At 37.0% G+C, this 144,179-nt stretch overlaps 8 protein-coding genes, 1 long non-coding RNA gene and 1 other non-coding gene across 12 annotated transcripts in view; 5 read left to right on the top strand and 5 right to left on the bottom strand.

Annotated features, from left to right (window-relative positions):
* The window catches only part of LOC128871758 (chitin synthase chs-2), a 70,829-nt gene extending 7,672 nt beyond the window's left edge, over positions 1–63,157 (top strand). Inside the window, exons 2-12 of one of the 2 annotated variants that reach the window (XM_054113810.1) lie at positions 42,083–42,336; positions 50,709–50,952; positions 51,030–52,259; positions 52,316–52,586; positions 52,708–54,632; positions 55,596–55,772; positions 60,860–61,060; positions 61,139–61,349; positions 61,412–61,563; positions 62,439–62,540; positions 62,604–63,157. In XM_054113810.1, coding sequence (XP_053969785.1) covers positions 42,224–42,336; positions 50,709–50,952; positions 51,030–52,259; positions 52,316–52,586; positions 52,708–54,632; positions 55,596–55,772; positions 60,860–61,060; positions 61,139–61,349; positions 61,412–61,563; positions 62,439–62,540; positions 62,604–62,756 — 4,779 coding nt within the window. In that variant the 5' untranslated portion in view covers positions 42,083–42,223 and the 3' untranslated portion in view covers positions 62,757–63,157. Of the gene's footprint in view, positions 1–42,082; positions 42,337–50,708; positions 50,953–51,029; positions 52,260–52,315; positions 52,587–52,707; positions 54,633–54,889; positions 55,067–55,595; positions 55,773–60,859; positions 61,061–61,138; positions 61,350–61,411; positions 61,564–62,438; positions 62,541–62,603 lie in introns of both variants that reach the window. The other variant, XM_054113809.1, reaches the window with a different exon arrangement.
* Positions 22,468–22,541, bottom strand: Trnar-ucg (transfer RNA arginine (anticodon UCG)). Its single transcript has one exon. It is a non-coding gene; the product is annotated as a tRNA-Arg (tRNA).
* Positions 63,158–76,242: 13,085 nt separating the features above from the next.
* On the bottom strand, positions 76,243–77,697 carry LOC128857981 (uncharacterized). The gene is made up of 2 exons (XM_054093859.1): positions 77,418–77,697; positions 76,243–77,327 (listed from the first exon to the last, which is right to left on the bottom strand). Exons 1-2 carry the CDS (start codon positions 77,434–77,436, stop codon positions 76,567–76,569), a joined length of 780 nt encoding a protein of 259 aa, XP_053949834.1. The 5' UTR covers positions 77,437–77,697; the 3' UTR covers positions 76,243–76,566.
* A 77-nt stretch (positions 77,698–77,774) lies between these two features.
* LOC128857990 (uncharacterized) lies at positions 77,775–78,765 on the bottom strand. Its single transcript, XR_008453968.1, has 3 exons — positions 78,594–78,765; positions 78,439–78,533; positions 77,775–78,056 (listed from the first exon to the last, which is right to left on the bottom strand). It is a non-coding gene; the product is annotated as an uncharacterized LOC128857990 (long non-coding RNA).
* A 7,734-nt stretch (positions 78,766–86,499) lies between these two features.
* Positions 86,500–88,757, top strand: LOC128871756 (protein downstream neighbor of son homolog). The gene is made up of 4 exons (XM_054113807.1): positions 86,500–86,696; positions 86,763–86,917; positions 86,988–87,814; positions 87,875–88,757. The coding sequence occupies exons 1-4, from the start codon at positions 86,646–86,648 to the stop codon at positions 88,600–88,602; spliced, it is 1,761 nt and encodes a 586-aa protein (XP_053969782.1). The 5' UTR covers positions 86,500–86,645; the 3' UTR covers positions 88,603–88,757.
* Positions 88,713–89,407, bottom strand: LOC128871757 (DNA-directed RNA polymerases I, II, and III subunit RPABC2). Its single transcript, XM_054113808.1, has 2 exons — positions 89,248–89,407; positions 88,713–89,155 (listed from the first exon to the last, which is right to left on the bottom strand). Exons 1-2 carry the CDS (start codon positions 89,274–89,276, stop codon positions 88,789–88,791), a joined length of 396 nt encoding a protein of 131 aa, XP_053969783.1. The 5' UTR covers positions 89,277–89,407; the 3' UTR covers positions 88,713–88,788.
* Positions 89,408–91,251: 1,844 nt separating this feature from the next.
* Positions 91,252–132,527, top strand: LOC128871755 (ceramide kinase). Of its 2 annotated transcripts, none has more exons than XM_054113804.1 (5): positions 91,252–91,885; positions 124,750–125,055; positions 125,167–126,839; positions 126,899–127,098; positions 132,095–132,527. In XM_054113804.1, exons 2-5 carry the CDS (start codon positions 124,806–124,808, stop codon positions 132,213–132,215), a joined length of 2,244 nt encoding a protein of 747 aa, XP_053969779.1. In that variant the 5' UTR covers positions 91,252–91,885; positions 124,750–124,805; the 3' UTR covers positions 132,216–132,527. The 2 variants fall into 2 exon arrangements, with proteins under 2 accessions (XP_053969779.1, XP_053969780.1); XM_054113805.1 differs by lacking the exon at positions 91,252–91,885 and adding an exon at positions 113,765–113,834.
* A 2,193-nt stretch (positions 132,528–134,720) lies between these two features.
* Positions 134,721–135,795, top strand: LOC128857974 (proteasome subunit beta type-4). The gene is made up of 3 exons (XM_054093846.1): positions 134,721–134,965; positions 135,025–135,523; positions 135,593–135,795. Exons 1-3 carry the CDS (start codon positions 134,817–134,819, stop codon positions 135,743–135,745), a joined length of 801 nt encoding a protein of 266 aa, XP_053949821.1. The 5' UTR covers positions 134,721–134,816; the 3' UTR covers positions 135,746–135,795.
* A 1,052-nt stretch (positions 135,796–136,847) lies between these two features.
* LOC128857967 (uncharacterized protein CG1161) lies at positions 136,848–138,510 on the bottom strand. Its single transcript, XM_054093834.1, has 5 exons — positions 138,323–138,510; positions 138,109–138,263; positions 137,935–138,043; positions 137,689–137,814; positions 136,848–137,345 (listed from the first exon to the last, which is right to left on the bottom strand). Exons 1-5 carry the CDS (start codon positions 138,392–138,394, stop codon positions 137,178–137,180), a joined length of 630 nt encoding a protein of 209 aa, XP_053949809.1. The 5' UTR covers positions 138,395–138,510; the 3' UTR covers positions 136,848–137,177.
* A 4,108-nt stretch (positions 138,511–142,618) lies between these two features.
* Positions 142,619–143,698, top strand: LOC128857956 (stromal cell-derived factor 2). The gene is made up of 2 exons (XM_054093821.1): positions 142,619–142,852; positions 142,960–143,698. The coding sequence occupies exons 1-2, from the start codon at positions 142,777–142,779 to the stop codon at positions 143,544–143,546; spliced, it is 663 nt and encodes a 220-aa protein (XP_053949796.1). The 5' UTR covers positions 142,619–142,776; the 3' UTR covers positions 143,547–143,698.
* Positions 143,699–144,179: the final 481 nt, after the last annotated feature.

The raw sequence follows: 144,179 nt of genomic DNA, 5'->3' as shown, positions 1-144,179 counted from the left end.
CTATTACATCGACAAGATGTTAGATGTTATAGCTGAGCGACATTTTCACCATCTTGTTAAAACTAAACATTGGCAATATCCATACTATCAACAATAGGCTCAAAATGCATTGTTAACAAATCTTGATATCGCATTATGGTGACGGACACTAAACAGACTCTGCTGGTTTCGAAATTTGGTAATAATTTTCATAGATTTAAAGATTTACATAGTGGATTTTAATTATTTGTATACGGTTCTCGAACGAAATCAGACTTATTTTGGCAAATTGTAGCATCTGTAAAAGCAACCGCCCTTGAGCTGTGACAACTCTCAAAGGCAAACACTCTAATAAAACACTCGAACTTGTAAGGCCCTGTGTATACAAATAAAGTAAAAAAGCAAGGAATATTATTTTTAATATCGTTCTCTTACACCAAACTTTTTCCTCTGCTTATCTCTTGCCACATTTGCCTACATTGTCATGCTCCGTTCGACGTCTTACTTCTCTTTTTGTTCTCCCTTGCTGTTTTTGCAGTGTTTCTTCTTTACTACGTTTACATACATATATTTGTATTTAGCCGAAATTTTTCGTGGTGCATTGAAATTCCGTTCTCATCAAACCTGCCAAGCATAAATAAGCACGCGAGTACACAATCGTAATTCACTGCCGGCTGTCTCGTTACCCCTTCCTTCCCAGTGCTCCACCAACTTCTTCATTTATTCATTTGTTTATTTTCTACGAAAAGCGTACGCGCAATCGCAACTTGCATACTACACTTGTAAGTCCCTCCCCTTCTTGCTTCGCGCTCTCTGCTACCATACGATATAACTGTCTGCGTAGCTGTCTGGTTCATTGGCTGCCAGAGTAACTTCTACGGCTGCCAATTTTCGTCACTCACTTAATGAGCCATTCAATTAGTCAGTTCGTGAGCAGTCTTCTTACTCGCGAACACTAAAAATACTCGCCGCAGTGAAATTAGGTTGTCTAACTGTTCAAGCCGCAATATTCTCGATATTAGCATGCCGAGCAAGAATACGCTATTAGTTTGTTTTTGTTATATATTAGATTACAATTGATTTTATTGTTCGCTGAGGTTAATACGAACCAACTAAAGTTTTGAAAATGCCCAGCAGAAAAATGTATTAGTACCCCGGTATCCTTGTCTTCTTCATCGAAGTTTAACTGTGTTTTATACAGGACGATCCGCCAAGGACTGTCAATTGTCACCTGCCATATCCGTTTTTCGATAGTTTGGCATTAATAAACATTAAGCAGATGAGTGCAATAAATAACCTACTTCCTTTTTTCGATAGTTTCGAACCGGTGTTAAATTTAACGAACTACAAATACCTATCTCCATTGGACAATAAACTGTGTCTTAGCTTACGGTGGTGCTGCTGTTTCAATAGTCAATAAAGAAAAGCATTGGCTTACCATTCAACAAGTCTCAGGGTTGATTCTTGGGAGTGGCAAACCAATTGTCGGTTTTTATTTTTTCGATTATTATATATAACTGTACTCATTAACAAAACCACATTTTCTTCCGACGCCACTCGAACCAATCATGTATGGTAAGATCGGCGCTCGTTTACATTTACTCTTCTGCCAAGAATGATAGAGAACAAAACTAAACAGATTGAGGGGAAAAAGGAGAATAATTTTGCTATGACATCATTGTAGATGAGGTGTCTGAGAGAGCTAAGAAGGGAGTGTCAAAATAGTCAGCTTCCGTTACAGAAATGAAAAATTTTGTTTTGGTTTATGTAAACAAGGAAGATAATACAAAAAAAATTATTTGTGAACGAAATTATCTGTTCAACAGCTGATTCTGTCAAAATATTAACAGCCGAGTAACGGAATGCGCTATATTCTCCCAGCCATGCTTTTCTGTTTTGGCACTGTCATACTTCTGAAGATAGAAGCCATTTCTTGCAAGTTGAGTAGCGTAGTGGTTCATAATTGAGAATATCGTAATATGTTAGTTATAGAATTGTTTTTTACTAGTTCAGGTTTTCCCTGCAGGGTATATTATTGCGTTAACATATCGATGGTTTTCGAGAAAAGCGACACAACTCAAAATTCGGAGTTTTGCCGTTAAAAGCAAAAATCAACTACAGAGTTTATATATTTTTATCTGCAAAAGCGTCATAAGCGAATCTTGAAGCAATTCTGAGAGATGGCGTTAGTGTCGTTTTGTCAGGTGATCGAATTGGCGCGTCACTTATCTAGAAAACTGACCCAACTCAGTATTTTGTATTTTTGAATTATGTCACTATTCTCGAAAACCATCGATATGCACGAGTAGCGAAAAATGCTAAGGTGCATATTTTACGACTCAAAGGAATAAAACTAAAAGGCACCCCTAATAAATTTACGCCAAATTTCGCATAATTTATAATTCACACTTAAGGAATTCTTTTATCAATCACTTCAATAATTCTTCCTGAAGTTTCACGTACAACCTTCTTTGACACTTCATGTCTAAGAAAACCAGTTTTTCAGCAAAACCATCCTGATTTTTATGAACGAATTCAATGAATTGAGGGCGCTGCCAATGGTGGTATGGATTTTAATTATTCTTGTACGATTCTCAAGCGAATTTAAACCCATTTTAGTTAATTTCAAATTTTCCTCTAAAATCTGTGAAGGGAGGCATCATAGACTTATCACAGCGTGCAGAAAAAGTAAGTAATACATATCCATATATTCACAGGGAGAAAAACAAAAGATTATCTTCCACATTACAAAGCTTTTTCTTTTCACCTGCAATTGATACGGACGCAGCCAACCAGCAGCAAAGCAAGCCATTGCAATGCATACATAAATACAACTCGCCGCCAACTAATGCATCCGGTGTCGAATTTCGTTCACAGCAACGCATCAACTCTGCATCTCTCTTGGGGGGAAAAACGCTCATTGCTCACAATGGTGAGCTGCCATCCATCCACAGCGTCTTTGCATATGCTTCAATTCTCATTACCTTGGCATACCAACATGAGCAGCAATCAAGTTTTCCATTGTTGTTGCTGGCACTAATGTCTCACAGTCCAGATTTTTAAATGATTCCACAATATATGGCCGGTATGCTGCGCTTTGCTGTAGGTTTTACCAATAAACCTTTGAACCATACGTGGAGTCACCTTCATTTAACGGTGTTTGCAATTAATTCTTTTACCATTCAAGTGACTCAACACTTGAAGTGATGACTCACAATGGTGTTAAAAATTCTGCATGTATATGTCAACATGTGTGTATGTATGCAAGTTTGATAGCGATGATGATGAACAATAGCTTTGAGCCGACTGGAGCCTGTACCAACGACCTTCTTCGGCACTTAAATACGTATTTCGAATTGATTTTCAGTAATACTGTGAAATCGAATTTCAGTTAAAATGACGAATATGAACTGTTCATTTGGCAATACAACGTTTTTTTATATTTTTCAAGTTCTTTTTTTAAATTTTGCAGTGTCTCGACTTGAATAAATATGCGCTTGAATCGGGTTTTGAAGCTCAAATAAACCAAAACTGAGGAAACAAATAGGCGCCTGCGAGACCAAATATTTTCTTTTTTATTTTTACTATTTAAATAGAAACGGAGGGAGTTCTTTAAATCATGTGTATGACTAAGCAAATTAATACCCTGTACGAAAACAAGCACTTACTTAATAAAACTTTAAAGGAAATATCAAAAGAAATTTACTACTTATCGAAACGTTCCCGGAATATGTATATTCAGAAAGTTCAAAATACAAGTTTATTCCTCAAAATTGATGTAATCGCCTTCAAAATACTCCCCATCAACTACAAGGTACTAATGCCAGCGTTCGATCGAGCTCTCGAAACATATCTTCGCCTTCGGTTTTTCCATTACTTTTTTCGGTTTTTCCCCGTAGTGGGTTTTTGATTAAACAGAAAAAAATGGTAAGCAGCCATATCAGACGAATGGTGAATCCAATGACTGTTGGGCGGTATTCGTTTCGTTCCTGGTCAGACATTCACGAATAATGATTGTGCTGACGAACCGATTCACGTAGTCTTCATTAACTGTCAGACCTTCTGCCAAAAACTCGCGGTGAAAAATATCGTAGTAATCCGATAGTAACCGTGAGCATCGCTTTCTTTTTTGACTGAAAACGACGTGGTTTTAGTCTTGCTTCATTCGCAGCTCTCCACTCACTTGTCTGATGTCTGAATTGCGTGTCGTGCTCATAAACCCACGTCTCATCTCCAGTAGTGATGCATTTGTCGAATGTTGGGACCGTTTTTTGCATGAGATTCAGGTCCTTTGAGACCAGCTTTGTAGCAACACGGCACAAACCCAAATCATTAACAAAAATGTCCTGAACGGATTCATAAACAATGTTCATATCATCTGTCAGCTCCCTGATGGTTAGTTTGCGGTTATTATTTTCTCTCACTTTATTGATGTTTTCTTCAGTTGTCGATGTCGGCGACCTACCAGTACGTTCGTTATCCTCGATGGACTCACGATCTCTTGTGAAACGTTCGTGCTACTCGTAAACGGTTGTTTTCTTAACGAAAGCAACGAAACAATTTCCCAACATTTCTATGGTTATCCAGCACTTTTCAAGAAAACACAACATTAATTGCATAGATCCGTATATGAATCTTTGGTGTGGCTCCATTTGAAACAGACGCTTAAAAGTATTTTCGTAGAAATGGAAAAACTGCATTTTCGTGGGCTCATTACCACCACGCAAGCCAAACAAACGCTTAGCTTAAAGATAATTTATAAACGACTGGAAGTAACCATCATCACATTTACTCAGTTCCAGTGCGATTGTACCAGCACATATACAACCATCTTGATCATTCAATTAAATAGACATGGTAAATATAGTAAAGTGAATGAAATTAGACTATCGGCATGGGAAAAAGTACCAGCTTGAGGAGGTTTCAAGCTTATCGCAAGGATCAGTGATTTCAGTTCTCTATAAATATTGGATGTGAAAATGTAATTTGCATGAAGAGTGTCGTTTTTCCTCATAATTGACAAGTATCACAATCGTTTTACGACTTCAAAAGAGTGTATGATGATGTTCAATAGCAGTCCAAATAAGTTTTTTGGTCGTTTTATAACCGTGGATGAAATATGGATTCATTACCACGCCACAAAGAACAAGGGGCAAGACAGTTAACTTTAGGTGTTGAATCGAAGCCGAAGAGGAGGGAGGTGGATCTTTTTTCACATAGATTAAAAACAGTACTAGGATTACAAAGCATATTATGTAGAATGGTTTCCAAATATTTTGTAAGATTTGGTGCGAATGAAGAAGTCGTCAATGAAATAGGTGCCTTGTTTCGATCACTCGAGCAATCATATTATTACTTAGCGGGTATAAAAAAATGGCAGAAACGTGTGATAAAGTAGAAAAATAAATTTTTTCTTTGCCAGATAGGATGTTATTGGTTTTAATTTGGCTTATTGTTGCACTCTCGTACTAAGGAATAATTGTAAGCTGCGTCGTAACTGAATGCTTACGAAGTCTTGACTACAAAAAATAAAAGCCTTTGACTCATTAAAATACCACTTATCGTAAAAATGTATGTATGTATGCATTTCCTGGGGTTTTAATGAATTTGTTTGCAAAACCGAAAATGAAAATATGGTATTTCAGAGTATGGAGATTTTTCAAGTGAACGGTAAACAATTATTTTCATATAATTTTTCTTTTTGCTTACTTAAGAATACAAAATTGTAAATGCATGCACACATACTTTGAAAGATGTAACTTGCGAGTATGCATGCGTTCGTAGGAAAAACGTCACGCAGAGGATATGCAGCTTATTCTGCTTGCATTTATCCCTATGCACAGTAGTGGGCAGATAATTGGCACACCCCTACAGTATCAATGGGATACATATGTATATTAATAATAGCGGAGAGATTTTTTAAATTTACGCCTAAGCATTTACGCAAAATCACTTCATTTAATTAAGAAGCTAGGCCACTGTAGCGGCGGAGCAAATAAGCACTTATACATTTTGGGGACAATTAAGCATATTTTGAGAGTTTTTTCAGGGTACAATGAAATGCATAAATTTAAATTCTGAATAAATATCCTTCATTGTACATGTTATAAATGTTATAAAAGACAATGGCGGCTGCATAGCTTTTCTTCGAAGACAGATTTACTATACTTGAAAGTTCTAATTTGAACTAAGCAAACAAAGGATCATGATTTATGTGCTTATAAAAAACAGCTCGTGCAAGAATTGAATTGTGGTGTGCGTCTTGATGTTGTTCCACAAATGGAGGGACCTACAGTTTCAAGCCGACTCCGAACGGCAGATATTTTTATGAGGAGTTTTTTCATGGCAGAAATACACTCGGAGGTTTGCCATTGTCTGCCGAGGGGCGACCGCTATTAGAAAAATGTTTTTATTAGTTTTGCTTTCACCGAGATTCGAACCAGTGTTCTCTCTGTGAATTCCGAATGGTAATCATGCACCAACCCATTCGGCTATGGCGACCGCCGAATTACCATTCAGATTTATTGGAAAAAGTAGTTTAAAATTGGACTGATAGAATTAACCATGCCATAGCCGCGATGGACATATGCCACATATCATATTCCAAAAATAATCGCCATGAAATTACCTACCAGATTATAATAAAAAAAAATTATTCCAACAATATTTCAGTTTTGTGTTATCATTTTAAATTCTCAAACTCTTAAAAAACACCCTTTATATATGAATAGCTTGAAAAAAAGGAGTTTTGATATCTCGATGTTTGCTAAAATGGTGAGCATAAAAAAATACTTCAGAATTTTCTAAAAACAAACCACAAAAATTATTAAATTGTTTAAAAATTGTTTATTAAAGAAATCTTACATACAAAGAGAGAAATCTTCCGCACGGAATATAAATGTTTTGCTTGTACGTCAAGATTTATTCGAATTATAACTCCGACTAACTTGAAAAATATAATTTTGGAAACAACGAACTTATATTTTTCGTCTCGATACGTGTCGGGCCGAGAGGAGCTACGCCAAACTTGAAACTAATTATTATTATTTTTTGTTTTGTGAGTTTTTTAGTTTGAATTATTCTTAAGCGTATTCTCTAATTAAAAAAATCATTTTTTGAAATTCCGATAAAAGCACGATTAAAAGTTTTGCATCACCTCATAATAGAGGATTTTAGAAATGTTACTCCATTTCAATGTTTTTACAATATGTTTTTTTGTATGTCACGTTCGCGGGCGTGGATGCTATAGCATCCATTTTTATAGTGATGCAAAATGGCGGGAATGCTACAGCATTCAAATTTTAAAGCCAAGTTTTGTTCATTTAATTTTATGTAATTTTAAGTTCTTGTAATTAATATACATTTCAAAGTAATGACCACTTGATTCATTAAGTACTTTCATATAACAGTTAAAATACGATGTTCTGACTACTCTTATAATATATGTATAATCAGCTCCCTGAAATTTTTAGTGTCCGCGAACGTGTTAAGGTATTAGTGTTTTTTTTTTAAGAAAAATACTAGATATTTGAATTTTTATACTAAGCTTCGTTCTTGCTAATTTGTAGTAATTAGCTGACCGTTACTGTACTTGCTACACGTAAGTAAGCCATGCTTAAATGCATGTAGGCATATGATATGTGTATGTGTGTGTTGTGCCGTTGCAAATAGCAAGTCATTTGTCGTTTCTTGTAATTCTCTTCCTCTTCGGGCATTTGCTTAGCTGTTCAAGCAGCTTATCGCATTTTTTATAAAATTTATTTTTTACATTTTTTGAATTGTACTGGGTAGTTACATTTCAACCGAATTATTGGCTCTCCTTATTCGGCATTCGTCGAACGATAAATCCAATCACTTTAACCATTTCATGCGATAATTGCGTTCGCTTGACTCAACCATTGCGTGATTATTTATGGATTTATATACGAGCAACGAGCACCAACAATCATATACATACACGCAGAGTTGTATACGTCCATGTACTCGCTTTTTGTCGGCATTTTAACCGTCTACTGGTTGCACTCCATTGGTGGGTTTAATGGATACGTAGTCGTCGCTACTGCCGCTTCGTTTTATAGCCGAACTACGGCTTCTCAAATGTTCAAGCAACAGCTTTTAAGCTTTGACTTTATGCTTGTGCTTGGTTTCACGTTTCAGTTCCGCTCTGCAGCGCTGCCTCAATATTTACTTTCACTTTTTATTTTCCGCTATGTAGCCCGACGAACTAACTGAGTCGACTTGTGGGCATTGTGCTGCGCTGCACACACATTTTTCATACATACTTGGATATACACATGAATAAGTATGTTTGTACGCAATACAATGAAAATTCGACTAGTGGATATCTTTATTAGGGCAAGGCCTGCCTCGGAGGTACGAATTTCCTTAAACAACCTTTTTAGTAGGGCCAACAAATTAGGGCCTTTCTTTTGTGAACAGCTTACGGACCGATCCCGAGGAAGCATTTTTGTTAAGTTTACAAAACAAAGCTCTTCTATTTAGACGGGAACTCCTTACCGACAAATTCAATAATTTCTCTTGGCCTCCATATAAAAAAATGCTCAAAAATACGAGTATAAAGAAAAAATATGTCTGCATTTAAAGCTGTGAACTCCTCGCAAATAATTTTCGCATTCAAAATAAATTCTAAAAATAACAAGCCGCTCACAAGCGGCTATAATTTCTAGAATATAAATTTTTTTTTTAAGTGAGCCAGTTCAAAGCACGGAAACGAATACCTAATGGAACAGAAAACTTTTGGCCGTCAAGGTTTTCCAATTGCTGAATCAGCTACTGGCAAAGTATTTTAGTGAAACGAAAATTCTAAATAAAGGCAATCAGTGAATACCAAATGGACTGCGGTGTGGTGCAATTCCCTTAAAAGCCTTCTTTGTTCCACCTACTCCTCTCATTTAGCTAATATAGTCCCGCAAGCGTGCAATGTACATTAGCATATATAGTATAATATATACATATGTATATAATTGACGTGTACACCCTTTTTGGGTGTTAGGCCAAGCTCCTCCTCCCATTTGTGGCGTGCGTCTTGAAGTTGTCCCACCTACAGGTTTAAGCGCACTCCAAACGGCATATATTTCAACCTAGAGGACCTCCTATTCGCTCCACCAAAGCGACTCTCCCCCTAGTTGAGCTTCAGAGACTTTGCGAATCTGGGCGAATGTGAAGTGCTCACTTGACAAGAGAGAGTCACCTCGCCGGGTGCACTAGACAAGCATCCAAGTGCGTGGAGCTGTGAATCACGCGCAACATCTAAATAAAAAAATAAATAAAAAATAAAAAAATCTAATTAATACATACACGCATATATTATGTATTCATATATTTGTATTTTTCTATAATATTGTATATGGTTTACTATTTAACGCGTTTATCCCAAAAATCAAAAAACAATAAAAGACAATCATTAACCCAAAAATGCCAATTTCTTCATTTGATGAATAATTAACTTATTTGTAATGATCGATTTTTGTTTTTTTTTCTTCTTTGAAGCGATAGGCTAGCCAAATACGTTTAAGGAATTACAAGTACCAGTTGCTGCTTAAATTAAAAAAATTCACTTCAAACGCAGCATGAAGGAAAATTATACCATAACAACAACAAAGCACTTGCCAACAATATCATTAAAAACAGTTTACTTGGCGACTGATACAGTTGCCCATTGACAAGCTTATTAACACTTTGCCATGAAGGCCTTTGGCGACTTTAAATTCGATTGCATTGCTAAAATTGTCAAATAAATTGTGTGCTTGTAGATAGGTATACCCCCCGGTGTGTGGGTGTTGCTTGTGTGGGTGAAGTAGCACAAATTTCTTATAAGTGCAACTCTGCTAAATTTTGATTACATAAACTGTGACCGGTCCAAAATCGCTGCAGCTTCAACTGAAGTAGCAGCAAAAGGCCCCTAAGTGCACGTGTAGAAGTGATTGGGTACAAGTAAATATTTCTGAATAGTAAATGATTAGTTTCGCATTCTCACTGATATTGTTGTTTTATTGTTTTATTTTCTTGCGCAAAATCGAGCACATACCTTTCGTTTAACTGCTACAAATAAAAGCCTGCAGCTGGATTATTTTGACTTTTATTATATTTCTTAATGTATATACTTTGTGCATATACACATAAAAACATAGTGTATGTATATGTATATACACATTTTTATAACAATTTTTTTTGCATTGAACTCGATTAGTTGCCGATCGAGTTTGGCTCGCGCTGTCTAAAAAGACGGAACGACTGGACTCTATTATTTGGGCATAAGTATGTACATATATATCTAATGGGGTAATTTTATATGTGCAAGTGAATACCCTGCAAAAGAAATCAGAAGATTAACCAGTTGAAAATAAATTCCAATATAGCACTGAACAATTTGATGCCTAACAGATCTAAACTAATAAAATTGTATAATAGTCAAATTAGTTCCTGATCCTTAAGATTATTTTACTTAAGATAAAATCAAGATTTATTTTTCATTCTACCGAGTTCAGCAAAACGCACAAGCATTAGAATAAGAAACACCAAGTATGTATCCATTCAGATTCCGCCCACTGGTGTTCGAGCTGGCTTGCTTTAGTTGCCTGAGTCGGAGAGACGAATCTAGGATCTAGAAAATTAAACAGGATTTTTACTATAAGCTAGAGAGCCATTGGGCTCTCTTAATCTCGCAATATTTCGTATAAATTCACTTATTTAAATAAGTATGGATGGAATGGAATATATGTAGAATTGCGGATGGCCGGAGTACTCGTTGTACTCAAGGTCAAGAGGTTAGGAAGAGATAGGTGAGGTGGCGACTGCTGAGGGCAAGAGAGTGTAAATCGTCTACTCTCAATATATCCGACCTAAACATGTTCCATCTAAGTCTGGCAAAAGCCGGACAGTGGCAGAGAAAATACTCTGTACTATTCTCGATGATGCTTGTGGTGGCCACATGTTGTTCCCATGGATGGTGCTTCATAATTAGAGCTCATAGCTTACTCCCCCTCTGTTTGAGAAAAATTTTGCGACTTTTTCAGGAAACACTTCGTTCTGATGCAGGTGTTAATACTACTGATGTAAAGGGTGTTTTTTTTAGAGGTTAGGTTTTCAAGTTGGCACTACTTTTTTCGTAGATGGTCTTTTTGACAGCTGTCACTTGATTTATGCTCAGTTTGGTTTGCCATTTCATAATGAATAGACTTACACCTGAACAACGTTTGCAAATCGTGCAAATTTATTACGAAAATAATGGTTCGGTTCGCGCGACGCATCGAAGAAAATTTTGTTCAGCGATGAAGCTCACTTTTGGTTGAATGGGTATGTCAATAAGCAAAATTGTCGCATTTGGAGTGAACATAAATCCACAAGCCATTGCTGAGACGCCGTTACATCCTCAAAAAGTCACTGTTTGGTGTGCTCTATGGGCAGAGGGAATCATTGGTCCATATTTCTTTAAAAATGAAGCCGGCCATAATGTTACAGTCAATGGAGAGCGCTATAGAGCCATGATTAATGACTTTTTCGTGCCTGAATTAGACGATGTTGATGTGGACGACCTTTGGTTCCAACAAGACGGCGCTACATGCCATACAGCCAACGCAACAATCGATTTATTGAAGGAAACTTTTGGTGAGTGCATTATCTCGCGCCGTGGACCTGTGGCGTGGCCTCCAAGATCGTGCGATATAACACCGCTGGATTATTTCTTGTGGGGCTATGTGAAGTCGCTTGTCTACGCAGATAAGCCCGAGACGATTGACGTCTTGGAAGAGAATATTCGGCGCGTTATTGCTGACATACGGCCCCAATTGCTGCAAAAAGTGGTCGAAAATTGGGCCTCTCGGCTGGAATTTATTCGAGCCAGCCGCGGCGGCCACTTGCCCGAAATCATTTTTAAAACATAATGGCAAACCCTTATCTTTATAATAAAGCTAAATTCTTGGCCATAACATTAAATTATATAACCTCTAAAAAAACACCCTATATCTGAATATCTGGTCTAATTAAACGCTCCAATGAGCTGCATTTCGCCAATTCGGCAGACGGTGATGGTGGAGGGGGTGTTGTCTGAGTGATACAGCCCAGACCCAATAAGCTCAAAAGAAGCCATTTTTGAACACCACTTGTAGAACCGCTCTTTATTTGACTCTGAACCTGCCTATATCGCCTATTTTCTTTTCTACAATTACTTTCAAGTTAACCATCGAGAATTCTCCCATCATTCTATGTGGTGGCGCACCCAGACTTGAGCACTCAAACAGATAGTAAAATACTGTTTCCTTAGACTATTTTTGATTGCAACTATCGATGTACGGCCACCCCATCTTCCTGGCATGGTCTCCCAAAGGTTAGTAGCCGATTATTGTTGTCGTAATTCTGCATATGTCTGCACGGGGTTTTCTTAATAATTCGTCAGTTCTGGATTTGTTGAAATTGTGCCCCTTTTGTTTGGTTATTTTGCAGACGGTACGCTGCCTTTAATGCACATACAAGTTCAAGCTCATTCCACATTCGAATAGAGTTTAGCCTCAACTTAGACTCCTGGATTATTTTTTAAGAGCTGTGAGTGGTTTCTTAGGCCTTTAGAGCAGCTTGACTATAACTGCCGAGCACGAGTATGCTTTGTTTTAGTTTCGCCACAATTAACTTAAGAAGTGCACTCATGAAGTAAGTGCAGCGATGTATTTCAAGCCGAGTTGAAGAATTGACTTGATTAGTTCATATAGCATTAAAAATATAAGTGAGAGTAAGAAAAAGAAGACTTTGTTTGAACGGTTATTATTAAAAATTATGGATGGATCGCTGCGTGCTGATAACAAAGTTCTGAAGGGGGCAAATATCCAAGCTCGATAGTTTCCCTGGCATATGAAAAATTACAGCAAAGGTACCTTGATTTTGGACTCGCCAAAGAAGGCTTGTTAAAATAATCCATCCCGAATCAACCTCTATGCAGCTACTGCAGAAGGGACTCCAAGTTATGTACAGACTCACCACTAGTATTGACCGATGGAAATCCTAGATGAAAAGTTTGTTTAAAATACCCATCACTAATGATAGCCATCCCTTAAAACTCTGGCGTATAATTTATGCTGCTGCTTTAAGAACAACAAAAACACGACAGGATTAGCTTCCTTTATGAAATGCTAACTTTCCGTTTGTTTGTTTTACTTGATCATAAGATATGTAAATATTATTTTTTGGGGTATGCTATTGTATGGTTCAAATATTAGCCACATTTCCGCACGGCTAAGTTGTTGTAAAGTAATGGTCTGAGTTATATTGACTTTGAAGGCATGAATTGATTGTGTCTTGTTGACATAGACCTGCAATTTCAGTAACCTCCACAAATCACACTTGGTAGCCAATTCACATCAGCTCCACGAGTTATAATAAGTCCTGAAATCGCTCATAATAAAGTTGTATCATTTGGTTGTGCTTCTCGATTGTGTAGCTTGTCATGGTGATTTGGCCATTTGGCACCAGTCACTGAATAAGACAAACCCGTTTTGACAAGCGGAGCCACAGCTCGTCCACTTCGAAAGGTTCCTATAAGAAAACTCTATACAAGTAAGAAAGATGTGTTATTTATGCCAATATTTTTATGAGCACTTTTCATGCTCTAAACACGCTTGGATATAAAATATTTTGAATATGCTTGAAGGGCATACAAATTTTAAGCGTTAATTTTGTTTGCAAAAACTCTTTTTTCCTTTGCCAAAAACTTGCTGTTTCTGTGTTTTAATCTTTTTAGTTCGTTCTTTGCTTTTTGCTAATTTTACTTCTTTGTCGAACCGGTTCAACGACTGGCCAGAGCAACGCCTGCGCCTGAGGCTGTTGCCGCACAATGGTCGCCGACGCTTATCTGGCACGTTCAGATCAAAAGCGCAGATACGAAAACTGTCGCAATGCCCTAACTGTTATATGCTGTGTAAATACAATATATATATATATGTGTGTGTGTGCTACCAGCAGCTGCAAAAGGTAAAACGAATTCTAAGTTGAAATTTTTTATATTTGCACGACGTTACGTGGCTTAAAGCTCAGAAAATGTATAAAAAAGTAGCCTTCAGCTACAAAGGTGTGCTTGAATCTGTATATTTGTGTATCGTATAATGAGTGCATGCATACATATAAACAAACCAAAGCAAATATTTTGAAATGAAACAAGAATAGAAGTATTATTAGGGAATTTCCCCAATCGGAGCTAAACTTTTTTCTGCTTTATGTTATTGTTGGTGAGCGTGTGGGCGTTGTACTGTTGCATGAATTCGTAATTAAGAAGTTTTATGTAAATAAATGTGTACTTTTAGTTTTTGTTCTCTATGCACTAACTGAGTAATAAAGCCTCACAAGAAGCAGCTATTCACGAGAACGACATCAGTCCAAATCGATTTCGGCGACTTTGCCGCAGAGGTCAAAATTAGTATGCCGAACATTATTGTCGTGTTACTCACGCGTTTACTGTTAACTCAGCACAGACACATTCACAAATATAAACGATCATATATGTACATGCCTATATAACCACTTGTGAAGGGATTTTACCCTGCAGTCAAACCTACCAGTTATGCGGTGGCTCACTTTAAGTTTGCTTTGCAGCTAAAATTGTTCGTCTTTTATTACTTTTTAATGCTAGCAACTGGTATTTTTACCACGTGGCAGCCCTGTGTGCCATGCATCAGCATCATGTCGGTTATCGAAGTAGTATGCAACTGCAACACATTGGACTAGTTCATATTGGACGAAGAAAGCAGATGATTCTATCCATGACTCCAACAATATTTATACTGTCTCGTATCTTGACATTTGAATCTCTCCTATTTATATTATAGTAATAGAAGCGCACTACCCTGATCAAGAAATACCCAAAATATCTTCAGAAAATTCAAAATACAAGTTTTTTCCTCAAAATTGATGTAATCGCCTTCAAAGAACTCCCCATCAACTGCAACGCACTTATTCCAACATTTGATCCAGCTGTCGAAGGATTTCTGGAACTCTATTTTCGTCTTCTATTTTTTTATAACTTCTTGTCGGCTGGTAAAACGCGTTCCCCGTAGTGGTTTCTTCACCCGAATAAACAGTAAAAAATTCCAGGGAGCCATATCAGGTGAATTATATGGCTGTTGGATGGTATTTCTTTCGTTCTTGGTCAACTTTTCTCGGATAATGAAGGCACTGTGAGACGGAGCGTTATCAGTGTGCAAGATCCATGAGTGATTTTCTCACAATGCTTCACGTAAACATCTCACAACGCCCAAGTAATAGTCCTTAGTAACTGTCTGACCTTCTGCAAAAACTTCTGGTATACAATACAGTTGAACCCATAAAACCGTTTTTTGTCTGAAAACAACGTTGTTTTTTGGCTTGGTACTTTCGGAGCCCTCCACTCATTACCCTGATATCTAGATTGCATGCCGTACTGATATTCAACCTTAGAAATCATGTCTTTGTAACGCCGCAAACTCAAACTACAATATCCTGAACGAATCCATAAGCAATGTGCAAGTCCCCTGCCAGCTCCTTCAATGATTCTGAGTTAGTCTTCTCACTGCAAAAAATGAGCATACATGCATATTAGGAAGGCCCAAAAACAGAGTCACGCTTTTTTAATTTTTTTAATTTTTATTTAATATTTCCCCTTGCCGCCATGCTTTGTAAATTACCATTGTATTTCAATGCACTTTTCCTTAAATTCGGTATAAAATGTTTACGAGTTAGGTACACAATTTAAATAAAATAAAAGAAGGCATATCATTTGCTTGGTCACAGAACAAATTTAAAGGGTACATCTGGAAAACCAATTTTTTTCAGGCCATGCTAATGCATTAAATGCATAAGAAAGTATACATTTAAGCAATTAATTTCCTATGCGCTTTTGCATGCGCACTCAAACTTAAATAAAATAGACTTCAACAATTACCGAAATTGATTTATTGAGTCAGTAAGTTTTTTAAACACTCTACCTCACTTTCAGACCAACAAAATAATTAATTAATTTTCATGAAAATCAAATTACCCTCTCCTAAGTAACACTTCATTAATTATTGCATAATTCATAATTTTCAAGATACCCGAACGATACTTCAGTGGCGCAAAAAATGGCCAAACGCACCGTGTTGCGCACCAAAATCTCATAACGGCCTTCAATTAAGACTTTTTATAAAATTGCTTTTGAATAGATTTTAAATTAGCTGCTACACATATACATACATATGTATAACAAATAATATATATAACCAATACATTTGTACGAATTTTAGGTGCGGCCCCAAAAGCGCACATTCAAAGTTATTGAAGTGTTACTAATTAGAAATTGCAAAAATTGTATTTCAACATATAAAATTTAGTAATAAATAAACCAAAATAAATTAACGGAATTTATAGTTGAGTTATATGGCGCAATTAGTGCTGTATTCCAGTAGTGGGTATTCCAGTGCAACAATACATCCGTGCGGTAATAAAATTGATAAAGCAGAGTCTAAGCTCGGGCGGAGCTAAACATTTGCACAGAGGGATATTTTCGGTGCAGGGTCATAGTCAAAATCAAATAAGGATCACCATTAGTAACTTAAGTTGCCTTCAGATGTCAACTCAACTAACTTCATATGCATCCGAACTGGTCCCTAGTGTTGTCAAGCGATTGTATGTAGGAATAGCCCTTATATCGTACTTACAATGTACTATACCACAGGTTCTACTAAATGATTAAGCCTCTGGTTTTCAAGGGGTATTTGCAATTTGACGATTGTATAAAATGTGTAGAAAATTGTAGTACCTATTTTTTTATTACACTCATTCCAGTACATTATATTAAATCGTGTAAATATTGTAAGCAATTACCGTTACATGGATGTTGGTACACATATCATCTCCTTGTCGATATCAAGGTCATTTTCGACACTCCAGAAAGGAAGTGTCTATATGCCGTGATATCTACATTTAGTTCGCCCAAACTAACTAATACTGCTATCTAAAACGACTTTGGCAATACCAGCAGCTTCATCAGATTCGGTATGTGTATGAAGATTTCTAACAGGGTGATTCGCTATCCTGTGATTTCTTTTGAAAAATAATAGAAAATAATGCGCGAGCTCCACAAACTCAATCGTTAAAGAGCCATATTTTGTGAGAGTAATTTTAGAGCAATTTTAGTTAGCGTACACCGAAAATATTGATATCAAAGACTTCAATAACCACAACTGGTACAATTTCAGACTTTTCTAAATTATCTAATGAAGCAAAGCGAATGGATCTGGTCGGGAATGAAGACAAATGTAACCAAATAAACAGTCAGGGCACATGCGATTCCGTTATGTGTATGTCTATGGCTAGGTAGCTTGGCATATATAATAGACGAAATAGCTTGGCATATCGATGGTTTTAGAGAAAAGCGACACAACTCAAAATTAACTCAAATTCGGAGTTTTGCCGTTAAAAGCAAAAATCAACTACAGAGTTTATATATTTTTATCTGGAAAAGCGTCATAAGCAATTCTGAGAGATGGCTTTAGTGTCGTTTTGTCAGGTGATCGAATTGGCGCGTCACTTATCTAGAAAACTGACCCAACTCAGTATTTTGTATTTTTGAATTGTGTCACTTTTTTCGAAAACCATCGATATATAATGACCTTTTTCTAATTCCTCTTTATAAGCGCAGTAACTCCTAAGTGATTTTGGCTCAGCACAATGGCGTGCGCTAACCGACGCTATTCGCATACATCAAGTAAAGTCAAATGCGGCTCGCTAGTTACATATTTCCTTGCCGATGAAGGGTTTTACATAAAGCAGTTTTTTCCACTGATAATGATGAAAATTAAATGTTTACTACACAGGCTTTAGGCGTAGTTCAATTGATTAACTTTCAAAATCGCACTTAATGAAATCTAACGAAATGAGTGTACTAAATTTAGTACAGTTTATTAAAAGACCTCTTACTAGACATGGCACCACAGATGCAGAATTTTTGAAAATTCGTATATATGGTATATCTTGATGGCACAGGAACTCTCTGAGCAGGTCATAAGTCCCTTATTATGAAAATTCACCAGTTAGCAGTGGTATTGAAATATGTCTAAAACAATTATTAGCTAGGGGTAAAAACTAATTCTCCAGAAACCATGTATTGGGCCCACGGATCGAAGATTTTCAAAAAGTACGATTTTCCGTCCTAGTTTACCTTCATCTATATAAGAAGAAATGTACCTGTTTAAGGGTGCAAATTAGAAGGCATCCGGTTAAAAATATTTCATAAAATTTAATTTATGGTTCGTTGATTGTCCAGCAAAAATAGGTTATAATACAGAAAAACTTGCAGATGGAGCCAGTTTCATCTCGGGGAATAAGGGCAAATGCGAGAGTGTTAAAATTTCACGTTTATGACCTTCAAAAAAAGGGTCTGCGGTGTAATAGTGGTTAAGCGCCCAATCTTGACACAATTGCACTCAGTGGTACACAAGGAGAAATACAATACATGCGAGTAGGTAAAGAAAATAGCCAATTATTCCATTTGTTCAGAAATAGTGAATATTTATCAATTTACCTGTGATGTGTCTATTTTTATTACAAACAGTGACAAGAACCATTTAGTCTTGTTCAACAACAAAAAATTCGAACCGTTGCAACGCACAAAATCAATTTTTGGACCATTGAATTTCAAAAATCTATCTAATGATGCAGTTTTAGAGAGAAGTGTTTGACTAATTAAAATTTACAAACGTCTATGTAGCTGAAATACAAAAAAATTTATTGAGTGTAAAAAGATATTGATGCTTTCCATTTCAATTCAACCGGGCTATTCGGGTCATGTTCTTCGATTTCGATGTAACTCAAATATGTTGCTCTCTGGTCAAAATAATGAGACACGTATTTTTTTGTTCGCCCGAAAAAATTTTTTTTCAAGAGTTATCGGCAATTTTGTTCTTCGACTCAAAATCGATTTTTTTTTCATTATATTATATAAGCAAAGTTTTTTTTTAAATGCCCATAACTTAGTCAAAAATGAACCGACTTTAATAATTCTGGGTTCAAAATGATCGTAATTACTTACACGAGCGACTTCATGTAGAAACAATCGCAAAAAAGTAGTTGGCAATTTTTTATTTCCCAAAAAACAAAAAGTGCGAAACAGGTTTTTTACTCAAAAATTCATTACTCAAAAACAACTCATTTTAGCTACTGGACATTCAGGTCAATTGAAGTTTGAGGTGTTCTCTTGATTTGGAAAATGTTATAAAAAAATACACTTTTTGAAATATTGAATTTCGAAAAAATTTCAATTTTTTTTCTTTTTTGCTAAATAAAAAATTGTCAACTACTTTTTTGCAATTGTTTCGCAAGTTTCGCTCGTGTAAGTAATTACGATCATTTTGAACCAAGAATTATTAAAGTCGGTTCATTTTTGACTAAGTTATGGGCATTTAAAAAAATTTTTCTCTTATATTATGAAAAAAATCGAGTTTGAGCCGAAAAACAAAATTGCCGATAACTCTTGAAAAAAATTTTTTTCGGGCGAACAAAAAAATACGTGTCTCATTATTTTGACCAGAGAGCAACATATTTGAGTTACATCGAAATCGAAGAACATGACCCGAATAGCCCGGTTGAATTGAAATGGAAAGCATCTATTGGAAAAGTAGCTAACATAGTAAGCACTACAAAGGCAATCCGAATAATTGATTTTTTGAATTTACATATTGTTTTAGTTAGTCGCTTATAATAAAGCTATGAAGTAACTCGTTGCGTTTAATTCTCGGCACTGTTAAATGGGTTCACTGTAGATCGCTTAGGTCGCCTCATATTAATAATAATAAAATTCACAATCTTGTCGCAGGACATTTTTAGTTCAGCTAGTAAAAGATTGTACGACAAAAACAGATGACATTTTTGATGCCCTATATTTGTGACGCCCTATGGCAGGGTTACAGGAAAACATACTATATATGTATATATTTTTTTTAACAACATTTTAGTGATGTTTTGTATATAATATAGCTTCTTCTAAAAACTTTTAAGAAAAGAATTAATTTCTTTAGGTAAGTTGTTCACAATATATGCGCGAACCAAAATGACAATTTTCGTTGGAAAAAAAATTAGTTCACTAGGCTTTGCTCAGTCCTTTTACTACAAATAAATGAAATAGTCCGGTTAATGTGTGCATGTTATGACACTTGCAACTCTTTACTTCGTTATATCTTAGAAACGGTGGTATTTAGGAAAAAAATCATTGAAACCTTTTTGTACAAAATTTTATGATCTACAATTTTTGTCTGAGTTAATTTTGCGATAAAACTAACCGTTTTCGAGAAATTCACGAAAAACCCATTTTTTTAACCTTTGACCTCGAGTCAATTTTTTCCCACGGCCGGATCGATTGGGAGCTTTAAAATATTATTTTTACTTATGTTTAGAACAAATTCATCCATTTTCAACTTGATATGAAATTTAGTAGCTTCACCCTTACGTTTTGGCCTAATTTGACCGGAATAAAAGGGGAAAATCTGTTATTTTGATTTACATGAAAAATTGCATCGTCGCTCAGCGGTCGCTGAACAAACTTACACATTTTCTGATAACGGTCAAGAAAATTTGTATTAAAATACGTTACATACTTTGCGGCTTATAATTTTTTATTGAACATTTTTTGTTTAACAACAATGTATTAACGATAGATTTGGAGCAAGACGAAAAAAATGTGTAACGAAAACAAACCATATGATTTAATAAGCGCCGTCAACTGAATTTATAGTTCAGTGTAGAAAAAAGTAGAGCAGCAACCTTAAGAGTAATTATTAAAATGAGATGTTTCCTATGATTTGAGGGAGGAAATTGTTAGATGCGGTATAAGTCATGAAATACATTTAGTGATATGCCATGCCATCGTATTCTGCTCGTCTCATGCTTTTAAGTCTCACGTCCTTAGAAATTCGCAGGTCTATACTGTATCTGTCTCTTACTCATAATACTATTACTAGAGTAATTAATTGTCCCTACTTGTTGGAAAGGACTCCATTTAATGTTTCCCAGCGATCTCTTAGGAACTTCTACCCTTTTTATGGGGGAAACCTTAGAACTAAGTATGCCAGTAATGCTCCCATTACTCGTGCCTTACGGGCATAATGATGTTGTTTTCGATTTTTCGCTTACAAGAGTAGCACTTTTAAATCTCCTGAATTCTATATTATAGTTGTTTTTAAATACATGTATATCTCTAGTTTAGTCTAAGCGACTTTTGTATCATAGTCTGTAAGGATTGTAATTCATAGACTTAAATAAATAAATAAATAAAGGCATATTCAAAATAAATTCCTTCAGCCACGCTGGTAAACGCTGTATTGGAAGAACAGCCACTATGTTTCGTCAGGTATCTTACTGCACATACCATACATACTGACAATTTCAATTGAAAATTGAAGCAGAGGAGTTTTTCATTCAGAAATCTCAAAAAAGCGACATATCGTATATGTATCAGTGTGAGCTATGGCATGAATTACAAATTAAATTCAAAATAAGCACTTAGCACAACTCAGAGAAAAATATCATATATATGTATGTCCATACATACATTCGTACGTGTGGCTTTCGCAATACATGCCCAAACTTGAATTGCGATGATTGGTTGTTAATTTCAAATGAAATTTGCAGCTGTCATTACCCTAACGGTTTAAAACAATACAAAAACCACTGTCTAATATAAAATTTGTATTCAACCTCATTTATTTGCGAAGTTGAAATGGTAATATTCTTTTGTGTTTAATTTGCAACAACACTCAAGGCATCGCAACTGCAGTCAAGGTATTGCTTAGCAAAACTCCCGTGGAAGGCGGTAGAAGGGAGGACGACAATATTTGACATTTGACTTAAAGTCAGAAAGCGAATTTATTGGCAATGCTTTTTGGCAAAGCTATTAGCGCAAAGATTTTATGATTTGCCTTTTAAATGAATCGAATATGAAATTAAGTGATTTGTTTTAATTTTTGAGAAAACTGGTTTTTCTGCAGCAACAAAGTTCATAGATAGATGCTTTAATGCGATAACAAGTAAATAATATGAAATATGGTATGATGCAAGATACACAAATAGACCAAAAAAGATTATATAAAATAAAAATGCCGCTGAATAACAAAAAGTCTGAAACAAGAAGCACAATCACCTAATAGTGATTCATTAGCCAACTACGAAGTACAAAATAAAACTAATATAAAAATTGCTGCTGCTCCTACTTCATTGGCAAATAAAAATTACGTAAAATCACAGCTTACAGTTGCTAGTTAACGCTTGCTTACAAGTATGCCAATAATTGAAAGTTTGAGTAACAGTACTTAATTAGCATAATTATATTTCCATATTTATAAAAAAATATTTATTCAAAAGTTGTGTGCAGTTTAAAAATGCAAAAAATGTTAATAGCAAAATAATGAATGCATAACAATAAACTTATTTGTTTTTAATAATTTCTGTTAAAAAAATACTTTGAAAAAAAATTTCCTTCGGCCGTGACAGGACTCGAACCTGCAATCTTCGGATTCGAAGTCCGACGCCTTATCCATTAGGCCACACGGTCCTTGTTGATAGTAACTTTCATTCAGCTTATAACAAGGACGAAATTTTTCCTTTTCCCTGCGTGTGCATATGTATATGTGCATGCGCGCAATACACGACGAATCCTAACATCATCATAACGGGGTGGATGCTCTCTATATGTATGTACATGGTCAGCCAACCCACGCAGCGGTGAGAAAACAACCCTTACTATCATTTTTTCTGGGGTGGCAAACCCCAACGAAGCTAGTGAAGCTGAGCATGCAGGCCTACTGATGTGAGTATGGTAACCCAGCAGAGAACAGTGTTGCCAATTTAGCGACTTTGTCGCTAGAATTGACGACTTTTGCTTGAGACAAAAAAAAAAGTTTTGACGACAAAAATGATTTAGCGACTTATCTGGCGACTTTTTCTGTCAACTTGATTACCCGTGAATGCCCTTTACCTTCCATACTCTAGAGTAGCAATTTACTGACTATAGATAAAATAACGCACTGCCTATTGGTGTGTTTTCGTCGATAACTTATCGATCTATAATTGAAATTTTAAATTTATAAATTAATATTTTTCCATAAAAATTTAGGATGACAGTCTTTAATGGACCCTTAATAAAATAAAAAAAATCCGATCCACAAATTCCTTCATTTTCCCCCTAAAAAAAATCACTTATTTCTTTGGCTGTCACAGTGGTGTTCACCTTAAAGCGTAGCTTTTTTATGCCACTTTTTCTTTACTATGCTTAAATATATTTTATACATCCATTTCAAGACTTTTATTAATAATAATATAGTAAATTGTTGAATGATTTGCCTGGTTTTATTATAAAAGCGTAATAGTTAATATTATTAATTTTATAAATTTTCAAATTTCCATTTGAATCTAGTACTGGATCAACTTCGTAAATAACTTTTTCAACATTTCTTGAATCACTCATGCTTTCCAATGATATTTTAAAGACACAAATGTTTTTCAGACACAAATTAACAAAGCGTTAGAAAATTTAGTAGATTTATCGAATCATCCGTCCGTTGATCTCAAATTTCAGTAGAGTTGGTATTACTTGTTTAATTATTAAAAATGAACTAAAAATTTTAAGTCCGCAGCTGGCCTCTTGTGCACCTCTCAGAATGAAATGTAGGATCCGCCCCTGATGGAGTTAGCGACTTTTGATATTGGACCTAGCGACTCAGATTTATTGGCGTTGGCAACACTGGCAGAGAAATCTACTAGTACTGAACTGCATACCTTACTTAGCTTTGCAGCTAAAGCAGTTCGTCTTCTACCTGACGAAATGTCTATTGTGAGCCTCTGCATTCAAATTAGGTATATCAAATAATTAACTAGTTTATTGTAGGTCCAAAAAAATTTAGGTTCATTTGCGGTCAAATTATACAATTTTGTACTAGTTGGAAAAGTAAATTAAAATTAATATAATTAATGAAATTTGAAAAATATTTTATTATAAGTTAAGAGATTACGCGAAATTGTTTCTTATCTTTACCTTTTTTTCTTCGACTCAACTACAATACATTTTATTTTTTAAAAATCACATTTCTAAAAAAATTATTTATTTTGAGCCTAAATGAAGTAACTTCAAATAAAAATTATTAAATAGTGCTATTTAAAAGCATAACTGCAGTTAAATATAGAAGGATATTTGTTTTGCACGCACCTCTAATTTGTCATTTAGCAACCGGTACAATTCCTCCATCGAATACCAGCTCATTAACTATCACACATCGAATGCTAGCTAAGTGGTTTGGCTTTTCGCTACATGAACATACCTTTACAGAGAACACTGTGGCTGCGAACAATAATAAAACCGAATGCGTCACTCGGGTGCAATATTTTGTTCGTGTGTGTATGTGTATAAAGCACCTTTCGCCATTACGTATTTTCATAAATCGGCTCGAGATGCGGTATATGAATATTCACCACTGTGAGTGTTTCATCTCGTTTAACAAGGATGCAGAATATTATTGAGGTGAATTTATTTCCCATCTAAAACTTTGATAGCATCTTAGAAACGACTATGAATTATTGCAATGTATTAGCAGCATTAATAGAGGAAGGTTTGTAGCTCAAAAAATCTTCTGACATAGTACAATATTTTACAATTTACTCTCACAATCAAACCATCATTAAATTTCTAGAATTGATTAGTTAGCACATTTTCGTCTATTCAAAGTTGTCAGTTTAATGTGCGAGCGGAGATAAAAAAAATTCACGAAATATACCGTAAGGTTTAGAATGGGAATGGTTTTATTTTATTTTTTAGAAAAGAGTAAATAATTATTCCACTTAAAAGTAAGAAAAAAAGGAACAAGCACAGGCTGCTACGGTCTTCGGCTATTGATTTAAAATGTTAATAATATAAAGGATTTTCCAATAACAGGTGCTAACTATCGCTATCGAGAGCTGATTAACGATTTTTTATGGCCGGAATTGGATGGCATTGATCTGGACGTTCACTTTCAACAAGACGGCGCTACTGCTACGAAACCATTGATATTTTACGGGAAAAGTTTCCGCACCGTGTTATCTCTCGAAGAGGTGATCACAATTTGTCACCGAGATCTTGTGATTTAACACCTTGTGACTTTTTTATTTGAGACCACGTGAAAGATAAGGTCTACGCCAACAGCCCAGGGTCGATTCAAGACCTCAAAGATAGAATTCGTGAGGCTATCGAGGACATAGGGCAGCCACTTTGCAATTCGGTTATGGAAAATTTCATGAAAAGGATATTGTTCTGTAAGCGTGGCGTCGTGCAAGTATGATGTTATTTTCTACTATTGACGGCATACCTTCTCTTTATAAAGAAATAAACATCCGATCATTTATATTAAAAAATAGCTTTTTTTTTTTGAATATCAAAATAATACCTCTTATTTGAAAACCCTTTAGATAAAGAAGGGAAAAAAGAAATAATTATATTATACTAAGTTTACTAGATGATATTATTTCTATACCGGAGAAGATGGAGATAGTACAATCGAAGGTATGTGGATGTAACCAATACTATATATACCAGATAATATAGAAGCCTATGAAGTTAAATTTTTTATTTACAGCGAGATACAAATTGATTTATGATACTAATATTATAGTCCGTTGTCTGCTTCAGAAGTTCAGATAGTTTCATATTTTTAAACACCGGTGATCCAACTCCACACTGCTTGTATCTGTAAAACAGCTCATGACATCAACGTCAAATTGTTCTAATGACAGTTCAATATATTGTTTATAAGCCATCAAAAGCATTTGCGTCTCAGTTTTGTTGAATTTTTTTTTCTGCGATGGAATTCAAACGTAATAGTGTGATTGCGTTATATTTGGCTGGAAAATCACAACCAGCCATTGTTCGTGAGTTCAATCACCTCAAAGTGCACAAAATGTTTCTGTATCGCACTATAAAATGTTACAATGATACTGGTAGCATTGCAAAACGCTATGGAGGTGGACCAAAAAAAAAACGCAACAACGCCAGAAATGGTTCGGAAAGTGAAGGCTCGACTTGAATGAAATCCACGTCGAAGTGGAAGAAAAATGGCCAAAGAACTGAAAATATCGCATACGCATATTGAAAAAAAAGTTCGGTGCGAAAGAGCAAAGGAGTTGTTGCGCTTGCACGAAAGTGGTGCATTTCCTAACATTGTGTTTTCTGATGAAAAAAATTTCCCAATAGAGCAGTTCATAAACACTCAAAACGATCGTGTTTACTTGATTGAACGCTCATACGAGAATTTGAGCCTAGGTATGGCCACTCGAAGCAATTTCCCATCGCAAGTAATGGTTTGGGCCGCAATGACCGCTGATGGACGCTCTCCAATCGTTTTTATCGAGCCTGGTGTCAAAGTGAATGCGACTTATTATCGGGAAACTGTTTTAGAAGCTGCTTTAGAGCCGTGGACACGCAAGCATTTCGGTCGTAGACCATGGACGTTCCAACGTTCATAAAGCTCGTGTGAACCAAGATTGGTTAAAAAATCATGTTGCATAACTTCAAAAAGTTATGGTGTTTTGAATAGGTAACACTTCATATCGTCCATGAAGTGAGATACGGTGAACTCGCTGAATCCACAAAACGTGCACGGGGGTTTCGGCAAAACATATAGCAAATACGAATGGGTTGAAATTGTATGGCCAATTCTCAGACAAACAACGGTCTTAATATTCCAGGATGATGCATTTTACGGGTATTGGTTCTTGGACCTCGAGAGATTGAAGGATTTGTAATGATGTTGGTATTGGTTCTATTTGTTCAGGCAACTCTCATAATTGGTATGCCTTACCAGTTTTTTATATCTTCTGGAAGAATGTATTCGAACATGTATAATGGCTTTTTGGTTGCCTCCTTAGCTCTACTATCGGCATGTTCGTTACCTTTGATGCCACTCTAGCCCGGAACAAACATAAGTTTGACTGAAACTCTTTGTTGTGTGAACCTGTGGCGCATTTTTGTGATTACTGGGGAGTTACTAGCAGGGTTCAGAATAGCCTCGATTGTCGATTTACTGTCACTGCATATTACGTATTTATGGTTTTTTGGGAAGCGAAGTAACGGAGCAGCTTCTTCTGTGAAAATTGAGCCGTAACTTGGTAAAACTCCAACTGTTTTAGTGGTACCTATTTTCTTTGTTACCGAACGAAGTACAGGTACCGATTTTAGACCCGTCAGTAAATAATTCAATTCATCAACCTTATTTCTGCAATATAAAACTCTAGGCATACACATCAGCGTGTTATTTGATACCCTTTCCACAAGGCCAGGTAAATCAGCTTCCGCTAAGATGGAATATGTATATAGGAGAAGTAGGAAAAGCTCTATGCTCCATCTACCTGTTGCATTATAAGGCGCTTCTAGGCGTTTCAGATGGTAATCTGAAGTTTATCTTAAATAATATCAAAGCTTTAGGTTTATTTACCAGCGTTTGTGTAGGAATTAGACAGTGTTTTGAAGACAAGTATGATACTTAATTAAATTTAGTCTTGATAATAAGCTTAGTCTAATGATGCTTAAAAGTTAATTTTTGATCAAATATAATTCCGAGTACTTTAAGTACGTTAGAAAAGGATATTGAGGGAAAGTACACTTATGTTTACGGCAAATGTGAAAAATGAAGCTTTTGTTAATAAACTTACTTGCTCCTGATGATTTCGACCGAAGTTCGAATTTAGAGAGGATGCCACTGAATGAGTTTTTGACAGTTGTTAAATCGGTAGTTTTAGAGAAAATCAGCACGTCGTCTGCATAAGCAAAGTGTTCAATATTGGCGTTTAAGGATATGATAGAGCTGACTTCTTTGCAAGCTCTTATGAACAAGATTACAGAAAGAGGTGACCCTTGGGGTATTCCGTTGAAAAGTGGGAGAATGTTAGACTCATTGTTAGGCTCCTCATAAAAAACCATTTGCCGTTCGGTATGAAACTGTAGGGTCATCAATTTGTGGAACAACTCTAAGACGCATACCACAAATAGGAGGAGGAGCTCGGCCAAGCACCTATCAGGAGTGTACGCGCCAATTATTTATTTGTTTTTATTTTTAATTGAGGACTCATCTCAACACTATAATTACTAACTCAGGTAATGGCACAAAGAAGGTGAAGTATCGCCTAAGAAGTTTAAAATGCCGCAATCGTCTAAAAAGATGATGGTTACTATTATTTGGAATGCAGAAGGCAAACAAATCCGTGGATTATAAAGAAAGCAGTGCCAATAATATAAAAAAAGATGTATTTCAAGAAAAAGAAAGAGGAAAATTTACTCCAGGTGCAATTCGTTTCAGCAGCCATCCGCCCATTAACAAGAGTAGCGATGGCTGTTCCACACAAATATTCTATGGTTCCAAATAACAATAACCAACCTCCCAGTAAATCCCAGATGTACATCTTAAGATTTTACTTTATTTACAAAAATTTAAACAAAAAATAACCTCGATGAAAATGTAATTTCTGTTTACTTTTAAGAGCTAGACAAAAAAATTTAGACTAAAAATTGGCACTTGAAAAAACTACATGAGTTAACCACTGGCAATATCACGTGGATTCCGGGTCACCAGTACATTCCTGAAATCTGCGATACGCACGGGCTGACACGGTGAAGTCTACGCAAAATGTGTTCACCAAACTTTTCTTGCCATTGCTTTATGTGGAATACTACAGCCATTTGTGACCACCGGCAATGAGTCAATGTCGAAAATTTACGCTTTTGTAACCGGCGAGCAGCATTTTGCAAATGATTTTGCAAATGATAGCATTTCGTACTCCAGCGACTCAAAACTAAGATTCGAGTAATTGAAGCAAGCGCCATCTAGGTGTTATTTCTGACTTCAAAGGTAAACATATACTTTTACAAATATATAAATTTTTTTTCAATCGACTCGAATATTTATTTGGGAAATAATAAAGTGGTTTTCCACATTCCTCAAACACCTTCCATCTTTGTCACTTTCGCTTCCATGAACTCTAAAGCACCGGCGCGTAAACAGACCGCAACAGAGGAGGAAGGAAACTTTAGAAAGTCTAAATTTTCTGCGGTAATACTTATTTACATTTTTTTATTATTTTTAAGATTTCGTTTTTTCGTGAATTCAGTAAACTTTGCCAACTAACTACATACATACGTACACATCTCATACTATCGTTGCTTGCATTCTGAGCGTTCAATGGCCCTCAGTTATTCGACGCGCGACCACAAAAATCAGTTTCTTCATGGTTCGCTAGTAAAACAAGAAAACAAAACAACAGGAAAAAACAGAAAAACACGAAGCATGAAGGCATTAAACTCGATTTCGAATTAAAACGCAGCTTAGGAGGCTTCTGCCTTAGTGCGACTAGTAGTATGTATGTACATATATACATATTTACAACTTATATACATACATATATTCATATATGTAAAGGGTGTTTTTTTTAGAGGTTAGGTTTTCAAGATGAAATAAAACGTATATAATTTAATGTTATGGCCAAGAATTTAGCTTTATTATAAAGATAAGGGTTTGCCATTATGTTTTAAAAATGATTTCGGGCAAGTCTCCGCCGCGGCTGGCTAGAATAAATTCCAGCCGAGAGGCCCAATTTTCGACCACTTTTTGCAGCAATTGGGGCCGTATGTCAGCAATAACGCGCCGAATATTCTCTTCCAAGACGTCAATCGCCTCGGGCTTATCTGCGTAGACAAGCGACTTGACATAGCCCCACAAGAAATAGTCCAGCGGTGTTATATCGCACGATCTTGGAGGCCACGCCACAGGTCCACGGCGCGAGATAATGCGCTCACCAAAAGTTTCCTTCAATAAATCGATTGTTGCGTTGGCTGTATGGCATGTAGCGCCGTCTTGTTGGAACCAAAGGTCGTCCACATCAACATCGTCCAATTCAGGCACGAAAAAGTCATTAATCATGGCTTTATAGCGCTCTCCATTGACTGTAACATTATGGCCGGCTTCATTTTTAAAGAAATATGGACCAATGATTCCCTCTGCCCATAGAGCACACCAAACAGTGACTTTTTGAGGATGTAACGGCGTCTCAGCAATGGCTTGTGGATTATGTTCACTCCAAATGCGACAATTTTGCTTATTGACATACCCATTCAACCAAAAGTGAGCTTCATCGCTGAACAAAATTTTCTTGTGAAAATCGGGATCGGTGGCCATCTCGTTTTGGGCCCAAATTTGCACGATTTGCAAACGTTGTTCAGGTGTAAGTCTATTCATTATGAAATGGCAAACCAAACTGAGCATAAATCAAGTGACAGCTGTCAAAAAGACCATCTACGAAAAAAGTAGTGCCAACTTGAAAACCTAACCTCTAAAAAAAACACCCTTTACTTACGTATAAAAAATCAGACTTTTAATGAAAAGCCGAAATTTAGTTCGTAGTGATTTTTAAGTTTACCAAAAAATAGGCATCAGAAGCTACACAAAATGTTAAAAAGAATATGACAGTAATCGTAGTTGTTATCTGTAATAATAACAAAAACATTAGTCAAATCCTTTAGTCTTAATATTGTCTCATTCATCTTTACATCCTATAAAATAAAGCCCCGAAGTAACTATTCAGTGTAATAACTTCGCTCAGCGTGCTCCGATTGGCAAGGGGTTTTTGTATTTGAAAGCTTAGCTATCCGGCAATTTGGTAAAAAATCACCAACTGTTGCGTTACATCAAACACTAATCAATCTATTGAAACATATCCTTTAGTTTGTTAAACCTTGAAATGTTTACTTTCGTTCTACATAAAAAAACAGTTAATTATTTTCTATATAACTAAACTTTTTGAAACAAAAGTGAGACTTTTTCACAAAAAAAGTTCTTTGTGTGCCAAATATGCCGAACTGTATTCAGTAGGAATCAGCAGGCAAAGCAAAGATGAGAAAATGTGCGCCCGCATAGCTACTCATTTGTTTTGTTGCTTACTGCATTTTCGATTTTTTGCATTTGCTTTTGCATCTCTATTATTTTGATTGTGTCCTGCTTTTTTATCATTACACTAACAAACACATCCCACCATTTTAAAAAGCAGTAAGGTCAAATTAAGGGGTAACACCACTGTACACGCGTAAAATAAACACGATTTTTAAAGAATTTTTTTGTATAGAAGAAAAGGGAAAACAATCACTCTGTTTGGGGAAGTTATTACTTATATACTAAGATACAAAACTACAGAGTTTGATCGAAAAATTTTACAAAATGGCGGCATTGGAGACATTTTTGTAATACGGTTTCTCTTGAAGGAGCTCTGCGGCACGCAGCACAGAGGGTGCAAATTTTAATCTGGAACAAAGAAACATTTTTTTTCTTAATCTAGATAAGAATAGCTAGAGAAACACGTAGGGGATTTAAAAAATTTTTATTTTTGTGGAATTAGCAAGCATTTGAAGGAAAAAACTCTATTTTGGACTAAAAAAACGGCACTTAAATAATTATAACAATCGTTTAAATTAATCTATCGAAAATCCCCTACGCTATTCTCTTAAGAAGTTTATTATACAGACGTAGTGAAAACCCTGATTAAAAATATTCAAAATTGTGTGAGTAAGCTGCGTGCCAATTTCAGAAAACGTGTTTTGAGAAAAACGCGCTTAAAGTTTGGAAATTTGGAGAAGTTGTTAGGTAGCAGTCACTAACGCTTGGTTGAAAGCTTAAAATATTTATGAAATAAACTTCAGTAACGCATAAAACTTTTTGTTCTGTATTTTAAAAGGTTCAAAGAATTTTTTAAGCTTATAAAAAAAAAAATCAATTTTGTGAAATTTCTACAGTGGTGTTACCCCTTAAATCAAATTGATGAAAAAGTCTTTGAAAATTCCTACTTCCGGAGAAGATAATGCTCACTTTGCGAATAATTTGCTGAAAACAGGTAGTGAACAGCGTCCAACGACAAGTGGGCACAAGTGCGGTCTAACGAATATTTGCATTTTGATTCAAAATATTGAAGATCTGATTGAGAAAGTAAACCTTGAAATTTGAAATCTTGCAACGAAATATTTGGATTGGTTTAAAGAGCGCGCAATATTATCAGCAACCAATAAGCAGGTGGATGCAGTTAATGCTTTAATGCGGAAGCGCAAACTTTCTATCCGACAGACACAGCAGTAGATACTAATGAGGCAGTACATTGCCCAATTGAATTTTTAAATTCTCTCGTAAACTAATTATTAAAGTAGGGGCTTCTGCACTACTACTACATAACCTTAATCCGCCAATACGAGGGGTGCCTTTTATATTACGGGATTTGGCAACCCTGGTGTTGTAATCTGGCAACTGCAGCTGTATCGCAAAGTTTGACATTTTTTGGCTTTTACGTACTCAGAACGTTTTGAAATACCAGCGCTATTTGTGTTGTTTACAGTAACTTAAAAGATTCATCTCGGTCCAAAAATGGAATTAAATCCTGAACATTTTCGTGCGATTATTTTTTACAACTTTCGACGTGGATTAACTCAGCAACATTGCATGGATGAACTTAATTCATTTTTTGGCGATGAAGCTCCATCAAGGACCAGTGTTTATCGATGGTATGGTGAATTCAATCGTGGTCGTAGTTCACTCCAAGACGAATTTCGTGAAGGTCGTCCAAAATCAGTTGTTGTTCTGAAAACCATTGGTATTGCAAGATCGTCATGTGACCTATCGGGAGATTGAGGCAATCTTAGGCATTAGTGGGACCAGCATACATTCAATATTGCATAAATATTTGACTCTCAAAAAAATTTGTTCGCGTTGGATCCCACACAATTTGTCAATCGCTCAAAAAAAGGCTCGTGTCGATTGGTCGAAGGAAATGCTCAAAAAATACGATCGGGGAGCTTCGAAACACGTCTATGACATCGTGACAGGTGATGAATCATGGATTTACGCGTATGAGCCCGAAAGTAAACAGCAGTCGACTGTATGGGTGTTTCAAGATGAGCCAAATCCAACAAAAGTTGTTCGCGCACGAAGCACTTCCAAGCAAATGGTCGCCTGTTTTTTCGGAAAAATGGACATGTCGCAACCGTACCACTAGAACAACGCAGAACAGTAAATTCTGAGTGGTACACAACCATTTGTTTGCCAGTTGTCTTCCAAGAAATTAGGAAAACCAATCGCCAAAGGCGGATCTCTCTTCACCAGGACAATGCGAGCTCTCACACATCGACTCAAACAACTGCATTTTTGAGCACCCAAAATATCGAATTAATAGGTCATCCGCCGTATAGTCCTGACTTGGCACCGAATGACTTCTTTTTATTCCCGTACGTAAAAAACAAACTGAGAAGTCAACGTTTTTCGACACCTGAAGAAGCGGTTGCGGCATTCAGAATGCATGTTTTGGAGGTACCTCATTCAGAGTGGCAAAAGTGCTTCGGCAATTGGTTCAAACTCATGCAAAAGTGTATAGATCTTCATGAAGAATATTTTGAAAAACAATAAAGTGATTTTCGATTATTAAAGTTTGTTGTTGTTCTCTAATCCCGACATATAAAAAACTGTGCTATACAAATTTCTCCCTGCCAAAATAAAATATTTGTTAAGCTGTTTAACCATTCTGGACATTTTGGTAATGAATCCAAACAAGCTCGGATTACCATTTTCTAAGTTTATACTCCGAATATGATCCAAACTAAACTATAATATATTTTTTTAACAGGTCGATAGCGTTACCAAAACTCTTGTAGCGGTCCATAGAATATTCTCTAAAATTTTGAAATTTCTATTTAATTCATTTGTTTTGCACGCACGATATGAGATTCAAGTTTGTAGGGGAGGTTCCACGCCCCCTCTTTTAATACCTAGTAAGTTTCGGTTGGTCCCTATCTTAATTGGTTTTAGAGATATATTGATTTTCAGATTTTGTTCTAACCTACATGACATATGGTTAACATTTCTGCACTAAAGAAAGTTATTTCATTCAAATCAGTGCACATTTCAGTAAAAACGTTACACTCAAAAAAGGATTAAATATTTAAGTGTGTTTTCAGTACCATTCAAATTGTTCATTTTATTTCAAGATTTATCCTAGCCTGAAAAAACGCTGAATTTTCATATGCGAGAAAAAACGTTAATTTAAAAGTTGTGCGTTTAATATTATTATGATAAAAAGAGGTATATACGTATATAAATGAAATAAAAATAAAATCTCTCTAACCTCGAACCTCCATTGCAAGTTAGGTCAATCCTTGATTGCCAACATTTTGTCGCAAACAAAGAATTTTATATAAATATTTAAAATGATTTCTGTTCTCTTACACCCTCGGCTGCCTATAATCTTAAGTCTGGCAAAAATCACTCATTACCATTTGAAAATTATATATAATTTTATCTTTATTTTTGAAATGAATACTCATACTGCGGCCTTTCTTACTATGAGCGCTGTTTAATGCGCAAAATGGACAGTTATATTTGCTTGCCCATTTAGTGCACACAAACTGGCTTCATTTCAAGTCGAGTCCACTTTAATACTCGTTCGCCGTCATTCTGCAGCTTGTCCATAGCGAAGCCAGTTGACCTTGGGCTAAGAATTTATTCTCTCCTTCACTTTTGCAATACCGATTGAATTTATATACGAGCACAATAATTGCCAGCATGGTTTGCTTTAATTAATAAATGAAGTAGCAGTGGTGATAAATGTATTATACTCGTAATAAATGCATATATGCGTATGTATATACTAGATATGTGCTCGCATGCGTATGCAAGGGCGATAATTTTAAAAACTTACTATTATACTACATCAATATCAATTAACATGCAGGAATTCAACCACTGACTCTTTTACACATGCGCTTGGCATTTGATTCATACCTTTCCCTGCACTCAGTTATGTGCCAATGTATGTATATGTGCAACTAATAACAGCCAGATTCATTTAAAGTAAAACTATTAGCATACTTTGTAACCACCATGCGCTGTATAAGCGCATTATAAATGTGATCGTGATCCAGGGAGTGCAAAGTGTTAGTCACGTAAAAGTTTAAACATTTCCTGTACACAATGCCAAGAGTTTCCTTTAATATTATAATATCCCTTCTATAAGGTTAGATACTGCTTAGATATTATAAAATTGCCTACAATCTCCATATACCTCCCATTTGGCTTAAACTCCAAACTCAAAAGTTGTGAGCCAACCAAATCCAAATAAAAACTGGTTGGGAGATATAGCAACAAATTTTCGCAAATCCTCTAAGTGTCCTAAGTTGTTCAATATGTAAGTTCTGCAGTTCAATAAGAGAGGGCGTTGCTAGTAGGCTATGTGAAGTTTCATTTCAATCTGCCAATGCATTCTTTGTTTACAAGCCTTTATTATCGGCGTGTCACAGTATTGTGGATGGAAAAAATCAAATATCATGCAGTGATTGAATTTTTATTTTTGGATGGTTTAAAAGCAAAGGAAATTTATGAATGAGTGTTGAAAGTGTATAAGGATTTTTCGCTATCAATTAGTACAGTAGAAAGATGGGTTGCTGAATTTCAGCATAGTCATACAAGCCTTGAAAACTATCCATATCAAGGGTGTCCAAAAACAGAAACAACATGATAAGAGATTTAATAGACGCCCTAGGCATTTCATTCGGCAGTGTTAGCAATATTTTGACTGAAGTAATAGGTTTTTGAAAGCTGTGCGCACAAATACATTCGAATGCGTCTTTGCCAGCAACATTTAGAGCATTTTCGAAATGATAAAGTGGATTTCGCGCGTCGATTCATCACTATGGATCCGACTTGGATCTACCACCATCTATGAATTGTTGGAGAATCCATCGCATTCACCATATTTGGCCGCTAACGACATCCATCTATTTCCAGACCTAAAAAAATGCATGCCTGGAAAGCGTTATTCATCAAAAATGAAAGCTGTGGAGGCGTATTTTGCAGCCCATCCAGGTTTTCACTCCAGGGATGGAATTCATAAATTGAAATAAGGAATATGGAATGGAATGTTTTTCTAATCGAACCCCAAAACTTATTGAACAACCTAGTACTCATATATGTTAAAGCACATACACATTAGACATCACATGAGGGATCATCGAAATCTTTTCATGAAAAACATAAGTGATCAATTCTGAAATTTTGGAATTACATTGAAAATGTCAAGTAACTCGAATACTGTTCTACTTTCCTAATATCTGACTTATTATTTGGAAGCAATGCCAAATTTTACATGAGATGACTGTCATCAAATACTACATGCCACGTAACTTTTTAAGTTTGTAAAACTCTTTTATTCCAACATGTTAATATTACTTAAGGAATTAGTTTCAGGTTAATCGGTTTTTGGATCTTCATATCATACGAAAATGGCACCGCTTCATTGACTATTTCTTAGTTTATGTCTGAATTTTATTTTAGTAGAAGTCAAAGTGTTCACCCTTTTGCACATTCTTATGGTAAATCAATAGATGAGCTTTTTATCTCTTTTGCTGTAAAGGACGAAAAATATTCATAACAAGGGGATATAACGGGTTAAAATGTAGCAGACAAATATTTCTCATAAAATTATACTATAAGTCTCTTAATACAACAAAGCAGAAAATTCAACCTAAACGCCAGAAATAAGTCAAAATGGAAAATGTTATCTGTTTAATGTATTGAAAAAAATGTTTTAACACAATTTCAATAATTATTCATTATTACTCAATTATTTCAGTTTTAATATATTTCACTCAATTTCAGGCTCAAATCTACGAACGAACTTTAAAAATTGTAAAAGACCTCAAAAAGAAAAATTTATAAAATAAAATTGCAAAATTTCGCTGCTTATGAAATTTTAAAATGTTAAACCTTTTTCGCAAGCATTTTGAAGCAATTAAAACCACGCATGCGCAACTAACAATTCGAAAATGTACAATATAACAAATAGTCGTGAAGTCATTACCTAATCAATTGGAAAATTACGAACATTTGCGAATCACTGGAAAATTGCTTAACGTGGTTTGCGGACCATTAGATTTTAATTGCGGCGCTATTACAAAAATTTGCAGTGGTTATGCAAACAAAAAATAAGCTATGAAAAATTTAATTTGAAAAGAAAAAACACTTTTGTTCGAAGACTTATTGAACAATTAAAAAATTATATGATGGAATTTCGAAAATCGCTGTGGGAGCCTATCGTCGCTGCTTTAACTCTAAATGCCTTAAATCGCAGAAAATTGCACGCTCATTTTGAAAAGAACCAAAAACTAAGAAAAAAGTCAATAAATTAACGCTATTAATAACTGATTTGTGAATGTTTAATAGTTAGTAAGTTTACCTAAGCTGAAGTTTATATACTTGGGTACTCGTATACTAGAGACACACAATAATAAAGACCTGCCAATTGGCGCAAGCTCGCATTTGACTTGATAGATGGAATGCTGATTCCTAAGCGCGAACTGGATTTCGAAAAGATGTCTGCTGGTAATAACTGTGATAATTCACTTTTTTGTTGGTTGGTTATTATAATAATTGGAGATTTCGGCTAAAAATGACTTAGATAGAGCAATTATATTATATTAAAGACTTGTTTTTGAAAAAAATTAAGAAAAATTACCTTAAAGTCAGACTTTGGCTGAATACGAGTTTAGTATGTGGCGATATATGTAGCTCACAAATAACCCTGTGCTGAACGAATTATTTTTTTTTTTTCAAAGTCATAAAATTCACCAAATTTCTTTCAGTTGGAGAAATATTCACTTTATAGCCAGAGAAAACATGCTTTAAAAGGATATATCTGTTGAATTAACATATTTTTTCTGTTGGCAAGAGGTTTAAAAGTTTTACAGTTGATTTACAAGTCGGCTAAAATTTCTGTTATTTCGTAACAGTCTCGTTTGTTCTTTTACCAAATATTATATTTCTGTAAAGTTTCAACAAACGCGACTGTTTTTTTACAACAAATGTATGTCAAAATAATCGTACAATCTGTTTAAACAACTACACCATTTTTTTTTTTTTCGAAAATGAGCGAGGAACCGCGGTTACAGTAAATGGCGAGCGTTACCGTGACATGCTCAACGAGTTGCTTCCAAAAATTCAAGAGGATGACATGGACGACATTTGGTTTCAACAGGACGGTGCAACTTGTCACACTGCCAAAGGCTACCGTTTTTGAAAACCGAATAATCAGTCGAAATTCCGATATCAATTGGCCGCCTCGGAGCTGTGATTTAAGCCCGTTGGACTATTTTTTGTGGGGAGCCGTTAAGGACAAATGCTATGCGAACCATCCAGAGACGATTGATGCTTTAAAACACGAAATCAAAGTTGCCATTCATGAAATTGGAGCCCAAACAAACGCAAATGTGCTTAAAAATTGGGTTGATCGAATGGCCTACTGTAAAGCCAGTCGTGGCAGTCATTTGAACGATATTACTTTTTATTCATAAATGACAATGTTCAATCTTCAAAATAAAAAAAAAGTTTGAAAAAATATTGATTAGTTTTTTTTTTATAGCCGATTCAAAAAGCAATTTCTACATGTTACCATTCGGAATTCGAAGGAACGTAGGTTCGAATATCCGTGAAACACCAAAATAAAGAAACAGTTTTTTTTAATAGCATTCGCCCCTCCACAGGCAATGGCAAACCTCCGAATGTATTTCTGCCATGAAAAAGCTTCTCATTAAAACCCATTTGCCGTTCGGAGTCGGTTTAAAACTGTAGGTCCCTCCATTTGTGAAACAACATCAAGACGTACGGCAGAAATAGGAGGAGGAGCTCATCCAAATTAAATGATATTACTGTTTTTATTTCTCTGAGTGTACTTGGCGAGGCACCAATATATACACATATATATATAAAATAGGAATATTTTTTTTATTTACAGGTTCAGGAAGCTCATCTTTCCCTTCCAACTGTGTCTAGACTATCCAGAGTCTCTTAATTTTAAAACCCGTATTTCGAAGTCCCGAGCATTACAAAGTTGACAAAAAAAAGTGAATTTTGTGAACCTTATGAACCTTGTTATTTTATTATCTTGATTTTAGATGCCTGGTAATTCATAAATTTTGAAAAATATCTGGTTTTCTGTTGAATATTTTTAACAGATATACTTATGGCATAAAAGTATTAAAGTCTAAGCTTTCAAACTGTAAAAGTTAGAGAACTTTTGATCACCGTCATTTAAAAGAGCGACCAATCATCGGAGTATTATATTTCATGAGTATGTATAAGATATACTAAAAAAGAAGCTTAAGCATTGGCTGAGGTTTAATGCCTTCTCTAGGCATATTAAGTGCTTTATTTATTGCAACTACTCAATTTACATTCTTCCACTTTAATTCCATCCTACGTAGGATGTTACATTACACTCGCTAAGTTACATTGACTCTACATAATTATTTTTAGCGGCCAAGGTCAGTACTAACACGGTCTCTGGCTCCACTGATATGCTGGCTGAAACAGCAATTTGTCAAAATGAATCAGCGACTATCTTTTTGAAAGCATACAAAGTGGATGCTGCTCAACGCATATATACCAATGCACGTACATTATACCATGCAATATACAATACAAACTCGTAAGAATTTTATCATACTTTACAAAAGAGTTATCAAATCGCACACAGCCATGCTTTAAAAATAGCGCTCTTGAAATATCCAGTTGCAACAACTTTTTATTTCCAACGATGGGTACTAAAATTTAAATGGCAGAAAAGAGTATTATTACAAAAAGAAAACATAAAAATCCTATGAAGTTGTAGATAAGCGTGCATGCGTATATTGATGGGTAAATTTGCAGCCAACTTGATGTGTAGTACCGCTCAATGAAGAGCAAGAAGCGAGTTGAAATATTTTAAGTGATCAAGGCAGTAGCTTTGATATCGGACAACATACGCACCTATGTCTGCATATAAATACTTTTCGATATATCGGGTGATGTTTCAGCTGCAAGAGAAGTATCGATATCGATAACTATTGATTGACAGTTGATAATGGCAAGCTCTGTTGACATTTCTGCACAGTTGTTTGGCAAGTCATCATGAAGCGTTTAACACCAGAACAAAGCTTCCGAATTGTGAAAATTTACTTTTAAAAAATAAATCTTTTCGCGAAGTTCATAGAGCACTGGCGGCATTATCGGTTCTTATTTCTTTCGAAATGAGGAAGGAGCTGCCGTTACGGTGGATGGCGAGCGCCATTCCAAAAATTAATCAGTTAAATATCGACGGCAATTAGTTCCAAGATGACGGCGCAACTTGCCACACAGCGCGTTCATCAATCGATTATTGTAAATAAAATATTTACATCTGAATTGTTTCTTTCCATTCACAAAATCCTTATAGCTGAGGTGTAAAATAGGTTTAACAATTTTATGTGGAATACCACATGGATATAATTTTTAGAAAAACATTAGGTTAGGTTAGGTTGGCCTGGTTGTCAATAAGCCACGCATAGACCTTTTGGTCCCTAGCGATACCAAATGTCAGCGCTTTTGGCAAATCTAAGTAGAGCTGGGAGATCCGCTTTTCGGACGCCCTCCAGACCCTCAAACAGTGGGCCTCCCAGGCATTTCAAACGCGTTTTTAATAATGCCGGACAAACGCACAGAAGGTGTTCTAAAGTTTCCTCAACTTCATCTCTGCATTTCCTGCATCTGTCCGTGTTAGCAATCCCTATCTAATACGCATGTGCAGCCAATAGATTACGGCCTGTCAGCATACCTATGATAGTTCCGCAATCCTTTCGCGAGAGCGTAAGTATGAATTGAGTCAGTTTTTTGTCGTTAGTTCTACACATAACTTTTGCTGTTTTGCATGTGGTCAGATTAGTCTATCTAGCTTCCACTCACCTTTTCATGTAGTTGTCCATTTCATTGTATATTGTATTTAGCGGTTTTGGTACATCGTTCTCTTGTTCAAATGGTAGTCTAACGGCACTTTTTGCTATCTCATCTACTATTTCGCTTACCATAATGCCTTTGTGACCAGGTACCCAATAAATATGCAGCCTTCTGTTTGCGGCTAGCCTTTCTATGGCATCCTTACTCCTTTGAACATTTTTGAACTTGATACAATACGAGCTTAGTGCTTTTATTGCTACTTGACTGAAAAAACATTAACTCTCTACCTTTTTCAAAAATGGGGCAGTATTGTCTCTTTCAGGAAAAAAGAGAAAAAAGAGCTTAAAAAGGTGTGTAAAGACTTGGAATAAATTACAAAACTGTTTTTCTGAATGAAACAAAAGGAGTTACCTAACCACATATCGCCCAGACTGTTATGAAATTATATTGCTTTTCAAACTATTCCGCCTGAATTAAACTATCAAGTAGGCATCAAAAAATTAGAATACATTAAGTGCCAATACTTCCCTGCTACAAATTAAGAATTCTTAATAATTTTTAGTAGAATGTTGAACTTAGAATGGTTTGATCCCGTTGTGGGCTGAGCTTTTTGACTAGTATCGTTCTTCTATTCTTTAACTCCATTTATTCTCCTTATTCAGGCGATAAGAATCGTCTCAAAATACTTGTCGCTACTTAAATGGTGGGGACAGGACAAGTCACACGGCCTTATATCACGTAAATATGGAGCTTTCGGTATGAACGTTGTTGTGAGCCAGTGCATTGTCGCTGCGTAGAAAGTTATTTCTCCATAATTCGGGTCTCTCAGTACACTGACATAATACTCCTTGTATGTACTTTTAGAACAGATGGTATGATTTTGTTATTTAAAAAATATAAACACGAATGTCAGAATTGTGAACGTGGAAATACCTATCTTATTTTCGCTTAAATAAAAACGATGAAAAAAAATGTCCAACTGTATTTTATTTTTCTACCGATAACTCGAAATTTCTCTGAATCGAAACTCACGCTAGCTCATAAAATTTTCTTATGAGTTATTAAGACCCCACTGTATTTGCATGAATGCATGCACCTTTGGTCACACATGCACGTACATGCCATACGCAAGTTACATACTAAGAAGAATCTTAGGATCATAAGTCAATGCAAAACACAAATCCCAGTTAAATTCAAAAAATGTCTACCTATAGTCTTTGTTAACACCTGAGATATGTTACGATAAAAGCCATTAGGCTCGACTGAGAAGCTTTTACTAAAATGTATTTTCTTTTGTTTTCACGATATTTCAGCTCCAACAGACTCGTTTAGGAAGCTCACAAGAAAGAGCACTGAAAATTCAACAGCAACAAATCTACTACAAGCATTCGCGGCAACAGCAGCATCTACAAACAAAACAATAATTTTGTGTTCAAATTGTGAAATCGTGGGAGATGTCTGCAGTTAGACATCGGCCCCTAGTACCGCCGGGTAACACCGGCGATAGCGATGACAACTTTACAGACGACGAGAGCACACCATTAACCCAAGATATTTATGGCGGAAGGTAAGCTACACACACACATTCATGTTAATATTTTTTCCCCATATCTACTCTATCCATGTCACGCAAAACTCGCAAGCCCGCACGAGTCGTATCGCGCAATAAATGTTCAGTTCCAAATGCAGTTGCGTCGTGCGCCGATTGTTGCTTGTATGCCGGGCGCAGCCGCCTTGACAACCAGAGCAACAACATGTGTATGCATCGCATTTGCGTAAAATTGCAATTTATGTTAATTACTGAGTAAGTGAACTGATAATGTGAGTGAAATGAAAAGGGGTTAAATATAGGGTGCCGTTTTCAGGATAAGTAGTGCGGAAAATGAATTTTATGTAATGGGATGAAGATATCTAGAGACGAAATGCTACTTTAATTAATGTCTAAGCGTCGTATCACTCATAGGAAAAAGTTATACGAAAATTGAGGATTTCGACACAAAATTTCCCTTTCTTAAAACACTTTCAAAATAAGTGTTTAAAAAAGTTGGGACTTGGGAAAAATTAATAAAAACTTATTGAATGCTTTAAAGGTTTCATAATACAAAGAAGTAAGAAAGCTCATAATTCGCAAAGAGTAACAGTTTGGGGCCGATTCAGTAGTGATGGGACCAAAAGTACCGACTTTTCGTGGACAAAACTTTCCGATATTAGCTTGGACGATCTTCAGCTTCAGCAGGATGGTAAACCAAGTCGCCCAGCTCAACGAGTTCTTTTGAGCTTGGAGTTAGGTAAGTTGTGTTATACGCCGTTTGTGCGATGTTAGTTGATCGCCTTGGAGCTGTGATTAAATACCGTTCGACTTTTGTGTTCTGATAAAAGACAAGCAATTAAAGAAACGATCCAGCCGATATGTGCCCGAGATAGAATGAAAATCCGCGGCTTAATGCGGCTTTTAAAAATCGGATTGACAGGGTGGGTTACTGCAAGACTTAGACCTTGATGCTCTTTTTTACACTTTTTGGAAAATAGATCTCAAGAACACTTGAACTTTCACCGATTTAGATTTCTAACATACGAGTAGAAAGGTATTTTCTTCTTATTTGTTTTCACAAATGCCACTATTTGAGTTCCGTTGACAAAATTCGTAAACCATTTTTCGCAGATCTTTTAAACCTATAGCATTTTCAAATTTTCCATTTTTAAGCTTAATAGAAAGTCTAAAAAGCACTGGCCGGGCAAAAAGTAAGGTGAATTTGGTTGTAAAATGAAAAATCTTTATTTATTCTTGTAAATCAATTTCATCCCCTTCAAAATAATCCTCTCTCGATGAAATACACTTATGCCAACGATTTTTCCAATCCCCGAAACATGCCAAATAGTCCTTTTCCGGTATAGTCATCAGCACCTTCTTCGATTCAGCTTTTATCTCCTCAATCGACTCGAAACGCGTTCCCCGGAGTGGTCTCTTGAGTTTTGGGAATAGCCAGAAGTCACACAGACCCAAATCAGGCAAATACGGTGGTTGCGGAACGATATGCGTGGAATTTTTGGCGAAATGGTCACGAAGAACGAGTGCAGTGTGAGACGGTCCATTATCGTGCTGCAAAAACCAAGAGTTGTTGGCCCATAATTCTGGTCTTTTTAGACGAATAAATAAATTCACCTTACTTTTTGCCCACATAGTATAAAGTCAGTGAAGTGATATTCGTCGAACGAAAGATGAATAAAAACGAAAACTGTAATCGCATTTTTCTCGAAATACTTTTTTTTCGCGCTGTCGAATATAATTCAAAAAGTAATCAAGATATCAACTTAAAATTTTACAAGGATATTCTTTAACATATTAGCCTTTGCATATACCTCAAATTTACTATTTATCATCACTAAAAATATTGCTTCGATCAATTCGTTGATAAAACAGGGTAATTTTTTCCTTTTTCACTTCAAATTTTCATTTTTTTCGTTAAAAGTAGGTAAATGCAAAGCGGAATAGCTTATTTTAATTAAAATTTGTGTCTGGTTGATTACAAGAGGCTGTACATTCCACGGCGCAAATTAAAGGACCCAGCAGCTGCAGTGCCGCCATTTTTTTTAAGGTTTTTAATTCAAACAAATGATTGTATATTCATTTAAGCATGAATATTAATATGTAATTTATTTTAAGGTAATAAATACTCTCAGTTTTTAGCAAAAAATTATTAAAAAACTCGTTGCCTGGAGGAGCTGCCCCCCTTAAACTCTTCTATCATCTGAGTATATTTCTACTGAGCAATAATTAAAAAATATTATTTTATTTATAAATGCCCCGTTGCTTGCAGGTAAATACCGTACCAACTCACGTAAATCCAAATGTTTTTCCAAAATATTTTGGCAAAGTCTTAATATAAATTAAATTTTGTAATTCCGATTGAATTATACCAATTACGTACAAATTTTTCGTTTTGTATGTACTATGTAGAGTGGTGCATCCTAATGTACATATATTGTATAATCATTCGAACGACTTAAACTTTCCAATGAAGTAGAAACTATTGAAAAATATTTAACGGCTATTTAAAAGCATTTTTTAGAGAGAAACCGGCCAGTAGCCCGTACGTATGTACCTAAAGGCAATTCTTGTTTGGACGCATTCGGAGACCCTATGATTTTATTTTAATGATTTTTTATATGAACTATTTCTCTGAACTACCAAAAAATGGGAGCCAATGGGTAATGGGTTTACACATTTAATATATGATAGTACAAGAAACTGTTGAAAGAGTTTCTTTATTCTAGGGTAGGTTGTGTTTTCTCATGAAAATATGTGCTGTGCAGTGTAATTGAACCTTATATGCATTATTAGAATGAACTTCCATTCCGTTGGTGACAGATTCGATGCTCCGTAAACATAAAGGCATGAAACATGAAATAAAAGGAAAGGTTTTCCAATAGCAGTCGCCCAATTCTGTCTTGAAAATAGATTCTCATAAAAATAATCGTAGGGGACACCAAATAAAGAATGATCAGGACCAAATATTAACCAAAGACATTTATACATACATACATATACGCCAATTATGTAATTATATACAAAATTCCGAAGTAAGCGTTTAGCACCCAAATTCCGATCGGCTCTCATGCATTGGACCAATAATGTTCTGCCTAGCAGTTGGTGCATGCACGTTGCTATTGTCAAGTAAAAATTTAAAATTTTTAAATCAGAGATTCATTGTTATTCGCATTATTTATTGTGAAGTTAAAATAGCCATGTTTCTATTGTATTAAAAATGGCTTCAGCTTGTTTTGTAACTAATAGTCTTTCATATATCGCATGTTTGATTGAATAAAGTTTTCTTTATTGCGTTTTTTTATGTACGTATTATTTTCTCAGTTTTGTAATATTCACACAAGCGCCTGTACATATGCAATGATCTTTTGCCCTACGATTGCAGCGTAGTCGCTTCTTCTAGATTTCCAGATTTAGTAGAATGAGACAGTGCTCTTATTTTTATAGGAACTACCTGCGATCCTGATATATTTTATACTCATCAAATATTTTATTCGGGAATTTCTCCTGCTCCCTAGCACTCACTAAACGATCTTTTTTTTCAAATCTTGATTACTTTCGTGAAAGTTACTTTCAAGTGCTTATTCAAATCCAATAATTACTTCAGTGAAAGTAAGAAAATGGTGGAATATGAGCTGCCCTTGCTATGCACTTATGTTGAAAAATGTTCTTAGAGAAGGTCAAGGTGCACTGGCGAGTCCCAACCCTTCAGTGTCCAACTTTCTGAGTCGATATTAAGTCCTCGGATCATGATAACGTCTAAAACCCTGCAAACATACCCATGCCTACCGTCTATCAGAACGTGGTCGACCTGATTTCGTATTTTTCGACCACGCGAGGGCCTAGTTAATAATTTTTATTGGACGTATGGTAATACTACAGACCACCAAACCAACCCCTTCTATAAAACTCTCCCAATTTTTTAGGAATAAGTGTGTTGGTGTATGAGTTAATATGCGAATACTTCGCGCGCACTTGGGTTGAATTGTATCTACATAATATGGGAGATATGTCTTACTACATCCGAACCTTATTGTTTAGCTAGGTGCGTTGTTAAGTAAGGTAGCTATCGTTATGATACCAGTGAAACTTTTCTTTACACTATGGGTTCCTTTTCGAACCATACTCTAACTTTCATAAACGAGCAAAGCTTCGTTAGTTTTAGATACCCTATATCCGCTACATCTGTTAAGAATGCACCAGCGAGATCTTCTTTTGGCTAACGCTTTACACTCAGATAAGAGGTGTCTGATTGTTTCCTCTTCTTCCGTGTTAAGATAGCTTCTACAAAAATCGTAGTCTGGAAATCCCAACATTCTGGCGTAGTTATTTATTAAACACTGACAAGTTAATACACCTATCATGTTTCTTGTAACTTATCTATTAAATTTCTACAGGCTTTTTGAGCGACCACTGTTCCAGTTTGGCTATGTCTGTTTGTTTAGTTCGCATGTAGTGACGTTTTGGCAAATTGTATTTAATATGTCGATGACTTCCCTATCTATTAAAAATTTACAATTGGCTATGGGCATAGGTATCAACGTTTTATCCAGTTGGATATCCTGAGTTGTACCTATTCTAGCAAGTTCATCTGCTTTGCAATTTCCTGCTCTGTTCCTATAGCCCGGCACCCAGATAAAGTTTACTTTATGGTATTGAGGTATGACTGTTTTTGACGAGTGTGTTCTGGATTCTAGCGCTTTTATAGCTGCTTGACTGTGTGAGTAAATTAAGACTTCATTTGCGGATACTACTCTTGAGTTTATCACTGTAAGTCCCTCTTTTATATTACATTTATCATTTTGACTTGCACATTTACATATATCGTAGTTAGGTCAATCGCAGATGGTAAATTACGCTTTCTCTCAAACTAAAGGGTGATTTTTTAGCTATTATCTTTTTAAACAGTTGGTTTAAACAGCTGACGCACGTTTCATGTTTTATTTCACTGTCAAACATCTACAGTTTGGTCTATAATTTAACCATGAATCGTCTTACAAACGAACAACGCTTGCAAATCATTGAATTTTATTATAAAAATGCGTGATCTGTTAAGAAAGTTTATCGCGCGCTTTTTCCATTTTATGGCCAGTTTAATCGACCCACTGAAGCGGCTATTCGAGCTAATTTAGAACCAAATTTACATTATTGGACATCAAACCACCAAGACGCTTACATAGAGTGCGAACTGAAGAAAATATCGCAGCTGTATCGGCCAGTGTTAATGAGGACCATCAATTATCGATTCGTCGCCGTTCGCAGCAATTGCGCCTCTGTTACTCAACAACGTGGAAAATCTTGCGAAAGAGTTTAAGTGTGAAGCCTGCAGCTGGTGCAGAATTGAAGCCGAACGACCTACCGCAACGCAGAATTTTTGGTGAATGGGCTCTTGGAAAGTTGGCCGAAGATCCACTTTTTCATCGAAAAATTGTGTTCAGCGACGAAGCTCATTTTTGGATTAATAGGTACGTAAATAAGCAGAATTGTCGATTTTGGAGTGAAGATCAGCCAGAAGAATTGCAAGAGCTACCAATGTTTGGTGCGGTTTATGGGCTGGAGGTATCATTGGACCGTACTTCTTCAAAGATGCTGCGAATCGTAACGTAACTGTGAATGGTGAGCGCTACCGTGAAATGATATCCAACTTTTTTTTGCCCAAAATGCAAGAGCTTGACTTGCATGACATGTAGTTTTTATTTCACGTTCGGGACAGGTCAATTGGCCACCCAGATCGTGCGATATAACGCCTCTAGATTATTTTTTGTGGGGCTATGGAAGACAACATTAAAGCATTTATATGTGAGATAACGGCTGAAACATTGGAAAGAGTATGCCAAAATTGGACTAAGCGGATGGACCATTTGAAACGCAGTCGCGGTCAACATTTGCATGAAATAATCTTCAAATATTAAATTATATGGACTGTACTATCGATGTAAATAAAAATTTCATGCATTTTTCTGAATTTTACGTGTGTTTTTTTGAAAAACTTTCCTATAGCTCTTAAAAAATCACATAATTTAATTTACTTCTCATAAGAAAAATGAAAATGAAAAATGATCAGCCCTAAAAACTTGACCTTCAGCTACCACGAGAGTTAGCAGTGTGGAAAAAAAACCTGAAGATCATTCTCTAAGATAACAAGAAATTTCAAACCAGCCACCCGGAACTATTTATGTGAACATACACACCAACCTGCAGTTAATTTAACTATCAACAAGCTTCAACTACCTCACCTCTCACATTGTATTACATATTCCCACCACAACGAAGGCGCGGCTTGCTATTCATAATTAATCACTTTTACTTTCATAACTATAACAAATACGAGTACATGCAAACACACGTACATTCGTTCTTACTCTACAGCTACAAGCCAATTGAAATGCCGGAATTGATTTTCATTAAATCAAGGGCACGCCTGACACGCAGCAATTAACCTTGCCCCACAACTAATTAAATCCATTACCTTGAGGGAGGTAGACAAACTTGGTCGATTCACAATGAAGTCGCATCAGCTCCACCGTTTCCAGGAGATTGTATGGAATCGTAGGGCTTCAGATCCTATTTTTGATGTACTATTTCGCGAGTTATAGTACATTTTTTAACCTTTGATCATCAGACAGTTAAGTTTCTACATATTGTTGTGACAAAAAAATGACTTTAAGGTACCCTTAGTTACTGAGTCAAATTGACAGTGAAATTTTTCTCCAGCAGATAATGTGTCTGTGAGTACACAAACTAAATACTAATCTATATCCTCCTGTCGGGAGCATTAACAGATAAATGTCTAAAATGTCCAGCGCAGTTCTGAAATAGCTGCGATTGGGTAGTTGACCGATGAGAGGATTGCTCTAGATTTTGTCATCACAACGGCCCGCTCATTCACATCTACTTCTTTGTGTCCCGACACTAAGTAGACTGCAACTTGTGTGTTCGGTGAAAAGGCCGCCTGGATACCAATGAAAATATTCACACGAGAGTTAAGGATAGTTAGTTCAGCTAACTAAGCATTCAAAACTATCGTGAGCTTGTATCTATGTCTACCGAAGATCAAACTCTGAACAAAATACAGCGGCTTGCACTTCTTCAGTCATTCTGTTTTGCTGTTTCATCGCGTCATCTATTTAAAATTAGACTGTGGTCGTTGTGTTAATTGCCTTGGTACTCTCGCAACAAAGTTTATCCCGTGCCAGTTTAGTAGCTTATATAGTATATACGAGTATAGTGTCTTACAACACTTGGCCAAGTTTCTTAATCCAATTGTGATATGCGGTTTCAAGGGATACAGAGCTTTATTCCACCTCGGCTGGTGGTTTTTATAATCTAATTTTCAATTGCAAAAACACTCGGAAATCGCAGTTATTTGTAAAATCGTGTCCGTTACTGGAAAACACTTTTTCTATTATTTGATATTCCGTATCCTGATTCCAAGCCCGTTCGTGTGAGTTGGCAGCCCACCTTTATGGTATACGTATTTTTATCTACCGCCGCTCACCATTTCAGTATGTGTCTTATAATAACTGAGTATACCCATTGTGAGTTGATTTTATAACCCCCAAAACTTATCGAGAGTTTTTCTACCGGCGTTGGTAGCTCTCTGAATCCTTTCACCTACATTCGCAGCCCATTTAACCGTCTCAACTTTTTGATAAAGACTCTTTATATAGCGCTGTCCACCAAACCAAGAGCATTGCAGTTTTTCTGCCTGCGTTGGCGACTTTCTCAAAGTGCTCCACTAAATTCAACCTCCACGTCAGCTCATTTTCCTTAATAGCTCATGGGTACTTTAAGGTAGGCATGTCATTTTTAAGTTTTGGAGTAGACCAAGTAGATTTCTGGCACTTCTGCATAAGAAGTACTAGGCTCCTCATGTTAGAACTTACATTCAGTTCATATCCAGTTCACCCTCGAGTATTTTGATTAACGGGTGTAGACATAGCCCTGACATGACTTCGGCCAAGTTATCTGCATATGCAATCGACTTCTGTCAACGATCTTCCATTTATAGAAAATTATGAATAATCACAAGCTTCCAGATCAGCGGAGAAAGCCACTTTCCCTAGATATGTCTCTTTTTGTTTTCCTTGGGATAACCGCCACATCCCACTCCATTTGCAGTGTATGCCAATTCTTAAGTTTATCCCATCTAAAAACGTCTCCACGAAGGCATTTTTGTCTTATTTCACGTATTGCAGCCTTTTATACCTACGGCCTAACACCATCAAGAGCTATCTCTGTGGGTTAAGATATGAGCAATCTTTTCCTTAATCTAAAATTCAACTACCCTTTTAATCGTCTTTAGTCCACACACCAAACACACTTAACCCTCAAATAACCCAACTTCCTATGAATATCCAAATAAAAACTAACATATTTTCTTTTGATTACAGCCAACGCACAATACAAGAGACAAAAGGCTGGGATGTATTCCGTGATCCGCCAATCAAGGTCGAAACCGGTTCAACCGCGAATCAGGCATGCCTGGAGATCACTGTGAAGATTATGAAAATCTTTGCGTATTTCTTCACGTTTATCATAGTGTTAACAGGTGGAGTTATGGCGAAAGGATGTGTCCTATTTATGGCATCACAAATACGTAAAGATAAGAAAATAGAGTACTGCAATAAAGATTTGGTTAGTTTTAGTTGTTTTTAGGCTTACTGACTCTTCTTCTTTACTGATACTTATCTGTGACATTTCGTTTCTAATAGGGCCGCGACAAAACATTCGTAGTCAAGTTGCCTGAAGAGGAGCGTATCGCCTGGATTTGGGCCTTATTGATTGCATACGCATTACCCGAAATTGGATCCTTCATACGTTCGGCACGTATTTGCTTCTTTAAGACATTTCGTGCGCCCAAAACTGGTCACTTTCTTTTCGTAACGCTGATGGAGAGTCTCAGTTGTTTTGGCACAGCTCTACTGATGTTCGTGGTGCTGCCTCAAATCGATGCCATACAGGGCGCCATGTTGACCAACTGCTTGTGCGTCATACCTGGTATACTGGGACTGTTGTCGCGTAATGCGAAGGAGGGCAAACGTGCCGTGAAAGTTATTATCGATCTGGCAGCGATTGCGGCACAAGTAACTGGATTCGTTATATGGCCACTGCTCGAGAACCGTCCAGAATTGTGGGTCATACCATTCGCTTGCATTATGATCTCTTGTGGCTGGTGGGAAAACTATGTTTCCCCACAGTCGCCTATAGGACTGGTGCGCTCAATGGGACGCATAAAGGAAGAGATGCGCAGTACACGCTACTTCTGCCACATGTTCATTTCATTATGGAAGATTTTACTGTTTCTTTGTCTGGTACTGCTTATCTTTTGGGCGCAAGGTGATGACCCCGGTGACATTTTCAGAATGTTTGGCGATGCTCTGGGGCCACATAAAATTTTGGTGGACGAGTTAGCTACCAGTTTGACTGGCAATTTGCCGGACACATTAGATGCGGCCAACATCGATAGTATAGAGATTGACGCCGCGCACAATACAGTCATCTATGTACTTTTGCTGCAGGTTTTCGGCGCTTACCTTTGCTATATTTTCGGCAAATTCGCTTGTAAAATTCTCATACAAGGCTTCAGTTATGCCTTTCCCGTTAGTTTGACAATACCAATTACGGTTTCATTGCTAATCGCAGCCTGTGGCATACGAATTGATGATCCATGTTTCTTCCATGATACCATACCAGACTATCTGTTTTTCACAAGTCCACGCAACTTCCGATTCAATGATTTTGTGACACAGCAAATGGCATGGGCGTGGATATTATGGTTGCTCAGTCAAACCTGGATTTCGTTACACATCTGGACACCGAAGTGTGAACGTTTGGCCACAACGGAGAAATTGTTCGTGCGACCAATGTATTCAGCGCTCCTGATAGACCAATCTATGGCCATGAATAGACGTAGAGATGATCAGGCTGATGTAAAGACGGAGGTAAGTAGGCTACTAATCTTGAAAAAAGGAAATTTATTTTATGTGCTTCTTCACAGGACCTCTCGGAAATTGAAAAGGAGAAGGGCGATGAGTACTACGAAACAATTTCAGTGCACACCGACGGTTCAGCCATACAAAATAAGCCAACGATTAAGTCTTCAGATCATATAACGAGAATCTATGCATGCGCTACTATGTGGCACGAAACCAAAGATGAAATGATGGAGTTCTTGAAAAGTATTATGCGCATGGATGAGGATCAGTGTGCGCGTCGTGTTGCCCAAAAATATTTGCGTATCGTCGATCCTGACTACTATGAATTTGAAAGTGAGTAAATGAAGTGCAAAATGAAACACACCCTAGCGGCCCCCTACGCTTCTCATAGCTTTCGCTTTCTCTCCACAAAATGCTACCTCTTTAAACCAAAAACACTTCTTTTCCCCTCTAGCGCACACTTTTTTCGATGACGCCTTTGAAATTTCCGATCACAGTGACGACGACATCCAAGTCAACCGGTTCGTCAAGTTGCTCGTGGCTACCATGGATGAGGCGGCTTCTGAAATCCATCAAACCACTATACGTTTGCGGCCGCCCAAAAAGTATCCCACCCCCTATGGTGGTCGTCTAGTGTGGACGTTGCCTGGTAAGACTAAATTCATTACACATCTCAAGGACAAGGATCGTATTCGTCATCGTAAACGTTGGTCGCAAGTCATGTACATGTACTATCTGCTCGGCCATCGTCTTATTGAATTGCCAATATCGGCAGATCGTAAAGATGAAATCGCACAAAACACTTACCTGCTCACACTAGATGGCGACATTGATTTCAAACCGAACGCTGTAACCCTACTAATCGATTTGATGAAGAAGAATCGTAACCTGGGTGCAGCATGTGGACGCATTCATCCAGTCGGCTCTGGTCCTATGGTGTGGTATCAACTATTCGAGTATGCTATTGGTCATTGGCTGCAAAAGGCCACTGAACACATGATCGGTTGCGTGCTTTGTAGTCCTGGTTGTTTCTCGCTTTTCCGCGGCAAAGCTCTGATGGACGATAATGTCATGAAAAAGTATACTACACGCTCGGATCAGGCGCGTCATTACGTACAATACGATCAGGGTGAAGATCGTTGGCTTTGTACTCTACTATTGCAACGTGGTTATCGTGTCGAATACTCAGCTGCCTCTGATGCGTACACTCATTGCCCCGAAGGTTTCAACGAGTTTTACAACCAACGTCGTCGCTGGGTGCCTTCCACTATTGCCAACATTATGGATTTGCTCGGTGATGCTAAGCGTACCATAAAGATCAACGACAACATCTCGCTGCTCTACATCTTCTACCAAATGATGTTGATTGGTGGCACCATTTTGGGCCCTGGCACAATTTTTCTTATGTTGGTGGGTGCTTTTGTAGCCGCCTTTCGCATCGACAACTGGACTTCCTTCCATTACAACATTGTGCCAATTTTGCTCTTCATGCTGGTCTGCTTCACTTGTAAATCGAATATACAATTATTCATAGCACAAGTACTATCCACGGCGTATGCGCTCATTATGATGGCTGTGATCGTGGGTACGGCCTTGCAATTGGGCGAGGACGGTATCGGCTCGCCGTCGGCTATATTCTTAATTGCTATGACGACTTCGTTTTTTATAGCAGCGTGTTTACATCCGCAAGAATTTTGGTGCATTTTAGCAGGTCTAATCTATCTGCTATCTATACCATCTATGTACCTTTTGCTCATTCTCTATTCGATCATCAATTTGAATGTGGTTTCGTGGGGTACGCGTGAAGTGGTCGCTAAGAAAACGAAAAAGGAACTTGAAGCTGAAAAGAAAGCAGCTGAAGAGGCGACCAAACGTGTGAAACAGAAGAGCATGTTGAGTTTCTTGCAAAGTGGCATTGGCGATAATGCTGACGAGGAGGGTTCCATTGAATTCTCATTAGCCGGTCTATTTCGCTGCATACTGTGTACACATGGCAAGACTACCGACGAGAAGGCACAACTTACCGCAATCGCTGATTCATTGGACACAATCAAAACCAGATTGGAAGCTTTGGAGCACACTTTAGATCCACATGGCCATTCTCGACACGACCGTAGACGTACAACATCGAGCGGCTCCAAAGACCACCACTTATTGTCCTCGGTGGCAGAAAAGTCAGGCGATGAGTCAGAGGAATCGGACTCGGATACGTCAGCGGAACCGCGACAGGAACGAGATTTCTTGACGAATCCTTACTGGATTGAGGATCAAGACTTGCGCAAGGGCGAGGTTGACTTTTTGTCCAGCACTGAACTTCAATTCTGGAAGGATTTGATAGACAAGTATCTATTCCCTATTGATAATGATCCCATCGAGCAGGTAATTTTCAAACTATTCTTCAATACGGCTACGTTGCGTGTTGCCGTAAGTGAAATTAAAAGGTGGATTGAAAAAATCATTCGTACACCAATATATTCCTGAAATTTTTTTAATTGACATTTGAAATTTTTCTAAATGGAAAACTCTCCACTTTCCAGCGCTCTTCGTAAGCGATTATGCTTAGTTAAAAAGCATGGCTATATTTTTCTCAATCTTTTAATTGTTTTATTTTTTATTAATCGTCATGAATTTTCTAGGCTAGAATTGCTAAAGATCTTAAAGAGTTGCGCGACTCTTCGGTGTTCGCCTTTTTCATGTGTAATGCACTTTTCGTTTTAATTGTGTTCTTGTTGCAATTAAACAAGGACAACATACACGTTAAATGGCCCTTTGGTGTACGCACAAATATAACCTACGATGAGTCCACACAAGAGGTAAATTTCGGCAAGGGGATTTCGCGCGAAGCGTCAAATGACATAAAGCAATAAATAGATAAAAAAAGTTAATAAATAAATATTCCAGCTAATTTTGACAGCTGTAGATTTGCCGATCAAAGTTCGAGCGCACCTTTTGCAAACCCCTTTATAAGTACGCCCTTTTAAAAAGTATAGCTGCATTTGACGTTATCGTAAAAGAAATCCCCAATTGACAATAATACTAACATATTTCTTTTTTCTTTTCTCCTTTTTTCATATTTTTACAAATTATCCAAACAAATGGAAAATTAAAATTTCATAAAAAATTAAAAAACAAAACATTCAACAAAAATATATATTCTTAAAAAATAAATGCTTTGTGCGGTGATGTGATAAACCAAAAACAAAAAACAACAACTGAAACTGACGATAATCGTACGATAAAAAAACGCTAAAAACTCTTAAAACGAAAATTAAACGAAATATTTCGAAAACTGAATTCGAAATTTAAAAATTAAATAAACCTAACCGAAAAACCAACGAACAGGCACGGATCGCATCCGATCTTATAGAGCTGAGGAACAAGTCCGTCTTCGCGTTTTTCATGGCCAACGCCTTGTTCGTCTTGATTGTTTTCTTGCTTCAACTGAACAAGGATAAATTACATATTGTCTGGCCACTGGGCGTCAAGACCAATATAACGTATATTGAAGAAACATCAGAGGTTCTTATCGGCTGTATTTTTCAAATTCAAAGAAAATCTGTGTTTTTCCTACACTCTTTTTCTAACTGTTGTGTCATCGTTATGCTGTACATCTTTTCGTTTTTAACTTTTAATTTTTGTTTACATTTAATTATGCCTGTACATTCAATTTATTGTAAAAAGAACTTTTTATATACTTTTTCTAATTGCAACAAATTTTAAAAACAAAAAACTAAAGTAATAACTAAAACCAAAACTAAACTTTACTTACCTACCTTACCTTCACGCTCACCTGCTCGGTTCCTTCTTTTAATTTTTAATCAATTTTTTAGTTGATCTGCATTGTATGTATGTATTTAACATTATTAAAAACCTTTCGTTCCGCTGTTAAAATTTACTTACACTCCAAGACACACGTTTCGAGTGCTCTGAATTGGCAAATGGCTTTTGCATACGGAAAATTTCGGCTGTGGCTGTCAAATTCAAATTAAATATAATCTCATATGTCTATGAGAATTCTCACCCTGTTTATTAGAACTACAGTACATTCAAACTGCAATAATTTGATTACTCGATATTGTCAATGTTTTTTAAAATGGCATCACTTATCAAAAAATGTTTATAATACGCAAACAATTTGTTTACTAATTCTTGGTGCTGGGTGGCTGCTGTAAATATATTTAAAAAAATTAAAATATGTTCACTAAATTCACTAATTAAAAAGTGCTACTTGCATACTCTTATAAAAATGGCATGAGTATATATTTTTACACAAATTTGCATGCATAGAATATTAATTAACTTTAAGTCTATTCCCAATTGGAAGCAAATATTTTATACAAAATATTTCTCACTTTTAATGCACTTTTTTACATCCTTAAATGCTCACCACCTTTTCACTTTGTGTTCGCTTTGTTTGTGCATTTGTATGTTGCAAATTACTTAGATGATCAGAGAACAGTTTTTGAAAACAAACAACAAATAAATAAAATAAATCATTTTTCATTTAACCCTCTGGTTAGGTTAGGTTAAGTGGCTGTGATGACACACCTAGTCCTGAATAGTCCCATTGTGACACCACTGGAGCTCATCCTTTACACTCTTGAGTTTCTCTGTAGCAACCTGTGAGTTTAAAATTTTCTTAACCCTATTTGTGAGTCCTCTTGGTTCCATTCTAGCCAAGCTTGCCTACTTATTGGCAAAAAGGTAATTGCCTCCAACGGGCATTAGGAGTAATTATGGAGTGGCTATATATTAATGATTTGACTATCCGAGTAGATATAGGTATACTTCCATCGTAGTTAGGGGTATTTTCTTTAATAATAGCAATAAGCCCTATCTTAGGCGATAACTAATGCCTGAAAGACACTGCAGTAATCAGGCAAGCGAAAGGATGCACTGACTCTTTTTTCATAATTTGTCGTACCACTGTCCCAGTCCTCTATTGAAGGTAATATTGTAAATAGTAAGAGTTTATTAAAATCTTAAAAAAATCTGTAGTAACTGGAATAGCGGACAGTTTTTCTCGTATAGTCGAATGACCTTTATTGAATCTTTTGAGGAGGGCAAATTCCCTGAGCCTCAATGTTGAGCAGTTAGTTGTTTAGTTAGTTAGTTTGTTGTTATGTAAGTCAATTGGTAATAAAAATCAAATTACGTTTAGTGCTTCTGTAGAAGTGGTTCTGCTTATACATAAGCTTCCTGCTCTTTGAATACGAGCCAATCTGTTCACAATAATATTTTTATCAAGTGCCGGGCACCAAACTAATATTCCGTATAGTGCAAATAATATTCCCCAGTAAATCATACCAGTTCAGTCTTGGTAGGGTTTACGCCTAGTCTACGTGACGTTGTCCATTAGTCTAATGCACCTAATGTGCCCCCTCTACTGCTATAATTTTTTTAGTGGCTTTGGCGTGAATTACTATAAATGTATTTCCAAAATGGGATAGTCCAATGTATAGCATAACCAACCCACTAAATTTATTTTCGACAAACAAAAATTTTAAGTCTTCGTTATAAGAACAGAAGAAAATATACATGAAAATTTATACGAATAATCAACGCGATTCTGATTAAAAAGTATGAGATTTTTATGGCAATTTGTTGAATTTCTTTTTTAATTTTCACAATTGTGAAAACTTGGATTTGTATGATTTTTATAGTAGAACGAGACACATTTTCATGAAAAAATTATTAAAATTAAATAAGGAAAAAATAGATTCTCAAAACTTGTGCGTAAGTCGCTATGCTATAATTATGAAACGCAATTTTAATTCACTATGTCGAGTATTTTATTAATGTTTTACATCTTGAGGTCAGCATCATGTTTTACTTAAACATCCTGTTAATGGGCTATAAAGAGATAGAGGAGATTTCTAGCTAGTCAAAATGCCTGAAACTACACTGCTTTGGCGCAAATATACATATTACAATGAGGGATTTGAGCTAAGAAACGAAAACTGTAATCAACTGATTCAAATTAACATCGTTTTGTTCACAAAAATCACCAAGCAGCTTAAAAAATAATTCATTCAAAGTAATTGAATTTAAAAGTTAATACCCTGAGTTAACCTTGTGGGTTGGAGGATCACAAAAAAACAGGAATATGAAAGTTAGTGCAGTCTTCAAGTAGGAGCTCCAAAGAATGGCTGAATATAAACCCTTTTATAGTAAGACTCGAATAGACATCTTGCCTGTTGAGGATATGTTCTTTTTAAGTGAACACTTTTAATGAAACTCAACCTTTCTTATGTAAGCTCATAAGTGCATATCCCTCAAGTACCTTCCTCCCATTTCGTTCAATGTTTGAATGTCTTGCCGCAGCCACTTAAGGGGTAACACCACTGTACACGCGTAAAATAAACACGATTTTCAAAGAATTTTTTTGTATAGAAGGAAAGGGAAAACAATAACTCTGATTTGGGAAGTTATTACTTATATACTAAAATACAAAACTACAAAGTTTGATCGAAAAATTTTACAAAATGGCGGCATTGGAGACATTTTTGTAATGTGGTTTCTCTTGAAGGAGCTCCGCGGCACGCAGCACAGAGGGTGCAAATTTTAATCTGGAACAAAGAAAAATTTTTTTTCTTAATCTAGATAAGAATAGCTAGAGAAACATGTAGGGGATTTAAAAAATATTTATTTTTGTGGAATTAGCAAGCATTTGAAGGAAAAAACTATATTTTGGACTAAAAAAACGGCACTTAAATAATTATAACAATCGTTTAAATTAATCTATAGAAAATCCCCTACGCTCTTCTCTTAAAAAGGTTATTATACAGACGTAGTGAAAAACCTGATTAAAAATATTTAAAATTGTTTGAGTTATGCTGCGTGCCAATTTCAGAAAACGTGTTTTGAGAAAAACGCGTTTAAAGTTTGGAAATTTGGAGAAGTCGTTAGGTATCAGTCACTAAGGCTTGGTTAAAAGCTTAAAATATTTATGAAATAAACTTCGGTAACGTATAAAACTTTTTGTTCTGTATTTTAAAAGGTTCAAAGAATTTTTTAAGCTTATAAAAAAAAATCAATTTTTTGAAATTTCTACAGTGGTGTTACCCCTTAATTAATCCGAATTGTGCAGGATAGTTTCTTCTCTTCCCGTCAGCCGCATAAAAAGTAAATTCATCGACCACACGACTTACCATCGATAAAGACAAAAGTATCTTCGTGGTAGGCATTGTTAACCTCTCAGGCAGTATACCTAATAAATAAACACGAGTTCACCTAAAACTGAAGTTTACTATACTGGTACCTTGTTATACTACCTCGAGAAAAGTTGCAGACTGTTCTAGTTCTCAACTACCGAATTTAGTACTAGCTCCGAACTTGCGAAAAAACAGTTCAACTTTGGGGACAACTGGGGCTCCGTAATGCATTGGCGTGCGAAATACACCAGCTGATTAATAGAAAAAGAGAAGGATGCAAAATAATCGAGGTTCTTAATTCACTAGAAGTTTACTAGTTAGCTACAAGTTTTTTCCTCTAAAGAGCAGATATCGAAATATTTGTTATAGTAAACACCTGGGCATCACATTGCCCTATCTTGAATGGCGTAGCTCAGTATTGTGCGTGACATACCGAGCGTAGATTCTAAGTTCAGTGCCCACCGTTAGGCAGCTAGGACAAAACTGTGTTCTCCCGCCACTCGATAGAAACCATGTAAGGGACACCATCAACATACACAAATTCACAAAGGGAATAGAAGCGTAGCCAAAACACTCTGCGCAGAATATATGCATCAAACTTTCATCATTAATTTTAAGTAAAAAGTAATTATTTACTAGCTTTAAAATCTTGAATAAATGTTTTGAAAATCACAAATCAAATTTAAACTCTGCACTTGCCAGCTTATGCTAAATCAGCTTAAATGCTCTCGCTTTGTTAGTCAATTCAATGAGTGTTATTATACGGGTATGTAAATTAAAATTATATTGCGTAAATTAAAAAAAAAAAGAGTTTCTAATTGCAGTTGAAAATTCTAATACGAGCATTTCTTGAAATCTGTCTTTCAAAAAAAAAAACTTATAATTTGACAAAGCCAGCACAATGTTGGATATCTGAAATAACCTCCCAAAAAAAACCTGATTTTTCTTACAATAAACACAATTAATACCACCACTACCTCAACCATGTCCAGTTCAAGCAAAGTCCAACAACAACAGTAAATCCTCATCATGCCCTGAGCATGCATATATACATACATAAGTATTTACATTCCATCAAATCCACCAAACACCGATGTGCCCGACCCCTTGTAAGCAAGCCACCCCCACAAAACCATAATTTTTAACACTGGCATTACTCAAACGAACATTTACGAACCCATCACCCAACAAACAATCACATCAAATGAATGAAAAAATTTACTATACTTGAACATATCATATTACTTTATTTCGAAATCACACACACATTGCACATAAAATGGTAATCAGAAGAATTTTTCTAATTCTCATTTTATTAAAAAAAATGATAATTAAATTTGTATATTAAGTTATGTAACTAACCTGAATTCTCAATTTCTAAATTTCCTGCATACATCAACATTAAGTAATCTTATCGGTTGTTTTCGTTTGTTCACCCTTGCCAACTTTTAGGTTCATATTTCCAAGGAATATCTGCAACTGGAACCGATCGGTTTAGTATTCGTTTTCTTCTTTGCGCTCATTCTGTTCATTCAGTTTACCGCTATGTTGTTCCATCGTTTTGGCACACTCTCGCATATTTTGGCCGCAACCGAGCTGAATTTCTGCAAGAAAAAGTCTGAGGACACTTCCCAAGATGCGCTTATAGACAAGGTGAGCATTTCCTAGAATTAGTTTCACAAACTTTTGAATGCAATTTATTCCTTCGCTTTAACTTTCCTCGATTTTCAGCATGCAGTGGAGATAGTCAAGAATTTGCAGCGTCTTCAAGGAATCGATGGTGATTACGACAATGATTCAGGCAGTGGTCCCGATCGTATTGCCCGCCGACGTACAATACAAAATCTGGAGAAGGCCCGACAACCGCGTCGCCAAATCGGCACTTTGGATGTGGCATTCAAGAAGCGTTTCCTTAAACTAACTGCAGATGAAAATAATCCAGGTAAAATGGAATGCACTTGTGAGGCGATGAAACTGCCATAACTGAATATTTTTTTCATGCAGCAACTCCAATACTGACGCGTCGCTTGACTATGCGCGCCGAAACGATACGAGCGCTGGAAGTGCGAAAGAACTCAGTAATGGCGGAACGACGTAAGTCAGCGATGCAAACATTAGGCGCGAAGAATGAATATGGAATTACAACTACAGCAGCGGTAAGTGACTTACTTGATGGTTAAGATTAAATAAATTGAATAGATCTTGACTTCGGCATAAATATTAAATAGCAAAGCCTTTGTGCTAAATTCTCATTAGGCTGATCCATTAGAAGATGCAATTGTTCATTACTTGGAAGATTAACTTTTATTATCAAGAACTTTACCCCCCCCAGTCGCGAACAGCAATCCCTTCATTTCTTAAAATCCATAATGGTATGTTTATTAAAACTTGCAGGCGATATTGGTAGACCCTAAAATGTTTTGTTCGAAACAAGAAAGTACTCCTTGGCGGCTAAATAAAACCAACGTACAAGCCTCTATAGATCCATGATCTTTATAAAAGCATTTCCGATTCGGTTCGTTTTAACACTTGCACAGAGGCAAATACGAAAATGTGGTCTGATTTTCCAGTAGTTTTATGGCTCAGTAAATGATGAAATGTCTACAAGCCATAGCAATTAACAAACTTAACATTTTTTCTGTTCACCTCTCGGGCAGAAGGACACAGAAGGACCTTTAGAAATAAAAGGTTGCACACTAAGCAGCTGCTGGTCGCTGGCATTTGGCGCTTGAGAACTTCTTCTATAGATTCTTTCATTCATCATCTATTAATGATAGATTACATGATTGCAGCATCCAGGAAAGTATTTCTGGCTGTGTCGTCACAATAAAATTGAAATAAATGACCAATTATCACGTCAACAAATTAACTGATTCTATCAAATCCATTGACAGCGGGATAGCTGTTCGCGGATGTCACTCCCTTCTATGTTCTTTCCATCAACTACTCTCATAATTATCTATTACCTTCTTTATAGGAAAAGCGTTCACTTCATTTAATCACTTTATTTCAACTATTCTTATCATTTCAGTTAAACAACAATGGCGCCATACCGAATCAGCGCAGTGGTCGTATCTCCAATGCCGGCATTAGCATCAAGGATGTTTTCAATTCAAATGGTGGACCAAGCGAGGTATTTCTAACATATCCTATAGAAAATTGTATTAACTAAACCCCTTTTTATTTACTTATCTAGCAAATATATGGATCTAACGGTGGTGGCACCATCAACCAGGGCTACGAGCATGTACTCGAAGACGACGACCGAAACTCATTGCGACTGACGGCGCGCAATCCAAATCCACAAGTGTCATGGGGACAGAACAGCAGCAACACAGGACGCATGTGAAAATGTGCATTTTCGTTCATATACCTATGCCAGCCTGATATCAATTTTGTTGTTGTTGTTGTTGAATATTAAACAAAAGGACTTGTTAGTTAATATGATTAGAATTTTAAGTTCTCGGCACTAGACACTCCTACATGTCATACCATACTTAACAGTACTTGAGAAACTTCTGTGGCTCGAAATATTACAACTTAGCATTTTCTTTTAAATTTTCTCCGATGTGTCGTCGCCCAAGTTTAGTCAAGCTACCAACACTGTCACAAAACTCGTTTACTTGTTCTGGGAGGCATCTGCTAATCAGAAACTTTTGCATAGCTGTTATAATATACTTAACAACTGCCAGTGAGATAGAAAAAAAGTTTCTTATTACTCGAATATATTTTATATGAATTTCTACTGTCTTCATATTGTATTGTATTATATTGTATTTTAAAATTATGTTACCTATGTAGTTATGTAGATTAAGAGACATAACGCATACAAGTACTTATGTACATACGTATGTGTGTAAAATTATATGTACACTTCGTGTATTGTAAATATGACAACGAATATTTTAGCTAATCACACTGCCCGCTCACGTGAGAGACTTGTTGATGAACACATACATATGCGCGTATATTGCATATGCAAATATGTGTGTACGCATTTCGTCAGATTTACTTAATGAATAGTTGGTCGGTTTTGCTTAGGCAGTTATTTCAATGCCAACTGTCTGTAAATTAAAAAGTTTACAACGTTTTACGAATAATTTAGTTTATATAGGTATTTTAAATTTTTATATTTTTTATTTGAAAAAAAAGGAAAAAATTGTTATTATTGACACATTTTACATTAATCTGTATAAACTTTATTTGTATAGATTTGTTTGTATGTGTTGTCAAGGAATAACAATACCCGTACCAATGTATGAATCATGGAAATACTCATTTGTGTGAAATTACGTAGTTTATGGAAAAAAATTTACTTTTATTTGCTAGTTTTAGTAAGCATGCATGCATGTATTTTTGTATGTGTTTAGCTATTTTAATATACAATTCATAATCATATGATACCCTAATAGGATTATAACTTATGCGAAATTAGAATAAAACATTGTTAAATAATGAGAAATGAATCTTGTCTTTTGATTAGCACCATAGTATTCTAATTTTGTTCACATAACGGTTGCATGTAAGAGCGTAAATGAATCGAGAGAGTCGTTATATAATATAACATAAGAACTAACAAAACACATGCGTTCATATTATATTACATATTTTTTTTGCTTATATACTGTGGGCAAAAAGTAAGGTGAATTTATTTGTCAAACTTCGCGGTATTAACATTTCGCTCTAGTTATTTTTTTCATGAGTTGGCAGCACTGTTAATAACATCTGGGCCAACTTTCATGTGAATGTCATTATCAGTAATATATTTACGCTTGTGTTTACCAAACGACCAAGAGTGCATTTTTCGATTTTTACAATGTCTGATTTGATTGAGCAGAGAAGTGCCATCAAATTTTGTTTGCGGAATGAAATTTCGGCTGCGGAAACGTTTAGCATGTTGCAGAAGGCATTTGGTGATACGACCATGTCGCAGAAAAATGTTTATAAGTGGTACAAAGACATCAAAGAGGGTCGAGAACGTGTTGATGACTTGAAGCGCTCCGGACGACCATCGACGTCAACAAATGACCAACACGTCAATAAAGTGAAGGAGTTAGTGCTCAAAAATCGTCGGTTGACTGTTAAAGACCTTACTGATATGATCGGATTATCAGAAGGATCTGTGAAAACCATTTTGAAAGACCATTTGGGCCTACGAAAAGTCAAATCTCGTTTGGTACCGAAAACTCTCAATTTCTTGGAAAAAGTCGTCGCGTTGATGTGTGTGAAACAATGCTTTCAGACTATCAGGACAAGCTCAAATGCATCATTACGGGAGATGAGACTTGGATTTATGCTTACGACCCTGAAACAACCGACCAATCAAGCGAATATCGTGCTAAAGGCGAGGCCAGACCGAAAAGAGCACGTCAAAGTCGTTCAGAAATAAAGGTCATGATGACAGTTTTTTTCGATTTTCGTGATTTGGTGCACTATGAATTCCTTCCACCTGGCCAAACTGTTAATAAGGAATATTATTTGAGCGTTATGCTTCGTTTACGTGAAGCAATTTGTCTAAAAAGACCAGAATTATGGGCCAACAACTCTTGGTCCACTTTTTTAAATGTTAGTTCACGGGCCAAATATCCAACCACCAATGAAATTGGGACCAAACCGTGATAGTTAAAAATGGCTGCTTGATAAAGCAAATTTACGATAATCGCTGTATACTTTTAAATTAATGTGTGATTTACTAGATCTAATTGTACACTGCATTAACAGTTTTTCCAGGTTAAAGCAGTTCAAAGTGGTCGATTCCACAAATACCCCACCAAACACTCAAAAACGCCTAGCCTGGCTCAGCAGTGCTTCGTGGCGGTTCAGCCGCTGCCTTTTGCCTTTTGGACTATCATAAGGCGCCCATTTGCACTGACCAAGCAATCAAGAATCGGTGCTGCATTGTACCGTTGAAGTAATAAGTTGCATGTCGTGGATCGGTGAGCTATGTTTTCTTCAGTTCTCTGTTCTTCTGCTTGCGGAACCCAAAAACCTGCTCTGTTTATTTTACAAATTTGTTCCAAATCTTCTTGGATGGTGGACCAAAGTTGGTTAAGAGTATTTGACAGTTCCTTAATTGTTTGACACGGAAAGATCGAAATTACTACATTTGAACTTAGAAAAGCAACCACTTGAGTAATCATGGCAAATGTTTTTAGTAGCAACTGCTGTATTACTTCTTCTTCTTGATTGGCGCGATAACAACTTGCGCAATCTTTTACAGCCTCAAAATCATAACTTTCAACAGTAACATGGGTGCCGATATGCAAGTGCGCCGACTGTTTGTTTGATGACAGGAGGTACTTCGTTTTGTCCACGTTCACCACCAGACCCATTCGCTTTGCTTCTTTATCCAATTTGGAAAAGGCAGAACTAACAGCGCGGTTGCCAATACCATCGGCATACGCCAACTGTTGCATTACTACCCTCGTGAAATTCCAAAAGCAAACAATGGTAGATGTGAATATCTTCTGGTATTTGGCCAGCCATTTCACTCAAAATGGCGCAAGAAAATTTAAAGTTTAAGTTTTCACAACGAAATGAGTTACTTTAACTTTAAAATGCCTCTGGCGCGACTTTCAAATATATAATGAGCCCAAAAACATGATTTTAGAAAAAAAAATAGATCCGTTTTAATAAAGTCTCTTATACTTATAGTCCCATTTGTTTTAAAATTTTTTACCAAATTTTTACCCATTATATTTAAAATTTTAACCAAAAAAATTTGTTTTAAACATCATAAAAAAATTTTAACTATGTTATACTCACATATTTGTGCACGTATGAACTACTTTATGTAGGTAAGCTAAATGGGTGAGTTGCACTTCAAGTAGCGCTAAAGCGCCGTTTTGATACCATTATGACACCTCCAAGGGATATCTACAGCCAGGCAGAACTGTTGATGTAATGCAGAAGATTGAAAGAGCACCCAGTGACCTGAATCGTCTAGCTTCCAAACCCGTACATTCACAGAGAAAGTGCTCAACAGTATTCTTCTCTGAAAGGTCCCCCCAGCTTCTGTAATGGAGATTAAACGGTAAAAATGGCTTTTCTGCTTGTGTTCCGTCCAATGGCCGGTAAGCCCAGCTACGAATTTGGAAATTGAATGGCGTGGAGTCCGCAGAACTTTCTGAGACCTATGCAAAGGGCTTTCGAAATTGCACATGAAAAAATGGAGCTCCATCTAGGAACTATTGTAATTTACGATATTTTTTTTTATACATTATATTTATTTATTTAATACACAAACGCCAATCGGCAATATACAACTTGGTAACAATTAATGAAAAGAGAAAAAATGAATTTTGAGGGGAAAGGTTTAAACAAATTAATTAGGTATTTGTAACAATTAATTGATTCGAAAAAAAAAAAAAAATTTCGAAATGTTGTTTGACCTAGGGGTATGGTAATAGACGTGATTTAATATCTGGTACGAAGGTATTGAGTGATCCGCTGTAAAAGTCCACCTCGTTGTGCAGAGAGTTGACGATCCCAGCTATTCGGTTATGTGAACCGTTAAAAACATAGTTTTTAGTTGTCCTTGTGGTTTTTAGCAGGCGGTTGCGTCTCAGTGGAAGTCCAACAGGTGCGAATTCAAAGCAACTATTGATATCTGGGGCATCGATCAGGCCATTCACAACTTTGAAAAAGAATATTAGGTCCGCTACCTGCCGATGTGCTTGCAAATTATTGATGTGGAACTGGTCATAGATCTCTAGTGTTGATCTGTATCCTCCTTGGCGACTGTATCGGTAATCCAGGCTTCTGCAAAGTTTTCTTGTACTCGTTTAACGCGTTTGATTGCAGAGTCAGTAAAAGGAGACCAGATTAGTGTGCGATACTCCAGAATTGGAAGGACTAAGGAGGAGAAAAGGCTCAGAAAGGTGTTGGGATTTGTGAAGACCTTGCAGGTTCTTGTAATAAAACCAAGAGTTTTAAACGCTTGGAGAGTAACCTTGTTGATATGTTTATTAAATGTCAATCTGTTGTCTATGATGATACCTAGATCCTTTATGCTGCCGATTTCCCTTATTGTCTCATTGTTTAAATTGTAGTTGGTTGGAGTACAGACGTGCGATCTTGAGAAAGATACTGCTGCACACTTTTTGATATTCAGGCCTAGTTTGTTTCTGCTGCACCAGGCCGACAATGAGTCAATATCACTCTGGAGAATTTTGATGTCTTGTACACTAGTAATCGATCTGAAGATTTTTAAATCGTCCGCATATAGCAGGTACTCAGACAGTAAATGATCGCCAATGTCGTTAACGAATATGTTGAACAGAGTTGGACCCAGGTGTGATCCTTGGGGTACACCCGACGATACATCATGCTTGGTGGATAGATGACCATCCAGCCTCACTTGAAACTGCCTTTCAGATAGATATGAGTGGATCCAGCCCAGAGCATTGCCTTGAATACCGTATCTGTTGAGTTTATTTATCAGGATACAATGATCGACCCTATCGAATGCTTTGCTAAAGTCCGTGTAGATGGTGTGCACTTCGTGTCCTTCGTTTAGCGCTTCTTGGGGGTAGTTGACATAGATAAACAAATTCGAAGTAGTAGACCTTCCGCCAACAAAATCGTGCTGATTGTTGGTGATAACGTTCGAGAAAAACGCTGTGAGTTGGGGGAGAACTATTTTTTCAAAGGTGTTTGGTAGTCCGTCCGGGCCAGCACCTTTCTTTGTATTCAATGTCAGCAGCGCTTTGTAAACGCCATTTATATTAACCTCGAACTCGGTTAAGCCTCGATGCGGATCCTCATTATATACACTCTTGAAAAAGGATGCGAACATGTTACTAATCTCAATGCCGGAGTCAGCCGACAGATTATTCCAAGTCATGGTAGTCGGAATAGCGCTGTTACTCCTTCTTTTATGTTTAACCCTTTCGCGATATTGTTGCCATATGGCAACAGCAAACTTTAAAAGGCCGTCAACACTCTCTTGTAAAAAATATCAACTTTTTTGTTACATAGTTTCAAAAATTGAAGTTTAATGGTTAAACAGAAATAAAATAAATAATAACCGCCCATTATATATCGGTAATACAACATTTTTAAAGAAAGCCTTCTGGCATATAGCACTTCCCTCTGAAATTAGTATTTTGCATTTTTAGATTTTTGAGGCATTTTGGGCAAATGCTTTCAACAATTTTTGAATAAAGTATATAGAAAAATGTTCAATCTGTCATTTGGCATATAAATACTTTTTCGCTCGCAGCTTTAAAAGCTGTGCTAATTTTTAAAACTAAGCTTGTTGCCATATGGCAACAAATTTCTCGTAAGGTGTTAACTTGCATTAGATTGCAGAAGAAGTTTATTTGCGATTGAAACTGGTAGTAGAGACACGTGTTGTTGTTTGCGGAATTTTATTTTGAAATATGGCAACAAAACTTAGCGACAGTGTTATAGAAAAGATTTTGGAGAATTTCGAGGACTCAGATCTCTCAGACTTTGAGAATTCGGAATCGGAAGAAATATTAGAGGATTTATTTGAGGTATTTGACAATAATGAAACTTTTATGATGGAGGAGCTTAGTCGTCCAGGTCCGTATGATATAAGCATTACAAATATCAACGGGGAATGTAAGGACGAACTAGTTTTGGATGAAAATGGCTCTAGCTCAGAAGCTGGTACTTCGAACTATCAACCAAAACAAGTTAATGAATTTCGATGGAAAAAGACTTCGTGGGCTCCTCCTCAAGCTAAGTTTTCTGAGTGTTATTCAAGTAACGCTGTAAAACTTCCAGTACAGTACTTTTTGGAGTATTTTACTGTAGAATTTTTTGAAGAAGTAGTGCAGGCGGCAAACCAAGCCTCTCTTTTAAAAGACGGTGGACCATTTAACTTAACGAAAGAAGAATTTTTTAAGTTTCTTGGAGGTTCTTTGGAGGTTATGATTGGGACAATTGGTCCCAGATTGTCTATGTACTGAACAGCGCCCACAAATATTCCGGCATTCCGTCAAAATATGACAAAGAATAGATTTTATTCCTTGCGAAACAACAAACAACGTTCACAACAAGTGATCCAGGCAATGACAAACTTTTCAGGATTCGTCCATTAATAAATATCTTTACTAAAAAGTTATATACTACACCCAAAGAAGAGAATCTTTGTGTGGATGAAATGATGGTACCTTTCAAAGGAAAGACTGTCCTTAGACAATACATGCCTAAAAAGCCAATAAAATGGGGAATAAAATTATTTTGACTATGTAGTTCAAATGGCATGTTGTATGACTTTGAAATATATCAAGGAAAAAAATACCGTTATTTCTGGACCAAAACTAGGGTTTTGCTCCGATATTGTAGTTCATCTCACAAGAACTATTCCCGAAAACAAAAACTTGAAGCTATTTTTTGACAACTATTTTTCTACACCTAATTTGATACTGTACTTAAAGAAAAAATGTATTTGGAAATACCTAAATTGTGGCTGTGTACATCAAGAATATGGGAGGGGTTGATAAAATAGACTTCCTTCTTTCATTGTATAGAATATAGATACGGTCAAGAAAATGTACACTTAAAATATTTGACCAATTTATTGACCTGGCCATATGCAACTCATGGCTGGAGTACAGGAAGGATCATGAGGGTAATAATAAAGGCCAAAAGCAGAAACACATGGATCTGCTTGAGTTCCGCAACGACATTGCTCATGGTCTGCTAGCGCAAGCAAATAAGGACGCATTTTCTCGCAAACGTGGACGGCCAAAAGTCTCTTTGAATGAAAACATCGACAGGCCATCAACTTCTCGAAAGAGATATGAAACAGCACCATCAGTTTCTGTCCGATATGATGGAAATCAACATTGGGTGGAGACACTGAGAAAAAAACACAGATGCAAATTAAAAGGATGTTCAAGGTTTTCCAGATACAAATGTTCAAAGTGTTCGGTTCACTTGTGTTTACCCAACGGAGATCGCGATTGCTTTCAGGATTATCACTGCAGCGACTAAATTCTTGGTAAGATACTTCTTTCCTTTGAATTATTTTAAGTAATTTTTATAGCTATAGTTTTCTATAATACTTTTTATGCCAATATTTTATGTTTTTAGTTTATATCCTTGTTCACTTTTTAATATGTATGTACGTGTATATTTATAGTATTGAATGGATTTTTTTATTTTAAATATTTTGTTATTGTTGGAACTTTAGTTTAGAAATCTTGATTTATAAATAAATTGAAATGTTGATGTCAAACCAAATTTTAATAAGTGTACGAACCTTTATGCAAAAACCAAAAATAAACTGTTTTTCTTTACCATACAAAACATTTGTTGCCATATGGCAACATTAAAAAAAAGCACTTAACAAAAAAAAATAAAAAAAAAAATTTATTTGTATTATTATTGGTCCTAAAATAAATACTCAGACAAAAATTTGGATTTTTTGGATGGCGCAATAAAAAGATGTAGCGAAAGGGTTAATGAATTTCCAAAATGAATTTGTATCAGTCCGAACCTGCTGCTCAATCTTATCTATATAATTTTTGTAGTATAATGTGTTGAGCTCCTTGCACTCCCGTCTAAGTTCAATAAATTTTCTATAGTACAAATTAGTATCGTTTTTCTTGCATTTCTTGTAGTTGGAATGAGCTTCTTTCTTGAGTAGTGTTTTGAATTTTAATTCACTTGAGAACCAGTAAGGGAAGTGACTTGTTTTTTGGACACGCACTGGAACAAATATATATGTAATATTTAAGATCTGAGTTTTATTTGATGATTTTTAGTCAATTTTTTATTTTTTTGATCAGGAAAATAATGATTATCGTGCGATTTCTCTTTTTCTTTTAAGAATAATGATTGCTATAAAACTCAAAATCGTATAGAGCATAAAGGGTATGAACTATTGGATATAAATTTTATAAGAGCATACCTTTTTTATGCTCCCTAGCCAATAGAATAAGTGTACCTCACAATAACTTCTGCAGGAGTTGTGAAGATGAAAAAGAAATTGAGTCGGTACAACACCTCCTCTGTGAATGCCCTGCACTTCAAAGAAGCTGTGCCAAATATAATATCTCGGCGATTATTTCTTTGAAGACCTGCAAAATTTTCAAAATGTCTCATTGGAGGGACTAGTTACCTTACTTAAACAGATCTAAGTGCTTTGAGCAACTTAGTTAAGGAATGGGCCTGACTAACCTAACCCACCTACCTTTTTTTAAGGGCTTTGATAATGAAACATTTGGAATTCCATGAAATCGGGCGAGCTAGGAGGTCGAAAACACCGTTTTTGGAGATGAGCTTCTGAGAATACATTGTCTTGAATAAATTCATCACATGCCACACCATATGGCCTGTTGCATCATCTTGAAGGAACCAGAAATCTTCCAACTAATTTTCCCCGACAAATGACTGCAAAAATATGGCGATCACGGACCAATATCGATCACCATCGACTGGACGGTCTTCGCTGTCCATAAAAACAGAACGGCCCTATAATTTTCGTAGCGCGTACACCACCAAACCGTGACTTTGGCGTAGTTCATGTGTGATTCGAGGATTTTCAAAGCCCCAGAGCCAACAATTTTATTTATTCAACCCACCTCTGAGAGTGAAATGTACGAACGCTGAGTTAAGATATTCGAAGAATTATTTTCAAAATATAATTTCACGATTTCTATTTCGCGCTATGGAAAAAGAAAGTGAAAAATAATTCAAAATTTTCATGCGTTATTTGACATGGCTGTTGCAACACCGCACAGTGTGACTTTTTTCACTTTTAGGATGCCAAAATTAATAACAGCCAAACCAATGAAGCAATTCATTTCAAATTTTGCAGTGTGGTTGCAGATACCTAAATCTGATTTGAGAATAAAAATGGGTGTGATACCCTACTTATTCTCCTTGCCCACATATAAGGTAAAATTTCACATAATCATATTTTCTACTTTAAAAGCATTTTCCAGTGCCAATTTAAATACAAATTGTTTAGATTTCTTAACTTTAGCTTAGAGGCTTATGACTAATATTTAAAAGATTTCATTCAGCCCATGGGTATCTTTTTATACTACATTATACTGCTCAATGAAGGAGATAATCACAAATTGTTTCAATGATAAATATGTAACTAATCTTTGTTTTATTAATAGTAAGCCAATAAACAGTTTCTAAAGATTAAACATAACAAAACATAAACACTTATTCGAAAGCAATTATTCATAATACTTCTTCCTGGGCCAGCAATGCAATTACATCTTGAGGCCAAGTCCCGCGCTTGGTTTTCGATGGCTTACGTAAGCTGCAAATGTAGGGATCGGATGATATTAGAAGCCTGTGCAATAAGTCCTCATTTGTTTGAGTTCGGGAACTTTTCATTGTATACCATTCGCGATAATTTCTGACATCTTTATTTCTCGATTCTTGCGCTTCTTCGGAAAGCTGACCAATAGGAACCATGCATGACGATATTATATGTCTTGAATGCAACAGTATGTTATGCAGACTGACTGGCATATTGTACCACTCATATTTCCTCAAATAAAGATCGAGTGTGTCTCTCACGTATACCTCAAAGGACTCAGCATTTATCTGAAATTCGCACCCTAAGCAAGACAATGTGGTGAAAAGCCTTTTTAAGAGACAGAAGTTAATGCCTGTAATGTCTGCAGTAACTTCTGCATTACTAAAAAAACGTCGTGCTGTGTTTCCGTCATTTGTATTGCCAGATGTGTCTTTTGGCATATCAATAAAAAGCCCAGTTTCGTTTCTAAATCTGCTTTGAATGCTTTCCTTCCTCTGTTTCAGTTTTTCCTTATTTTCGGCGCCTCTTACACACCATGTCCTTAGTTCCAGCCGATATGCAATGTGCAACATACACTCCATGCACCGTATCCATGAGTGAAGTGGTGAAATGCCAAATCTTAGCATGTTTGCGTCAACTTTCCGTTCCGACAAAGCGCTAAAATTATTCATATCCTTCGCTGAAGCACCACATATATAACACGCTTGAGATGAGGTATATGCTGAAAATGCATTACATGCTTTACCGCCAATCATACACACAATTAGTGTACTAGTAACTTTAAAGTTTAAATTTTCCATCTTAATTATTGTAGGAAAAAGATTAGAAATTTGGTCTTCCACAATCTTTACTTCTCTCACAATAGCATCTCGAGTTTCTTTTTCAAACAAAAATTTAATGGGACGGCAATATCTGGTTGATGATGGAACAGGGTTCCTCCATATAACAACTCTACGTTCATTAACTAGAGTATACATTTGGAGAAGTACGAGTGAAACAAAAAACATGCTGCTATCAGATTGATTTTCTTCGCTGAACTTTTGCTTATACCGTTTTTGCTCCGAGCCATCGCAACCCCATTTGAAAGTCACGAAAACTTCTTGAATACTGGGAATCGACAGCAGTACTTCTTTTTGTGCGTTACACAACCTTTTTATACTATGATCAATAAGCGCTTGCAACTCAATTTCGGCATACGTTTCGGTTACTGTGATTTTTTCTGGGTAACATAAAGCTTTGGACTTTTTTATGCAGTTATACGATGGATATAATTTGGGATTTATTTCTGCTGTATGCTGTCTATGCATATTATAGTCATGTGTTGAATTATCAGTGCAAGTGCTTGGTCTGGCGATAAACTTTTGTTGCGCTCTTTCGAAAGTCGAGATTTTTTCAACACAGTACCTCTTGACGGTGAAGACAAGCACAGCTCTTTAAATAATATTGCGGAATTTCTCTTACCGTTTGATCTAAGTCCCATTTCTGCCGCCATTAACACTTGTTCGCTATTTAATACTGCGACGCGTTTTTTTTGAGCTCGTCAGCCAAATTTCAAAAAGTTCTTTCCGAGGAATCGCCATGAAAACTTCTTTTAAAGCTGTGGTAGCAAATTGTAGCAAAATTTTATTCCAGTATCTGAAACACAGAATCCTAAAGGTCGTTTCGCTGTTAAAGAATGGACGGAACTCGATGGACCAATATAAGTTTTTCTCAGTAAAATATCAAAAATAATATTAAGCTAAGGCTGTTTTAGTGATATTTTACTGAGCGGATTTGTATCGATAGTAAAAACTTTATAATCCTCTTACTTACCCCTGAAGTACAAAATTGTTAAAATTTAATCAGCAAATACTAAATTTTATGAAATTGATACTTATTCGTATTATATCTTTTGACAAACTTCACAGCGATTTTCGGAAAATAAATAAAAATTATTCAATTGACGCAGCGGCTTGTGTTTGTAAACGGTTATCTTTCTTAAAACTATTGTTTTGATAAATTTTGAGTACACTGTCGTAAAATTTGGTCATTTTTACACAACATACCAAAAGAAGATCATTTTCGCAGAACTTTTTTTTTTTAATTTTGGCATCCTAAAACGATAAAAAGTCACAGTGTACACCGCAGCATCAGCATAGGCTGACTAGTCCTTAACTTTGAATTGGCTGTCAATTGATATTCCGTAGGGCATCTCTTGTTAAAAATGGCAATTGCTAACATTGAAAAAAGATAGAAGACGAAATCTTCCAACTGTGAAGCAAATCCAGAATTATTAGGTTTAACTGTAGGGCAATATCATGTACGGCGGTCATGTACATAGCCGAATGGATTAGTGTGTGGAAGTGGGTAGGTTGAAACACCAAAATTATAGAAAAGGTTTTTCTAATAGCGGTCGCCCCTCGGCAGGCAATAGCAAACCTCCGAGTGTATTTCTGCCATGAAAAAGCTCTTCATAAAAAATATCTGCCATTCGGAGTTGGCTTAAAACTGTACGTACATACCTCCATTTGTGAAACAACATCATTTGGCCAAACACCCAAAACGGGTGTAAGCACCAATTATATTATATACTTGTGTAGTATATAATATCTATCATGTACGACTACATAGAGTGCGCGAAAATTATTTCATATTATTTAAAAAAAAACGTAATAATAGGAGTAAATGAACATATCTTTTAATTAACAACAAAAATAAATAAATGCCTTTAATGCTTTAAAAAATTATGTGGAAGTTTACTTTTTAGTTTTGATAAGATGTAGAACCTAATATTTGTTAATTGTTTAAAAAAAATAGTGGATGAGTTCGTGTCAGTTAATTTACGCAGTGTTTACAGACGAAAACTGGCGACCATTTCCTTCAAATTAATGGATCAGACATCTTTAAAGGATTTTTTTCTATTTCCACATACTTTTATTTCTTTTTCTAATAATTTCAGAAGAAATTCCATTAAAATAATTACGAAAAATATTAAATTACGACTCCAGGAAAAATGACATTATTTAAATATCCACCATGAGCACTTCTACAAGAAAAATTAGCCAAACAGTCGATTTATGAATGCCTGTTGAGAACGTCGATATATCGATGTTGAAGGTTGTTCTGCAACACTTTGCGCTACAGCAGCAATATTCTCAACAGAACATCCAGTTGTTGGTCTACCAGACCTTTTTCTATCCTCGACAGAACCAGCTTCTTGAAATTTATTCACCAGCTTGTTCTTAAAGGTCGCCCATTTTCATGATAATTTGGACAAATGTCGAAAATTGCATAAAAAAAGGTTACCTTCTAGGAATTATTCACTACTGGCATCTAGGCGTCCCTTTTGAAAGACCATCTAGAATTATTCAGGCATCGAAGCAAAATAAATCAGGAAAAAATTTGATCCACCCTAATGTGCTTAGATCTAGTCAAACTTGAGTCAAACTCCCCCATGAAATTTCTCGCAAGCTAAACATTTGTGGAATGCCGCTGAAGTGATACTCCTTAGGCGCTTATGAAACCGGGTCGTTCCATTTCGTTCTTTTGCTCCTCAGAGTGTCCCAAGTCGATTGCTATTAAATTAAAATGCAGATAAATTTATTTTCATTCCAATTGAAATTGGTTTTCATGAGAGCAGCGAGTTCACCATTTCACGTTTTAGTTAATTTTAAATAACATGGGTTTTTCACATTTAATGTCTACAATGATTTGACTACATAATACAATACTTATAACTTTACGTAATTACAGTAAAATAAATGGCGCATAATGTTACGCTTGTATCTCATATGTTCGTGTATACAACCACACAGCAACATGTATCATACATACATATTTCAACAGCTATGTATGTACACAAAGAGACATAGAATGGTACATAACATTTATTAACAAATTCCACTTAATATTTGCACTAAACCTAAGCCCTGATATGATCACCTTTCTTGGCGGCTATGGGAAGCTTCTCGCCCTGCAAAAATGGATTATTTGGGCCGCCATGTTTTCCAGCAGCAAAGCCATAGAATTTCTTCACCACAGCGTTGGGATTGTCAATACCATTCTCATTCTGAAATTGGTGCATCAAGAATTTTTCCATAGTCGAAGTCATCTCATTGGCGCTAGCATTGCTATCTTGGCCGGCGCAATCGAACATGTGCTCATTGTCGCAGGTGCATTCCTGTGCAGCCTGGAATTCGCGACTGAAAATTGCCGTATTCTCGAAATCAGATATACATCCCTGACTCTCCTCGTAGCCATATGGACAGGGATTTGGGGGATTGCAGTAGGCCGGCAATGTAGCATCGGTCTTGATGGCTGGGAAGCGATTTGGCATCTCACCCATGCCACCGTTTATGTACTGATGGCCCCACAAAGAGCTGTGCTGTAAGTACTCCTGGTCACGTATGGACGGATGCGAGCCAAACATGGCACGGTATTCGTATTCATCCGGACCATCGTTGTTGTTCTTCGAAGAACGTGACACTAAATCAACACTTTTGGGTGCATCTGAAAGTAAATCGAAGTAATTTTGCACCGGATCAATATCCTTGTCCATGCGATTTAGCAATTCGGTAAGTAGTACATCGGCGAATATGTTTTCCTTCGACATTGGATTAAAAGCATTAACATGTTGCTGACTGCCAAGCAATAAAATTGCGAACAGCACAAAGCTGAAAGCGCCTGAAAGTAGACAAAGTAATAAGTATTCAAAAATGCCGATTGATTTGTTTCAATTTATTTCCACTGTTTTCTTGTTAAACTTAATCTTACCGTTATGTTGAGTAGACATATTGTTAATGATGAGTCGCTGCGGGTTTTTCCGCTTTCATTCACTCACTCAAACGCTTTTTGGTATCTACTTAGTTCTGACGTGTGACGCTTGTGATATTATTGATTTTTCGCTTCGGCAGCACTGCACTACTTGTCGTATGTTGCTGTTATTTTGCTTTTTTTTAATTTTTTTTTGTATTCGGTTGTTGTTCAATTGCGAGTATGTGAGTGAGTTCGTGTTTCCAGCTGACGCAAAGCCAACTGTTGTGCCTTGTGGCTGTTAGCAAAACAACAAAAAAAAAAATTGCGTATGTACATATTATATTTGGGTCTGTTGGAGAAAAAGCTCATCGTCAAATGTTATTTCAAAGAGAAGCATGGCTATATGAGTGCCCAAGAATGCGCATATCGAAGTGAGAAAATTGATGCAACTTTACCATCACGCAATTCTAGACGAGGTTTTAGTTCTCTAAAAGATGTATTATAAATTATTTAGCTGCTCGATGGCATGTCATGCAGCTTGTCACTGATTCGTTATAGTAGCCTTTGAAGTTTTACAGTTACAATCTTGATTCAATTATTTTAGGGCTGCATTTACGAAGGACGGAGAAAGAGGGAAAAATGTTTTCTCCTTCTTGCCTAAAGTACGTAAAGAAGCTAATTAGTCCTGCAATTAGTTTATATTGGTTATTTAAACTACATTAAAACAAAACCACAAAAAAATTATTGTTTTCTTTTAAAGCAAATATAATAATTATTTAGAATATTTTCGATGTTTATCTAACAACACAAGAGCACGCAGAACTATGTTTTGTTACTTAAGTATGTGTTTTAAGTAAGTTCGTAGTTGTAAAACAAATATTAGTTAGATGTGAAACGAGCAAAAGTAAAAACATGGAGTCTCTAACGGAGTATTTTCATTACATTAAAAAGGAAATGCTGCTAGTAAACAAAATATGCTTTTATGTAGATTTGCGAGTATATTTTTTAATAAAAGTTAAGTAGTTTAAAGTTTGTTTACCTTACCCATTCTTGCCTTCGTTTCTAAAAATCACTACAGTTATACCACTTAGCTCTTCAACACACCTCCCGCTGTACTTACGCGCCTGTGAACTCCTGTAAATAAAAACTCTTAAATACAATATATTTACAAATATTCTAACATAATTTACTAACTGTGGTATGTGTAGGGTAACCGCGATCGTATTTGCAGTTCTAACAACCTATGAAGGAAAAGATTTAATAAGAATTTGTACAAATGCCTGATTGAGATTTACATGCATGAGTATTCACAAACGAGTGCTGCCTGTAGCAGGAAGACAGCTTCAAATGACCGTCTATAACCAGAATCAGGACATGATCGATATAAATAATGAAAAACATTATTAATTTGCAAAATAGTTTGTTTTTAATGCAATACTTACTCGAATGTTTCCAATTAAATAAACGCTTTTCAACGAATATGAATAAAGCAACGTGTCAAAATGGAAACAGTCTTGCCGACCATATAATTTGCACCAAAAGTTTAGTTTTTACTACAATTCAAAAGTTGTTTTGTGAAACATGTACTTTTTTAACACACTTTTATTAGGTCGGGTGTATGTATGTATGTATGTAACGGAATCTTTGAGCTTAATTTTCAATGGCTTCTAAAAATCTGATCGATTTGGAATTTTGCACACCTATCAAGGACCGATGACAATGCAATAATTTGATAAAAGTTTTCCATTATCCTTATTAGGATTGCCAGGATTAATATTTTCTTTTTTTACCTGTGGACAAAAAGTAAGGTGAATTTGGTTGTAAAATGAAAAATCTTTATTTATTCTTGTAAATCAATTTCATCCCCTTCAAAATAATCCCCTCTCGATGAAATACACTTATGCCAACGATTTTTCCAATCCCCGAAACATGCCAAATAGTCCATTTCCCGTATAGCCATCAGCACCTTCTTCGATTCAGCTTTTATCTCCTCAATCGACTCGAAACGCGTTCCCCGGAGTGGTCTCTTGAGTTTTGAGAATAGCCAGAAGTCACACGGAGCCAAACCAGGCGAATACGGTGGTTGCGGAACGATATACGTGGAATTTTTGGCGAAATGGTCACGAAGAACGAGTGCAGTGTGAGACGGTGCATTATCGTGATGCAAAAACCAAGAGTTGTTGGCCCATAATTCTGGTCTTTTTAGATGAATTGCTTCACGTAAATGACGCATAACGCTCAAATAATACTCCTTATTAACAGTTTGGCCAGGTGGAAGGAATTCATAGTGCACCACACCACGAAAATCGGAAAAAACTGGCCAATGGAGTGGGGTAGCCGTTTCTCAGGCTCCCTCCACGAAATAAGTTCTTCATCCCGATTACTTCTTTATCACGGCCGATAACTGCATAGCTTTAGACTCACAGTCGATAAGAAAGGAATTAAATATAACACGAATATATCGAATCATTAATTCACTGACTGCAATGATAACAATAATTTTCATTCATAATAAAAAATAGTTTAAAAAAAAAACTAAAAAACACGCTTTTTTGCTAATCGAACTAAAAAGTAGAAAATAAAAAATAGTTTAAAAAAACTATTGTAAAAAACACGCTTTTATTGCCAATCGAACTAAAAAGTATAAAATAAATTTTAATGACAAAGAGACCTATAATGAAGTAATAGCAAATCGAACGATCAGTCATAGTCAACTACCTCAGAACAGAATTATAACAAAAATTAAGATACAAATAGAATAATTCAAATTAGAGTTAAAGAGTTAGAGTTAGTGGGATGCTTGATATAGTAAATATTACAATCATTCTATTGGCAACTACCTACCTATGTACAGCGGGTTATGAAAGTGAAGCAAAATGCATCCCACGCTTTTAACTCTAATTTGAATTATTCTATTTGTATCTTAATTTTTGTAATAATTCTGTTCTGAGGTAGTTGACTATGACTGATCGTTCGATTTGCTATTACTTCATTATAGGTCTCTTTGTCATTAAAATTTATTTTATACTTTTTAGTTCGATTGGCAATAAAAGCGTGTTTTTTAGTTTTTTTAAACTATTTTTTATTTATAAAGAAGCAACACGATTTCAAATAAGGGAGCCGATTTGTCAAGAGGGAGCGAGAAAGCTTCCTTCTATAATTCAATCATGAGATACAATTTATTTCAAATTTTCTACAACAAATTAGCAGAGTGCAAATCTGGTGCTGCGTAGACGTGCTAGTCCAGCTAGAAAAGTAGTAAAATAATTAGTTAGTTAAAAAACGCAGCGTCATGCATAGCAAGCTACCGGAGAAGGGCGATAAGCCACAAAAACAAATAACAGTACTGAAGAGAGTAATCGGGAAGTATGTTGAATTTGATATGATGAGTGAAGAGTCATGTGAAGAATTACGCATCCATAGGAAGCCTTACAAATGCAATAGTTTCTCGAAAAAAGACGTTTTCTCTTGGAAAATTCTGGCAAATGTCATCAACGATTTTCAAGGCCAGACTTGCAACTTGCATTTGCCATTTGCTTGCGTGCTGATGATGGGTGGTATGTCAGGTGAGAAGTAGATACATATATGAGATGTACCCAAGGTGTAATACAAATTATCGTCACTCTATGAGGTTAACCCAGAAAATAATAACAGTAAAGAAGTAAACAAAAAATATATAATAGAATACATGATAGCTGACATGTCATGCGGAGCGTCATGGTCTTACTAAGAGCTTCATATTATTTTGGAAAAGCCTACCAAATGTCATCGATGATTTCCCATGTCACAGATGGTTTCCAAGCAGGATGCTTACGTAGGCATGTACATGCATTAGGATAGTAAAAAACCTTCTCCTTGGTACTATTCCTTAAATTTGTTCGACGGCGAGAGAAATGAGTAATATTTACCCACTTCTCCAACGCTTTGAAAATTACCATTAAGTTTCCACATTTTTGTAAATTTGGTATGCAATATTTATAGATCGGTATAATTTATTCTCCTCTTTTGAATTCCCTTCACACACGTACCATAAATGGTATGATATGCTTTGTTAAAAACAATGTATATTTTGTATTGACTCTGGAAACGCTCTAAACTAAAAAAACTCTCTCCCCTAACGGACACCTCCCATAAGCGGAAACTTTTTTCAGTACACACCACAAATCCTTAAGAATTTATTAAGTTTTGTTTATTTTGAGCGGATAATCCTCCCATAACATGTTATTAACTTTTTTTAAACATTCCTCATAATCGAACACCTCCCATAAGCGGACAAGTTTATCAGTCCCTTTGGTGTCCGCTTAAGAGAGAGTACACTGTACATGTAAGATTAAGGAATTTTATTCAATACGTCACCATTACTCCGCGGCAATGTTTTGCGCCTGAAAGGGTACTACTCATTTTGATAATCAACTAATAGAGGCTAAATTTACGACTGATATGGAATGCTTATCAAAATTAGCAGTTAAGAGTGTTTTCTGCTTCTCGAAAAATGTTCTTAAACATAAATTGATCATATATACATACCCCATAAACTAAGAAATCATGCAATCTTTTAATGAACTGTTAGAAAATGGCGTACCAAAATCTTTTTAGTTTCATTTGACGTAGGCACCGAGGATCAAGTTTAAATTTCCTCTAGTGTCACAACCAGAACATGCCGAAACACTTGATACTATATATTCGTTAAGTTCACCCGGCCATTGCCTTATTCCAAATGCCGCAGAATCTCCCGAGCGCTTATGTCAGACAAAGGTAATAAGGCGTATGAAAAGAAGAGTGTCATAAATGGCTCACAAGCGTAAGCAGAGGCAACTGTAAACTGAGTCCAAGACAGCTTAATTTCATTGTACCAAAGGGAACGCTTTTTATGGCGCAAAGGTAATCTTCTTTATGTGCATTGAGCTTTGAAAATTACCTTCGCCCTACCGTGAATGTTCTCATGGGACCACATTCTACAATGGAGATTATTTAACCTATTAGCTTCTTGTCGCCCAGCAGGAATTGTCTAACCGACAACTCATCACCGACTGTGGTCTGCATTTGAAGTTCATGCTCATATTGGCTTCTTTCAGTGCAATAAAAAAGCATTTGCTCCATAATTTAATTATGCGCTCGGCTTAAATCAATAATTCTTCTTAAATTCCAAACCTTCTATCATCGGGCTTTCCAATTGAGCTCATATATATTATGTATATTTCCTCCTCTGTGTATCGAATACTAAATGTCTTCCGAAACCCGCTACTTTATTTTTCGCAACTTTGGCAACCAGCTGACGCCATGAGTTACAATAATACAAAATAAACAACAGGAAGAGAAATTACTCGCTTGTAAATATTCAGTGAATGGATCATTAATATTGTGATTTGAAGATTTAAATTAAACAAACTAATGTAAATAAAGCGCCGCCTATTAAATTGCCGCGCGCACAAATGAATACAGGGTGTGGCACTCGAAGTGTAACCAATTAAAAAGGCCATAAATTTAGTTTGGAAAATTACTTTTATTTCAAAAATGTATGAAAATAATACAAAATTATGAATCAATTTACTTTTCCTCGATATGACCACCTTTTGCCTTGACTATGGCCTTGATACGGTCCAGAAACGAATCGCAAGCTGCCCGAATGTGACTTCCAAGTATTTTAGCCCACTCGCGGACAATGGCTTTTTTCAGCGCTTCGCGACTGGGGAATCTTTTAGTTCAGACCTTGCTCTCCAAAATGGCCCAAAGAGAATAATATATGTGATTCGCGTATGAAGTTTGAAACGTTGGTTTTTTGCCATTCTTGGTTCACTCGAGCTTTGTGAGATGGTACCGAGTCCTGTTGAAACGCCCATGGTCTGCTACCGAAATGTTTCTCTTCCCACAGCTTCAAAGCAACCTCCAGGTTAGTTTAGGTTAGGTTGGTATGGTTGCCCAAGGAATGAGCACACTTCGACGAAGAAAAATGGACTCGTCCTTTGTGATACCATTGTGAAGGAGGTTAGGTGAAAGAGAAAGACCGATGGGATACAGGGAGAGGGCGGGGAGAGGTAGTGCTGGGATGGTTAGGAGAGTGTGGATTACGAACGATGAGGCTTATGTCAAAGAATTCGGACGCAGTCGAAAGTGAGGTCAAGCATTCCTTGACCAGTTTCGAATGCACCGTCCCTGATCCGAAGGCCCTTATTGCCGCTTGGCTATCAGAGTAAATATTTACTTTTTTGACTGTTAGTACGCATCTGAGCAACCAATCAGTTGCCTCCTTAAATGCGGCTACCTCTGCCTGGAACACACTGCAGTCCAGTAACCTGAATTTGAGTCTGATGGGGAGCCCTTCGCAAAAGACTCCTCCGCCAACCTTTCCCTCCAACTTAGATCCATCCGTGAACAAGTTCATCAGGCCCTGCCCCCAAGTGTCGCCTTCCGTCCACTCTTCCCTTGACGGAATATGAGTAGAGAAGGTTACGGTTGGACTAAACTAGGGCATACACTGATCCGTTGACAGAGGGATGAACTCGAAGTTTTTAAGTATGCTTGAATGCCCATAAGTGAGGTTGAGCTTATAGCCCAAGCGCCTCAGTCTGGTTGCGGTACGTGTAGCGGCAATTCTGCCTGCAATGTCTACGGGTTCCACATTTAACATTGCGTTGAGCGCCAGGATAGGAGTCGTTCGAAGCGCCCCACTGATTCCAATGAGTGCCAACCTCTGAACTCTCTCCAGCTTCTTCATCAATGTCGTCTTCTCTAGTGAGTTCCACGAGTTCTACGACTTAATAGTACTATATATAGCCAAAAAAAAAAACAACTCTAAACGAAAGGCCCCATCTTTTGCCAATTGCGCCCTTGCACCCATACAAGGCGATTGTTGCCTTCCCCACTCTTTCCACAATATTGGACTTCCATGTAAGCTTGCTGTCAAGGATAAAACCTAGGTACTTCACCTTGTCAGAAAGCATCAGAGGAGCACCCCCTAGTGAGGGAAGTTGAGCTCTGGGTATTTTATATTTCCTCGTAGGAGGATTCACCGACAGGCCGCAATCCGTTGCCCATCTAACTACTACGTTCAGATATCCCTGCATCAAGTTGTACAGAGTATCCACAAATTTTCCTCTAACAATTAGTGCGACGTCATCAAGGAAAGGCGAGAGAACACCACCTTGCGAAGTGCCCCTACTCACCTACCGGTGGATGGAGATGCCACCCCATTCTGCCGCGACAGTTCTGTCGCTAAGCATTTTATAGATAAATCTAATAAGGTCGGTTTCGACCCTCAGTCTACCTAGAGACCTGGTTCCATCGATCTGCCCTTGTATAAGCATGTTGGGTATGCGACAACCGACTCCGAGGAATTTCGCTTCTTATGTGCAGGTCAATCAGTCTCTCAAGGGTTTTCAGCAAAAAATATGAGAGACTGATTGGCCTGAAGTCCTTAGGGGAGACATGCGAGCTCTTGCCTGCATTTGGTATAAAGACAACCCTCATGGCCCTTCATGATAGGGCTTAACCAACTGTATGATACCTCCACAGATTTCTGCAGTTGTGCAGGAATGATGCCGTCAAGACCAGGCGACTTGAAGGGTCTAAAGGAGTCAATGGCCCAAGCAGGTGGCGCTTACCCAGCAGCCAGCCCTGGTCCCGAATGTAAGATGAAATGCTTTCCAGGCCGGTGCTGCTAGGTGCTGGGCTCATCGGAAATGGGCGTCGAGAAGTAACTTCAGTGACTCCTCGCCCCTCATCGCCCAACGTCCCAATTCGTCTCTTAAGTACCCCAAGGGAGCGGAACTCTTCGTGAGTACTCGCTCTACGCTCTCGCAGAAGCTTCTCCAAGACTGCTCCTTAGCCTTCCTAATTTCGGACTAATATATTCCTAGCTCTATTTTATACAGCTCCCATCCCGAGGGAGACCTAATTCTTTTAGCCCTGTTAAAAAATCGTCTACATGAGGCCCTAAGCTCAGAGAGCTCCGTTATCCACCAAACTGCCTTGGAAAAAGCTTTTGTTAGACAAGAGGTTTCCAGGGCATTGTTGCAATCTGAGGTGAAAGTCTCCACGAGTTCGTCGATCGCTTCTTCCGATAGATCAAGTTTTTCTCCCGGTGCTTTTGGGAGTAGATTCAACAAATTTCTGTAATATGCATTCCATTCATTCCTCCTCAAGATCCTGTAGGATTTTATTGGACGACTTTCAGCGAGAGAGAACTGAATATACCTGTGGTCCGAGAAGGAGTGAGCATTTAGCATCCTCCAATCGGAAATTCGGTTTATCAGTAAAGAAGAAGCCAGAGTGAGGTCAAGCAGGGTTTTCCTTCACAACCCTCATAAAAACTGCGGAGATGGCGGACGCTACCCTCTTCCATTCCTCCCTAGAGATAGCGCCGGCCTCCTTACCGCTGTCCATCACTCCGAGAATGATGGGGCCCGCCTGTTTAGCGACTTCGCTTAATGTTTTTGGCGGGCCACCATCAATCCTGGGCCTCTTTTCTTGGGGGATATCCTCTTCCTGACAGCGTTGCCTTTTAACTCCCGAGTCCAATTGTGGCGAATTCGCTTCCACTCCCTTTCCGCTGCCCTCCTCTGATCCTCTGATAAAAATATCAAAACTCACACAACTCTATGAATTTTAATTCAATTACAGTCAAATATAGTCATTCGATGCAAAATTAAATTAACTATAACAGTAGTGTACTAAAAGAAATCCTCAATATCGGATAATATCGAAAAAATTATGTCAAAGTTGAAAAAATATGGAAAAAATAAAAAAAATTCCAAATACTTCCGTCTACAGCCTCGCCAGTTATCATTTCAGAAAAATTGCCAACACACTGACAAAAAGGCTTGTTTTTGTTCTTTCGAACTAAAAAAAATCGGATGGAAATTGGCGAAGTTAGGAGTAATTGTTCGCATCAACCTACTAAAAAACGGTTTTTTGGCCATAAAACGAGATTTTGGGGGTGTATTGGAAATTTCTCTTATACCATTTTTCTTAGTTTTACTATACCTACAAGTTGTGCTAGGTCTCCATAATAGTATATTTAGTTTTTGTTTTTTTGTCACACAGTGTAATTAACCAAATTTTTTCGTCTTCAAATAATTGGCAGCTCCGTTTCATTCAGCAGCTGATAGATGCAAAAAAAAATGGAAATCAAGTTTATGTGAGATTACGCGCGCAACGCTTAAGGAAATAGGAAATTAATAAAGTAGAAACCGACAGCTTTAGTATTAAAATTTATTTATTTCTTTTAGATCTAAAACAAAGTAGAAAATGTCGGCAACAGAAAATTGCAACACAAAGAACTGGAAACATCCAGACGAGGTATGCCAGATGTGGGTTTTAAAATGTTCACTTAATAAAGTATGCAAATTCCTTCGTCTTTACTAGCTCATTAAATTACATCGTTTAAAACAAAAAAAAAAGCAGCTGACTGCGCGTTTGAATCAGAACAACGCGCTGACTAGCCAAGAAAAACCAGGGATAGATAAACAAAGTTTGTTGGAGGCGAAAATTGCGCAAAAACGAAAAAATCCGTTTGCAATGTAAGTCATGCAAGAAGAAATAATAATAGTCATCCCAACTAATTATAAAACTCACCCACCCATTATACAGCAAATCTGTGGAAACTAAAAGACCAAGGAACGATGTTTCGCCACTCATCGAGGAGGATTCCCTGCTCAGTTTCGCTAACACCCCGCCCCCACAGAAAGAAACATTTATACGCGAAACGCCTACACGTCCAGCACCCGCCAAATTGGTATTGCAGCCATTTGATCCGAAGTCTTTCGCTGCTATGCTAGCAAGCGATTCGGCCTTAGATGATGATGAAACTGCTTTGGAGGAACAGAAATTCACTAAACATCTTCCAATGGACTGGAGTATCAAAACTAGAGTGCGCATATTTTGTCGCAGTGAACTACCTGCAACTACGCTGAAAACAAGTCAACTGGCTAGCGGTCTGACGAGTTTCGTACGCTGCATTGACACACAAAAAACGCAATGCGGTTTAGATATTTCGCCGGCCACGCGTTTCAACCAGTCGACTTATTATTGGCAACATCCACACATCCCTTGGATGACATTATTTCCACGCACTGCTAAAACCAACAATGGTATAGTGCTTGGGGAGCGCGAACGTAAGGCTCTAGCCGATGATTGGGACTACAGTTTCAGAGGACTATTTCAGTTGCTACGTGCAAGACAATGTCCCTACTTTTATCTGTGTGCAAATTCATTCACTGTACTATTTCGTGCAGCCGGCACAGGTGGTTGTGTGGAAACTCATGCTATGATGTCACCAAGTACAAGCGGGCTGCGCAGCGCTTTGCGGCAAGAGGGTATAGAGTACACTATGCCGTTGAAAAAGGATAATGCACTAAATAAGTCTGACGATGGCAACTTCACTGAGGAAAGCAACAGCGTTGATGATGCGAATAATGGTAACTATGCAATTTTTCTTATTTTTCATGGCAAAAGTTTAACATAACTCTAATTTATAGCACACAATGTTAACACCGTTGAAATGACAAATCAACAACTTCTGGTGGATGATGATGAAGAAGATACCGATAACTTCTTAGAAAATCTAGAAGTGAATGATAAGGATTTGCGTAGAATGCAGACTGCACACATACGTAAACTTAACATCCAGGAAATGACCGATGACTTCAGTGACAATTCAATCTTATTAATAGAGGGCGTAGAATGTCAAGGATTCTTCAGCTTCCTACTCAACGCCAAAAGCACTATTTCCACTGCAGGAAAGCTGGCTGGTGTTCCACCCACCCTTCTTGCACCCGTCGCTTTTCCCAAAGCTACTATGCAACATTTGGCTACACGTTCGAGCAAAGTACGTATGGATGGTGTGGACTACAATAGCATCGAAGTAAAAGGTGTTGTGCTGCCCTCGTTCTTGCCGTACGCCTGTCATTTACTAGGCGAAACGAAAGACACATTTAGCGCAACTCTTGCCAGTAACACCGCTACATTGGCGTTCAGCAAAGCAACGCAACGTTTGCTAGAACAAGCAGGACCTGTCAGCAATGAACGGGAGCAACCTAAGGCAGCCCAAGACGAAGCTGCTGGGCAGGTCTTTGGGCAAGAAAACTTATCCGATTGCGGCCTTCTTCCTGATGTTATAGAGTGTATGTGTCGCACTGGGCAAAATGCAGTCACACTATTGGAGCATGTGTGTTATGATAAAGTCCACGGCTATGCGTGGAGTTGACAAGTGCTTGCTTATTGAAGCTCAATACTGAAAACGTATCAAGTGATCAGTTACCGCCTCGAGAAAGTTCTATTATATCATATGGCAATCTTTAAAAATAAAATCCTGTATATTAGTAACTTGCTTTTGCACGAATAAAAAAATATATATACATATATTTTTTAAATAAGTTCTACACTAATTTTTTTAATGATCTACTATAATTAATTCGTCTATGCTCCAGTCCTCATAGGAATGATCTGGCAGGAATCGTCTTATAATAATTGGTATCTTTTTTTGTTTCAATTCTTTCATCGCAATTTGCAGCGGATCAGTTTCGCCCTCCAATTCTACCATAATTGGTGCGCACATAGCAATTTGCAAAGCACGCGTACCCAACACGCGCGCCCGTTCGTACTTCGTCATATATTTGGTGGTAATGCGTTTCGACTTAGGTACGCCGCCACCTGCATTTCCAGGTGCAATAATTTCTATATTATCAGCTTCCTCTTCTTGGTTGATGTCATCAATGTTGTCCTCTTCGTCAACATCATCGAAATCATCACCGCCGACACTAAAAACACAAATGCATTTAATAAACCATGAAGTGTATTGAAAAGTAGCCCTGTTGAGGTTTTCTTTAGAGGAGAACTATTCACTACTTACTCATCATTATCGTAATCACCTTCATCCATGTTTTTTATGTAATTAGAATCTCAAAATGTTTATAATAAAAAACAAACGTAATTTCGCCTAACGGCGTGCACAAATTACCACAATATTCTTCTTCTAGAAGGAGCTGCCACTCAAAGTACTGTTCGTCTTTTATTGCCACTTAGGGAAATTAGTGTTGGACACCAAAAAGATGTAAAGGTTGCCATATTCCCTCATTCAATTATATATTAGAATTCGTACATTGTACTCGGTAATGGGTAACTGGGCAAGCTTTTCTAAGTACGTTCCCATATGCATTAATTACCAATAAATCCACAAAACTATTCTGCACGTTCATATATGGCATATTATCTGTAAAACTGGCAATCAGCTGGCAATACTGTTGTGAAAGGTTTCTCTTCATAGAAATTATTTTTGCGGAATATTTCGGTGTTTTTGGTTTTTTTAATTATTATTAACGACAGCTAATTTCGAAGGAGAAGGAATAATTAATTTAATTGGCTAAAAAATTTGGATATTATTTTTATAAGAAGTAATAAGAGGGCATTATGAACACCCGCTTTTTCGACGTGATAACGTCTTATAATTCGATTTAGCCGGCTGCACGCACGAAAAAATGTGTCGTTATCTTGCTCAATCGTCGTTATCTTGCTCATTCGTCGTTATCTTGCTCAATCGTCGTTATCTTGCTCAATCGTCGTTACCTTGCAAGCGATAGCGCGGTCTGGGATTATTTTATAATCTCAGATTTTGGGAAAGAAATTTTGTATGGAAAATCTCGCTTTTTAATTACGGATTGGGAGTTAAGCACGAAAAAGAAGATCATCTACTTAATCATCTGAGAACCCTCGTTTACTCTTGTTCTTCGTAAAAACGAAAATGGATCTTATAAGTCCGCTGGTTTTGAAGAAGATATTCTAAAAGCCTCCTGTGTAGTTGGTAATCGATTGTGTACCAAAGGTTATCTATGCATCAAATGATAATAAAATTAAATGCAATTAGTAGATGTAAAATTATTATATCCAATAAAAGAAAACGCTAGTATACATATCATAGACAATTGGCGTTGCTAATACGCGTTAATGGCGCAAAAATTGTACGACGACAACATTGCAGATTTGGTGAATAGCTGAATTCCTTGTTGGATTGTTTCGTTGCTAACAATATTCTTATACAGAAAACTATTATTTATTCAAATCCTTATATCGCTTCCTTTTTTTCGAATAAAAATTTCACCTACACGTATTTGTTGTTGCGTTTGGTCCAAGCATCACGTCAAAATCAGTAATCAAATGTAAACATACAAACAAAGCATATCATTTTGACGTAAGCCATACCTACGGCGAAAAATTCAGCTGGGTGAATGCTGTCACCTTAATAAATCCACCTTGAACCAAACATAAGAAATTATACGCACACACCAAGGCGAATTTATTAATCCACCTTGGCACACACATACTCTTTTGCCACGGCGTCTTCCGCATAAAAACGCAAACAAACTGCATTGAAATCTCACAAATCACAAAACTACCAAGCTATTCACTGAATTTTCACAAACAAGTAATTTTTCCTACTTTTGTTTGTTTTGTATTGCGAACTGAGCTGAGGTCGGAATTGTCAAAATTACGAAAAATAAAGTAACTGTTTTTTAATGGCGCCACCCAAGGCGAATTTATTACAGGTGACAGCAAACACATATAAGTAAAACCCTACATGTATTTGTTGTTGCGTTTGGTGCAAGCATCATGTCAAAATCAGCAAGCAAATGTAAACATACGAATGTAAACATACCAATACATCCAAACAAAGCATATCATTTTGACGTAAGCCATACCTACGGCGAAAAATTCAGCTGGGTGAATGCTGTCACCTTATTAAATCCACCTTGGCGCCACCGTAGATATTCAATTCGCCTTGGTATTTGTACTACTGCTACCACTTTGGATGAATTCGCCTTGGTGCAATGTTAACTTTTTGCTTTTGAAATTTGTTTTTGTTTAGTATTTTCATAGCAGTGAAATTGAATTGGTGTAATTAAGAGTTAAATTCTCCGCTTAGTTTCGGCAAACTACGACACTCGGTGTTTCTTTTTGTATTTTAATAAGCATAAGTGGCTAATTAAAGAAATATTATTTATGTTTTCGTGTACAGAATTATGTGATTGTATAATTGAATGTACCTGAATTGTTTAACGAAACAGTGATTTAAATCGGCAATAGTTTACTAAGTCAAAAAGTGATAAAGGAACGTATTAGACATTGAGCTCGAGCTAGTGTTTTTTTATCGGACACAATTAAGCAATTTAGAAAGTGATTGAATCTGAAAGTATATAAAAGCAGTAAAACAAATATCTTTTAACGAAAAATTGTAGCAGCAGAAAAATGTTTGCATATGTGAGGTGCTGATCGGTATATCGACTTTTCTTGAAACTTTTATTATAGTATTATATACCTATCACAATAACAAAGATAACACTACAACAATAATAGCTACAAATATACTTACATCGACATTTAATTCGCACTAAACGAACTGGAACAACGTACCTACCTACACGAGTCTATGGGGGACTTGCGTTGTTCACTGGAGACGGCCAAATTAATGTCCAAGACACCAAAATCCTATCAAGGTGAATAAAGAAATATGGACAATTCAAGTTCTCATTTAAGAATATTATTGAGGTGCTATAAACAAGTGTATGCGCGCATATAAAACACATATACCGGTATTTCGGCTGAGTTTATTTCGGAGGCAATTAGTACCGTGCTAATGAAATATATTATGTAATAAATATGAATGTACATTTATGTATAAATATATATAATTGGCGCGTACACCCTTTTTGGGTGTTTGGCCGAGCTCCTCCTATTTGTGGTGCGCATCTTGATGTTGTTCCACAAATGGAGGTACCTGCAGTTTTAAGCCGACTTCGAACGGCAGATAATTTTATGAGAGCTTTTTCATGGCAGAAATATACTCGGAGGTTTGCCATTGCTTGCCGAGGGGCGACTGCTATTAGAAAAATGTTTTTTTTTTTAATTTTGATGTTTCACCAAGATTCGAACCTGCGTTCTCTGTGATTTCCGAATGGTAGTCACGCACCAATCATTCGGCTGCGGCGGCCGGCTACACTTATGTAGTTATTATTATTTATTATTAAAGTCAAACATACAACCATGGGTTGTTTTAACAATGATTGACCTTAAGAATAGTTTACATAATTAAATCGTACATAAAAGGTTCAACAATAAAATTAAAATTAAAATTACATTTGGTGGTAAAGAAGTTGAAGTTGGAGAAGGTATTAAAAAAGGAAGATAAGGGTAAGATAAAAAAGTAGTAGTAGGAGTAGAGATTAATTGGAATAGATTGAAATAATGAGAAAATCATTTGAGTACATTCAGCAATTTTCGGAAAGGTAGTGAAGCAATTTATGTTTGAAGAGCGAGCTCTCTTTTATACATACGTTTAATTTTATGAGATAAGGTATTCCAAAGACGTTAAAGGGTGGTTAAAATAAGCTTTTTTTAATAAATTTAAATTTAAAAACATATACACTGTATGCGTAAGGTGCCGGTAAGGTAATCATCCAATTTGGTTTTTGAATAACTTTTTTTTTTACAAAAAAAATAAAACACATGTTTTATATTAAATTGTGTATAATTGTTTCCTAGACTCCGAAAAAGCTGATTAAAATGCGAAATTAATGTATATAATATAAAAAAAACGGCATTAGGTGCATTCAACGACCATTGTAATCAAATGGCGGAGGTTAAGTTCAGTGTTATAAAAGCAAAAGGGAAGTTAGACACAGCAGTTTTCACAGTCAGTGCTAAAAATCATGACTTGCGCTTCCGCAATATATGAAAATATGTACTACAATTGATTGTTTGATGGGGCTTATAAAAAGGTAGTTAGTGTCGTGCGGGATGCCTTCACATGCCGGATATACAGTATTGGCCAAAACTAAAGCACCCCCCTAATGGCATTTCAAAAAATTTTCAACATTTCTTATATAAAAAATTAAATTAAAAAATATTAATATTATTCAAAACTTGTCTGGACAAAACTAAAGCACCCCCCATTAAAAGCGAAAATAATTGTCTTTATTCTTCAGTATTTTGTACTAAACCCATTATTTTTGATAACTTCAGAACATCTTTTTGGCATAGAAGATACTAGGTTACTAATAATTTCCGGAGAAATGTTGTACCAGGCTTCTTTAACCGCTTCAAACAGGGCTTCCTTTGTGCTGCAATTTTCCCTGTTAATTTTCGAATTTACAATCTCCCACAAATTCTCAATGGGATTGAGATCGGGAGATTGAGCTGGCCAGTCTAAGACCTCTATAGCATTTTGCTGTAACCACGTTTTACAGTGCCTAGAGGTTGCTTCGGATCATTATCCTGCTGGAACCTCCATCTCAGTGGCATTTCCTCCTCAGCGTGTGGTAGCATTACACCTTTAAGGATGTTTGTGTACATGTAACGGTCGATAATTCCCTCTATTCGATGAATATCGGGTCAGAGAAACAACCCCAGACCAAAATGTTCCCCCCACCATACTTGGTAGTTCCGATACAATACTTCGGATTTAGTCGCTGTTGATTTGACCTTCTTACTCGCCTTATTCCATCTGAATGTTTCAAATTATATTTGGATTCATCAGAACTGTCCAATTAATATGCAATTTCGCAAACTCGATTCTCGCTTTTTTGTTTTTGACGGAAATAAATGGCTTTCTAGCAGGTCGTTGTCTGAAAAATCCGGCCTCCACTGCTCGTCTTCTGATCGTTCTAGAACTTACCGGCAAACTTAAATCAATTTTTATTTGTTCAGAAGAGACTGTGGGATCACTCTGAATTTTTCTTTTAATCGTGGAGTCGTCTTGTCGTGTAGTCTTTCGTGGCCTTCCTCCACTATGGATTGCAGAAATAGAACCCGTTTGTTCAAATTTTTTTTATAAGTCGCGATATTACACTTCTATTTATTGAATATTCCTCACTAATTTTGTGTCGCGATAAACCACTTGCCAATCACTTATTATTTTGTTTTTAAATTCAATTGAATACGCATTTCTGGCCATATTTGCTGATTTCCCGTATGAAATGTTTTGTCCTACTAAATCCGCACGTGTTTTGCACAAATTATTCTAACGAACTTTGACTCAGCTTTAAATACCGTTAGGAAGAGAAATTAACTTAAAAACAACAAAACAAAGCCATAGTTAAGAAAAAAAATGTGGGGTGCTTTAGTTTTGACCATTCAGTTTTTAAATAATATGAACATTTAAATTTTTTTTTTCAGTATAACCAAAACGCTGTATATTTGGTATTATATTTTATAAATACTTAAGTAACAAGGAAACACATGGCATATGTATGTATATGCCATATTTCAAGATGTTTGATTGAGAGATTTAGCATTATTTGAAATGCCGTTAGGGGGGTGCTTTAGTTTTGGCCAATACTGTACATATGTTTAGTATGCCGGGGTAATTTCTGGATAGGTAGGAGTTTAACCTGCTACATTATCCAGATCGAAATTGTGCCAAGGGGGACTCGCGGGGAAGTTGGAGCTCTTCGTCTGCAATGGGTGGTGGTTGGACTCCGATGACGGCATTCGGGGGTCGGGAGCTTAAGAAGGTGGTAAGAGTCTCCCGATGAATGTCGTTAATTGTCCAGTAATGGTCGGTCTGTTTTGTCCTGGATCTCGTCCGCGTAATTGAGGAGATGCCTCCTGACGTGCCTGGGAGGCGGCTCAGGCTAAAGCAGGTTGTTGTTGTAACAGCAAAAACATTCCCCGTGCATATACGAGGAATGCTGCTGAAGCGACAGTCCTTGGCCGGATATAAATCCGGGACGTTCCGGTTACGTAGAACCTATTGACGTGGGAACGGGCTAAATCAGGTCTTAAGTTGCAGTTTGACACTCTTTGTCTAGGTGGTGACAAGGGTCGCCGTGGACTTCGTGGACTCTGTTTAGAGATTTGGTCTTGAAATAGCAGCGACGAATGACAACCACTCAGGTAGCTCGCGGTCCACCTCTTCAGCCCTGGCGGGAGTATCAACGGTAAAATATCATCTTGTAGCGTGGCGTGGCAGACAGTATCGAAAGCCGTTTTTAGGTCCAACGCTACTAGGACAGTCCTTTCGCAGGGGCGGTTTTGGTTAAGTCCGCGGTTAATCTGAGTTTGGTTTGCTGACATAACCACCGAGATGAAAAGGCGCTTATCCAAAATTCCGATATTCCTATCAGCCGATTTCCACGTCCAATTCGAGCATCACTAAGAACTTAGCAAAGCAAAAGTAATGGAGCGGATGGTCAAAACTGCGAGATCGTTACACAAAAGTGCACAACGTCCCCACACCCGTTGATAGGGATCATACATCGGCAGAAGATTAGCCTTGCAAACTTTTGAATAATTTTACGTATAGCTGGCGTGTTGGATACTTAATTTCAGCTAGTTTTTTTTAACACTTATGATTAAAAAATAAACTTGTAATCGGAGTACTCTGTGCATACCCACAGAGGGGAACCTACAGTTGTCGGAATTCATAAGATTGGTCGCTAAAATTCGCCGCTCTTTTGAAAAAAGAGGATCGAATATACATACATACATACTATTTCCAGATTAAAGCAAAGACCGAGGCTCGTTTTCACAGTTTAGGTTGTCTTTTCATAGCTTTTTCAATTATTGAAACTGCTTATGAATGCAGGACACGAACCAGAAATCAGATTGCACTGTGTGAAACAAAACACTATCATTAAATGTTTACACGTTTCAAAAAGATTCCATACTTGAGTAGCGTACTTAAAGGCATTCATATCAACACATGTATGCATACATGTCTGTATTTATCTACAAATACACCGAACGTCAATTTATGATATCATAAAACCGCAAGCGGCACTCCCCTAGAACCAAGGCGAATTTATTACAGGTGACAGCAAACACATATAAGTAAAACCCTACATGTATTTGTTGTTGCGTTTGGTGCAAGCATCATGTCAAAATCAGCAAGCAAATGTAAACATACGAATGTAAACATACCAATACATACAAACAAAGCATATCATTTTGACGTAAGCCATACCTACGGCGAAAAATTCAGCTGGGTGAATGCTGTCACCTTATTAAATCCACCTTGCCTAGAACCTCAAGTACTAAATAACAATGCAATGTATGCACAATGAACTTACAAATATACTTGCATATGTATATATGTAAAAGTGTGTGTCGTCATATGAATATTTCAACATTGAGAGGATAGAAGCAACAAAATATTGCAGCAGTGATCTACAAACAATTTCATAATTGGTTAGCTGTTATCAACCTACAGGGAAATCCGCTAGTGTGCAATTGGTCTACTCTAGTGAATTTAGAACCATAACTAGTTCTCGTCTCCATATCTGCAACCGGTAGCACGTTGGTGTGTCGATTGTCCAACAGCATCTGTGTAATTTCAATGTGTATTATTTGATTTTTATTGGAAATACTACTTTAAGACTGTTTTAGGGTCATAAAAATGTTCGTCTTTGGCGCGTCCTTTATAACTGGATTCCAGCTCAACTGTTAAATTTGCGATAGGCACAACCCTCTACATGCTCTCAACTGTGGACTTGCACAATGATCGAATCTTATTCACTGTATTAATATGTGACGTTTTTGTTTAGACACTGTCGTTGTCAGAAGATAGTTTTCGCTCCTCGCGAAGTGTTTTGAAGTGGTTCGCAGCTAAGGAAATCGCACTAGTTCTGAGGCAGAGATTTGCTCCACTAGTCTAAATTTTTGTTGCAGGGTATAATTATACATATGTACGTAGGTAATTTCTTGTTAAATTATTCTTCTACAAGTTTGTTTGTATATGCATATTTGCTTAATACACGATCGTGTGTGAAAATATTAATCATAATTCAAGCAGATTATTTTTCTTAAATCACAATTGCAAGTTTACCCAAAAATGCAGACAACATTAATTTGTTAGCATTTCATTCCTTTGTTTATACTTGTACATATACAACAAGTGTTGCTAATTATCATTAAGATATTTTAAGTAAATATTTTCCACCAACAATAAATTTTTACTGAAAAGAGGGATGTATGTTTTTAAGTGGTAACCGACAATACATCCAGATCATTCAAGCAGTTGTGGAGAGAGTATTTCCACGACAGTCGGTTCTACGTTACCGAAACGACCCGGATTTATATCCGGCCAAGGACTGTCACTCTAGCAGCATTCCCCGTATGTAAGTATTAGGAATGTTTATGCTGTTACAACAACAACAACAGAGTATTTGAAGTTTTGCTATAGGTTGATTCATCTGAATCACCAGAAAGTAGATAAAGGTAGTATCTTTGCACTTTCAGTACTTAATTAGACGTGGCTTTAATAACTGTTTCTTACTAGGCAAACCTCTGCAAAGTAATCTGCATCGACTCAAAATTTGGTCTAATAATAAATCTTGCCGATTCTGCGACTCATTTCCAGATATGTCTTTATAAAGGGTCCGCCATATAACTTTACGGAATTAAAAATGCTATAAAAAAGAAACTACTCAACATTTTTCCAAACTGTTTTTTTTTATTTTGAAGTGCAATCCTTCCGGTTAATGATGGAACACAACTTCATTCATATGGCTGCCTCGGCTAGCCATGCACCATCGAATACGGTCGGTCCAATTTTGATATTTGTTATTTATGCAGCTACAACAACAAAAAGAGTCTAAAAAACATATTTTTCAATCCAAAGTGATTTTAGGGTAACAAAGACGTTGCCTTCTATATTCTTTTGTCTAACACCTGTTTTTTAATAGGAAAATATACAAAAAGGGGTGCCCAAATTAAAGGGTTTTTCAATAAGGGCGGGTAGATGTTGAAATGGAATAAAATGGCGTTTGCTGTGTGGCACGTAGCGCCGTCCTACTGGAACCACATGTCGTCTAGGTCCATATGGTTCAATATGGGCCATAAGAAATTGGAAGGGCCACCACGTCTACCGAAAAATGGGCGCAATGCGCGCAACGTTTGTGTTAATGAACACTTATTTTGATAATAAAGTTTTATCATTTGAACGTGCTGTTCAATCGTGTAACTTGCCATGATGATTTGGCATAAACAACTGAATAATAAACAAAAGATTTGACAGATGTCACCAAAACAAAATGGCTGCCACAGGGCGCCAAAATTGACTCGCGCCAATTGAAAAACCAATTGAAAAACATCTCGTTTCAATGTAATTATTGCAAAAGAAAATTTTCATGTGATTTATTACACACAAAATTTGACTAAGACTATTATGGACCATTTTCACAGTCATAAGTTTATTGATAGATTAACTGGGTATTGAACGACGAAAAAAACAGTTTTCATATTTTTTAACACGGATTGTTATGAAAAAGTATGTATGCATCTATTTTAAATTCTATTGGCATTCTTCTTTTCTTTGTAATTTTATTGAATAAGAAAATTTGTTTAATACTGCGACTTAAAGAGGGTTTGAGGTCCTTTAAGGTCCTTACTAAAAAAACACAGATTTTCTTTTCGCATGTGTAAGACAAAAAAATTGAAATTATTTAAAAAAATAGTCGGTACGTGCAAGAAAAAAATTGAATAAAAAAATGCTATTTCACATGATCCACAGATAAGTTGTTAGTGTAAAACCATACAAAAGTTTCTATCAACTTTCAAGGAAGGTTGCTGAAATGATGGTCTTTAGTTGAATCCAGGTTATTTTTGTTGTTGTAAGCAGCATAAACATTCTTATACATATTGGGGGAAATGCTGCTGAAATTACAGTCCTTGGAAGAATAGAAATCTGTGTCATTCCGGTTAGGTAGAAGCATTGTTGTGGGAACGATAAATCCAGGTTGTTGTTGTTGTTGTAGCAGTACCTATGCCCTGTCAGTGTATCGTAATCAACGGTCGTCTTCGTCTAGCTCATCTAAAGGTAGGCCCAGGAAACATGCTGTTTCGACGGGTTGGGTTCAGAGGGAGAGGGGTGTTACATGAGTCGGTTTTATAGGGCATGTGAAAAGGTACATAGTTAGTGTCGTGCGGGGTGCCTTCACATGCCGGACATATGTTTGGTATGTCGGGGTCGATTCTGGATAAGTAGGAGTTTAACCTGCTACAATATCCAGAACGTAATTGTACCAGTGTTACACGTGTCTCACGCGGAAGCTCTTCATCTGCTATAGGTGGTGGTTGGACTCCGATTACGGCATTCACAGGACGGGAGCTTAAGAAAGTGGTGACGGTGAATGTCGTTTATTGACTGTCTAAACAGGTTTTCCCCGTCGCTTAGATCCGACTGTTATAAGAACATTGGGAAACACCCGTTGCAATACTGAATATTAATTTCTGCAGAAATCAGTGAAGGATTTCCAAACATGGTGGCTCAGCGGTCTGTTGGTATTCCCACGAAGTTTATCGACTGCTAGCCCAAAGTAAAAGGGGTGTTTGAAAGGTGTTAGCCTTTCTTAATAACTCGTATTGCTCTTTCTTCGATTTTAAGATATGCGATACCTAAAACAACTTGCATGTTTGGGCTCGGTCTATTAGGTTCTGGGCTTACTATTAATTCCTGATATGCTCTTCAAGATAAAGTGATTTTAGACATGGTATTACGTGACTCAAATTGGACGTAATGGAATTAGGATAATCACTGCTTTATTGTACACGATAAAAAGAATATTGAAGACAAGAAGCCCGTTCTGCTTACTAGAGCCACTGTCATGCAAATTACTTAGGTGATAGATTCTGGAAACAGTTTTGAAGTTTGCAAATCTGTCAATGTAAAGAACGTGCGAAAAAGCGTGCCAAATTAACTTTTTTGCACTCTGCACTCCGAACTCCTTCCGCTAGACTGAACAGTAAATACTTAGAGAACACACTTTATGTATGTATGTAAATATTTGAGCACAATTGATAGAGATAGATATGGTTGCTCATATCTTGATTTTGGCAGAATCAGCTGTTCAGCTGGCGGAAATGTAGAGTTTTATTAATTTTCTTTGTTCAAAACACTTTCTCTTTCTATTATCTGCAGAAGCTGGCCATTTTTACACTCTGTTCTTAGTTCTCTTATACATTTCATCCACCGTTTAAAGAATATTCCATCATTCTTGCATTTCATCTAGGTTTACGCCAATGCAAAGTTACGCTAATTTTTCCTTTTCAATCTGCGCACCGAGGAATTTGAGGGAGAATGACGTTTGCACGACAGTCATTTCTACGTTACCGAAACGATCCGGATTTATATCCGGCCAAGGACTGTCACACTATGGGGAATGTTTATGCTGCTACTACAACAACAACAACAAGGTAGAATGACCGTAGCAAGTATTGCGGAATGGAATGCAATATGAATGAATAATATAATAATTTTCGTTTTATTGACAAATTCCTGCTTCGTCTTGAACAGTAGTTAGTACATAAGTATATACGTATGTACATATATCTGTTTTATAGCTGGCATTTAACATATGTATGTGAGTTATAAATGCTTCGTAAGTGCAATGCCGTTTCTTATAGTACCAAAAATTATGGCATTTCTTTATGTTCAATGAACTTGTGCGCTCAGTTTACAATACTCGGCATTTCTTGGTAGCTTGGTGCATAAACTTTTTACGAGAACCTGAAATAATTACCTTGGAGAAAAAGTGCTGAGTTTATTTATATATTGACATCATATGCACATGTTTAGCCATTTTTGTTGATCAAACATTTTTTGTATCATATTTAAACATTGCTAGTTCAAGGTGAACTTGCATTCAAAGTTTTTCAAGAAAATATTGTAGGTATTAAAAATGCTTTATGAGGCTTCACAGATATTGCACCGATAAACATGTAATGTAATATAATGTATATATAAATTTCACTTACATATTGTATATTTTTTACGTAATTGTGAAATTTGATTTTTCGATGAAAAAAAGCTCGATCTGACCCCCATAGGTCAATAAGCAGTCGTGACAGGACCTTGGGAGCTTCAAAACTGGATAACGGTTAATATATCATTAAAAGGAGAAACATCGTTATTTAGTTGTTGTTGTTGTAGGTTACGTAGGGCCGTTCTGGTTACGTAGAACCGACTGCCGTGGGGACGTTATTTAGTCGTTCGCTTTCTGTGTAAACTGTTTGTTGGTATTATTGTATTGTAGCATTGAAGCTCGTAATTTGAATGCTTTCGCACTTTTGCATATCTTAGTATAGAATTCTTGCATTTCATGTCATTGTGCAATTTTGCAAGACAAAAAGCATTTTCTTATTGTTTTTAACTTTTTTTCATTAAATCTCAACAAATGTGCGTAGAATAAGCTACAAGATAAGCTTCTCTGCTTACATTTCCCCATTTTCAATGTAATTAAAGACAAGACACCTTCTATGCCTAAGAATTATGTTAGCCAATGCTTGGATTTTATTTAGTTTTCGTAGAAACGTGGCGATGGTTACTCAGTATGTCATCATGATTACACTAGCCGCGTAGTATAATTGGAGTTTACACCTTTTTGGATGTTTGGCTGAGCTCCTCCTATTTGTGGCGTGTATCTTGATGTTGTTCCACATGTGGAGGGACCTACAGTCTTAAGCCGACTCCGAACGGCAATTGGTTTTTTATGAGGAGCTTTCTCATGACAGAAATACCTTCGGAGACTTGCCATTGCCTGCCGAGGGTCGACCGCTATTAGAAACAAATTTTTCTATCATTTAGCAATGTTTATAATGTTTTGTTTTGCTTGCTTGTTTACTTCGTCTTTATATTCGACAGATCTTTTCAATTTTGTATGGCATATTCGGAGAAATTTTATTCAAAATAAATAAAAAATGATATGTCAGCATGATTCGCTCACGGCTCTCATTTTGCGTAAAATCCCTAACTCAGGAATCTAAAACTAACAGCTCTCTATGTTTTCTAAGTTAAGAAGAGTTTAGGCTAACCAAAAACAAGTGATGCTGGTCTAAATTATATAAAATTATGTCTAACAGAGCTTTAAATATCTAACGCTTATGCGCCTTATCCGATATTATATATTTCAATATCAATTAAACCTACATTTGCGGCACAAAACTATGGCAAATAGAAACAATTTTTTTATGAAACTTTCAATAACAAATTTATGCAACTCTAGATTAAGTAAGGTTAGTTTGAGCCTGTGGAATGAGTGCATTTAAGCTCGCTGGATCCTAATTTCAGTTAAATAGAAGCAATGTCAGTTAATATTTTATTCCCTTTGTCGATTTCGAGTCTTTTTTTAGTCCTTTTTCAATGGCTTGTGCTATTAAAAAGCAGGGCCAGAATGTTCGTAAGCTTACTCTCATACAATTTTCACCTGGTATCTATCGTTCAGATAAACAATTTTTTTGGCTAGTTCGTTAGCCCTCTCATTAACTTCTTTTTGTCCCGGAACCCAGCTTAGGTCCTTTACGTCTTACTGTCAATTTAGTATTTGCCGCTTCACTGCAGTCAGCCGAAAGCTTTAAAATCTGCTAACTCCTAGTTAAGAACTGCTCCTTTTTTAATCGAGTAATATCTCTAGAGTTTGTGAAAAATTATTGGGAGAATCTCAAATTTTTGCTTTTCTTGTTAGTCTGCACATATACAATACATACATAGGAAATTACCCAGTTGAGTGCATGATTTTAGTCAATTATTTTTGATTTAGGAATGGAAGATGATTACGACGCAGTGGACATAGTTTTAAATGTATTACTCGTTTTACTTTTGCTAAGGCTTTGCAAAAATACACCATTGCACAGTTAACAGCTTTTTTGAAAAATGCTTAAAAGAACCAGCCTGTTGTTGTTGTTGTTGTTGTAGCAGTATCTTCGCCCTGTCAGTGTAGTGTAAATTACCGGTCGTCTTCGTCTAGCTCATCTAACGGTAGGCCCAGGAAACTGGCAGTTTCGACGGGTTGGGTCCAGAGGGAGAGAGGTGTTAGATGAGTGGGTTTGATGGGGCATGTGAAGAGGTGGTTAGTGTCGTGCGGGGTACCTTCACATGCAGGACATATGTTTAGTATGTCGGGGTCGATTCTGGATAGGTAGGAGTTTAACCTGCTACAATATCCAGAACGTAGTTGTGCCAAGATTACGCGGGACTCTCGAGGAAGCTGGAGCTCTTCGTCTGCGATAGGTGGTGGTTGGACTCCGATAACGGCATTCGGGGGTCGGGAGCTTAGGAAGGTGGTAAGTGTCTCCCGATGAATGTCGTTAATAGCCTGTCTGTATACTGTCCGATCCTGGATAGGTCTGTCCGTTTTGTCCTGGATCTCGTCCACGTAGTTGAGGAAGTGTCTCCTGATGTGCCTGGGAGGTGGCTCAGGCTCGAGCAGGTGTCTGCATGGGTGAGGCCTGCGGTGACACCCAAGCAGAAACTGCTTGCCGAGCATTTTGTTATGCTCCTTAACCGGGAGCATGTGCGCCTCGTCATGTAAATGGTAGATAGGGGACATCAGGAGACATCCTGTCGCGGTCCTAATGGCAGTATTCTGGCAGGTCTGAAGCTTCGTCCACTGCGTATCACTGGTTCCAGGCGACCAGACAGGCGCGGCATAGTTTAGAACCGGTCGGCCTATTGCTTTGAAAGTCGACAGCAACATTTCTTTGTCTTTGCCCCAAGTGCTGCCGGCAAGCGACTTGAGGACCTTGTTGCGATTCTGTACTCTCGTTGCAATAGCGGTTGTGTGCGCCGAAAAGGAGAGCAAGCTGTCAAAGGTGACTCCCAAAATTTTGGGGTTGTTTATCGTCGGAATTGGGGTATCGTCGACGTGTACCTGAAGTGGCAGCTTGACCTCCTTTGTCCAGGTGGTAAATAGGGTCGCCGTGGATTTAGTGGGAGAAAGTTTTAAGTTTCTCGCAGTGAAGAAGCGAGAAAGGCTGGCGAGGTAGTCGTTTACTTTTGAGCATAGGCCATCAATGTCATTGCCCGACGCCATTATCGTGCAGTCGTCGGCATATGAGACCAGTGAGACTCCCTCTGGTGGCTGGGGGGGTTTCGAAATATAGAAATTAAAAAGCAAGGGTGAAAGGACACCACCCTGCGGTACTCCTTGCTTTATTTTTCTCTGTTTTGAGGTTTGGTCTCGAAATACTACCGACGAGTGACGACCACTCAGGTAGTTCGCGGTCCACCTCTTCAGCCCTGGCGGGAGTGTCGACTGTAAAATGTCATCTAGTAGCGTGGCGTGGCTGACTGTGTCGAAAGCCTTTTGTAGGTCCAACGCTACTAGGACAGTCCTCTCGCAGGGGCGGTTTTGGTTAAGGCCGCGGTTTACCTGGGTGTTTATGACGGTGAGTGCCGTGGTGGTACTGTGCACTCTACGGAAACCATGCTGGTGTGGGGCTGGAGTCAGGTGTTGAGTGAGGAGTGGGAGTAGAAGGGCCTCAAGTGTCTTCACTACTGGGGAAAGGAGAGTTATCGGACGATACGACTCCCCTTGGTTGGCGGGTTTCCCAGGCTTCAGCAGTGGGACCACTCTCCCTAATTTCCACTTATCAGGAATGATGAGAGTGGCCATAGACAGGTTGAAGACCTTTGTGAGATATTCTACTCCCAATGGACCCAGCTTTTTCAGCATCAGCATGTTTAGTCCGTCGGGGCCAATGGCTTTTGATGGTTTCATGTGTTTGATGGCCCCCTGAACCTCGTCACTGGTGAAAGTAAGCGGTGCACTGTTGTAGGGCAGTTTGTGCAGCCGTCTGGTGGCACAACGTTTGGATCTGTCGACCGGAGGATGCAATATAAATTGCCGGCTAAAATAGCTCGCGCATCTCTTCGGGTCCGACGAAGTACGACCGTTGAAGGTGATATCCACCTTGTCGTTGTGCTTCGTCGGGTTCGACAGGGACCTTACGGTGGACCAGAGCTTGCTCACACCAGAGGTGAAGTTACAGGACTTCAGATGCTCTACCCATTTGGTCCGCTTATGTTGGGTGACCAGTTGCCGGATCTCCAAATTGAGATCCTTTATACGAGGATCCCCGGGATCGGCCTGGCGTAGACGGTCACGCTCGTTTGCCATAACGGCTGCTTCGGCTGGGAAATTGGGACGTAATTCCCGGATCCGTCCAGCAGGTATGAAGCGAGCCGCGGCGGCTGTAATCGCCTTGCGGAGTGCGCGTTCGCCTGCGCGCACATCGGTGGGAGTGGGTAGGGCTGCGAAGATGTTCTCAGTAAATTCCGCGAATCTGGTCCAATCAGCTTTGTTAAAGTTGATATATGACCGGTGATCCGCGGAAACAAAATCGGCGGGTCTCTCGATCGAGATGATAATGGGCAAGTGGTCTGATGCAAGCGATAGCATAGGTCGCCAGGTTATGCTATTTATCAGTCCAGCGCTAGCAATTGTTATGTCAGGCGAGCTGCTACAATTGCCCACTACCCTAGTGGGGGCGTCGTCGTTTACAGTGCTGAACGTCGAATCGTCTATCTGCTCTGCCAATAGCTGTCCCCTACGATCATTTGGCAGGCTTGAATGCCAAAGATCGTGATGCGCGTTAAAGTCACCTACTACCAATCGGTTTTCTCCCCTGATGAGCGCACCAATATCGGGGAGATATCCTGCCGGGCAGCAGGTGACAGGGGGTATATAAATATTGTAAATTTCGAGCTCGGCATCGCCTGACCGGACAGCTATACCTTGACGTTCTAAGGTGCTGTCCCTGCGGTCGATGCCTTCATCAATAAGACGATACTGCACTGAATGGTGTACTATGAACGCTAGGCCACCACCGTTGTCTCGCTCGCGGTCCTTTCGGTGCACGTTATAGCCGTCCCTGGTAATCAGGGGGGAGCTAGCGTGCAGTTTTGTCTCTTGGACCGCAGCTATCTTAATTCCGAACCGACTCATGAAGTCGACTATCTCGTCAATCTTACTCGTTAGTCCGTTGCAGTTCAGTTGCAAAAGCTTGAAGCTTCGCGGGAGGGTCGTCGTAATTCGGGGGGTGAGGGATGCGTGATGTTGTCTGCGTTGGTCCTGCTGTGCGTTCCGCAAAATGGGGAGTGGCCTGATGTTGTCGGGTGGCCGCGCCACGGTGGGCGGTTGCGGGTGCAGAGCTCTGCAACAGGGGGCAACGTAGTCGCGTGTCCACTCACGGGTGGTGTGCAGGCCGGAGCACCTCCGAAAGTGACACCAGCCACTGCAAGAACTGCATTGGACAGTTGTCAGGTTCCGAGGTACTACGGTCTGGCACACGGAGCAGACTGTGCGGGGGACCAAGAGCTGCTGGTTTGTCCCCGCACTGGGGTAGGAGCAGGAGGGTTGTGGGTTGGAGAGGGAGTCGTGTTGCTCTTGGGGGCTCCTGGCCGTTGAGGTGTTGTTAGTGGCGGCAGTGTGATGTGCCGGCACTGAGGGCAGTGTCGCCGTAGAGGCGGTGACCGCCTGTGGGCGGGAGCAACACGTGGCCACATACCTTGTGGACCACTCCCTGTGAGTCTTAAGGCCTGAACAGGTCTTAAGATGGCACCACCCGTTGCACTGGTTACACCTAACCGAGGTGGAGTTCGGGTGGAGCCGTTTGTGGCAAATGCAGCAGTAAAATACTTCAGGTCCGGGGTTGGGTTCGACGCCAGCCCGGAAGAGAAGTATTTGGAGCAAACTGGCTGCAATGAGTTGCTCCTGTGACGAAAGGTTTAGGGTAAAATACGGTGCACTAGACAGGGCTAGTGAACTGGGGCGGCAGCCCTTGGTCGGGAATAAAAACCCGAGTCATTCCGGTAACGTAGAACCGGCTGCCATGGGAATGAGAACCAGCCTGTATTTAGGTTTGGCTTCGTCTAGTCAGTTATTGCCGTTTCAAATTATATGCTTGAGTATAGCACATATGTATGTATGTGTATGCATTCACATATGTCGCAGCTCTCCAATGTGACACCATTAAATTATGATACAAACGTTAGTTAAGACTGATAAAAATTGTTATCTATAAACTTTTCTTTGTACATATATATACATACATACATATACAGTGACTCGCAGCTTATTTGATGCAGCATTAAAATATCAAATATATTTCATGGTATTTCCATTATAAAAAACATCTTATATTTTTCATTGTTAAAAAACATGTTTTAAAAAATAACAATAATGTTTCTTCATAAGAAAGATATGGCAAATTAGAATAATTCAGTTGCAGTTTGAGGTCTCAGCTTAAATAATGCACTAAATTAAAAGTATTCAAAAAACTTCAACGCATTAATATTTCGATTTCATGATTACGGCTAATACTTAGTGGGGTATCCCTTTTGATTCAGAACTGCTTTTAATCGGGAATAATTTTAATTATAATCGGAACTAATTTTATCCCATTCTTCTTGTAGTGCCCGTTTCAGATCAGAAGCATTAGAAATATTGTGGTTTCTTATTTTATTTTCCAACACTGACCAAAAACTCTCAATAACGTGGATATCTGGACTCTGTGCAGGTGTCTGTACTGCATGTGGGCAGTTCCAGATAAGCTAAATTTTTACAATACCAGACGTATGCTTGGGATCGCTGTCTTGGTATAACCTAAACGAATCCCTAATGCCCATTTTATCCGCACTTCCCATCAGACCTGAAAAGGTTAAATTTGCTTTCATCCGCAAAAACAACGGACTTCCAGAACGAAATGTCTTTGTTCCAATGTTGTCTGCAAAAGTATATTCTTTGTTTTCTTTTTATTACGAGCATTAATCAACGGCTTATTTCGGGCAGTCCTTCCATGAAAATTTTCTTCGCGCAGAACTCTACGAACAGTTTCAGGGTTACAGACCTTGCCTTAGTATTTTTCCACTTCGTTCGTTAATTTTGGAGCGTTTAAATCGGTGTTTTTTTTAATTTTGCAAACAATCCACTTCTTATCTGCATCATTAAATATTTTATTTGGCGCAGATCTGCCCTTATCTTCTATCTTGTTTTCGTGACGAAACCTTTCTATAATGTGCTGGACAGTTGAGAAACTAGCAACAACAATTTCTGCAATTTTTCGTTGGCTTTTGTCTGCTTTATAATGGCGAATAACGTCTTCCTTTTTTTCAAGTGAGGTCCGTTTTCCCATTTTAAAAAATTTACATTTTTTCAACTTTTCTTTACAAACATTTTTTGAGAATGACTTTAGACGCTAAGCTAATCAGAAAAAAAATACATTTCACCGTTATTGCATTCTCAGAGAAAATATAAAATACACTGCATCATTTAAGCTGTGAGCATATTTTGATGAAAAAACTATTTGTTTCTATGTTTTTTCAGCAAGCTTTGTTTTTGTTATTGTTCTTTCTGCAGTGGTAAGCAGTACATACATATCTCATTACAAGTCGTATACATTGTTTTTATTAAATTTAATAAACATCGAGTCATTTTCTTTTTTCTAAAAAAGTAGTACCTGCATCAAATAAGCTGGGAGTCACTGTACATATAGGGTGGGCCATGTAAAATTTGCTTTTTGAATCGGCTATAAAAAAAAAAACTAATCAAAATTTTTTCAAATTTTTTTATTTATTTTGAAGATTGAACATTGTCATTTATGAATGAAAAATAATGTCGTTCAAATGACTGCCACGACTGGCTTTACAGTAGGCCATTCGATCAACCCAATTTTTAAGCACATTTTCGATTGTTTGGGCTCCAATTTCATGAATGGCAACTTCGATTTCGTGTTTTAAAGCATCAATCGTCTCTGGATGGTTCGCATAGCATTTGTCCTTAACGGCTCCCCTCAAAAAATAGTCCAACGGGCTTAAATCACAGCTCCGAGCCGGCCAATTGATATCGGAATTTCGGCTGATTATTCGGTTTTCAAAAACGGTAGCCAAAAGTTCGAGTGTAACTTTGGCAGTGTGACAAGTTGCACCGTCCTGTTGAAACCAAATGTCGTCCATGTCATCCTCTTCAATTTTTGAAAACAACTCGTTGAGCATGTCACGGTAACGCTCGCCATTTACTGTAACCGCGGCTCCTCGCTCATTTTCGAAAAAAAAATGGCCCGATGATGCCGCCAGACCAAAAACCGCACCAAAAAGTGACTCGTTGTGGATGCATTTGCTTCTCTACAGTAACGTGTGGGTTTTCTGAGCCCCAAATCCGACAATTTTGCTTATTGACGTAGCCACCGATGTAAAAATCAGAAAAGAAGAAGAAGACTCACCACTTTGAAAATAGGTTTTCAATATTTCCCAATTTTGTTCAAGCATATAGCGTCCCATATCGTAAATGTCAAACCTTTAAGTAAATTATGAACACATTTGACAAGTCATTTGTGTTACCATTCTCAAAAAAAAAAAGATTCAAAAAGCAAACGCTATATGGCCCACCCTGTATATGTTTGCATATATCATATGTATGTACTTACTATGTCTGCTTGAATGTATTGCAGTTCCTACTTGCGAAAAATATAATTTTATGTTTTTTTACGTGAATGAGTGCTATTTAAAGATTATGGTGCTTGGGTGAACAATTAGCAATAGCGATCGCGTTTTAAATTTTTATTAATCGCGTAAAAATGATTTGCATGCCAAGTAGGCACCCAGCTGTCATTTGGCAAAACAATGTACAGAGATATGTATTGCTATATTTACGCGCGTATGCATGTATGTATGTATGTATGGAGAGGTATTTCTGAGCAGTACAGTTTATGTGCAAACAAAAATAACTGGGATTAATAACTTTAATGTGTTTATAAATCAACATAAATCTAAATTAAATACCGCTATGAAAGTCGAAAGTTCATAATTTGCCACTCTGAAAATAAAACTGTAAAGTAGATGTGATGTAGCCCGGACGGCGGTTTGCTTAAGTGGTTCTGGCCATAGGCTTAGCATGAAGAATGTGTGCTCAAAAATGCTTAAAAGCATCGAATTTAACGAGAATAATTTCTGTAATGTCTCGGGATAGGACATTTTCTTAGCAACTTTCCTTAAATAGAGAATTGAGCAAGATTTTATATTTGCAACGAGAAATCCAGGAATCTAGTCACAGACAAGTGGAAGGCTAAGAAGATTAGTTTTAGCCCATGTACTTACTTCTTCTTCTTAATTGGCGCGATAACCGCTTACGCGATTTTGGCCGAGTTTAACAAAGCGCGCCAGTCGTTTCTTTCTCGTACTAACCGGCGCCAATTGGACACACCAAGTGAAGCCAAGTCCTTCTCCACCTGATCTTTCCAACGCAGAGGAGGCCTTCCTCTTCCTCTGCTACCACCAGCTGGTACCGCATCGAATACTTTCAAAGCCGGAGCGTTTGTATCCATTCGGGCAACATGACCCAGCCAGCGTAGCCTCTGGATCTTTATTCCCTGCACTATGTCTATGTCGTCGTAAAGCTCATACAGCTCATCGTCTGCGATATTCGCCGTTGCCAACGTGCAAAGGTCCAAAAATCTTACGCAGAATCTTTCTCTCGAACACTCCAAGCGTCGCTTCATAGGATGTTGTCATCGTCGAAGCTTCTGCGCCATACGTTAGGACGGGCATAATGAGAGTCTTGTAGAGTGTTAGTTTTGTTCGTCGAGAGAGGACTTTACTGCTCAGTTGCCTACTTAGTCCAAAGTAGCACTTGTTGGCAAGAGAGATTCTATGTTGGATTTCAAGGCTGACATTGTTATCGGTGTTAATGCTGGTTCCTAAATAAACGAAGTCTTTTACAACCTCGAAATTATAACTGTCTACAGTGACGTGGGTGCCGATACGCGAGTGCGCCGACTGTTTGTTTGATGACAGGAGGTACTTCGTTTTGTCCTCGTTCACCACCAAACCTATTCGCTTTGCCATGTACTTACTATCAACCTTAAATATAGGCTTTCTAACCACTGCAGAAGCGTCTAGGATTGTCTGCAAAATATTTGTAATGTAAGTTATTTCACAAAATTCATTCCTTTAAGTCAAATAGCAATCATAGTATTAGGATTATTGAGAGCAGAGCTCATCAGCCCCATTTTTTTTGTTTTTTTGTTTTTGGAATTGCGATAATTTCACTATACATAGCCATTTTCCTTCCAATTTTATTTATGATTTTTTCATGTATTTGAACGCACTTGAGATGAAAATGTGTTCATGATTTTTTTTTTAATTCGAAGTTTCAAGGCATGTATTTGCAGATCAAGTTGGCTAATTGCCTGAATGAGGTAATAAGAACTATAACTATTTTTGCATAATTTAGTAATCGGCCTAGTATAGGGTTTTTGAATAAGAGGTGATATTTTGAGATTCAAAGAAAAATGCTATTTTTTAATATAAATCGGATGTTTATTTCATTATAAAGAAAATAACATTATAATGGAAAATAACATCAGGCAAATGACCACAACGACCACGCTTACAGGACAATATCCTTTTCATGAAATTTTCCATAACCGAATTGCAAAGTGGCTGCCCTATGTCCTCGATATCCTCACGAATTCCATCTTTGAGGTCTTGAATCGACCCTGGGCTGTTGGCGTAGATCTTCTCTTTCACGTGGCCCCAAAGAAAAAAGTCACAAGGTGTTAAGTCACAAGATCTCGGTGCCCAATTGTGATCACCTCTGCGATAGATAACGCCGTCCGGGAAATTTTCCGTAAAAGATCAATGGTTTCGTTGCTTGTGTGGCACGTAGCGCCGTCTTGTTGAAAATAAACGTTGTCCAGATCAATACCATCCAATTCCGGCCATAAAAAATCGTTAATCATCTCTCGATAGCGCAATCCATTCACCTGTAACACCTGTTATTGGAAGACCCTTTATTTCAGATGCTGCGGGTTTAATTATATTGAAGAAGTTGGTTTGGTTTCGGCCGCCGTAGCCGAATGGGTTGGTGCGTGATTACCATTCGGAATTCACAGAGAGGTCGTTGGTTCGAATCTCGGTGAAAGCAAAATTAATAAAAACATTTTTCTAATAGCGGTCGCCCCTCGGCAGGCAATGGCAAACCTCCGAGTGTATTTCTGCCATGAAAAAGCTCCTCATAAAAATATCTGCCGTTCGGAATCGGCTTGAAACTGTAGGTCCCTCCATTTGTGGAACAACATCAAGACGCACACCACAAATAGAAGGAGGAGCTCGGCCAAACACCTAACAGAAGTGTACGCCAATTATTTATTTTTTTTTTTTTTTTAGTTGGTTTGTTTGTTTTTTTGCGAAAATCGTCGAAGATAAGTTCACTTTGGATTTTGTTTCCTAAAATTGTAACTTAATGAAAAATAGTTACTATTGATGAAAATCAAGTTATGCATACATCTTCCACGAAATCTTTCTCTGGGAATATTCAATTGTCGCCTCGTAGGATGTTGCCATTATTCATGCTTCTGCGTCATTCAACAGGAAGGGCATGATACTGTGCATCCAAATTATATTATATTTAGCTGAAGTGAAAGTAAAATCTTTTCGGTATTATTTAGATATGAATATGTAAGTGCGAACAGTACTCGTACTTGTAGTTCTATATTTCGCTGAAGTACTCAAAATTTAAGTGAGTTCGGTTAAGTACCGATAATTGTACTAAAAAGCGACGCTTTTTAAGTAACAAATTTATCATTTTTATCACGGAGTTCTAAATTTAAACTCAGTAATCTTAATTAGACTATTTTGAGGGTGTGTGTGCTTAGAAAATATAATAAAAATACTTGGCGATAGAACATAAATTTTATAAACAATTGCTGTCTAACGAAACAACAAACAAAATTCAGTGAAAATGTGTTGATGATTATAGGTGATAAGAGCAAGTAGCAGCAGCCGCTGAATGTTTGCACTTCATTTATTATAGGCAAGCAGAAAAAGCATACAAAAATGAACTCCATAGAAAGGCCACACACGTCAAAAAATGCTCTCCCAAAAAAATTGGGTCGTATATACGTATGCACATACATACATACACACATATGTACATATGTTTGTACAATACACATTTGTATAGAGAATTAGTTAGGTTGTATGTAAATATTGTAGCTTCTACGATTCCACTTCCATATTGATTTGTCGACTTGTATTATTCACCTCATTTGACTGTATCAATGTAAATGTCCACAACAGACACCGTTTTGTTCTCGGTTGTGTCCGCACCGCACCTGCACCTACAGTAACTTCACACCGCGCTACACACAACCAGTTTGTCTGAGCTTTGTATGTATTTATTCACACGTGTACTTATGTATGCCCTGCAGAGAACCCACAAGTTCCGTATTCTTGCGCTTGAGGTGAAATTGCGCGGTTTGATTTTTAGTTTAACAATGTTTGAGATTCATTTTGACAAATGGCAAGGCTCCTGTACTCAAATTATAGAACAATAAGAAAATAAACTTAAATAAAACAACAACAGTGTGAAAACTAAATTGAGTTTGGCTTTATTTGGCAAATATATTCATGCGTTATATCTCACAAAGCTGCTAAATTGTTACATGTTTTATTTTAAGGTGCATCCTTTTTTATCGAGATTTTCCTAGAGGGTACATTTGCTCGTACATTACTTATATGTATTCACATCTACTGCTCGGTATGACTATTGTTAAAAGTTTGTTTGATTGCCTTTCGCGTTGAGCTGCTTTATTTATTTGCTTATTTCATTTTAGTAGACGGGTGTTGTTTTTATCGATCGGTATTGTTGAACTGTTCTTTATAAGGCGAACAAGGTGAGTGGCTCTTCCGACCGATCGTGCTCCGTACGAGATCTTTTTTTTTTTGTTATTTTGCTTGAAATTAAAAATATGGTTTTAAATAAGCTTAAATAAAAAATAAAGTAAATGACTACTAAAAAGAATGATTTTTTCGGGTAATAGTCTAAGATCCGGCCATAATGACCTTCACCCATCCAGTTTAGGGGGTGAAACAGCTGTTATGCTGCGTCCTTTTTTATCGCATTAGATATTTTTCTCGGACCTCTCTGTCGCACATACTCAGCCAGTAAAAATCGACAACCGGAACTTTGCACAAGTTTTCCGCAGTCAACCCTATACCATAATATTTGCAATAAAATTAACTTTAATTTGATACAAGTTTCATTGCGTAACTCGATAGTTGCAAATTACTACTGTGACTTACCTGTATACACCTGGCTACCTTATACCTGCACAAGAAAAAATAAGGCAACCCAGTAGCTGCATGTTGCACAAGTTACATACTTACGATTAGTATACATTTTAATACGTAACGGAATAATTGCACAGTTTAAAAAAAAATAATAATTTTTTAATTATTAATTAATTATACTTTGCACAGGAATTTCTAGGCAACCTTTGCGAAATATATTTTGTGAAATATTAAATGTTATAAAAAAATATGTTTCAACCCGTAACGTGATGGATGAAGGTCATTCTATGGCCGGATCTTCTACTATAAGGTTCATTTTCAATGATTTCGGGTTATTGTGTCCAAATGCGTAACCCGCAACCAAAAAATTGTAACACACTTGTGCCATGCCTACTCCGCCTCCACCCACCACACCAATCAGTGGGTAGATTAATGTACAGTTTAGATAGTGCAGATGTGACTTTTGGCGACCACTTTTCAATACTTCGAAACGTTGTTCAAGGATAAAGTGACCCATTTCGTACTCCAGCTAATAAATGCTGCCTTGGACCGTGTTGGAAATATGGAAGTAAAATGTTCTTTCGATTTTCGATTTTATAAATTCCGTGTCTTTTCGATTTTATAAATTCCGTGTTTGATGGTTCTTAGAGTGATCTGTGATCTGGAAGATTTATGGCCATTTTTCCTTAGTAACTGCGGCCGCGGAAGTGTATACCTCCTCGGCATAGTATATACTTGGGTACTGACCTGGACAGTTACCATATAAAGTTATTGAAAAAGATGGATACTAATTTAGACGGTCGATTTTATGGAGTAGTCTAGTTTCAAACACAGCATACATTTTATTAACAACACCTTGAACATTTCCATTGGTTGTTTGAAAAATTCTAAGTGTTAGGATTTTTTGTATCCAAGACGGAACATTTTATCGTATTCTAGATTTACCTTTTTGCAGAAAGCTGTGCCCTGTTTACTTTAATTTAGAGATTCTATATATACTAATGAAATAGCTGTATGGGACAAAACAACTTCATAATTTTTCTTCTAACATAGTTGCAAGTTTATCAAGGCGGGCGCAAGTTTATTAGCCTATTGCACCTTAAAAAGACTATTTAATAGGAATGGGCAAAAATCGTCCTTGGTGTCCGTCAGTTACTCGTAAACTCGATGCAATGGCGACTGAGCTATTAAATATTATTTTATGCTGTTTTCTTTAGATTATTGTTTCTTGGGTTTAATATTAGTTTTGTGCAAATATCTATTTCCTTTTACACTTTTGAAAATTATTTAATTTTTACATTAAAAAGTTGAAAAAATTCCTTTAAAATCTCTTTATTCTTAAGTTTGTTTTCTTTCCTTATGGCGAAAGATAAAAAGATTTAAGCTTTGATTATTTATTTTATTATAAAAAAACATTTTTTCAGTGTCCCATAAGCTATTTCGCATAGTGTAACCTTAAAACTTTCAGTGTTATGAGTAAGGTTGTCTTTACTAACCAACCAAGCGTTGGCATTTATATACTTACTTTTATTATCACCTCTGCTTGGCCTTTATCACTAATGGAGTTGTAACTAAAACATCTACATACATAAGTATATGTACGTACGAGTATACATATAGGGTTTTTCAGTAAGAGCGCTTCAACTTTTGAACTTTTTTGAATAAAACACAAACGGTTTGACTTTTTTACTACTTTTTTTTTATTATCGAGTTTGAACATATACATTTAAGTATGAAATTCGATTTCTTTTGCATGACCACCGCATGCACGTTTTACGAAGTCCAATCGTTGAACCCATTTTTCGACCACTCTTTTGCATAAATCGGCCGAAATTCCAGCAATTTCCGCGGTCAATATTGGCTCTGGCTCACAAATCGTCGCCGGCTTGTTACTGTAGACCAATGACTTCACATAACCCAAAACGGGAGGGCTTGTTAAATGGGCCGTAAAATGGCCGTAATGCTCTTAAAGTAGCAGCAACAGAACGATTATTTTCATAAAAAATTTGCACGATTTGCAATCGTTGCTCAAGTGTGTAGCGTTCCATGATGAAATGTATACTAATGAAGTTTACAAATGACAAGCGAAAAATAAAAAATATTTAGTAACCCTATATATATATGTATGTATATGTACGTAAACAAAGCAAATATCATTCTAGCCAGTTTCAGCGACTTAAAAACGAACAAAGAACAATGGAACGTACATAGATGTTACTGGCTAGGTGGAACTTTTCAAGATTAGCAGGTTTCTTAATTGCTTGTGTTCAGTTCTTTGCAGCTTTTTGCGTACATATCGCCAGTTTATGACGACGCAAACGAGTTAACATCGTTGAAGTGTAACAAATGTAAAATTTAAAATCACAGACAAACCCGTCAATCTTATTTGTATGCACATATGCATGCATACATAAGTATGTATATGCTTCTATATCCAAGAGAAAAATAAAGATTCACTAGATACTGTTATCTTATTCGCAGATATGGCAGTGCATAGCTGAGTGCATTCGTAGATGTGGAAGTGTTGTTGTACATACAATGCATCACTACCGCAATCGAAGGTGAACAACTTTGTACTTGAACTTGACATTAATGATTACTTTTTTAAAACTTTTGTACTTTATGCATGTGTTTGTGTGTTTGTATGTATGTGTAACACAGCTAATATAAAATAAGTATATTAATTTTTTTGTTGTACCTTCACGTTTGCCACTCGATGCGGAACTTTAGACTTTGTACGATTTTATATGAAATAAAAATGTTTTTTAATGCGTTTTAACGATTATTTCTTCTTTTTATATCTTTTCTACCTTTATTGACATATTAGGGAGTGAAATTAAGCGAGCCCACATGTACAAGTTTCGAAGTACTGTTTATATCGTGAAAACCGCTGCCATCATTCCGTTTTGCGTTTTGCCGGCTTTTGCGTGCTTTTGTTGTCGATTTGTAACAATTTGTGTCGATACCTTTGGAAATATATAAGTATACATACAGTGGCTCACAGAAGCATTTTGCATAATAGCGCGTATGTACAAATTTAAGATTTTGTATGTACTAAGTATCCGAAAATAAAAATGATAATACTTACACGCATTATTGAGCACTGTCTTAGCAATTGGGCTACACATCATGCACAAAAATTGTACCGTTAGGTGCATATAACAAAAAACGTGCGTAGCAATGAAAATGTGTGCTCACAAAAGTATTTTGCTTATTGTTTATAGATACCGTTACTGGACGCAGTTCAGTTACTTTTTCTGTTTTCGCTGAAGTTGTGGCTACAAGTGCGTATTATAATCAATTTTATTTGTAATTGAGTTCATTTCGTTTGTAATTGTGGTACTGTGCATATCGGAAATGCCAAAGGGTAAAGAACTAACTACAGCTGAAAAAACAATTATTTTACATCTCCATAATGAAAGAAAATCTACGAAATATATTTGCAATATGTTTAGTCATTGCCGCCAAACGATAGAAAATGTAATAAAACGGTGTAAAGAACGCGGTAATTTAGAAAATTTAACCCGTTTTGGTCGACCAAAGTTGCTAACTGAGAGAGAAGAACGCCAAATATTGAAAGAAAATCGCAAAAACCCACATTTATCAGCCCCAAAAATCAATGACAAAATAAAAGCAACCTTTCAGATTGAAGTTTTCGATGAGACAGTGCGCAGAGCCCTCAGAAGCAACAATATTCACGGTCGTGCAGCAAGGAAAAAACCACTGATTTCACAAGTCAATAAAGCAAAGCGGCTTTTATTCGCCAACACCTATAAAACCAAAAGTTTTTAGTTTTGGAAAACCGTCATATTTAGTGATGAAAGCAAATACAACATTTTTGGTCCGGACGGACGTCGTATGGTATGGCGGAAGCCAAATGAAGAGCTGCGATTAAAAAATGTTAAATCCACTGTTAAGCACGGTGGAGGTTCCGTCATGGTGTGGGGTTGTATGTCAGTCCAAGGAGTCGGAAAGCTGGTGTTTATAGATGGAACGATGGATAAACATCTTTATTTGTCTATTCTCAAAGACAACTTACATTCCAGTGCAGAAAAAATGGGAATGTCGTCTAACCACTTTTTGTTTCAACACGACAACGACCCCAAGCATACAGCTCGTGATGTCAAAATGTGGATACTTTTTAATACAAAACATTTGCCAACACCTCCCCAAAGTCCCGATATCAACCCCATAGAAAATCTGTGGGCCTATCTCGAAGAAAGAGTGCGAGAACACAAAATTTCGTCAAAAAGTGACCTTAAAGATGTTTTACTCCAAGAATGGGAAAAAATACCTCTTGACTTTTGTCGCAAGTTAATAGAATCTATGCCAAGGCGCTTGGAAGCAGTTTCCAAAAATAATGGTTATCATACGAAATATTGAATTAATAGAAATTAGTATATTTGTACACCACCTAGTCAAAAGCAAAATACTTTTGTGAGCAATGAATTCTATTTTATTTTACTTTTTTTACGTTTACATTGGAACATATTTTTCTTTTAAAGTTTTAATACATTGTTTATGTAGATATAAGGTTTATGTTTAAGAATTTATGAAATAATTAACAAATGAATTTAAAAAATATACAGGAATTGAAGCGTGAACTTATTTGTCTTCTCATGCAAAATACTTTTGTGAGTCACTGTATGTACTTATGCGAGCTCCAGTGATAGTTTGGATTTCTCCGCCTACACAGTGTTATTGTAAACGATTGCACATATGCACCGATGAACACTAGCGAACACAGAAATGTGGACATCTGAAAAATGGCAGTTGTAAATATTTGATTTTTTGGCATACGAATATTTGAATAAAGTTCTTTAATTTTTATGAATGTAAAATAGTTTTATAAAAAAGAAATATTTTCCACTTAACTGTCATTTAAGAAAAGTTTTAGTAACAATTTACCGTTGAAATATGGCTCATCGATTATTTTCCTCTTTAATTGCAACTCGTAAGAAATGAATAAATAGGTTAAATTTCAAGATTCAATAACTCAAGAGAATAGTTACTCCTAGGGGGTTTTTCGACCTTCTTTTAAAGTTAAATGAACTTTTTCGACAAGTCGTCATCCATGCAAGCTCACATTTTGAAACGTTCAACCTATTCGCAGAAATATCTTATACGATCGTTTTAAAACTGCAGACGAGTTTTAAAATGATCTTATAAGCAATTTCCCTCCAGATCCTACCCCATAAACTTATTTCTAGAAAAATTACAAATTTGATTAGGGTTTTACCCGCTACAAAAATACGCGTAGAAAACAAAAACCTTACTACTTATCGTCCATTTTTCTTGTCCCTTTAAATATTCTTTGATATACTCGTACATCTAACCGATTTAAAAGTAAATCTTTTTGCTTAAAAAGTTTGTCTAATTTTAATCAGTTACCACAGCAGTCGATTCCACGTTACCGAAACTGCCCGTATTCATATCCGGCCAAGGACTCTCACTTTATTAGCATTACTCGTACATGTATGAGGAATGTACATATATGCTGCTACAACCACAACAACAACAAGGAAAGTCCACCCTGCTGCCAGTCGGCATTCATAACCAGGTTTTATCATTTTTGATTCAACGGATTGACCAAATGAAGGTTAATGGAGCCGTACTGTCCTGGATTATTAAAAATACACTAGTGTATTAATCCCTGTGACTGGTGTAGAAATGATTCAAGAGTAGTGTCAAATATTGTTTACTTATCTTCTTAATATTCAATTAACAAAATTTCTGTTGTACTCCTTGAAAATTACTTATTTTAACTCGAAGTCAAATTGTTTTACAAGAAAAAGAAAAAAAAAAGAAAAAATGAATATACAGGGTGGGCCATATAGCGTTTGCTTTATGAACCACCTATTTTTTTGAGAATGGTAACACAAATGACATGTCAAATGTGTTCATAATTTACTTAAAGGTTTGACATTTACGAAATGGGACGCTATACGCCTGAACAAAATTGGGAAATATTGAAAACCTATTTCCAAAGTGGTGAGTCTTCTTCTTATTTTCTGATTTTTACATCGATGGCTACGTCAATAAGCAAAATTGTCGGATTTGGGGCTCAGAAAATCCACACGTTACTGTAGAGAAGCAAATGCATCCACAACGAGTCACTTTTTGGTGCGGTTTTTGGTCTGGCGACATCATCGGGCCATTTTTTTTTTCGAAAATGAGCGAGGAGCCGCGGTTACAGTAAATGGCGAGCGTTACCGTGACATGCTAAACGAGTTTTTGTTTCCAAAAATTGAAGAGGATGACATGGACGACATTTGGTTTCAACAGGACGGTGCAACTTGTCACACTGCCAAAGTTACACTCGAAAACCGAATAATCAGCCGAAATGCCGATATCAATTGGCCGCCTCGGAGCTGTGATTTAAGCCCGTTGGACTATTTTTTGTGAGGAGCAGTTAAGGAAAAATGCTATGCGAACCATCCAGAGACGATTGATGCTTTAAAACACGAAATCGAAGTTGCCATTCATGAAATTGGAGCCCAAACAATCGAAAATGTGCTTAAAAATTGGGTTGATCGAATGGCCTACTGTAAAGCCAGTCGTGGCAGTCATTTGAACGATATTATTTTTCATTCCTAAATGACAATGTTCAATCTTCAAAATAATAGTCGATTCAAAAAGCAAATTTTACATGGCCCACCCTATATATGCTATATGTATAGCATACCTACTGAATATTTACTTCCCACTATACATATGTACATATGTATATAGATTGACGCAGTTTCCTCATGAATTTCTGTTGAAACTGCGCACTTTATTTTTAATAATCTTCGTTTTATTTTTGCAAATACATGCATTTCTTTGCAAAGTGCATAGTTACTCAGAAGCAGCTAAAAGCTCAGCTCGCTTGCATGCAAATAATCAATAAAAATAAAAAATTCTCATTATTTGCGTACAATTACAAGATCACGTGTGAATTGACCCTTTGTTCATTCAATAAAAGGCAAAATAAAAATAATAATAAAATAGAATGTATGTGGTATAAATCTAGATTACCATTTTTGGGCCGGCTTTTCCCAACTGGTGATATTGGTTTTGATTACATCCACAGTTAGAGGGATTGTGAACGAATATAAACATCTGGGCGGGCTAATTGCATACAAACTTTCTTATGCGAAACACTTGAAGCTCTGAAGCTTGCTGATTCTAAAACCGCTATCAATGCAACATGGCTTAAATATATCAATAATCCTCATATCTGCATTTCAAATAAACTGAGAATCTATGATGCGTGCTCAAGGTCAATCATGTTTTGTGGGGCGCAAGTTTGGGGTGACGACGAATAAAAAATAATTTTTTTGCCGCCAAATACTCCGAATCATATGATTCACATCGAAACAGATTTTGTTCCGCAATATCTACATAAACTCCGAGCACATATGTATGTACTTTGTCTTGCGGTGTTTTATTATGCCAAGTCACAGGCTGAGGACACTGTACGCCTCGGCGCTCACTGGGTAAAAAGTTGAAGGTCATTTCGCTAATGTTAAATATGGAGCCCCTTACTGCTTTTACTTCTGAGTCTTTGTCTGCGTTCATACCTTCGTTTTTAGACAATCTTAAGAATAAAAGACGTGCCACTTTTCTGGACTCTGTTGTTAAATCAGAATCACACGATTGGTACGCCAACTTAGCACTTTGAGTAATGATTTTTCTGCCTACGCTATTAGGTTAATTTTTGGTGCAAGAGGAAGTCTATTTAATCTAAATGCGAACATTTTAATAATATACATTCTACGGCCTGCACAGTTTGTAACTTGGGTGACCCCGAAGACATCCCAATTTATAAACATTTTCGTTTAGAGCATTTTGGTGAAAATACGTTAGATCTATCCAATATTATAAATATCTTAAATGGCTGTGAGTATAGAGCTTTGTGTAAATATTTATCCTGCTGTCTCAAGTATAGGGAAATGATTTTAAATGAATTTTCATATGTCATCATATACTTATTTGAAATTAAAATCAATGTTATAGTCGTACGTTCTACTTGTTATAAGTACACAATGTACATATATGTATCTACTTGTCTAATTATATTTTTAATGTAAAGAACATAACATACATACATACAGTTAGACGGACTAAAATTTTCATGCCGCATATATCGTGGTAATTCAGTCGTGAATATTAGAATAAACTAAAATTTTTGATTTTTATTGTTCGTAAATTTGAAATCGAACCCATAATCTGCAGCCGATGTGCCACGCACAAGCACACTCTGCTGCGGCAGTCGGCAAAAAAATGCTACAAAAATATATTTGAGCAATTACATTTTAACTGGAAACTAAATCTTTTGTCGTTGGCTAATATACATACATTTATAATACTATGGAAGCTCAATAATTGTCGTTTAGCTTTTAACAAGTTTATCTCTGTTTTTGTTGTTTTAGAAACAGTGCAGTGTTTTCAATTAAGTTGTTGTTGTTTTAACAGTAATGGTAGAACTGTCAGTGTAGGGCATATCACCGGTCATCTTCGTCTAGCTCATCTAGGGGTAGGCCCAGGAAACATGCTGTTTCGACAAGTTGGGTCCAGAGGGAGAGGGGTGTTAGATGAGTCGGTTTTAGGGGGCATGTGAAGAGGTGGTTAGTGTCGTGCGAGGTACCTTCACATGCCGGAAATGTGTTTGGAATGCCGAGGTCGATTCTGGATATGTAGGAATTTAACCAGCTACAGTATCCAGAACGTAATTGTGCCAGTGTTACACGAGTCTCACGGGGAAGCTGGAGCTCTTCGTCTGCAATAGGTGCTGGTTGGACTTCGATTACGGCATTCACAGGACGGGAGCTAATGAAGGTGGTGACGGTCTCCCGGTGGATGTCGTTTATTGACTGTCTAAATACTGTCCGGTCCAGTAGGTTGCGGTCAGTTTTGTCCTGGATTTCGTCAGCGTAGTCTAAAAGGTGTCTCCTGACGTGCCTGGGAGGCGGCTCAGGCTCAAGCAGGTGCCTACAGGGGTAAAACCTGCGGTAACATCCAAGCAGGAACTGATTGCTGAGCAGTTTGTTATGCTCCACTACTGGGAGCATTTGTGCCTCGTTATGCAGGTATTGAATGGGAGACATCAGGAGGCAACCGGTCGCTGTCCGAATGGCGGTATTTTGACATGTCTGTAGCTTTATCCACTGCGTGTCACTAGTTCCAGGCGACCAGACACGTGCTGCATAGTTCAGAACCGGCCGACCAATTGCCTTAAATGTCGAAAGCAACAGTTCTTTGTTGTTGTTGTTTTAACAGCATAGTTGTTGTTGTTGTTTGTTGTTCTTTGTCTTTGCCCCAAGTGCTGCCGGCAAGCGATTTGAGGACCTTTTTGCGATTTATTATTTTATTTTATTTATTGCTTTTATAAATAATATACACCGATTATCGTTTTACTCTTTTCAAAGCAATGCATTTTCCACCGCCCCCATCCAAAATAAGTGTTGTTATGAGTCTTGTTAGTCGATAGCCTGGGTCTTCTTTGCCTTCGATCCTCCATGGAAAATTCCCTCTTTCTGCTTTCTTTCTGGATTGCTTTCTTTCTGCTGGATCGCGAAAACACTCCTTTGATGTTGGTAAACCTTTGTTGTCAATTAAAAGCAAATGCGGCACTCACCTTGCGGATAGCTTATTACCTTCATTCCCGGATTTTCCAACGACATACCGTAAATTTGGTCGACCGTTTATGCGATTCGATGACGTCACTTGGGTGACCAGAATATTCGGTATCACTTGTGCTAATACAGACGCGTCCAAAATTGTGTAATTTAGTGGTGGCAGATTTCGATCGATGGTGAAGAGTCCACAAAATACTTTTCATACCTATATTAGGTTTGATTGATGAATTTTTTACACAAAAAATAAGTGCATGAAATAAAATTTGTTGCATTTTTACGGAAATGCTCATGGAAGTCTGCTTTACATGGTTAACATCACCAAACTATTTGCGAGATTAGTCAGAAAATTAGTGTGCGTGTTCTTGCAAGAGATACTTTTTTTACAATTCAAATGTTAGATTTGAAGCTGTAAACCCATCAGCTCTAACTTTAATGGGCATATCGAACCACCCTAGTAACGAGTATCGTGCATATACATATGTTTGCCCACATTTACCACCTTTCAGATACAAACAAAATTTACTAAGTTATTTATAATTTGTTACACAATACGAGTTATAATTTTTTTTTCAATAAAAATAACCACAATTAGCAATCAGATTCGAGTTAGCAATTTTAGTCTGTGGACATCGACTCACCAAGAAACAAGTTTTGCTTACATTTGGCGAATTCTGATAAACAAAAACAAATTAGTCTTTTTTTCTTGACTCGATACAAGCGTTGGCGTGGAAAATGCGGCTTTAATGGTTTTCTCAATTTTTTTGTATTCTTTTCATGTTTTCGCACATTAGGTTCTTTTTTACAATTTGCTTCTCCACAGTTTTTCATTTATTTATTTATTTTCCGTAAAAACCTGTTTCAACCACTTCTACTTATGTGATTATGTGTTTCTCTACAGCTTTCGGTATGTCGAGTCGCGCTTAACTAATCAGTCACACGCCAGCAGCCGCCAAGATGACGCAGACCAGCATGGATTTTACGCAGACTATCGCGGCAAGCAAAAAGGAGAAAGAAGCTGAAGCAGCACCACCACCACAAGCCCCGATTACACTTGACGGCAGCCAGCATTGTGATATATTATTAAACACCTTTCAAATTAAGAAGAAAAGCTATCGCGTCTTGCTCAATTATGACCACATCGTTTGGGAGCGACTGAAAACGAAACTCAGCACCGACAGCGATGCCAAGGGTGATTTCAAAAAAGGTACTCATCTCAAGCAAGCTATTTTAAGTATACGAGTATATGTGTGGGTGTATGTGTGTATGTAAATGAAATAAATTCTACATAACATTTTCAATATTTTTACTTCAAAAGCCGAGTGCGGAACGGAGCAGCTGTCGCGTCGCGCAACCTATGGCAGCAACTCGAGGGTACTGCACATAAACGAACTAATCAGAGTGAGTAAAGGCAATACAAAATCGGCGGCTTTGCTGATTACCGCGCCACAACCAAATGCTGAATTCGGTGCGAATGGCATGTCTGGACAACAACAGCAACAACAAGTCATCAGTTCGCCACCTACAGAACAATACTTGGCGCTATCGTATGCCACACGCATTGTCAAATCGGCTACGGATTGTAATCGCTGGGAAGTGCGCAAACTGTTGTTGTATAACGAAGACGCGTACGTCGTCCGCCAATGGCACACATTGCTCAACAAAATGCTGGCGAATACGGCGCCGACACGGCTGCGGGTACGTCGCTTACTGGTCTTCATCAATCCCTATGGCGGACGTAAGACTGGTGTGGACGTCTATGAGCGCTACTGCAAGCCAATCTTTCAACTGGCTGGTATCGATGCGTCATGCATTTTAACTCAGCGCTCAAATCAAATTCGTGATATCCTGCTCAGCGACGATTTGACTCCGTTCGACGCGATTTGCTGTGTTGGTGGCGATGGCACAGTAGCGGAGGTAATAAATGGTCTTCTTTTTCGTGCTATATATGATGCTGGCTTGAATCCACGCCAACCGGCGTATGTGCCCAAACCAGCTCTGCCGATCGCTATTATACCAGCAGGTAGCACCGACACCATCGCTTACAGTGTGCACGGTACTGCCGATGTGCCCACCGCAGCCATACATTTGATTTTGGGTCAACGTCGCGGCATGGATATTTGCAGCGTGCGCAACCGTGAAGGCATCTTACGTTTTTGTGCTAGTCTATTATCGTACGGTTACTTGGGTGATGTGGCGGCGAAGAGCGAACGTTATCGTTGGATGGGTCCGAAGCGTTATGAGTTTGCCGGTGTTAAAACGTTCATTGCCAATAATGGTTATGAAGCGGAATTACGCGTGTTGCAGCCATTGAGTAAGACAAGTGCGGAAGCGAGAAATGACACAATTTGTTGTGCGAATTGTGACCGTTGCAATATGGTCGCTGCTGAAGAAGCTGAGCTGACAACGAAGCGCGCGTTGTTGGAGAAAGCGATATTGGTGGGCGTAGATACTTCAGCGCTCGACAATGATGAACTGCCCTCTTCTTCTAATGACTCGTTGAAGAGTTGTGGCGATAACAGTGATGTAATCGGCAGTGCGAAAGGTAAGAAAGAGGGTTTGGCAATTGGCTTTGCTGGTACAGAATCACCAAGAAATGAGCTGTTCTTAAGCAGCAAGAAAACAATAGATTTTGACGAAATAAAGAATGTCAGCTCAACGGAATGTTATAAAGGATCCGAAGCTGTGGTGACTGTGACTAATGATAATGAAGAAAAGGATGCAACTGATGTTGTTGCTGCGGTAAATACTGATAACTCCGAGAGTACGACAGACGTAAGAAGGCAATGTGCACAGTGGAAAACAATAAAGGGCAAATTTTTCATGGTAAGTGGCGCGAATATTACCTGTGCTTGTACGCGTAGCCCAAACGGTGTAGCGCCATACAGTCATATTGGCGATGGCTATCTAGACTTAGTTCTGGTGCGAAAAACATCGCTGCTCAATAGCATACGGTTGCTGATAAATATGGCTGGTCGCAATGGAGATATTGTGAGTAACGATATTTATATAATTTAGTTTATAACCCGTAATTAAAAAAATGTTTATAGAGAAATTTACCTTTTGTGGAGACGTATCGCACCAAAGAGTTCGGCTTTCGCTCTCCCAATGCCAGTCTTGAAGAGGAGTATAGCATTAGAGGTTCCAGCCAACCAATTGCAGAAAGTGATTTTAATTATGACGAAACGGATGAATTATCCAGCTGGAATTGTGATGGCGAGGTTATCACTGATCAAGAGCTAACAATGATGTGAGTATCATATATATAGGGTTCGCTAATAGGGACGGATTGATGCTGGCAAGCTGTGTCGGCTTTTTTTAAATACCATCGTGGCCATTGGCGTCCTATTATAGAAAAATAAAAAAATTTATTAGTTCAGTTTTGCAGAATGTTGATTGAAAATTTGATAATTTTAGTTTATTTTTATTTTATGTTTTCAAATGAAACAAAATCCAGTCTTAGGGTGCGACCAGAGTGAGCGCTGAAAGCCGAGCCGAGATTGTCAGTGCGATAAAACTGATTACATACAAGTCAATACAAATAAGCTTGTGTATAACACAGTGAGTGCCGACAAGAGCAGAGAGCAAAGCCGATGAGTGCGAGAAAACAGTTTCAAAGCGTTTTGCTCGCTTTTTTGGATTGTTGATGTTTACTTTTTAGAGTGCAGTTGTGTTTTTAACACACTTTTATTAGGTCGGGTTGTATGTATGTATGTATGTAACGGAATCTTTGAGCTTAATTTTCACTGGCTTCTAAAAATCTGATCGACTTGAAATTTTGCACACCTATCAAGGACCGATGACAATGCAATAATTTGAAAAAAGTTTTCCATTATCCTTATTAGGATTGCCAGGATTAATATTTTCTTTTTTTACTTGTGGGCAAAAAGTAAGGTGAATTTGGTTGTAAAATGAAAAATCTTTAGTGTAATTGGATGTTTTCCAAACTCTTTTGTGTTAATAATTGCATTAATCACACTAGGAGAAGCAAAATACTCTTCATCAGATGAATCCATTACCGTGTACAGCAATTTTATAAACACAAATGAATAACAAAATTAAATGACATAAGAGCAAAACACATGGAATAAACAGAATTTCAGCGCTGATTCTCGCATTCACTGTGTTATGTACAAATTTTCTTCTCGCATGAAAATAAGCGTCAATAAGCTCGGCTCGGCTCCGCTCGGCATCAGCGTTCACTCTGGTCACACCCTTATAGAAACAGATATTTTAATTTTTTATAACACCTAAAAAAATACATGGATCAAACAAATGCAACTTTTGGACACAACATCAGAATTATGTTAAACTAATACTTTGTAGCAAATCCATTGTTTTTTATTACTGCTGCATATCTTCTTGCCATTGATGCAATTGATTATTAATGGTTTTCATCATGACGTGTATTGAAAACATCATCGGCATTGCTTACTCTAGCTATCCACTTATTGACCAGTCCCCAAAAGTTCTCAACCGGGTTGACATTGACACCTTTCGTGTTAAAACTTAACAGATGACTTTGGGTCACTGTCCTGCTAGTAGACCTAATGCAAAGGCAGTTCTCACTCCACATACATATGACAACATGAAAGTCTAAAATTTTTTGCACTGATGTTATCCCATATATATATATATATATATATATATATATATATACACCCTTTTTGGGTGTTTGGCCGAGCTCCTCCTGCTATTTGTGGCGTGCGTCTTGATGTTGTTGCACAAATGGAGGGACCTACAGTTTCAAACCGACTCCGAACGGAGATATTTTTATGAGGAGCTTTTTTATGGCAGAAATACACTCGGAGGTTTGCCATTGCCTGTCGAGAGGCGACCGCTGTTAGAAAAATGTTTTTCTTAATTTTGGTGTTTCACCGAGATTCGAACTAGCGTTCTCTCTGTGAACTCCGTATGGTAATCACGCCCCAACCCATTCGGCTACGGCGGCCGCCTTTATCCCATAATCTCATTAATTTTATATAAGGGGCAGTCTCATACCATTACACTACCTCTACCTTTACTGTTTTCTTATAATAACGAGGATAATATCGCTTTTTAATTGACCTTCCTACATAACATTTGCCATCGCTGGCTTGAAGACTAAATTAAATTAAATTTGGACTCAGCTTTCCATTTGCTATTTATCCAATCCAGATGCGATTGAGCAAATTTTAAACGTTTAAATTGCACGTTTTTGTACTGGATGGTAACTTCGTAATGAAGCATTTAACAGTCCTCTACAGGCATTTTTTTGCCAATATTTGCAAATTTAAGTATACAATTGCACGTCAGGTTGTTTTTTGCTTGTATTATCAAGGTGTTAATCGTTTTGTTAGTTTTACATGGGCGACCGCCTTGGCGAACGAGAGGCGCTTCCTTTGTGTAAGTGAATTTATTAATTATTCCAAAAAGCATACTTTTGTGTATATTTATTATATTTTGTAGAAATCCGTTTTTGTATCATTCCTTCTTTTCCGGAGCCCCATTCCAAGTTTATCTTTTGTAATTATAAATTTAATAAACCGTAAAATGTCGCAATAATACTTCAAGCTACTCTCGGGAGTTGCATTTATTTTGCCCATGCATTTAATGAGTTAGAAAAAATTGTTATGAGTCTGAGTGTGTCCCATAGTAGACAGCCGCTAAAACTGAACCTATAAAAATTGAATTTTTTGTTTCTATAAAGACGGATTCTGTTCGAAAATTTCGAAAAAAAGAATTTGAAAACGTTAAATGAACGTATACATACCGAACTAGAATTATTCTTCTTTCAATCAACATTCTACAAAATTAATTTAAAAATTATGTGATTATTCCATACGCAATAGTTGCATATGATTTAGCCACCACTGTATGTCGTTAATTATTCAGCCACTGACTCGTAATCGCCACATGGCCAGTAACACAATTGAGCAACAGGTGAAAATGCTAAAACTTTGTTATGAACAATTTGAGGGTATATTCCGAGTTATCAGGTCAGTCGATAAGTTCGTGCGTTTTTTAAAGGTGGTTTTAAAATTAATAAAAAGGATGTTTAAAGTATTTATTAATCAATTATATATTTTCCTTCATTATTTACAATGTCTTCTCAACGTTTAGGCAAATTTTTAATTCCCTGCTCAAAAAATTGTTTGTCCTTGGAGCCAAAATACGCTTCGATATCCCTTTTTATAGCTTCTTTTGAGGAGTAGTTCTTGTTACTCATGTGGGATTCTACGGAAAAAGTGATAATCACAAGGTGCAATATCCGGAGAGTATGGTGGATGTGGCATTAGCTCCCATCCGAGCTCGTTCAGCTTGGCTAATGTTTGCCTTGCGGTATGAGGTCTTGCGTTGTCGTGGTGAAACAAAACTTTGCGTCTATTCACTAAAGACGGTCGATTTTTGTTAAGTGCTTCATTCAGGTTTGATAGCTGATGGGAATAATAATCAGCAGTTATCGTCTTGTTTGGTTCCAGCAATTCATAATAAACAATACCGACCATATCCCACCAAATAGACAGGAGAATCTTCTTGGGTTGAAGGCCATTTCTAGGGGTCGGTTCTGGTGTTTCATCTTTATCTAACCATTGGCGTTTGCGGACAGGATTATTGTAAAGGACCCATTTTTCATCACCAGTAACAATACGTTTCAAAAAACTTTCATTTTCAAGCCGTTGCAGCAGCTGAGAGCACACATTCACTCTCTGCTGAACGTTGGCGACGGAAAGTCTATGCGGAACCCATTTTCCCAGCTTTGAAACCTTTCCCAACTGAACCAGGTGCCTGTGAACTGTTCCATGCGATGAATTTAACCTTTGAACTATCATATCGACTGCCAACTTTGGCTCAGCTTCCACGAGTTCGAGCAAGGCGTCGGAGTTAAAGACTTTAGGACGACCAGCGCGCGGGGTATCCTCCACGTCGCAGTTACCACTTCGGAATTTTGAAAACCACTTTTGCGCACTCCTTACACTCACGGTATCCTCTCCGTGAACAGTGTTTATTTCTGCAGCAGGTGTTATTTCAATAAAATCAAAGAAAATATAAATAGTTCCGTTATATTCCGCGAATAATTTTTTGTATGCGAAAATCGCACAAAAGTGAAATTAGGGGTAAAATACGCACGAACTTATGGACTGGCCTGATATTTTTCGTCGCCTCGCAAGGAGTTGCGTGAATTGACAACCAAGATCATGTGATTTTACCTCACTAGACTTTATTACGCTTTTGGGAGTTTACTTAAGTCAGATCTACGCCAGTAAGTCGCAGTCGACCGATGATCTCAAAGCAATATAACAGAGTCATCAGTCGGATATATACAGCAGATTAATTAAAATTAGATCTCGAGCATTTGTTCAATTTGTACAATGTCGTATCCATGTTCTTTTGAAATAAAAATAGAATTTCTTTAATACTGTAGAAGTTGTCTTGATTAGGAAGTTGAAGAGATAATCTTACACCTTCTGTTCCATTGTCCTGCTCTATCCAGACGGAGATTTGCTATTCTAGGCAGTCAATTTTTTAACGAATTGGAAGATCTCAGTTCTGCTGAAATAGGAGGTATTGTAAAATTTTTGAAAAGCACACACTGGTTTTAGGAGAAGTAGGGAAGCTCCCCACGCGGAATCAAAATGGGCTATGAGCCTAAGTGTGTCCCACAGGACAAACGCCTCAACCTAACCTAACACCTCACACGCAGCTTTCTAATTTCATTTCGACGCGCCAAATAAAGGGTATTCCAAAAGTGGCATCTAGAAGTCAGTAGTGAATAATTCCTAGACGATATTTTTTTATGCCACCTTTGACATTTGTCAAGTAGACAAATGTACAATTTTGCACGATAGAACAACGCGTTAAAATTATTGAAACTTATTTAGAAAATGGTCGATCCCAATATATGCCCAACATGTGAAGGCACACCGCACGACACTAACCACCTGTTCACATGCTGTCGAAACAGCACGTTTTCTGGGTCTACCATTAGGTGAGTTAGACGAAGACGGCCGGTGACTACTCCTCACTGACAACAACAACTAAGTATATCTTCACTTATCGTCCACAAAGTTACTCACCCAGCAAACCTTTTCCTTAAGTCCGACCCTGTCGAAGCAAGTCACATCTTGGGTCTACCCTTAAATTACATTACCGACAACAAGGGCTTGGTCGGATGTTACAACAATCTTGCAGAATCTTTCTGAAAACTTGAGTTAAAAATTTAATAAATATCAACATTTCAAATATTTTTTTTCGTATTTTTTCAGCTCGCATTGCCAACTCATTGATGTCTTCATGCGTGGCCCACACACATACAACAAACCATCGAAAAGTAACAAAACGTCGTTTGTCTGCTGTTGCTGTGGCTGCTGCAAAAATGATGATTAACATCGACACACCCCGTCGGAGGTACTTTGATTTATGGTCAACAGAGTAACATTTCCAAAGGTATTGGGGACAGCAATCGTATGCTACCTTATATTGGCAACCTTGACCTGTCTGCGCAAACGTGTCCTCCTTTCATAGAAAACTAAGAGATGAACGAGAGTGTAATAAGAATTTTAATAGGGAAACCAGAAGCTTTATGTATGCAGTGGAATTGGTCCTGGATCAATTATTATAAATAAGACTGTATATATGCATGTGCAGGATGTAATATTCCAATCGAAGAGTGTGTCTTAAAAAGTAGAAAATCAAAAATCAAACAACATGTTTCCTATCTAAGTTAAGTTAATATATTATTGTTGTTGTTTTGTTTCAATTATCCTATCCATTCCTTCTATTAAGTTTATATGATGTCTACATAGTACTATTGTGTATGCCGGTATGTACGAGCTCGTATGTTTTTATGGGATTTTAAAAGTCAACATTCCATTTGAGTATTAATTATGTAAATAATGTAAAATTTTTCTTAATTTTGGTGACATATGTATATATATTTTTTTTTTCTTTGTATAAGTTTGGTGACATTTTGGGGATATGATGTCGTTCTTCAAATTTATTCATAATAAAAAATCAAACATAAAAATAAATGGTTATTCATTTGAGTGAACGTATAAAATTGACATTCGTTGAAAGGTTCTGCTACCTCGGCTGCATCATCACGGCAGGTGGCGGAGCAGATGAAGATGTCAACTACAGGCTAAACAAAGCAAGGGCGGAATTTGGGCGAATGCATACGGTATGGGGGAGTTTGCAAATCTCCAGGCGTACTAAACTACGAATATTCGGCTCATGTGTAAACATGGCTGGCCTCTAACATCATCACACAGAGGTTACAATCCTTCATCAATAAATGTTTCCGCATCATCTGCAGAATATTCTAGCCAAACACCATCAATAACGACGACAGTCGGTTCTACGTTACCGAAACGATCCGGATTTATATTCGGCCAAGGACTGTCACTTCAGCAGCATTCCTCGTAAATGCACGAAGAGTCTTGTCGAGGCCTTATGCTCCCGAGTGGAGTGAATAAGGAAAAAAAGTAAATATGGTAAATAAATAAAATTGACACCTGTTTCCTTCTCTTTCGAGTGCAGTATCTTTCGCTTCTGTAAGCAAACCACTATCGTTCGCATTAGAACCAGCTTTTTTTTAAACTGAAAAAATGTTAATGTACACCAATAATTTTGAACAAAATAATGAACTTTGTTTATTAGGTATATTTTATACTAAATTAAAAAAATTATAAAAATGTTAAAAGGAAACGAAGATATTTCGCTTCGAACACTATACCAAAATTTTCAACATCCCATATATGACTTTCGAAAATGTGCTTTAAATGGAAGAAAATTCTTAATATCCTATGCAAAAATGATCAAAAACCAACGGATTTTGAAGGAACTTCAAGCTTGCAATTTATTGAACTAAAAGTTAACGGTATAGGTATAAAGTTGCATACCCAAATATCTTCTAAAGATTCCTTAGAGAAAGCGGAAAGTTTTAATGAATTTTTGGTTGAAAAATATTGTGAACATTGTAGAGCGATGATGTGACTCAATAACGCGAGCACAAATGTAGTTTTAAGTTGATATTAATTTGATTGACACTTCTGAACTTTTTTGCTTTTTTATTAATAAAAGTACGGAATTCAAAAACATTTATTACTTGGGCACTTTAAAATATTCGGCTCGCTTCGGCTGAAATTGGTCGAATCTCGTTTCGGTTTGGTTCAGCCTTGAAAATCGATGTTTTCGTTTCTATAGTTAAGGATTGTGCAGAAAGCAGACTTTAATATTTCAAAAATAACTTACAAAGAGTTTCCATGCTTGGATAAAAAAGAACTTTTTAAACCCAATACCTGTTTTTAGTAAAATGTTATAGGCAAAGTCATATGAGGATCATTTGTTTTACTTAAAAATTGTTTGAAATACTGTATAAAATTTATCCTCTAATTTGGCGCATTGTGTTTTAGTTAGATAAGAGAATATGCGTATTTTTAAAAGTGTGCTGTCATAGAAATTATTAGATTTTGGGGTGTGCGCTACTGCGACCCTCATTTCTTCAAAGTACTTCATCTCGACTTAAGTACTTAAGAAATCAATAAAGCATTTCGTGATAGCGAACGTAAGTAATTTGGTTAATAATAATTAAACGAACCGAAAACACCAAATATATTCCATCAATCCAATATCTATTAAGAAAAACCTTTAAAAACAGTCTTGACAACTGATTGACAATTTTGCAGTTAATCTTCCATATGTGAACGTTTAAATTAGATTTGTAGATTTATTGCTAATCACTGCATATGTGAAATATAGTGCTAAATAATTACCTAGTATAAATATGGAACAATTAGTCTGCTACAGTCTGCTATTTCAGCAGCAGTGTTGAGTAAGGCTATTTTTTATTTGATGATCAATTTTTAACGGTATGGCAACTATTAGCAGACTTCACCTGACAAGCAATAATTTGGTTGTCATCGTTCACAACTTGCATTTCATTGTTTCAGCTTGGAATTTTAATTTTAGTGGAAAAAGAAGTTAAGTATGTATTCTCAGCAACCTTTCATTCAAACAGAGTTGTGGAAACATGGTCCAGTACCTGGACAGTTCTACAACTTTCCCGGAACTAACCAAAGTACGGCAAACTTCGGCGGTTTCTCAGCTGCTGGGCAGTCTGGTACCCAGCACTCGTCGTAAGTTAGCAGATATAGCCGCTGAAAATTTGGAAGCTAATTTATGTATTTATTTGTAGATCCCCAATTACTACCGGTACTTCCGTAATAGGCGTTAAGTTTGATGGTGGTGTGATGATTGCCGCCGACAACCTCATCTCTTATGGCTCTTTGGCACGTTACCAGGATGTACAACGCGTTTTCAAGATCAATGAAAAAACAATCATAGGTGCCGGTGGTGATTTTGCAGATTTCCAAAGTCTGAAACGAAGCATAGATCAAAAGATGGTTGAAGACATGTGCTACCAGGATGACATTGATATGAAACCTAAGTCCTTGTATAACTGGTTAACTCGCGTGCTCTACAATCGTCGCAGCCGCTTCAATCCGCTGTGGCTAGAAATGGTTGTTGGTGGCATGCAAGATGGTGAGCCATTCTTAGGTCATGTGGATCTGCGCGGGCGTGCTTATGAAGATAATGTAGTAGCTACTGGCTTTGGCAAACATTTCGCATTGCCATTAGTACGTGAACAAATCTCAAATGGAGAGGTGCTCTCGCAAAGTGAGGCCTCGCAAGTGGTAAGTAAAGTTTCTTAATTATAATTTAACATATCGTAATAAAAAAAATTATTAAAATCTGCTTGATAGTTACGCAAGTGTATGGAAGTTTTGTACTATCGTGATTGCCGTGCTATATCCAAATATTCAGTGGCTGTTTCCACCGCCCAAGGTACAATTGTACAAGGTCCTTTCGAAGTTAGCCAAAATTGGGAACTGGCTACTATGATTAAGGGTTATTAAATACAAGTCTATAATTTTTTAAATAAAGCAAAAATATAATTAAAAATATATTTTTTGAAGCGTTTGGACTACAATGGTATTGTTTTATTGAAAAAATAAAAAGTCGACTACATTTAAAAAATTTAGAATATGGGGATAGTCTCTGTCCGTTATTTAGGACAAATCTATGCAACCCATTAAAGAATCTGCGCGCTCCCACCTCAGTCACTTCAATGTTGCCGGAAGGACCCGAATTCTTAAATATAAGGCGAAGGAATGTCACATTCCCTACTATTAAGTAAAGTTTAAACTGTTGCACCACAGCAACCCTGCATGATACATATTGACCCACTGGGCCGAAGAAGTACGTTTCCTGGGCATATCGTTAGATGACTTCAATGGCAGCGGCTGGCAGATGAATACAATGGCTGATATTCGCATGACAGCCAGTTCAACGTTACTGGAATTACTAGGTTTTCTTTTGTCTAGTGCACCGTAACTTACAGCGTTTACAAATCCCATTGATTTAATTAGGGCTGCTACAATGACAACTGGAGTATCGCTCCAAAGATCTGAGTACAATACGATTCCTTTAAATTAAAAAAATCGGTTGGACTTCAACAACAATAACAACGATGAAGTATTCCAGCAAGTGTTACGAATTAAGTTTGATTTAATTGCCGAGATGTTAAAAGTTAGTTTCAGAAGGATTAGTTAACAATTACAAGATTAAGCCTTACTTATATACCGTTCCCATGACTGCCGATTCTACGTTACTGGAACAGTTTGTATCCGTCCAAGCATTATCCATTCAGCAACAACATCAGCTTATTCCATGGTTGATTTGATTCGTGCGGAAATTGCTTTTAACGGTATAGGAATAGTATTCAAAAAAATGTTTTCCTTTTGCTCATCGATTGTGATTTACAAAGTATTGCACAAATGGCGTCTGTAATGTACGGAGTACAGAATAAACAACTATTTTGTTGAATTTCAATATAAGCAAATAAAATGGTAATCATTCTGTTGACTTCCATAAAAGTAACTGCGCAGTACCGTGCCATAAATAAGAAATCGGGGGTTGTCACCTACTCTGGCATTTTCAATAATAACTCGTAGGAGCTCTACTAACATTGTCGCCAAAAGCCTTTATTTTTACAAATGTATGTGTATATTTGTATATTCGTAAGTATGCAGGCATATGCGTAATTTTGAAACGATTAGTTGGAATACATCGGTTTATATAAAGTTTACTTACACAAACAAAAAAAGATTTTCTAAACAAGTACTTTCCGGTATGAGATCGTCGCCACTGCACGAATGGTTGAATAGCTAATGATAGTGGTGACATATGGTATGTAAATATGTATATATACATTACAGTTTTAATGTCTTGATTAAAATATTAGATTCAAAAATATTAAAGAAAATATACGCACATATGTAAAAAAATTTAATTCAACATTGTACGTCGGTCATAGATGTGACGACGCTGTTCGCGTACTTGTCTCTTCCACTTGTCCGTCTGATGACCAACACGATTCAATACATTGGCGCGCGAATTCAATTCTTGGTTTCCCATGCCAGTTGGCAATGGTGGGGAAGTGGCGCTTGCGTCGTCCTAATAATTGTAAAGAAAAATAAGGATAGCGTGTTAGAAATTTCAAAACTATAGAGTTTAAAAAAGTAGTAGTGTCATTTTGGGCTAGTGTTTTTTACGAATACTCGATTACAAAAGGAGTTAACTGCTATGGAAACAAAAATTAGAAATGTATGTGTGAGTAGTTAGTGTGTTAATAGTAATTCAAATAAAAAATTACAAGTATAAAAGAATATAACTGAAATATGTACGTCAGCATTAGAATAATATGAAAACGAAAACTTAAACTAAAATAAAATCAATCGGAGTCTTTATTGTCATCTACTAAGAGACTATATTGTACGTTGGAGTATTTGATATCTACATCTTCGTTTGTGTGTTCCTGATAATTCGCCTTAACACGTTTGTTCAGCAAGGGATCCAAACATATGAGGAATAGCATATATATCACCAATATTGATATAATCCAAATCACAATTATGACAACGACCTGTTAAAGATATTAGTATTATTTACTTGGGAAAGTTGTTCATAACTGAAATATTTTATTTACATATGTTTTCAAGGTGTGGTTCACTCTGGTATAAGGACTCTATATGTATGAAATTACCTTAATAAGTGTTGTATTGCGAGCTTCATGCTGACATTTACATTCTGGGCATATTTCTAAAACTTTTCCGTTCTCGCTGAGTCTTGGCACTAAAGCTCCATCGCAAACACTAAATGCAGCAAAAAAACGTAATTAGTATCGAGAGGACGACGTACTGAATGTCACTTATCATACCACTTAGGTGTTGAGTTTGTTGCTGGTGCAAATGGATTTACTAAATGTGTTGCTGCAGTACTGCTCAACAGATTATTTGTTGAGGCAACATTAGTGTTTCCAGTCGGGCTTAGTTTGGTGATATTACTTTGTGCTGGTACGTCAGCCTTGACCAACTATAAACAAAGTCCATTTAAACTTTTGTGACTCTACTAGTGAAAATTTTTCGACTCACCAAAACGCCAAACGATATGCAAATTATACCCAATAATGGCGCACTGTAAGTCGATTGATTTCGTCTTGCCATTTTTGGTTAAATTAAATAACCAATTGCTAGTATTCTAACAAAATATCGTCGACACACAAAACGAAAATTTAATCACTTTTTAATGTTTTCTTTTTCTGTCAACTACCAGCTGTTGAGAAGAGCATGTTCAGAAAGATGGACTTGAAATTTTGTTGTGGTTGGAGATGCCACTCATTATTTGTTCAGAGAGAAAATATATTTTGCCTTAATAATTCTACTATCAAAGAACTAAAACTCGTTGTTGATGCGGATGTAGCAGCATAAACATTTCCCATACATATACGGGGAATGCTGCTGAAGCGACAGTCCTTGGTCGGATATAATTCCGGATTGTTCCGGTTAAGAAGAACCAACTGTCGTGGAAGAACCGACTAGTCCTTTCAGACGCTGTGAAGCAGACTGAACCATATGTACCGTTTGTTGAGAAGGTCAAGTCAAATTTTTCTATATGTGCGTTTCAGAAAGTCGTTTAAAAATTATGTTTCTCTTTCTCTGAAAACTCTGTTGTTTATCACAAATCGTTAAGCTCTTACGTTTCTATGTTTTTTCACTTTACATGATAGCGCTTTGAAGGTTTTCATTTCCTGTAAAAATTACAATAAATATGAGTTGTGCTATATTTTCTGACGTTAACGGCTGATATATCAGCCGATATTTTCATACCATATGGAATAGGACATACATGTGTCAATGAAGATAATATCTCGCTTTTGACGTAATGGTGCTCATGGTACCAGCATTCACCGATGTAAACTCAGGCCCGTGTCAGCTGTTACGATGAAACTAATGAGAGCCCCAAGTAAGTGAAAAATTTCCACCCTTCCCTTCTACTTGTTGCCCATGTTCCATTTTACTTGTTGGGCAGGTCAGGGACTGACTCCATAGCCCGTTGGCAGCTCTGATAGTGTGTTTGTTTATAAGCATCTTACAAGTTTCTAAGCATCTACAAAGTTGCTAGTTGCATCGGTAATGTGGTACTCAATCTCGCTAGTTCATCTGCTTTGCAGTTGCTTGCTATGTCGCTGTGACCCGGCAGCCAGATCAGGTTTATTGTGAAGTACTTTGATAGCTCTGTCAAAATGTAGATACATTCTTTTACTGTCTTCGACTTAATATTAGGTGATTGTTATGCTTTCATGGTCGATTGGCTATCTGAATATATATTTATTTCTCCAGCTAAACTGTGCGAGTTCTTTTGTTTGTCTGATTTGATTTGTCTCCTTGATCAAATATATATAACATTAATAATTTTGCAGTGGTCTGGGGACTATTAAGCAACATAATGAATTGTGTGCCATTGCTTTATGAAACGCTGGCTCTAACAAGTTTACAGTTCAATTAGCTCATTCAGTTCAACTCAAGTTATCTTACCCGCTCTCTCTCAGGTTTTTGAATCTTCACTGCCTGAACAATCTTCGCACATTAATAAATTTAGTTTGCAATCTTCATTCCAGTCTGGTTTTAAGACAAAACATAGCTGTTTAAACTTGTCATACAGCTTATATGGCAAATAATCTGCCATCGATTGGATCCTCATCTGCTCTCAAAATTTGTGTAGTATTTAATCACGTTACTCGTTAGGCAGCTGCGAACAAGCAATGAAACGCGTAAAGATAAAAAAGTTTTCCACCACTCAAACTGATGTTTCAATTTAGTAAAAAAGTTTATCAAAAAAAAAAAATTGAATGATTAAATTTGCGCTAATTTTTAACCATCGAAATATGACCATATCCCTAGCAGGAGGTTTTGGTTACAATATCTGAATTTATCAAAGCGAGGAACTGTGTTTTGCTAATCTGGCTTTAGCTTATCAGAAATTATCTTTAAAAAGAGGTTGTCTGTAAAGTCGGTTTACTGACGATAGTTTAACGTGACAACGTCATAAGAAAATATTGATGGAATGGTTGCAATTTTCAAAACAAAATTTTAATTTTATTTGTTTGATAGATATTTTGTATGGATATAGAGGAGGAGGTAAATGGAATTGCAATGGAATAGGTCAAGTTACATTTACACAAACGTGAAAAATGACGAAACATTTATCAAATTCATGAAAGATATCTTCAATTTCGTTTGTGCATCAGACGTTAATAAGTCAACAACACTTAGAGGCACCATCATCGATTTGCCTTTTTCAAGACACTTTACACTCGAAACACTCCCTTTCATTTCCTACTTTTTCTATCATCGTCCTATTCTCAACAGAGAAATGGTTCATTACCATGCACACAGGAAGAAGGCATATGCAAATACAAATATGTGAATTTATATACAAATGCGCATATACATACATATACATACATATATATGCTCACTCAAGTAGGACAGAGCCAGATGTCGAACGTTGCCGAACGCGGGGGCCGATTGTGCTCTTTGTCGTTCGTTCCGCGCTCTTGCTTGCAGTTCAAGCACATTAGCTTACATTTGCTTGCGTACGGAATAGATTCGTATATTTGATATGTCCATATGACTTGTATGCACCTTTACATATAGATTTGTTCTTTTTGAAAATTGCGCGAAATTGTATATGTATATGCATGTTTATATACATATATTAGTATACAACATATCTTATAAGGCATATGGTAAATATTACCATACATTTTTTCCTTCATATATAATAAAAAAATTAATAATAATAACATTAAAACAACAGGTATTATTAACAAACTTGGTTTTATTTTAAATTCTTCAAGTAAATCAAATTAATAATAATCAATAAGAAGGCATATGCAAATACAAATACGTGAATTTATATATGTACATATGCGCATATGCTTACATATATACGCTCACTTAAGTAGGAGAGAGCAAGATGTCGAACGTTGCCGTTCGTTTGCTTTGTTCGTTCCGCGCTTTCGCTTGCAGTTCATTCAAGGTAACGGCAATGAGCAAGGTAACGACAAATGAGCAAGGTAACGGCAAATGAGCAAGGTAACACTAATGAGCAAGGTAACGACACATTTTTTCGTGCGTGCAGCCTGTTAAATCGAATTATAAGACATTATCACGTCAAAATTGTCTCGCCGGGTTGATCTTATTGAACCTAAATATAATTACATAATCTCTGCAAGACTTTTTTGCTGCTCGTATCTGGAACTCTGTTCAAGCTTCGATTCGTAACATCTTAAGTAAGTGCATTTTCAAGTATGAAATGTATTCACACTTTCGTTAACGTATACACAATATTGCACTATAAGTATTATTTTTTAGATATGCACATCTTTGTCTTGCTTTATTTCCACTTGTTTTTTACATTATATTCATATTAGGTATTTGGTTATGCTCCTCCTTCTATTTGTGATATGCGCCTTGATGTTGTTCCCCAAATGGGGGGACCAACAATTTTAAGTCGACTCCAACCGGGAATGGGTTCTTATGAGGAGCTTTTTTATGGCAGAAATACACTCGAAGGCTTGCCATTACCTGTTGAGGGGCGACTGCTATTAAAAAAAACGTTTTCTAATATTTGATGTTCATCCACGGAGATTCGAACCTAGGTACTCCCGATTGGTAGCCGCGCACCAAACCATTCGGCTACGTTTGTCATATTCATGTGCATTTTTTTATTTTTATTCAACTCATTTTAATATAAAAGTTCTGTTAATGTTCTTGTTGTATTAATTTATTGTTTAATAAATAAATAGTTAAGAAAATTTAGATTGAAAGGTAAACTCAAAAATAATCTAAATTGTTCCTATTAGCCGCATTGGCGACATTTTTCAGTGATTTAGGAGTTTTCTCTCTGTGGTATGATAAATTGTTCAGATCTACTGCATCAGATAAATTTTAGTATCTCTCAAAAAGGTTTGCGTTTTCTCTTTCCGCTGGATGTTAAATTCTTTATATGAAATTATTTAAATTTTGCCCCCGTTACTATGTCGCTTAATCATATTAATAGAATTTTTAATAGTCTCGATTAATTTCGCTATTCCTATATCTCTATTTTTATCTAAGCTAAAATCAGATGTTAATCTATAGTCATTACTAGAGGTATTAGTCTGCTAAGGCGAATTGAGTGCTCTATCATTCTTGTTAGTCTGTAAGGTTTTGAAAGCATAGATTTAATAAATGATAAATGAAATGATATCATATTTAGCCGAACTCGCATGCGGCCATAATTGTACAAATTGAACAGCAATAGAGGTTTACCTTAACATATTTATTATTTTATTTGTTTAGCGATCTGGTATTCCTCTAATAAGTTTGCGCACGCTGATGATTTTTTCACAAGAAACTTTTTTGACGGTTGTTTGCGTGTCTTTCGGCGATTTTGACAATTAAGATTTTTACAGATTCCAATGGAAACGTAAACTTTTTGTTACGAACAAAGTTAGAACTCTTACTTAAAAAATTTAAAGAAATTAGTAAAGTTTGAAAAAATGAAGTCGAGTAAAGTGTATTTACCTCTAACTTCAATGCTTACATTGATTCTCTGCAGATTTCCGGCGTCTTTAGGTAAGTTTGATGTGGTCGTCCGTGATTGGTGGTCCGCCCACTAGTTATGTGTTTGTTGTTTTCTCCGGTCAGTGAATTGTTATCACTAATATTCGTTTTAATTTTAGCTGCCAAAACGAATTTTGTTACTTGTGGATCAATAATTAAGCTTCTCAACTCTGATTATGGCTCTCGCCTGCATTCACACGATGTTAAATATGGGTCTGGTTCGGGACAACAGTCGGTAACAGGCGTTGATTTGAAAGAAGACGTAAATAGTCATTGGGTCATAAAGGCTCCAACAAATAAACAATGCGAACGTGGCGAACCTATACAATGCGGCGATACTATCCGTTTAGAACATTTGACAACCAAAAAGAATTTACATTCTCATCATTTTTCTTCACCGTTGTCTGGAGAACAGGAGGTATCTGCTTATGGGGAAGATGGTGTAGGCGATACGGGAGATCATTGGGAAGTGGTGTGCACCAACGATGAGTGGGTGCGTGATGCTCACATTAGATTACGGCATTTAGATACAGGCAGTTATTTGGGTATTTCTGGACGATCGTTTGGAAGACCGATTTCGGGGCAAATGGAGGTGGTCGGTTTTAGTAGTCCGCAACACGGTTCTCGGTGGACAACAGCGGAAGGATTGTTTATCGTACCAAAGGATAAGGAGTCACATGCTGAATATGCACATACGGAACTCTAAGAGAACTGAGATAAATATATGAGTTAGTAATTAGTTGAATTTGAATTTAGTTTGTTGCAAATAATGACAACATACATTCGCCCACACTGAAGTAATGATCAAGTCTTGTAAGAAAACCAAATAAATACACTTTGTGTGAAAAAAATTTAAAATTCTGTATACATTTCTTAATATAATGTATGTACATTTGTATGTTTTCTTATCAGCAGTTTTTTGTGAAGATGAGTTGATCAAATTCATAGACTAATCTACGCAACCGAGAATAAATTTAAAATTTTTTAAACTTGTATCTTAGAATTAACCCTCCGCCGGCATACTATTTTTTTCGGCACGGTCGGCATTTAAAGTCCGTCTCATTTTTTTATTAATATTTGGTTACACAAAAATTTGAAAAAATTATATTACATTTATTGATGTCTCAAAAGTTAAATAAAACCGCGGTTAAGCTCTTTTGTATGAATGATGTTCTAATATAAATAAAAATTAAAAGCCATTTCGTGAAAAAATTCAATATTCTTTATAAGCGTAACCTTTTATCATAAATTGATTGAAAAACTTAATTCTTGATAATTATGCCGCTTTTGGAAACTGGCAAGAAATTTTGCATTCATCTCATAAATACATTATACTAAG

This window comes from Anastrepha ludens, chromosome 2 (assembly GCF_028408465.1).
Source record: "Anastrepha ludens isolate Willacy chromosome 2, idAnaLude1.1, whole genome shotgun sequence".
NCBI lineage: Eukaryota > Metazoa > Arthropoda > Insecta > Diptera > Tephritidae > Anastrepha > Anastrepha ludens.
This window is presented reverse-complemented; position numbering and strand designations above follow the sequence as displayed.

What these genes read in the sequence shown, in the direction of transcription:
- LOC128871756 (XM_054113807.1), top strand. Translation starts at nt 86,646, where the DNA reads ATGTCGGCAACAGAAAATTGCAACACAAAGAACTGGAAACATCCAGAC. An exon ending in ACTGGAAACATCCAGACGAG is followed by an intron (nt 86,697 to 86,762) that starts GTATGCCAGATG and finishes CGTCTTTACTAG; the next exon opens with CTCATTAAATTACATCGTTT. An exon ending in CGAAAAAATCCGTTTGCAAT is followed by an intron (nt 86,918 to 86,987) that starts GTAAGTCATGCA and finishes CCCATTATACAG; the next exon opens with CAAATCTGTGGAAACTAAAA.
- LOC128871757 (XM_054113808.1), bottom strand. Translation starts at nt 89,276, where the DNA reads ATGGATGAAGGTGATTACGATAATGATGA. An exon ending in GGTGATTACGATAATGATGA is followed by an intron (nt 89,156 to 89,247) that starts GTAAGTAGTGAA and finishes TTGTGTTTTTAG; the next exon opens with TGTCGGCGGTGATGATTTCG.
- LOC128871755 (XM_054113804.1), top strand. Translation starts at nt 124,806, where the DNA reads ATGACGCAGACCAGCATGGATTTTACGCAGACTATCGCGGCAAGCAAA. An exon ending in CAAGGGTGATTTCAAAAAAG is followed by an intron (nt 125,056 to 125,166) that starts GTACTCATCTCA and finishes TTACTTCAAAAG; the next exon opens with CCGAGTGCGGAACGGAGCAG. An exon ending in CTGGTCGCAATGGAGATATT is followed by an intron (nt 126,840 to 126,898) that starts GTGAGTAACGAT and finishes AAATGTTTATAG; the next exon opens with AGAAATTTACCTTTTGTGGA.
- LOC128857974 (XM_054093846.1), top strand. Translation starts at nt 134,817, where the DNA reads ATGTATTCTCAGCAACCTTTCATTCAAACAGAGTTGTGGAAACATGGT. An exon ending in TCTGGTACCCAGCACTCGTC is followed by an intron (nt 134,966 to 135,024) that starts GTAAGTTAGCAG and finishes ATTTATTTGTAG; the next exon opens with ATCCCCAATTACTACCGGTA. An exon ending in AAAGTGAGGCCTCGCAAGTG is followed by an intron (nt 135,524 to 135,592) that starts GTAAGTAAAGTT and finishes TCTGCTTGATAG; the next exon opens with TTACGCAAGTGTATGGAAGT.
- LOC128857967 (XM_054093834.1), bottom strand. Translation starts at nt 138,394, where the DNA reads ATGGCAAGACGAAATCAATCGACTTACAGTGCGCCATTATTGGGTATA. An exon ending in ACAAACTCAACACCTAAGTG is followed by an intron (nt 138,044 to 138,108) that starts GTATGATAAGTG and finishes TGCTGCATTTAG; the next exon opens with TGTTTGCGATGGAGCTTTAG. An exon ending in GCAATACAACACTTATTAAG is followed by an intron (nt 137,815 to 137,934) that starts GTAATTTCATAC and finishes TATCTTTAACAG; the next exon opens with GTCGTTGTCATAATTGTGAT.
- LOC128857956 (XM_054093821.1), top strand. Translation starts at nt 142,777, where the DNA reads ATGAAGTCGAGTAAAGTGTATTTACCTCTAACTTCAATGCTTACATTG. An exon ending in CAGATTTCCGGCGTCTTTAG is followed by an intron (nt 142,853 to 142,959) that starts GTAAGTTTGATG and finishes TTTTAATTTTAG; the next exon opens with CTGCCAAAACGAATTTTGTT.